The following is a 140,085-nucleotide window of genomic DNA, read 5'->3' as shown; positions in this document are numbered from 1 at the left end:
TGCTAGTTCCTGGGAACACAGTGCTTGTATGTTCTAGTGAAGAATGTAGACAAGGGCCTGTCCTTACATTGAGGGGAAGAGTAAGGATATGTTAAAAAAAAAAAAAAGTAAACAATTTTTAAGACAAGATATACATAATGCTACTTTAAGGTTGGCTGGTAAGGGAAGGCTTCTCTGATGTTTTAACTGAGACCTGAATGACAAGGAGTGATTTTTTTTATCCTTTGGGGTCACTGAACTTCTTGTATATGTGGATTTATAGTTTGCATCAAATTTGGAAATTTTTTTGACCATTACGTCTTTCCCTCTCCTTTGGAGACTCTACTTATACATAGATTAAGCCACTTGAAGTCTCATATCTCACTATTGCTCTCCTCTTTCTTTTCTTTTTTAAAATGGATTTTTAGGGTGTTTTTTTTTTTTTTTTTTGGTATTTCTTTTTGCGTAGTTTCCATGCTTTGTCTTCAAGTTCACTAATCTTTTCTTCTGCAACATTTAACTTAATCCCATCCAGTGTATTTATCATCTCAGATGTTGAAGTTTTAATCTCTAGAATTTCATTTTGAGATTTTAAAAAATTTTCATGTCTCTACTTAATACATTCTACTTTTTCTCTAGCCATCTGGAACCTGGAGCAATCATTGGGTTCACCTGTTTCGTCCCTATCTCTCATGCATCACTGTCCTTTACTACCTGATGGCTTACATCTTGAGAACTGTTCTTTCATATATTTTTTTGTCCAGATTTTTAGTTGTTTCAAACAGTAAATCCAGTCTTTACCCCATCTTGGCTGAAAGTAGAAGTATCCTGCCTCTATTATTTAACTCATAATTATTCTCAGGCTTAAATATAGATAAAAAGACTACTTATTGGTTTTAACCAGTTGCTATCAGTAGAAAACACATTAGAGTCTGATTGTGTGTGTTTTCCTGATATGTGATAAAGCTCATGCCATCTCTTTGGTCTCTGGACTAATCTTTGTTCAGAATCTATTAAAAATACAACCATCAAAAAGCTCTAATATTTCTTTTTTTAATTAAAAAAATCCTGTTGTTTTAAACCAGTAAGAGAAATCTGCTGCAGAGACTTTTGGTATTTATTATGCTATTAGAGTATCACATTCCTGGGCTGAGCTGCTTGCCAGATGTAGTTATAAAACATTTTTATGGCATTATACAAGGGCCAAGGGTTTTAGAAGCCTTATTTTACTTTTTTATGTGGGTTAAGATGAGGGTTTTTTTTTAAGTTGTGGTTAAAGTCTACATAACAAAGTTAACCATTTAAAAAAAATTTATTTTAAGTGAAACAAGAATGAATATTTTTAATGATAAAAGGTACAATTCACAAAGAGGATCATAAATCATTAGACACCTTAAAAATGAAGAAACAAAGATACATAAAGCAAAAATCAGAAGAAATATAAGAAAAAATATATAATCATAGTGAGACATGTTAACATTTATCTGAGAATATTTTACCAAGTGCAGAAAAAATAAGAATAGGAGCATCTTGAATGATGTCATAATAATTTAAATATATTATATTTAATTAATTTGTATTAATATATCCTACACAAATATATTTAAAATTTTGTATCTCATGTGTTATTAGATGTTCATAGGACATTTAGAAAATCTGACAAAAAGATAAACATTACTAAATTTCAAAAAGTAGAACTCTTTTCTATGTGTGTGATTTAGTTATACATAGACACGTATGTTATTTTTGAAATTATTTTCCATAACAGGTTATTACAGGATATTGAATATAGTTCCCTGTGCTATATAGTAAAACTTTGTTGCTTGTTGCATATCTTTTTTTTTTTAACTAGAAACCTAACATTCTATTCATACTGAGTCAAATAAGTGGAATCTAATCATCATAAATTTTTTAGTTAGGCAAAAATTCATATGTTTTCTAAAATATATATATTATGCCTATTATTTATGTATATTTATATAAAAGTTTTTATACCATGCTTGATAAAGGTTTGAAAAAGAGCATCAACAGAAAAGAGACAGAGAAATTGGAAAATATAAGCTAAATGAAATGGAAGCACTGAATATGAAATAGAAAAAGTGAAACAAATTAGATAAATGTAAAAGATCTTCATATAGTCCATATGGCTACTCATTAGAAACATCCCTGGAGTTCTGGCAAAAAAAAACAATCAATACATAGGTATTTGTATTTTTCAAAAAACTCCCAGATAATTCTGTTATGTATCTGGATTTTAAAAAGTGATTACAGGTTTTTCTATTAAATGCTAGTTTGGGTGATGTACAATTCTATAATTTTTATGTTGACCAATCATGATACAATGGTCTGTCAGTTCAGTTACTCAGTCGTGTCTAACTCTTTGTGACCCCATGGACTGCAGCACACCAGGCTTCCCTGTCCATCACTGACCCATGCAGCTTGCTTGAACTCAAGTCCATCGAGTCAGTGATGCCACCCAATCATCTCATACTCTGTCGTCCCCTTCTCCTCCTGCCTTCAAGTCTTTCCCAGCATTAGGGTCTTTTCCAATGGGTCGGTTCTTCACATCAGGCGGCCAAAGTATTGGAGCTTCAGCTTCAGCATCAGTCCTTCCAGTGAATATTCGGGGTTGATTTCCTTTTGGATTGACTGGTTTGATCTCCTTGCAGTCCAAGAGATTCTCAAGAGTCTTCTCCAACACCACAGTTTGAAAACATCAATTCTTCGGAGCTCAGCTTTCTTTAAGGCCCAGCACTCACATCCATATGTGACTACTGGAAAAACCATAGCTTTGACTAGATAGACCTTTGTCGGTAAAGTAATGTCTCTGCATTTTCATATGCTATCTAGGTTTGTCATAGCTTTTCTTCCAAGGAGCAAGTGTCTTTTAATTTCATGGCTGTAGTCACCATCTGCAGTGATTTTGGAGTCCAGGAAAATAAAGTCTCTCACTGTTTCCATTGTTTCCCCATCTATTTGCCATGAAGTGATGGGACCGGGTGCCATGATCTTCATTTTTTGAATGTTGAGTTTTAAGCCAGCTTTTTACTCTCCTCTTTCACTTTCATCAAGAGGCTCTTTAGTTCCTCTTCGCTTTCTGCCATAAGAGTGGTGTCATCTGCATATCTGAGGTTACTGATATTTCTCCCAGCAATGTTGAATCCCGCCCGGGATTTCGCATGATATACTCTGCATATAAGTTAAATAAGCAAGTTGACAATATGCAGCCTTGATGTATTCCTTCCCCAGTTTGGAATCAGTCTGTTGTTCTATGTCCAGTTCTAACTGTTGCTTCTTGACCTGCATACAGATTTCTCAGGTGGCAAGTAAGGTGATCTGGTATTCCCATCTCTTTTAGAATTTTCCACAGTTTATTGTGATCCACACAGTCAAAGGCTTTAGTATAGTCAATGAAGCAGAAGTAGATGTTTTGCTCAAACTCTCTTGCTTTTTCTGTGATCCAACGGATGTTGGCAATTTGATTTCTGGTTCCCCTGCTTTTTCTAAATCCACTTTGTACATCTGGAAGCTCTCAGTTCATGTACTGTTGAAGCCTAGCTTGAAGAATTTTGAGCATTACTTTGCTAACATGTGAGATGAGTGCAATTGTGGGGTAGTGGAACAATCTTTGGGATTGCCTTTCCTTGGGATTGGAATGAAAACGGACCTTTTCCAGTCCTGTGGCCACTGCTGGGTTTTCCAAATTTGCTGGCATATTGAGTGCAGCATTCTCACAGCATCATCTTTTAGGATTTGAAATAGCTCAACTGGAATTCCATCACCTCCACTAGTTTGTTTGTTTTTTGCGATGCTTCCTAAGGGCCACTTAACTTTGCACTCCAGGATGTCTGGCTCTAGGTGAATGATCACACCATCATGGTTATCTGGGTCATTCAGATCTTTTTTGTATAGTTCTTCTGTGTGTTCTTGCCACCTCCTCTTAATATCTTCTGCTTCTATTAAATCCGTACCATTTCTGTCCTTTATTGTGCCCGTCTTTGCTTGAAATGTCCCCTTGGTGTCTCTAATTTTCTTGAAGAGATCTCTAGTCTTTCCCATTCTATTTTTTTTCTCTCTCTATTTCTCTGCATTGATCATTTTATCTCTCCTTGCTATTCGTTGGAACTCTGCATTCAGAAGGACATAGCTTTCATTTTCTCCTTTGCCTTTTGCTTCTCTTTTTTCTCAGCTATTTGTAAGGCCTCCTCAGACAACCATTTTACCTTTTTCATTTTTTCTTGGGGATGGTCTTGATCACTGCCTCCTGTACAGTGTTATAAACATCCACCACAGTTCTTCAGACACTCTATCAGATCTACTCCCTTGAATCTATTTGTCACTTTACTGTATAATTGTAAGGGATTTGATTTAGGTCATACATTAATGGCCTAGTGGTTTTCCCTACTTTCTTCAATTTATATTTGAATTTTGCAATAAGGAGTTCATGATCTGAGCCACAGTCAGCTCCTGGTCTTGTTCTTGCTGACTGTATAGAGGTTCTCCATCTTTGGTTGCAAAGAATATAATCAGATTTCAGTAGTCACCATCTGGTGATGTCCATGTATAGAGTTGTCACTTGTGTTGTTGGAAGAGGGTATTTTCTATGACCAGCGTGTTCTCTTGGCAAAACTCTATTAGCTTCTGCCCTGTGTCATTTTGTACTCCAAGGCCAAACTTGCCTGTTACTTCAGGTATCTATTGACTTCCTACTTTTGCATTCCAGTCCCCTATGATGAAAAGAACATCTTTTTATGTGTTAGTTCTAGGAGGTCTTGTAGGTCTTCATAGAACTGTTCAACTTCAACCACTTTGGCATTAGTGGTTGGGGCATAGACTTGGATTCCTCTGATAATAAATGATTTGCCTTGGAAATGAACAGAGATCATCTGTCACTTTTGAGATTGCACCCAAGTACTGCATTTCAGACTCTTTTGTTGACTGTCAGAGCTACTGCATTTCTCCTAAGGGTTTCTTGCCCACAGTAGTAGATATAATGGTCATCTGAATTAAATTAGCCCATTCCAGTCCCTTTAGTTTACTGATTCCTAAAATGTCAATGTTCACTCTTCCCATCTCCTGTCTGACCACTTCCAATTTACCTTGATTCATGGACCTAACATTCTAGGTTCTTGTGCAGTATTGTCCGAAAGCATCTGCCTTTCCTTCCATCACCAGTCACATCCACAACTGGGAATTGTTTTCGCTTTGGCTCAGCCTCTCATTCTTGCTGGAGCTCTTTCTCCACTGATCTCCAGTAACATATTGGGACCTACCAACCTGGGGAGTTCATCTTTCAGTGTTATACCTTTTTGCCTTTTTATACTGCTCATGGGGTTCTCAAGGCAAGAATACTGAAGTGGTTTGCCATCCCCTTCTTCAGTGGACCACGTTTTGTCAGAACTCTCCACCATGACCTGTCCATCTTAGATGGCCCTACACGACATGGCTCATAGTTTCATTGAGTCAGACCAGGCTGTGATCCAAGTGATTAAGTGAGTATTAGTTACATGATCACAATAGTGAAAGATGTTTATCAGTTTTAGCAATCAATAGCCAGACAAAAAATGGGTAGCCTTTCCCTTCTGCAGGGGATCTTTCCAACCCAGGGATCGGACGCAGGTCTCCCACATTACAGGCATATTCTTTACCAGCTGAGCCACAAGGGAAGCCCCACATAATCACTATAGTGAAAGATGTTTGTCAGTTTTCACAATCAATAGCCAGACAAAAAAGATAATTACAATTTCAAGCCATAATGGGAACATGATTACCTTAGCAATATAAAATAATTACATATAATTTGGGGGGTCATGCAAAGTGTTGTGGCAAGTGGAACTGTATACATGCACATGTTTTCATCTGCTCAGCCAGTCTGTGTCTTTTGGTTGGTGCATTTAATCCATTTACATTGAAGGTCATTATCGATATGTATGATCCTATTACCATTTTCTTAATTGTTTTGGGTTTATTTTCTGTAGGTAGGTCTTTCCTTCTCTTATTTTCTGCCTAGAGAATTTTCTTTAACATTTCTTGTGAAGCTGGTTTTGTGGTGGTGGATTGTCTTAACTTTTGCTTGTCTGGAAAGCTTTTGATTTCTCCATCAAATCTGAAGGAAAGGCTTGCTGGGCAGAGTGTTCTTGGTTATAGGTTCTTCCCTTTTATCACTTTAAATAAGTCATCCCATTGCCTTCTGTGTTGTAGTGTTTCTGTTGAGAAATCGGCTGATAGCCTGATAGGAGTTGCCTTGTGTGTTAATTGTCATTTTTCCTTGTTGCTTTTAATATTTTATCTTTGTCTTTCATTTTTGTCTGTTTGATTACTATGTGTCTCAATGTGTTCCTCCTTGGGTTCATCCTGCTTGGGACTGTCTGTGCTTCCTGGACTTGGTTGATTATTTCCTTTCCCACATTAGGGAAGTTTTCAGCTAATATCTCTTCAAATATTTTTCAAGTCCTTTTCTCTCTCTTCTCCTTCTTGGACCCCTATAATGCAAATATTCATGTGTTTAACACTTCCCTGGTGACTCAGAAGGCAAAGAATTTGCCTGCAGTGCAGGAGATCTGGGTTCGATCCCTGGCTCAGAAAGACCCCCCTGGAGAAGGAAATGGCAGCCCTCTCCAGTATTCTTGCCTGGAGAATTCCATGGACAGAGGCACCTGGCAGGCTACAGTCCATGGTTTTGCAAAGAGTCCTACATGGCCACACAACTGACATTTTTACTTTCAGAGGTCTCTTTATTGTTGTTCAGTCATAGCAACACTACTATTCCTCAGTTGTGCTGACTCTTTGCAACCCCATGGATTGCAGCATGCCAGGCTTCCCTGTCCTTGGCCATCTCCCAGAGTTTGCTCAAACTTATGTCCATTAAGTCAGTGATGCCATCCAACCATCTTATCCTCTGTCATCCCCTCCTCCTCCTGCCTTCAATCTTTCCAAGCATCAAGGTCTTTTCCAATGAGTAGGCTCTTCACATCAGGTCTCTTAGACTGTCTTCATTTCTTTTCATTTTTTTTTTTTTTTCTATATTCTGTTCTGCAGCAGTGATGTCTACCATTCTGTTCTCCAGGTCATTTATCTGTGCTTCTGCTTCAATTATTCTGCTGTGGATTCCTTCTTGGGTATTATTCATCTCTGTTTGTTCGTTAGTGCTTGTAGGTCTTTGGTAAACATTTCTTGCATCCTCTCAATCTTTGCCTCCATTCTTTTTCCAAGATCCTGAATCATATTCACTGTCATTATTCTGAATTCCTTTTCTAGAAGTTGCCTATTTCCACTTCATTTAGTTGTTTTTCTGGGATTTTATCTGTCCCTTCATCTGGGACTTAACTTTCTGCTTTTTCATGCTGATAAACTTTCTGTAATGTGGTTTTGTTTTATTTGTTGTGTGATTGTGGTTCTTCTTGCTTCTTCTGTCTGCCCTCTGATGGAGGAGGCTAAGGAGAGCTTAGCTTCCTGATGGGAAGAACTGGTGGTGGGAAAAACTGGATGTTGCTCTGGTGGGCTCTGCTTCACTTGCCCAGTAAAGCTTTAATCCAATTAAAGGGAGGGGTTACCCTCCCTTCCTGGTAGTTTTTTGACCTGAGACAACCCAACCCTGAGGTCTTTGGGCTCTATGCTTGGGTTAATGGGGAACTCCAAAAGGGTTTATGCCAAAGGGGAACTTCCCAGACAGCTGCTGCCAGTCCCCCCATCCCTGTGGTGAGCCCTGCTGACCCATGCCTCCACAAGAGACCCTCCAACACTGGCAGGTAGTTTTGGTTCAGTTTCCTGTGGAATCACTGCTCCTTTCCTCTGGGTCTTGGTGCATGCGAGGTTTTGTTTGTGCCATCCAATACTGGAGTCTGCTTTCCCCAGTCCTATGGAAGTCTTGTAATCAAATCCTGCTGGCCTTTGTGGTCAGATTCCTTGGGGATTCCCAGTCCCTTTGTCGGATCCCCAGGCTGGGGAGCCTGATGTGGGGTTTTGAACCTTCACAACGGTGGGAGAACTTCTTTAGTATTACTGTTCTCCAGTTTGTGGGTCACCCAACTGGCAGGTGGGATTTGATTTTATCATGATTGTGCCCCTCCTACTGTCTTGCTGTGGCTTCTTCTTTGTCTTTGGATGCAGGGTACCTTTTTCGGATAGGTTCTGGCATCCTCCTGTGGATGGTTGTTCAACAGCTAGTTGTGATTTTGGTGCTCTCACAGGAGGAGATGAGTACGCAGTCTTCTATTCTGCCATCTTGAACTGGAAATTACAAAATTTACCCTTTTAAGTGTATAATTTAGTGACATAAAATACATTCACAATGATGTATAAAAATCACCACTATTTCTGAACTTTTTCATCACCCTAAAGAAATTCTTTACCCATCAGAATAACTTCCCATTCCCTCCTCCACCCACCTCCTGGTAATCTTTATTCTGCTTTCTGTCTTAATGAGTTTGCCTTGTCTAGGTACCTCATGTAAGTAGAATCATATTAATATATTTGTCCTTTGCATGCTCAGTTGCTCAGTCATGTCCGATTCTGCTGCTGCTGCTGCTAAGTCACTCAGTCGTGTCTGACTCTGTGCAACCCCATAGACGGCAGCCCACCAGGCTCCTCCATCCCTGGGATTCTCCAGGCAAGAACACTGGAGTGGGTTTCCATTTCCTTCTCCAATGCATGCATGCATGCATGCTAAGTTGCTTCAGTTGTGTCCGACCCTGTGCGACCCCATGGACAGCAAACCACCAGGCTCCTCTGTCCACGGGACTCTCCAGGCAATAATACTGGGGTGGGTTGCCATTTCCATCTCTAGTCCAGTTGTACAACCTCATGAATTATAGCCTGTCAAGCTCCTCTGTCCACAGAAATTTCCAGACAAGGATACTGGAGTGGTTGTTATATCCTTCTTCAGGGGATCTTCCTGACCCAGGGATCTAACCCACATCTCTTGCGTCTTCTGCATTGGCAGGCGGGTTCTTTACCACTGTGCCCCATGGGAAGCCCCGCATTTGGCCTTTAGTATCTAGCTTGCTACACTTAGAATAATACTTAATTCATCCATACTGTAGTGTGTATCAGAATTTTATTCCATCTTAAAAGGCTGAATGATATTCCCTTGTATGTATATAACACATTTTGTTTATTCATTTGCTGATGGACACTTCATTTATTTCTACCTTTTGGCTATGAACTGAGTATATATGTTCATATATTTATGTATTCTGTGAACATGAGTATATACGTATCTACTTTCAGTTCTTTTGGGTGTGTTCTTAGGAGTGGAATTGATGAATCACATGGTAATTTTATGTTTAATTTTGAGAAATCACCAAACTGTTTTACATAGTGGCTGTACCATTTTACATTCCTACCAGCAACGCACAAAGGTGCCAGTTTCTCCATATCCTCACCAGCACTTATTTTTCTTCTTTTCCTTCTCTCTTTCTTCCTTCCATTTTTAAAAATAGAACCCATTCTATTGGAGGTGAAGTTGTATCTCATTGTGGTTTTGATTTTCATTTCCCTAATGACTAGTGATACTGAACATTTTTTCATGTGTTTACTGTCTGTTGTATATTTATTCAAATCCTTTGTGCATCTGTGTTTATTTTTTTTTAATTTATTATTTATTTATTTATTTGACTGCGCTAGATCTTAATTGCGGCACAGGGGATCTTTTTGTTCGAGCTTGTGGGATCTTTAGTTGTGGCATATGGGATCTGGTACCCTGACTAGGGATTGAATCTGGGTCCCTTGCATTGGGAGCACAGAGTCTTAGCTACTGGACCACAAGGGAAGTCCTCCTTTGCCCATGTTTTGAATTGGTTTGTTGATTTAGAGGGAGAGCTATATGCCCAAATCTATCTGTTCTTCAAAGATCTTCTGGGAGTTTTGACGTTCATTTGGTATTTTATGTCTAACATATCTAGAAAATGCCCCACAGGAAATTTTTTCATGTTTCAATGACAATGGTGTCACATATATGGCAGATCTTCCTTTGTAATAGATGAAGCAGACAATGATTCCAAGTTGCTTCCCATTTACCTGGGCTGTTTTCAGTGTTCTCCTGTTTCTGTATGGCATACTTCCAGAAAAGAATTATTGGCCAGACTGATTGGAAGTGATTTGTATGTGACTCCCAAGGCTTCAGTGTTAAACTTCACTTTCCTTTGGGTTTGAAATTTTTATTTCAGTGAACAAAAACATCTTCACTCTTTGACTTGCAAATGAGAAATTCATTTCTGATTGAAAATTAATTTCATTTTCTAATTGAAATTCATTTTATAATTTGAAATTCATTCATATTCAATCTCACATGTCATAATTGAGAGAATCTGCTTCTGTTCCAGCAATGTCAGCTCTGACACAAGTTTGCAGAGCTAAGTAAATTCAGTGCTAGAGATATTGATAAATGCAACTAACTTCTGACCTTTATCAGGAAGCTCAAGGTTAAAAATTTTATGTGTGGTTTTGAGGCTGTAGAACTATAAAGCACATTTAAAAGTGTCAAACATGTTTGTAACAAAAGAATCAATTGAACACATCTGAGTATATTTCTTTATGTCTTTTATGGTAGTGCTAACATGTGGGTTCAATTAAAAGGAACAATCGCAGAAACGATAGAAAAGAATTCCCATATATGGAGTACTCACTACACCCCAGGCACCATGCCAAATGTTTTCCAGGTATGATGGTGTTTAAAGATTACAAATCAGGAAAATGAAACTCTAAGATACAAGAAAATTGCTCAGGTCACACACTTGGTAAATGGCAGAGACTGGATATAAAGTCAGATCTGTGTGACTCTATAACAGAAATACAACAGCTGGATGGAGGAAAAACAAAGAAATACATTTCAAATAGTTTAATATTATTGTGACTGGCTGAAGGCAAAAGAGATGTCATCTAGAAAATAGGAGATTTAAGTAGATAGACTTTTTCTTTAAACTGTGTTGGAAATGTTTCATAAAAATGTGGAAAGCCAAGTGCTCATCTTAAACTTCTTGATTGATGCTAGTATCTTCTTTAAGTGTGTTGCAGTTTTTCTTTTCATTTTCAAATTTTGGCTTAAAATACTTTGTTTATGTTTTGATTGGCTTTTGTATTGTCTATTATTCCCTCCTCATTGGCCTTACTGCTTCTTTCTGAACAAAATGCTACTTCAAATGTTTCCTTTCCTAATTCTTACCATGCCCCCATCTTTCAACTCAAAGCCTTTCCCTAAACCTGCCTTTAATGGATTCAGTTTCCTCATTGGAGGTTTGAAAGTCTCCACTTAATATATCTTTGTCTATATTATATTTTTTTGGTTCTTGACAGCCATACTTTTGAGACTTTTGTCCTCATTTGTAACCTTTTTTGTTTTCCTTTTGTTTGTTTTTGGCTTTTTTCTACCCTGTCTTTTTGAATTTGTGGCCCTTTTCTTTAGGTCAAAGCCTAAAGAAAGAAGTTTCTAGAATCTCTCTTACTAAACCAATTTTCAACTTTCTAAAATGTAAAAACTAGTTTTTTCAAATTGATCATAAATCTGCTCTTGGATCAATCAGTCATGATTGGGTCGTGACCAGAATCCCATCGTACAAAATGGCTGCTGGGAGTCTACTGATGCAGACTCTGTTAGGGGCATTCCTAGAAAAGGCAAAATGTTTACTAGCCAGGTACTCATCCAAGAGGTGCCTTCTACATTCTGTAGACCAGCCCATAGGAAAACATTATGATGTCCTTGTAAACAAGATGGAGAAACATAAACTGAATCCTGGGGAATTCGGTGCAATTGTAAGTATTTGAACAACCAAATGCAAAGACGGTTCACTGATGTTACCCTGCAGGCAGGTCATTAGTAATGAGCTGGAAGGCTCTGCTCAACCTGCCCTGGTTTTGGCATTTCTCTCAGTGATTCAGATGAGCTCTCACTAGAATGCAAGTGTCCACATGAACAGAGGCTATGGCCCTGGCTTTCTTGGTGTTATCAGGCCACATTAAGAAAGTGATAGTCGTTTGTCATTTTCTGACCACCCTCAACTCCCCGTCCAGAGTATATTATCCTCCAGTCTTAAAGCAACTGCCATTAGAGCTCCCCTGGGAATAAGTAATGCCAAGATAGGGAAATGGCTGGAGCTCACTAGTCTCCCCTACCCCTACTCCCAACCTTTTCTCTATTCTCTTTTCCTGGGACACCATTTACTGAACATTAGGCTTTTGGATTTCATCTGTTCTTTCACATTTCTCTCTTTTCATCCTATGTTGTAGGAGATTTCCTCCCTTTTATATTGCAATTTGTGAGCATTTTATTTCTGTTATCACATTTTAAATCTCTAGTTGCTTCTCTAATTATTCTTTTTTAAATCTTATGTTTTTATAAAAATCTTTCTTAACTCTCTTGAGTCAGCTTTTATTCTATTCCCTGATTATTTTTGTTTTCACCAGAATTTGTTTTTCACATTTATATATCTTGATCTTTCCCTCTCTAGCTGCTGGATCTACCATTATTTTGGTGATCTTTGCTTACCTGCTCATATTTAAGAAAGAAGGTCCACGTAAGTGGGGTGACATCTCTACACTGATAATTCTGACTGGGTGCTCTGGACATGAGGTGGGAGAGTTGAGTGGAAGGTCATTTTTAGGCTGAGCTTGCCTGATGGCCAGAATGAGAACTTTACTGTGAGACATACAGCTGATGACTGAAATCCTTAGATCTCCAGTGTGGAGAACTGTCTAATTTGTTTAGAGAAGAGCTGTCTGGGGCTTGTTTACTTTTGCTTGGGGGTAAAGGCCAGTTGCCTGTACTTACTACATGTGAGGGAGGGACGGGAGGGTGGAAGTGGATGGTGGAGAAAAGCAGGTGGGTACAGTTGATCCACCTTCAGAGCTTGCCGGGTTCCCTGGGCTGACTGGCAGCCATTCTCTGCAGCCCTCATAGCTTGTCCTGGGCTGGCCGTCTAAGGCATCCTTTACCTGTAAGCCCTCTTCCATCAACTTTCTGGCTTCCAGATATATGCCAGCTGTCTCATCCCCAAGTGATACCTCCTTACTCTGTTCTCCATTAGATATGAGTTTATTCCTTTGTGTACTTCTGTTCCTTTTGTACAAAAAGCCAAGGCAGAGAGAGCATGTCTGGTTCATTAATAAAAAACAACAATACACATTTACTGTTCGTTATCCTGCAAGTAATATTTCTAGCAAGAGAACTGTAAATTAATGTAATGGTCCATTAAAATAAGCAAATAATTTTTTATAAGTTAAAAAAGTATACAAGTAACATATAAAAACATGCTTCTTATAGAAATGCAAATACAGAAACATGTGGATTATAAAGAGAATTTGACTTTTCCCTTATTTTTTTCCCCAACACAGTTCTGCTCTTTCTCCAGGAAGCAGCTGCTGTTAGTTACAGCCTATGTATCCTTGACTATTGCTAATGTGTTTGTATATCTGTATGTGTCTGGTTATCAGGCTGTTTGTACTTTTTATTTAGATAGGATCAAGTTTCATATGTTGTTCTGTGAATATTAACTCGGCCATATGTCTTGGCTAGCTTTTCATGGTAGATGTACAGCAATCATTATTTCCTCTACTGGTTGCCATTTAAGGAGTCTGCAGTTTTGTTTTTTTTCCAAAAGGCAAAATCTATTACTTTCCTGTTTCTTTGACCCTTAGCATGCTTTCCACTCAAACTGTCATAACTGTAAAGAATCCCAGTGAATTAAACTGAAAAAAAATGTGACTGGATGAAATATAGCAAATTGAACAGATCATAACATGTGATAATATTTAGAGGTACAGTGCTAAAACTTCTTTATTAAAATTCCTATTATCCTACCTCAGGTAGTGAATGGAACAAAATCAAATCACAGTTATTTTGCTCACAGTTAAGAAGGCAAATCAGCTTGAATGTCATCTCTCAAACGTACTAATAACAAATGTCCAGGCTTAAAACATCCTTATTTTTTTCCTACTGTTCTTTCCCTACTATTCCCTGCCTGTTTTTCTGGTTTATTCACCATGTTTTAAGTTCTTGATTTATTCCTTGTTCTTTTTGTTATAGGTCTTGAAATTGGAATCAGTTTAACCTCAAAAAAAATAATCCGTGTTAATTTTCAGATGAATCCTCTATAACAGTGTATAAGAATATCTATGACAAAAATACACACTTTTCTTGACTCTGTGGCAGAATGATACCCCTACACACCCCCATTCCCGCCACTTCCCACTTTCACATTTCTTCATCTGTAGAAATCTGTGCTCGCTGGCCGCCTCTTTGTAAGGGTGGATCACAACTCCAGCTTACACTGTGCTTTTAACAAATTCATTGAGCACTAAGCTATGTTAGGCGCTGTTATATGCATTTCATTTTCATTATCTCATTTAATCCTCAAAATAGTCCCACACATTAGATTTAGAGAGGTTAAGGTACTTGTTTAAAAGTCAGACAGTAAGTGGTAGAGCTAAGCTTCAAACCTGGGTCTGCCTAACACCAAAGCTTGAGCTCTGGCCTCTGTGCTGCACATTCACCACTCAGCCAGTGAACCCTCGTGACTGGGTGAGAAGAGAAACCTCACTGGGAGGGTAGATGATGCCCCCCCCAAAAAGTATTCACATCCTCATCTCTGGAACCTGTAAATGTTATTTTTTATGGTGAAAAAGGACTTTGCAAATGTGATTAAGAACCTCAAGATGGGAAGATTATTTTGGATTATCCAGGTGAGACCTAAACACAGTCACATAGATCATCATGCAAGGGGGGCAGGGGATCTGACACATGCACAGAACAATTGGGAAAGCAGTGTGATCGTGGAAGCAGAGTGCAGTGATCAACCAGAAACCAAGAAATGCCAGCTGCTACCAAAAGCTAGAAAGGGAAGGACTGATTTTCTTTTTTTGGTGGGGGGGAAGGACTGATTTTCTCCTGGAGCCTCAGGAGAAAGCATAGCCCTGCTGACACCTTGGTTTGGCCCAGTGATATTAGTTTCAGACTTCTGGCCTCCAGAACTGTGAGAGAATAAGTTTCTGTTGTTTTAAGCCATTAAGTTTGTAGTAATTTTTTATGGCAATCACAGGTGACTTTGTGACCTCTCTAGGCCAGTTTCCTTATGTAAATGAGAATATTAATGGTAATACTTAGAATTTAAAAAATGTACAGTGCTAGCTTTTCCTTGCACAAGGTGAATGCTTGACAGAACTATTACCGCTTTTAGGATCTGATAGGAAGACGTTTGCAGTGCTTTGAGAATACACGAGGAGGAGGGGCGGTTAACCCAGCCTCTGGTTCATAAACACACCCGACCATCCAGTAAGGTTAATGAAGAAGCTAAAATTGATTTTAAAAGACAATATATAGCATTTTTTTGGCCAAAATGACAGAGTGCACACACAAAAAATCTCCACCCCTAATTTCTTTTTTTTTTCCCACCCCTAATTTCTAAGAGTGACTGCAATCATCAGAGAAACCCTTTTCAGGTGATAACTCTTATTATCTGGTAGATGCCCTGGTGACTTTCTTATTTTTCTAGAGGTGATTCTGAATGGTCATTCCAGGACACGTTAATTAATGGACCATAAAAATAAACACTGCAACTGGAGACTGGAAGTGTAAATTCAGTTGCCTATCAGGAATGTAATCTGTGACCATGACACTTTGTCCATAGGAATGAACAGAGGGAGGGCTGGACTGGTCTAGGGACTTGGTTCCCAGGCTTGTAAGGATTATTTCTCTCTGAGGGCTGGACAGGAGCTGGGCCAGAGAGTTTGCCTTTGAGCTGTTCCCATTTGTTCATCCAGCTCCCGGAGAGACGTCATTGCCTTCATTATGGGTTGCTCTGGGCTAGTGATGGAGGAGTTAGCAGGGTGGCCTGGAGTGGCTCTCTGCAGGCTGGTGCCAGCTGACACATGCCACTTAGGTTTCCAAGGAGCCAAGCTGTCCCCACTCACGCATGGCTGATGCACTTGTGGCTAAATGCGGTGCCGCTAGGGCCCCAGGCCAGATTCAGGGCAGGAAATAGAATGCCACCTCCATCACCAGGGAAACAATGGTCTGCGTGCATGATTTAAACCGGGGCCAACAAGAAAGCTCAAAGGCACGGTCAGCAGAGGAAGGGAGACAAGAGAATGGCTTGCATGGATTTTGTCTTGGGTTATGACTGTTGACAAGCCACTTAACTGCCCCCATGTTTAGGTTTATCTGCATGTAAGATGGAGGGAACAATACGCATCTCACAGGGGACTTATGAAAACAACATTTCTGATAGACCACTCGGAATCCATGGATGGAAGGTGGTATGTAAGTGCAGATGGTAAACTTATTGTGTGTGTATGTTTTCAGCAGGTGCTTTAAGGGCATGCAGACCCTCTAGAAAACACATTTAGAGTCTGACCGAAAACAAACAATAGTAAAAACTAACAATCTTAAGTGCATGGATTTGTCTTTGGTTTTGTGCAGCTATCGGGGAATTACATGTGTAATTCAGACTTCAAATCTATTTTATTTTCAAACATTGCTGTGATTAGTCGTACTTAAGGCTCAAATCATTTGAGAATGCTGTACTTGATTGTTTGCAGATGTTTGCCAACTTTGTTCTAAAAAAATTCCCAAATTAATTCTACTGTATAGTTTAATGAGTTGCATGTGTAGTCTGGAATGTTTGTTTCCAAATTGGAAGGGGGCAAAAATCTTTTTAAAAAACAAAGTACAAAGAGGAAGCCTTTCTCTATCCATGAGGGTTTACTGTTTCTGAGGAGTCCTGAGTCTGTTACATATACATTTGTTGTGTTCATTTAAGGTTAAGCAATCGACCTCTGACCTCCCTATAAGGTTATTAAATGTTGTTTTCTGTCAGCTGGGTTCCTGGGGGAGTCTGTTCTTGGTGAATTAACCTCTCTCTTGTGCATACTGTTGTCTAGAATAATTCCTGTGGGTCCAGATGAATCATGACTATTACAGAAAAAAATAACACAAATAATACACTTAAAAGTTAGATAATTATATAAATGAAATATAAAAAAGAAAGATTGTTTGCAATTCTCTGATGCAGAATTAACCATGTTGGCATATATGTATATTTTAAACAAAAATGGGATTCTAATGTCCGTACTTGGCTGTTTTGTAACCTGCTTTGGGGGTGAAACCTTCCCCTATTGGATCTGGGAGGAACACCATAGATCCTCAGAGTGTCTGGCCCACAGTGAGGAGGGGTCCTACTCTGGTTGCAGGCATGGCGGTGGGGGTCCGGGGTGGAATGAGGGCCTCAGAGCATCAGTCAGCATTTATGAAAGAAGTTTCAAAGACTTGTTCTCTCAGATGTCACTCCACTTCCTTAGCGCTAATGTGTTTTGGCAACAGCACACATCCTGGAACTGGTAAACATTTACTGATTTTAGTTTCTGTGTGGACGATGATCCTGTGCCCTCCCGATCCATTTACATTCCATCAGATCCACTGGTTCCCTCTTCCTCCCTTTTTTTCCATACTAACAGAACTTGATCAGGCATGCAGCACAATGCACAAATCTTATAGCCTTTTGAATTGAATACTGCAGACCTATATGCACATATACATGAACCAGTGTAACCACCACCCAGGATATAAAACATCTCTAACATCCCAGAAGTGGCTCTGTGTCCCCTCTGAGTCAGTCCCTCCTACCTCTAGGTAATCATTCTGCCCAGTCTTAGGCACTAATTTTACCATGTTATTTCCCACCTAAAAACATTCCACAGGATTACTGTCCTTTTATCTTGCTCCTTTGGGTCTAAATGTCTCTGCTTGACTTTCCAGGTCCACTTTCTTAAGAGTCCTGCCTGCTGAATCATCTGGGCCTCCATTGACACCTCGTGGCCCAAGGCCAGTATGTGCCCTGTCACTCCCATCTGCCAGACTCGCTCTGGAGCTTTGTTCCCTTCGTGCCCTCACCGTTCCCTGGCCTGCCTGAATCTCACCCATCCTTCAAGGCTCTGCTCAAGTCCTGCTTCCACCGAGAAGTCCTTTCACTTTGCTAAAATTTGTTTTCAATTTCTTTACCTCCCACTTACACTCTGAATTGGTTGACATCAAGTAACCAAGTTTCTGCAGAGACTTTGGGCCAAGGAAGGCAGGCCACGCTGCCATCCCTGCTTACAACTCCCAGTACCCATTCAACAGGCAGCAGCACAGAGTTTTCCAAACCTCCCTTCTTCTCTCACACATTCTCTTGCATCAGGGGGCTGCCTCATTTCTGCTGCTCCCCAACCCCAAACCCTGCTCCCAGTCTGTCTAGCCCCCTCTCTCCTTCCCCTTCTTGGTGCTTTGCTACCCACCTCACCAAATTCTCTCCTCCAGACTCAGATTCTACCCATTCTTTAGATTTGACAGGAAAATTCCTGAGACCAAGCTCTCCTCAGAGGGTCGGGATAGATTGAGGGCTGAGAATTTGAGCAGATGAAGATGGGCTTCTTTTTTTATCAGATATGGGAGGCCTGGAAACGCTGGTACATCACATGATTTTGCCCTATCCCACCCACATCCTTCACACCCAGCAGTTAGCGGCTGTCCCATCTTCTCTGTTGTTCCAGTGTGTTAACCTTGCTCCCTCCCAGACTTTCTGAGTTTCCCATGGCACAGCAGAGATCTGAGCTCACAGGTATCAGCACAATAAAGGGTTTAAATAAAATATTGCTGTTAAAGTGCTTAGCACAATGTCTGCCATGGTCAGGCTTGGGGCTAATATAAAAAGCCTGCAACTCTTTCTCTGATTCCTGTCAAGCCAGGTGTGTTAGGGGTCTCAGAGTGAGTGTGTGTGTGTGTGTGTGTGTGTGTGTGTGTGGCCAGAAACCCTATCTACTATAGTGAACACAGGCCCTGGGGCCATGGCCAGCTCTGCACTGACTCTCCCTGGGAGCCTCAGTCTCTTCTTGAGGAAAATAAGAATCATAGTCCATGCAACTTAGATGAGTGTAAGTGTGAGCACATGTCAAAGCACTTTGCAGGTGGGGGACACCTTACCAGTATGAGCCGACAGGCAGTACAAAATGTTGGCATGAAACTTACTGGCCTAGCTCCAAGTTGCAAATATAATTGTGTTTTTAAAGTGGCGGTTGGAAAATGCAGCACCCCCCCAAAGAAAATTGGGTTCTAGACAAGATGTTTCAATTAGACTCCTTCAGCTGTAAGCAGACTCGGGAGTTTGGCTGCCTGCATTGATATACAGGGTCTTACACAGACTTACAACAAAAGTCTGTCTAGTCCAAGATATGGTTTTTCCAGTAGTCGTGTACGGATGTGAGATTTGGACTATAAAGAAAGCTGAGTGCCGAAGAATTGATGCTTTTGAACTGTGGTGTTGGAGAAGACTCGAGAGTCCATTCGACTGCAAGGAGATCCAACCAGTCCATCCTAAAGGAAACTGGTCCTGAATATTCATTGGAAGGACTGATGCTGAAGCTGAGACTCCAATACTTTGGCCACCTGATGCAAAGAACGGACTCACTTGAAAAGACCCTGATACTGGGAAAGACTGAAGGTGGGAGGAGAAGGGGACAACAGAGGATGAGATGGTTGGATTGCATCACCGACTCAATGGACATGAGTTTGAGTAAGCTCCAGGAGTTGGTGATGGACATGGAAGCCTGGCATGCTACAGTCCATAGGGTCACAAAGAGTCAGACATGACTGAGCAACTGAACTGAACTGAACACTAACTTTGGAAAGTGACTTTGTCATCCCAAGCCTCAGTTTACTCACCTGTGAAATGGGGATATAGTTTCTTTCTCTTAGAATTGTTGTAGGGGCAAAAGTAATTTATGTGACAATATAGCACAGTGCCTGACACATAGGAATACTTGATAAATAATAGTGCTTTTATTATTTCCTAGTAAGTGTTGCTCTGGACATGTTGAATGAATGAATAGCTGCTAGTGTAGATTTGATTTATGAGGGTCCTTTTTGTTCTTCTCTGATATTTTCAGGCTGCTTCCATCTGACCGTGCTTGGCTGGGAACAATTTTGACTAGGCATGTGAGAAAGGAATTGACAAAATGAAAAGCTTCAACCAGAGGTAGAAATGCTGCCTACAGAAGACAGTGAGATCCTGGAAGCAAACCCACCAGCCACCTGAGAGCTAGCAAGAGGGTCCCTGAGGCCCAGGCCTGTCACGAAGCTGTCATTTCCCTCTCTGCTTCTTCAGAGAGCCCAACTTGCCTCTGGTTTCATTCCTAAGTGCAATTCCTGGACTCATCCTGGCAGGACTTTTGGTATCTTTCTGGGTAGCCAGACGAGATAAGCAGTAGATGATTTTCTACAAAAGAATAAGTAACCATTGTAATATCTAGGGGCCCCTACCCTGTGCCCACTCCCTGCACCCCCTGCCCCATCTCCTCAGACAATTGTCAGGGATGAGCCTGTGGGCAGAGGCCAATTTCATGACACACACACCCTTCTCAAATCCAGAAAGCAGGGTGGAGATTTCCATGGTCACTCTGAGGGCAACAGTTTGGTCCAGTCTTTGCCTTTGACTTACTCAGTGGCCTTTAAAAAGTCCCTTCTCCTCCCCAGATCTCAGACTCTCCATCTACAAAATGATGGGGTTGACCCTTACAGTCTCTGAAGTTCCTCCTGTCTCTGAAGGTGGCAGCGTGGTGTGAGTTATCAACCTCAGTTGCAATTCTGGCTCCACTGTTTTCTGACTGTGTGGCCTTGGGTGAGCCCCATAAGTTCTTTAGGTTGATCCCCCTCTGTAAAATGGGGTGATAAACAGTAATCTACCCTATAGGGTTGTGCATGCCTTCTCAGTCCCTCAGTTGTGTCTGACTCTGCGACCCTGCGGACTGTAGTCTACCAGATTCCTCTGTCCATGGGATTTTCTAGACAAGAATACTGGAGTGGGTTGCCATTTCCTTCTCCAGGAACTCTTCCAGATCCAGGGATTGGACCCAAGTCTCCGAGTCTCCTGCATTGGCAGGATTCTTTACCACTGAACCACCTGGGAAACCCACACTATAGGGTTGTAGCAAAGTCTAAATAAGACATTTGCAGTTAAAGTACTTAGTACAGAATCTGCCCATGGTCAGGTTCAAGAAAGCAAGCTAAAAATCAAAAGCCTGCACCCCCTACTCTGATTCCTGTCAGTCAGGCCAGGTGAGTTGGGCCCTGGAGTGATATATGTGTATATCTGTATGTCTGTCTGCGGATGCATGCCAGGGCATGTGGAGGGTTTGGCCTCTCCCAGAGCACTCTGGGAAAATCTGTCCAAGGAGTCTCCCTGAGGGTAACAGCTGAGTTGGAGCAGGCATCTCATTCAGCAGAAGCCACAGCTCATGGCCTTCTCTTCACTGCAGCATGTCCCAGTCTTTGGGGCTCCAGATATCTTCATTGCTTCTTAAGTAGTTTTACTTGAAGAGGCAATAACTGATCCCTCCCAGCTTGGATGCAAGCAGCTCCCATGAAGAAAAGCAACCTGTTCTATTGCTGTCCAGGGCTTTGCTCTGTCCTGGAGGGCTGCCCGAAGGCAAGGAGCCTTAGCTCTTCTTCTGGCCCCTGCACCCGGGTTCTGGGTTTTGAACTCAGGTCAGCTCTGTCTGAGGACTCAATCCCTTCTTTTTTCTGTTGTTGGACCACACAGTGTTTCTTTCACACTGGACACTCAGCTAAGTGATGCAGGAAGTAGGCCCCTGGGAAGGCAGATACCGCCTAGCAAAGCAGATAACCAAGTGAAGCCTCTGGATGCCTCTGGGGCCCGGGGCAGGCTCAGAGATAAGCGGAAATGCCAGGCTTATCACTGCAGCCCGAGTTCTAGAGAAGCCATCCTGGCCAGCCCACCTTGTTCCCTGGGCTCCGGGCAGTCGGGCATCTCCAAGCAGAGTAAACAGTGGGCTGGCACGGCCGCAGCAGCAGGACAGGACTGTGCTCACTCCAGCACTTCGCAGTCCCAGCGCCAGAGGCCAGCAGCGGGCGTCGAATTACACCCAGATACTTGCGGTAAGCAGGCCGGTCTGCTTTGAAGTAGGAACCCAAATAACAATTATTAGGTTCATAGGACAAAGGGAGCCTCAGTGACAGTTGTCGCCCAGATCTGAGTCCTCTTGGACCAAGAAACTCCATCAGCAGAAACTTTTGGTTGATGAGTACAGCCTAGGGGTGGTCAACACAGGCCTTTCCTGACGTAGTGGGCAGACAAGGCCAACGGGCAGCTAACCCCGAAGTTGTCCACGTTGAACCCTGCGAGGCTTTCTGAGGTTCTGTTTCATCTCTGGTTTCCTTTCGGGAGTAAGTGCAGCTTCGTGGAGGACGTGTTTGCACTTTCTGGTTGCACATCATGAGTGGTGCATGTGGGGTGGTGGCCTGGGGGGAGGTCAGGTGGCTGGGGGAGCTGATTTAGGTTTGGGAAGACACACCCTTACTGAGTACGCTGCGGTGCTCGTAGGCTGTCCGTCTGGGGTGGGATGGGCGTGGTGAGGGGTGGTGAGTTCTGATTTCTACTGTTTTCATGTCCTTACTGTGTGCCAAGGGCTGTGCTGAGGGTTTTGCTTATCTGAATACTCAAATAGCCCTGAGGCTATTGCACTGTTATGAGCCCCTTTTACAAACGAGGAACACTGTGTTCACAGAGGTTAAGTAAGTTCCAGCTGGCCCGTAAGGGCACTTAGGTGTACTTACCTACACAAGTAGGTAATACACCTTTCCTCAAGATATGTGGCCTCCATCTCGCAGAAAATTGTCTTATTTGATTTTGTTAGAACAAGACCCTTCCCTGCCTTGTGCTGCCACAGTTGTTATAAGTCCACAAACGTGCAAATTCTACCACATGTTGGCCTCCTCCAGATGTTGTACCTGTGAGCTCTGCAAAACCTACTTCCCATCCTGCTTCCCAGCAGCAAACACAATGAAGTCTTTGAGCAGTTCTTTCTGATATTGGCCTCCAATTCTCTCCTCATCAATTTTGTTCATTATTTATGGATTTCCTTTTAAGAGAAATGAAGATTTAGCTCTCTCCATTTTCCCTTTGCAACTCTCATAGTATTATATATCACTGCTTTAACTTAATGCAATATTTACTTTATTATGGCATAATATAATATATATATAATGTAACATTATAATGTGTGTGCTGTGCTTAGCCGCTGTCTGACTCTTTGTGACCCCATGGACTGTAGCCTGCCAGGCTCCTCTGTCCATGGGGATTCTCCAGGCAAGAATACTGGAGTGGGTTGTCATGCTCTCTCCAGGGGATCTTCCCAACCCAGGAGTTGAACCCAGGTCTCCCACATTGCAGGCAGGTTCTTTAACGTCTGAGCCACCAGGAGAACCCAAGAATACTGGAGAGAATTGCCATTCTCTTCTCCAGGGGATCTTCCCGACCCAGGAATCCAACAGGGGTCTCCTGCATTGCAGGAGGATTCTTTACCAGCTGAGCTACCAGGGAAGCCCCAAAGTCTGATGCTCTACCAACTGAGTTATCCAGGCTCCTATTTAAATATTATTCATTGAAAATTCAATCATGTACTTAAAAAAATTTTTTTTTATTTTTTAGTTGGAAGATATTGCTTTACAATGCTGTGTTGATTTCTGCTGTACAACCGTGCAAATCAGTCATAATTATATATATAATCCTTCTCTCTTTAGCCTCCCTCCCCTGCTCCCATCCCACCCCTCTAGGTCATCACAGAGCTCCATGCCAGTCTCCCTGTAATCGTGTATTTTGATTTCATTCTTTCCTGGTCTCTGATTTTCTTGGAGACTCTGATTCCTTTTGTTCCCCTTTTGCCCCGTGGCCGGCATCATACTGATGGCTAACATCTGAGCACTCACTGTGTGCCAAGCTTTATTCCAGGCGCCTCGCAAGCATTCTCAAGTGACCCTCCTGACAACTCCATGAAGCATGTGCATTGTTATTATGTTACACTCCAGGAAATACAGACTGAGAGAGGTTAAATAAACTGGCCCACGATTCTGCCTAATAACGGGCAGAGGCAGGAGTTAAATCCTGGTCATCTGACCCTAGGCCCCATACCCTTAACATTTTACATGTCTTTAACTCTGTTATATTTCATAATGCCTGTAGGATTTCTTTGATAAATTCCTTTCCTCTTTCTTTCCTTTCTCCACCTGAACTCCAGTTAATTAGATGTAGGATGAGCTTAATCCACTGTCTCTCTTTTTTCTCCTAATGTACACATCTTCAGCTTTCAGTTCTGTTTTCTGGAATATTATCTTATTCCAGATAAGATAATATCTTCTTATCCTTGTATTGGATTTTTAAATGTTAACATTCATATTTGTAATTCCCAAGGCCTCTCTTTTATTCTATGCTTGTTCTTTTCCCATGATACCCTCTTCTTTTTTAATGGATGGAAGAGTCTTTCACACTTTTCTGTGGTTACTAATGAGAGCCTTTTTTGAAACTTTCTTCTGTTTCTTTTTTCCCTGTTTCTGCCACGATTATATTGCTGTTTATTTGTTTGGGGGCGCCCCTTTTTATCTTGGGAGCTTTCTTTGAATACCTAGTGATCCCTTCTTTCTGTGCACATTTCAGAATAAGGCGCAGAAACCTGGGTGGTCGGATTGAGGCTTGTTGATTGCTTGGCTTTGTTGAGGATCAGATGATCCCCAGAGCATAGTACTTTGTATTGTGGACTGCTGCATCTCTCCAGAAATGGATCTGTGATCTGCAGGGAGGGTAGGGCAGGAGAAGAGTCACAGCTTTGAATGGACTCCTCAGCCTTGAGTTTCTGCTCCTCTCTTCCTCCAACTGGGATCTCAGGGTCCACAAGCCTCTCTAAGGTTCTTCAGGGAAAGCTGGCTATCACCATAAAGACATTGGAAGACTCTTGGGGTTCAGTGCACACTGGCCACAGCCTCCGGCAGACAGAGGTCTACATGTGCTTTTCTGGGAGTGGATCCGCTGCCAGTCCTCACCCAGGAGAGATGAGGTGTCACTGCACTTGCTACTCTGTAACCATCCAGCTTGGCTGTCTCCTCTCTGGCCTGCATTCTCTTGACTTGGTGGGTGAAATGCCTCCCCGCGTCCTCTGGGCAGGCACCATGGCCCCAAAAGAATTGCCCGTGGCTCTTGCTGTGCCCTCTAACTCAGGGAGCTGGAGAGAAGCCATGCACCAGCCCTCAGAAAACCGATGTGCTCATAAACTCATTTCTCCTGGAGGCTGAGAAATGAAAGGGCTTCACAGTTGGTCCTGTTCATCAAGGAGGCCTAAGAACTTGTCCTGTTGGCATATTCTGAGCTTTCTCCCAGAGGGTCCTAGAGTTTACTTCTGGGAATTGTCAGGGCTTCCTGCCCTCTGCTCACTTGATTGTTCTGGGAAACCCCAGCAGCAGCCTCCTCCTTCCACATTCTCCTGGGGATCAGCCCAGCTCCCTGCTCCTATTGGGGCCTCCTTAGTTCATTCCTTCTATATAGTTGCCTTGAATACCTACATCCCAGGCACATTGGTGCACTAGGGATCATGGCAAGCCAAAGCGGTGGTGTTCTGGGCTCAGGGGCCTTCAAAGTAGTTCTGGAACAGTAAGCCCACTGACTTGCAATTACTTGTCACTTAAGGGAGACCAGGGGCAAATCCTTTTGCAATTTGAATAATTAACTTTTGATATAAATAGGTGTCTGGGACACTTACTTGTGACCATTGTGTTCACCTAGACTTTCAAAATATCTTTCCAGATTTTATTAACCCAGAACTTGCCTGGAAGCAGGCTGCTCTGAGATCTCTTGAGCAGCGGTCATATTGAAGCAGCCTGTGCCAAGCATTGGTAGGCACGGTCTCCCAGAGACGGCATCTGTCTCTTTAGACTGTGGGGACTTCCTTTCACAAAGATTAGCAGGACCTACTGAAGGACACTGTGCTGAGTGTTAGACTTCCAGAGCTTTCTCTCGGCGGACATTTCCCAAGGTTGGATCCAGGGAACCACAGTTCCACAGGGAAGTGTTCAGCAGGAAGTGCGGGGAAGGAGTGAGTCCCTGGTCGGATGCTGATTTCTTCCTGTGGCAGATGAGTGCTGCTGAGGTACACAGTGAATCCCCAGCAGTGTGCCCAGGGTGCCCCAAATTTCTTTTTCCAAGGAGAGTTTATCTGTGTGTTTTAAATCACAGTAAATATAACAGACCAGTGCTCTTTGGAGCATGCTCTGGGCCCTTCCACCAATGACACCTGGTCTGTGCTCCCAGAAACGAGTCTGGATTTCTATATGGGCTGCTAAGGGCAGTTGTCCTGACAGAGGGGGGTGGCAAGGGGTTTGTGGTCAGGCTGCACACTGCGTTTACCACTCACCTGTAGCTTCAGACAGCAAGATGATCCCAAGGCACTTTTAGATGTCAGAGTTCCAGGTCGAATTTATTCTCATAGTTGCTTTCATTCAGAAGGAGGGAGGTTAAGGGGATGCTAACACTCACCTCCCTGGTGCCGGCCTTCACCAGAGACATGCTGTCCTCAGGAGGTTGTACGCCCGGGGCCACCTTGGACAGAGTCCCTCTCTGGCCCTGCTTTCTCTCTATGAGGACCTGGAGGCAAGTGGGGCCAGTGGACTGCTCCACAGCAGCCTCGGGCACTATGGTGCCCCCTTGCACCCCACCTTAGTGTCAGCTTGAGCGTGTCCTTTTATCTGCTGTATTGTTGATGTTTCTGTGAATGTTCCATTTGAACCAAGGGTTTCTGATGCTAAAACATTTGGAAACCACAGGAAACACGGGTCCCCTTGCTCTCTAAGGCCCTACTGTGTCAGCTTCAGTTTTTCAGTTTACAAACTGAATGCCTGATGCCTGTGTAGTCATCCTTGGGGGAGAAAGGGGTGGCTGGCAAATGGTCCCCAGAGGGCTCTGCAAGGAACATGGCCTGCAGGATGACGCTTGGGGAGTAACCTAGGCCCTCACTAGTCCTTCACTTCTATTTTTAGGTACAAGTGATTAGTGACTGGGGGCCCCATGTTGGGGTGGAGGGGAACGTGTACACTCACCTCTACAGCAGCCTAAACACCTTTGAAGTATCAGCAAAGCAGGGGCAACAAAATTTTTATTTTAATTTGCAAAAGAATCAAATTTTTTCATCATGACAAAAATCAGAACTCTGTTAAATGGCCTCACATTTATTCCTGTTTTGGTCTTGCTTCTTATTGTGAATTGGGTGTGTATGTGGTTTAGGTGGGAGTCATGTACTCCTCAGTGCTTTGGGTCTCTTCAGCCCTTACTCTGCCCTGGTGTTCCTGAGGCCCCCTTGTAGAGTCCAGCTTTCAGGACGTTACCTAAAGGATTCCTTTTCTTCTAACCTTTAGTTTCAGCTACATGAACGCCTGCCTGTCCTGGGCAGATTCTTAAAATATTTGCCCATCAGCAGCCTCTCAGAGAGGAATGTTAAATGCTGCCATGATGTCAAAGGGGCCCCGAGGAGAAGGGCCTGGGCCAGGCCCAGCCTGTCACTCATGGCCACGGCAGAGTGGGAGATAAGCAAGGCAACGGCTCGCAGAGAGCCTGGTCCTCTGGGCTCCCTGAACACCCCAGGCAGTTCCTAGCTACGGAACAATGAACTTCCAGACACCACTGCCCAAGTGAAAGCCAGAGGTCTGTGGCTCTTCCGAATCTTCACCCTTGGAGAGTCTTCATCAGGATGTCAGGAGCCCCTAAGGAGAGTTTGGGGCCCCAGGGGCTGCCGGGGCTGGGCAAGGCCTGCTTAACCACCATGGACAAAAAGCTCAACTTGCTGAATGAGAAGGTTGACAAACTGTTACATTTCCAAGAAGATGTCACGGAGAAACTGCAGTGCGTGTACCGAGGCATTGGCCACCTGGAGCAAGGCCTGCACCGGCTAGAGGCCTCCCACGGTCTGGGCCCGGCTGGGGCCGACCGCTCTCCACCGTCTGACGCTCAGGCTGGGTGGCCGGAGGTCCTGGAGCTGGTGCGGGCCGGCAGGCAGGATGCTGCCCAGCAGGGCGCCAGGCTTGAAGCCCTCTTCCGGATGGTGATGGCCGTGGACAAGGCCATAGCTTTGGTGGGGGCCGTGCTCCAAAACTCGAAGGTGGTGGACTTCATCATGCAAGGGAGTGTCCCCTGGAGGAAGGGAAGCCTGGCCGACGTCCCGGAGGAGGTTGGTTCCTGCTTCTGTGCCCCGGTGCCCTTCTGGCTGGAAGGGAGGCTTGGGGCCCTGGTGGGTTGCCCAGACAGGAAGCTAGTCTTCGGAGAGCGGGAGGGCTGTTGTCTCCTCTAGTGTCTCCTGCATGACCTGTTGATGGGAAAAAGGAGAGGAAGAAGCTTAAAGGCCATCGGTGGATTTCCAGACAGGGCAGGACAGTTGGGTTTCTCCCTTGTGCCCTGGTGAAGACTGTGGGGCCCTGGGCAGTGCGGGGCACCTAGAAGTGGGGGGCAAATAAGCCACTAGGGAGAGGAGGGCAGTTACACTTCTCTGACATCCCAGGGACTTCTCTCCTTACACCTGGGGTGGGAGAGAGATGGGGAGCACTCAGTTTACCCTGACAGAGACCCCCCTTCAGAAACCCAGACCCCCCCTTCCTGTCCCCAACCTTGTGCTCTGTCCCCGAGTAGGCGGAGCATGCAGCTGCCTGTGGGGAGATGAGTGTTGACAGTGACCCATGGGGGACACAGGCTGGAGCCAGAGCCTGGGGGTGGAGTGTGGCATTTCTGGGAGCGGCTGTTCCCAAGGGTTGCATAATCAGATCCACTGGCTAAAGGACGCTTGGCTGGGGTGCGGGGTGTTTGTGTGTGCATGAGTGTGAGGTGTGTAGAGGCAACACTCTGTTTGGGAACAGCTAAGGGTCAGCCACCTAGCAACTCGCAGATGTTGGCCTGGAGCTACCCTTTCAGATCTTTGCAGCCTTTCCCCTCATGGAATCTGAGCTTGACTCTGTGTCAGTGACTGAGGCTTTCCGGAGCAAGGCTGCAGGACTTTCCTTCCTTCCCGCCCCCAGCCAGGCCACCTCCAGCCAGGCCAGAAGTTGCTTTGCAGACCCCTTTCCCTCCTGCTCTGCAGCTTCTCCACAGCTGACCCCTCCCGCCCCAGCTCTCTGTTTTCTGCACCTCCCCTGAGAGTCAAGCCTGTAGGAAAGATATGACCTTCTGCTCTTGACTATGATAACCAACCTCAGCTTTAAAAAAGAAAATAAATCTAATTTATGCAATGGCAAAAATCATTCTCCCTCCTACTCATCCCCCAGTCCCCAGGACAACCCTCCTCACCCAACTATCATAGGAGCCTATTTCCTGTGAAACCTTCCTGACAGAGACTGTTAATCTATAAGCACATTGGTATACACACCACCCTCTTTGTTTAGTTTTAACTAAAATATTATTCACATTGTACTGGGCTTGATTATTTTTAAGCTTTTTTGGGCATTATTTTGGGCATTGTTTCATATTTATAACTAGAAAACATTCTTGTTCTTGTTTTTTAAGTTGCAGGGAGTTCTATTTTTAAGAATGTGTCTTAATTTTTTAATCAGTCCCATATCATTGTATACATTATTTCTCATTTTTAGCTTTTATAAATAATGATGCAGTGACTATCCATGGAATTGTGAGTTTATCTATATGAGACACTCCTAGAAGTGACGATGCTAAGCCAAAGGGTAAATTTATACAATAAATAATGCCAAACCAACCTTCCAAGAAGTTATGCTAAGTAAGTAACATGGGAATGCTTGTTGCATTCCTATTTTTGCTAACAAAGCATATTATCCAGTTTTTCATTCATTGTCTGTCTGGCGAATGAAAACATCTGTTTCTTTAAACATGTGTTTCTCTAAAAAATTTTTTTAATATAAAAAATGTCAAATGAATAAAAATAGGTTAGTATAATGAACCCTGTCAGCCCACAACTAGAGGCTGTTTCCCACCCACTTCCCTCTTTCCAGATTATTTTAAGGAAAATCTGAGACATTGGATCGTTTCTTCCATAAGCAACTCAGCTAATATATCTAAAACATAAGGGGTCTTTTAAAAAATGTTAGCATGATACCCTTCATATCTAAAAGGTAAACAGTAACTTGATATTACCAACCAGTGTTCAAATGTCCCTGATCAACTAATGTTTTATTTGTTAACTTTTAAAATTTGTTTCTTTGAGTTAAAATCCAAATAAGGCAATTGGTTACATCTTTTTAAGGCGAACTCTTTTTTTTTTTTTTTAATTAATAAATGTTCCCTCTTTTCCATTTTTTTTGGTCTTTTTCTTGATTTTTAAGAATTCTTCATATATAAGTGAAGTTAGCTGTCACACGTGTTGCAGATATTTAGGCATTTCTGCATAAGGCAAAGCCATGGAACTTTCTATTTTCTTGCCATAGTTCTTGCCTGTGATTGATCTGGAACATGACTGATCTCTCTTCTGGTCTTTGTATTTAATATACATGTCAGTAGCTCTCTACAGGGCTAGATCTAATCTCCCAGTTAGGCTGTCATCTCCTTGCCTCGCCCCCATGAGAAACCTCTGCTTCCTTCTGTGTGCTGGCAAGGCTTTCTCACAGAGGGTGTCAGAAAATGGGCCGTTAATAGCTGAGACTGAGCCCCAGCTTTTAAACACACTGTGGATGCTGAAAACAGTGCACTGTGGAGACTTTCTGGAGACCCTCTTGTATTTCCTAGGAGAGTATGGGCATTGCAATTTGTGGAATTGAATGCAGTCCTAGCACTGGCTGCCAGGACTTCATGAAGCTTCTCCTCAGGTCTGGATTGCTCAGTGACACTTCATTTGGTTGTAGCAATGGATCAGATTATTACTGGAAGCTGCATGCTCTCTCATGGACGGAGTCAGGCTCAGCCAGGGTGCACAGAATCACAGTCAAACTGCTCAGATGCCTAGGTGTTTGAGGTTTATCCTCCTTCTTCTGAATACATCAAAACAAGGCCAAGACCAAAAGATTGAGCCTTGAAGTCAAAATTCATCTCTGCCTGTGTGTTTGTGTGTGTGTATGCATGCACCTCCCTTCACCAAACACAGGGGGAGGGAGAGGATAGTCTGAACCCCACAAGGTCTGCCAAAGGACAATCTGTTTGAATCAGTCTGTTTGAATCTTTCTCCACTGGTAGGTGAAGCAGGAGGCAGCCGTGATAATGCTTCCAGTGCCCCAGCTATGGGGGTGGCAGGACAGAGTCTGTAGAAAGAGACCCAGGGAGAGATCTCCCTAGAGCAGGAGATCCAGGTCACGATGATGCTAGTGATAATCATGATGACAATAGCCAACCTTATTAAGTGTTCCCATGTGTTATGTTGTTACCATTAAGAGGGCAAAGCTTGCTGTCCTGGAATCACACAGACATGAACAGGAAACAAGACTGAGAGAAGTGGTCACAGGGTAGGACCAACCTGGAAGCAAGCAGAACCCTGTGTACTGCCCTCCACTCCCACCTCAAGTACAAAGACCACTCCACACCCCCTGCCTTTTGTTTGTAAGAAAGCTGAAGTCTCCCAGGCCTTGCTGAGTCACAAAAGAGCAGGCTCAAGCAGCTAATGATTAGGACACTAGAGTCACAGACCCAATGTCTGATACACGTTCCTGAGTTGTTTCACAGACACTATAACTGCCACCAAAGGGAAAAGGCCAGTTGCATGTTGACCAGACTGCAGCCATGCCATCAACTTCTCCATCTTGATTAGTACTGAATTTATGGCTAGGGCAATTTCAAGAACTGGCCTCAAGAGAATGGTATTAACACTATTGCTCATAACAATCTATAACTTTGTGGGTATTAGAATAATTATAGCTTGCTCTGCAAAAATATGTAAGCAGGCAACTAAAATTGTCAGCAAAGAGATGGTACAGATTCAAGTCAACATCTTCACTCTGAAAATACAATGTCTTATGTCAGCATGAAGAATTTACAGAAGTCAGACAGATGCCTAATCCCAAAGGAATGGAATATGGCACCCTGTGTCAGCATGAAAGAGTTACAGAAGATGGATTTTCCCTCATAATTCCAAAGAAATGGAATGATGTTTTGACAAGTGGGGATTTGTAAGCAACATTTAGCAAGAAAGAGCTCTCTGTAGGAGCTCCCTTTTATCTTGTCACCAAACTTAAACCAGGCACCTCCATGCTCTACTCATGTCTGGCCCAAGCATACCTTTCAAATCTTTTAATCACACAATCCCTTGCCTAACATGTTTGTTCTTTCTGTAGATCAAACAACTTGAAATGAAGAATAAGCAACTAACAGATAACCAGATCTCTTCCCTAGCTGCTTCTTTCATAATCTCACAAAGTAACTAACTGTGTGAACAAACTGTGAACAAGATAGCCTCCACCAGCCTATACAACAAGCCTGCATTCAGTGGGGGACGAGGACGACTCTGACTCCTTATCTCAGTGATTAACTGAGGTTACTTTCTTCCCTTTTAAAAATGTTCATGGGTGAGCAGATTCTTTGGAGGTGGTTTTTGGGGGAAGAGAGTTCACCATCTCCCCAGATTGCTGGCATTCTGATTAAAGGCAACTTTCTACCAACACTTGCCTCTCTCAAGTATTGGTTTTTGAGCAATAAGCAGCTGAACCTGATTCAGTAACAAACCTAACCTTCATCCTTAGTGTCAGGGAGATATGCAAGAGAGGTAAGGATTGTGGTTCCCCGGTTAGAAGGGATTGCTCCAGCTGATTTTGCCATGTGGGCTTGGAGTTGACAGATCATCAGATTTTTTTTTCAAGAGAAGCTGGAAACCTAGAATGTTTTCTAATCAGTTTTATTAAGGTATAATTTCCATACAATAAACTGTATATATACAACTAAATATGAACATCTTAAGTACACAGTTTAACAAATGTATATACCCTAATAACCACCACCACAATCAAAATGTAGAACAATTCTCTAAACCCAAAAAGGAACTTAGAATTTTGATGTAAAATGCTGTGCAAGCCAAATAAAACTCTAGCTCTTTTTGGACTCTGGGCTCCCACTTGAGGCCTCTCTGGCCAAGGTAGGAGAAAGGGCCTTTAGTCTCTGGGCGGAGACCAGACCTGGGTCTGTGACATGTGCTAGGAGGAATCTTTGGGGCCATACTCTAGATGGGGTTTAAACCCTACCAGTCTGGCTCAAGCGTTCTGTACTATAAAGTCAAAGACTCAGAATCAACAGGGAGACCGAACAAGGGTCAAGGCACCTAGAATTACTTGCACTCAGAAATACTGAGTGCTCTGGTTGATTTCAGGAGCACAGCGCATGCACTGGTCTGGTGTGGACCATTCAGTTAGGGAAGAACTCCTGAGAGCCTCTGTGGGTGGGCTCTGAGCATCCTACACGATCCACTCTGTCTGTCTCAGACAGGATAAAATCACCAGAGCTAATCACCTTGTGTTGGGAGAACTCCTCAAGAAATTCTACAAATGAACTCCCTCAATCCTCCCACTGCTCTGTGATTAGATACTATTCTCCGCATTTCACAGATGAGAAAAGTAAGAGGCAGAGAAGTTAAGGATCTTGTCAAATGGTTAAACCAGATTTAAATCCATCAAGTTTAGCTCAAGGGTCCTGTACTATAAAGAGAGAACATTGGATCCACCTACCTAGCTCCCAGGCAGATATTCATTGACAGTGACACTCCCCCTACAAGCGTGGATTCAGTATCCAACCCAAGTCAACACTGGAATAGTCATGACCAACTAATCTAAATTGACTCAAATTTATTTTCCAAGCCTAATCTAGTATTTTGAGGTCTGGTCTATTTAGATAGGGGACTGGGTCTGCCCCTTACCTGCAATACAGGAACCCATTTGAAAGGACTTGGTGACCTTGGGAAAACCTCAGTGTCCTTATCTCTAGAATAACGATAGTAATCCGTACCCTCTAGTATTACTGTGAGACTACATGAAATAACCTAAGTGTTTCTATTTCAAGCACAAGGTAGGTGCTCAACAAAATGTTTGTGACCTCAATGATGACAGTGATAGCTTTTATGGTCATTCTTTTAGAACAAAGAGCGAGTGGAAGAGAAAGAAGCAAAACCAAAGCACACGCTGAGCACCAGAGGTGTGCAAGCTGAGCTCAGAGGCCCTTGGGAAGGTGAGTAGGGCCCCATTCGCTTTATCCCACATGCACACCCAACAGTTTCAGGGTAAAAATACCACCACCATAACAAACGTGATTACTGAAAAACTGCTGAAATGTCTTCTTCCTCTTTTTATGAAGTTTTTTTTTTCATGTTTATTCCACTCTGTTTGCTATGTTTATTTCACTGTGCTTTAAATTTTTATGGACTTTTTTAAAGCTTAATTTTCTTTTATACTTTTTGCATAATATCTACATGCTTCCAAAGCTGAATTGATAAAACAAGCTATCCTAAGTCTAGCTTCTATGCATGTTCCCTGCATCTCATTTTCTCCCCCACATTTGTAACCATTTAAAAAAATTTTTGTCTTATCTTTCCTTTGAGGTCAAGTCTCTTCAGACCACATTATAAGTGGTTATACACAGGCATATGTGTGCTCATACACACAGACAGCCTCCCTTTAGACAAACAGAAACACATCACACACTTCTCCGCCTTGTTTTCTCCATCTGAATATCCTGAGATCACTCCAGAGCTGCATATGGAGATAGTCATTTCTCCTTTTTTATGCCTGAGTGGCCCTGGTTTAGTCAAACAGCTCCATCCTGATGGTCACTCGGGTTATTTCCAGTCAGCCTAGAGTTATAAACATGGTGCACTGAATGGCCTGCTGCATATTCTTTGGAAAGTTTCCTCCAAATGAGAGATTTATCCTGCTTATTTTCCTATAGAGAGCCAGAAGGCGGACCTGCCAGAGGGGACAGCATCTGACCTCCTTACCCAGGCAGAGGCCTCACCAGAGCAGAGAGACGGAATTTCTGGCTCAACTCTGGTGCGCCCAGAGGTGGAAGTCCAAGCACCTAGAGCATCCAGCGAGAACCCCGGGATTGGCCTGGAACTGTCTGTGGTGTCTGAAAGGGTCAGTGAGGCTCCCACTGGCCAGGAGGCTGCATCGCGTGCAGGACGAGGAACATCACCCAGTAGGCCTGACCCTCGGCCCTCAGTGGAGGGCATGCGGCTGACTCCAGCACCGCCAGCTCAAGCCAAGGCAGCTCACAGTGGTGGAGAAACACCTCCAAGGTAAGGCATGTGCCTCCAAGCTGGGAAAGGAGAGGGGAATTAACTGCAGCCCCTAGGCTAGAGCGTGGCCAAGAGGATAGCTGCTCCTGCAGAATGTCCACTGTGTGTGCAGTGCTGGCTAGTCTCACAAGGGGAAGATAAGAGAAGGCCAAGGCCCTGCTTTCAGGAGCTTAGAGCACTGGTTCTTACCTGGCACCCATAAGAGTTACCGGAAGGAATTTTTAAGATACAAATGAACAGAGATTCTGATTTATTCAGTCTGGAAGGAGGTTCAAACATTGTTTGTTTTTAAAGCTCCCCAGGTGAGTCCCATGTGGAACAAGACTGAGAATCACCAGTTCTGACAGCAACAGTAATAGCTATAATGACACCTAAAAGATGGGGTTCATAGAACACATCCCAGGTGATGGTCATTGGCTGAGCATTTCACAGACATCGTCTCATTTTATCCTCAAAACATCCCCAGGAGGTATCCTCAATTTATTGATGAGGAATCAGGGTCAGGTTGCCCAGGGTCACACAGCTAGGGGTTCAGAGTTGGACTCTGAATCCAGGTGTCTGTTTATTATTGAAGTATAGCTGATTTACTATACTACATTAGCTTCAGGTATTCAGCATGTGGGGCTTCCCCGGTGGCTCAGTGGTAAAGAACCCGCCTGCAATGCAGGAGCCGCAGGAGATTCCCTAGAAGAGGGCATGGCAACTTACTCCATTCATCTTACCTGGAGAATCCCATGGACAGAGGAGCCTAGCGGGCTATAGTTCATAGGGTCACAAAGAGTCAGACACAACTGAGCGACTGAGCATACACTCATGCGGACAGCATAGTGATCAGACTTTTTATAGTTTACACCCCATTAAAAGTTACTATAAGATAATGGCTACAATTCCCTGTGTTATACAATATATCCTTGTTGTTTTTCTAGTTTATACATGGTAGTTTGTACCTCTTAATCCCCTACTACTAATGAGCACCTCCCCCTTCACCCTCCTCACTGGTAATCAACCAGTAGTTTGTTCTCTGAGTCTGTTTCTGTTTTGCTATAATATCTTTAATTTGCATTATCTTTTTTAGATTCTATATACAAGTTATATCATACAATAATTCTTTCTCTGTCTGATATACTTTATTAAGCATAATATTCTCTAGTTGATATACATTGCTGCAAAAGGCAGAATTTCATTCTTTTTTATGGCAGAGTAGTATTCCATTGTACATATCTACCACATCTTCTTTATCCATTCATCTGTTGATGGACACTTGGGTGCTTCCATATCTTAATTATTGTAAATAGTGCTGCTATGAACATTGGGGGCATATGTATCTTTCCAAATTGATGGTTTTGTTTGGGTGGATATCTAGATGCATATCCAAGATTGGGACCGCTGTGTCATGTGGCAGTTCTATTTTTAGTTTTTTGAAGAACCTCAATACTGTTTTTCACAATCATGGCCCCCATTTACATTCTCACCAACAGTGTATAATTGTTCCTTTTCCTCCACATCCTTGCCAACATCTGTTATTTGTAGATTTTTTGATGATAGGTGATCTGACTGTGTGATGTGATATCTTGTTTTGATTTATATTTCTCTAATAATTAGCATTGTTAAGCATCTTTTCATGTTCTTTTTGGTAATCTGTATGTCTAGTTTGGAGAATTGTCTATGGAGGCCCTCTGCCCATTTTTTTCATTGGGTTGTTTGTTTTTTTGTATTGAGTCTATATAAACAAATAGGCTGTTTGTATATTTTGGATATTAACCCCTTGTTGATCATATCATCTGCAAATATTTTCTCCCATTTGGTAAGTTGTCTTCATTTTTTCAATGGTTTCCTTTGCTGGACAAAAGCTTTTAATTAGGGCCCATTTGTTTGTTTGTTTTGCTCTTATTTCTTTTAACTTAAGATACAGATTTTTTAAATTTACTATAATTTACATCAGACTATTCTGAATAACCATTCTTTCCCAGGAGTTTTATGTGTGGGATCTTATGTTTAGATCTTTAATAGACTTAGAATTCATTTTTGTATACTTTTTGTAGTACTTTTGAAAAAGTACTACAGTTTGATTCTTTTGCACATAGCAGTCCAGGTTTCCCAACAGTGTTTATTCAAGAGGCTATCTTTTCCCCATTGTATATTCTTCCCTCCTTTGTCATAGATTAATTGACCATGGGTGCATAGGCTTATTTCTGGACTATTTTTTGTGCCATTGATCTACGGTTCTGTTTTTGTGCCAGTACTATGCTGTTTTGATTACTGTAGCTTTGTAATAGAGCCTGAAGACTGGGAGGGTTATTCCTCCAGCTTTATTCTTTTTAATCAAGATTGTTTTGATAACTTAAGGTCTTCTGTGGCTCCATATGAATTTTAGGATTATTCGTTCTCATTCTGTAAAAAATGTCATGGGTATTTTGATATAGACTGTGTTAATTCTGTAGATTGCTTTGGGTGGTATGCCTATTTTAACAATATTAATTCTTCCAATCCAAAATGGGATATCCTTCCATTCCTTTATATCATCTTCAATTTCCTTCATCAATATTTTATAGTTTTCAGAATAAATGTCTTTTATCTCCTTGTAAGTTTCTTCCTAGATATTTTTAAAATGTGATTTTAAAAGGGATTGATTTTTTACTTTCCCTTTCAGATAGTTCACCATTAGCATATAGAAAATCAACAGATTTCTGTATACTAATCTTGTATCTTGCAACTGTATTGAATTCATTGATCGATTTTTATAGGTTTTGGGTGGAAACTTTAGAGTTTTGTATTTAAAGTATCATGTCAATTGCAAATAGTGACAGTTTTCTTGTTGAATAGTAACATTCTTTTCTTCCATTTTGGATGCCTTCTATTTCCTTTTCTTGTCTGATAGCTGTGTTTAGGAGTTCCAATACTATGTTAAATACAAGTGGAAAGAGTGAGATCCTTGTCTTGTTTCTGAATTTAGAGGAAAGGCTTTTAGCTTTTCATCATTGAGTGTGATATTAGCTATGAGACGGTCACAGTGGCCTTTATTATGTTGAAATGTGTTCTCTCTATACCCACTCTGATGATATTTTTATCATGAATATATGAATGGATGTGGATGTGGAATTTTGTCAATGCTTTTTAGGCATCTATTAAAATGATCATGTGATTTTTATCCTTCCTTTTGTTATAATTATGTATCACATTGATTGATTTGCAAATATTGAACCATCCTTGGGTCCTTTGAATAAATCCCACTTGATCATGGTGTATGATCCTTTTTACATATTGTTGAATTTAGCTTGCTAGTATTTTGTTGAGGATGATTACATCTATATTCATCGAAGATACTACCCTATAACTTGCTTTTATGGAGTATCTTTTTCTGGTTTTAATGTCATTGTAATGGTGGCCTCATAGAATACATTTGGAAGTGTTCCATCCTCTTCTTGGACTAGTTTGAGAAGGATAAGCCCTAGCTCTTTTTTATAGAATACGAAAGAGAATTACCCTGTGAAGCTGTCCAACCCTGGACTTTTGTTTGCTGGGTTTTTTAAAAATTACAAATTTAATTTCACTGCTAGGGATCAGTTTGCTCAGATTGGCTGTTTGCTCTTGATTCAGTCTTGGCAGGCTGTATGTTTCTAGAACTTTGTTGATTTGTTCTGAGTTATCAAATGTGTTCATATATTCTCTTCTGATTTTTTGTAGTTCTCCTCTTTCATTTCTTTTGTTTGTTTTCAATTATAGTTGATTTACAATGTGTTATTTTCTGCTCTACAGCAAAATGATTTAATATATATATGTATATATGTATTCTTTTTTTTTTTTTTGTATACAGTATTTTTTTTTTTATTAGTTGGAGGCTAATTACTTCACAACATTTCAGTGGGTTTTGTCATACATTGATATGAATCAGCCATAGATTTCCACGTATTCCCCATCCCGATCCCCCCTCCCACCTCCCTCTCCACCCTATTCCTCTGGGTCTTCCCAGTGCACCAGGCCGGAGCACTTGTCTCATGCATCCCACCTGGGCTGGTGATCTGTTTCACCATAGATAATATACATGCTGTTCTTTTGAAACATCCCACCCTCACCTTCTCCCACAGAGTTCAAAAGTCTGTTCTGTATTTCTGTGTCTCTTTTTCTGTTTTGCATATAGGGTTGTCGTTACCATCTTTCTAAATTCCATATATATGTGTTAGTATGCTGTAATGTTCTTTATCTTTCTGGCTTACTTCACTCTGTATAAGGGGCTCCAGTTTCATCCATCTCATTAGAATTGATTCAAATGAATTCTTTTTAATGGCTGAGTAATATTCCATGGTGTATATGTACCACAGCTTCCTTATCCATTCATCTGCTGATGGGCATCTAGGTTGCTTCCATGTCCTGGCTATTATAAACAGTGCTGCGATGAACATTGGGGTGCACGTGTCTCTTTCAGATCTGGTTTCCTCAGTGTGTATGCCCAGAAGTGGGATTGCTGGGTCATATGGCAGTTCTATTTCCAGGTTTTTAAGAAATCTCCACACTGTTTTCCATAGTGGCTGTACTAGCTTGCATTCCCACCAACAGTGTAAGAGGGTTCCCTTTTCTCCACACCGTCTCCAGCATTTATTGCTTGCAGACATTTGGATAGCAGCCATCCTGACTGGCGTGTAATGGTACCTCATTGTGGTTTTGATTTGCATTTCTCTAATAATGAGTGATGTTGAGCATCTTTTCATGTGTTTGTTAGCCATCTGTATGTCTTCTTTGGAGAAATGTCTGTTTAGTTCTTTGGCCCATTTTTTGATTGGGTCATTTATTTTTCTGGAATTGAGTTGCAGGAGTTGCTTGTATATTTTTGAGATTAATCCTTTGTCTGTTTCTTCATTTGCTATTATTTTCTCCCAATCTGAGGGCTGTCTTTTCACCTTGCTTATAGTTTCCTTTGTAGTGCAAAAGCTTTTAAGTTTCATTAGGTCCCATTTGTTTAGTTTTGCTTTTATTTCCAATATTCTGGGAGGTGGGTCATAGAGGATCTTGCTGTGATTTATGTCGGAGAGTGTTTTGCCTATGTTCTCCTCTAGGAGTTTTATAGTTTCTGGTCTTACATTTAGATCTTTAATCCATTTTGAGTTTATTTTTGTGTATGGTGTTAGAAAGTGTTCTAGTTTCATTCTTTTATAAGTGGTTGACCAGTTTTCCCAGCACCACTTGTTAAAGAGGTTGTCTTTTTTCCATTGTATATCCTTGCCTCCTTCGTCAAAGATAAGGTGTCCATAGGTTCGTGGATTTATCTCTGGGCTTTCTATTCTGTTCCATTGATCTATATTTCTGTCTTTGTGCCAGTACCATACTGTCTTGATGACTGTGGCTTTGTAGTAGAGTCTGAAGTCAGGCAGGTTGATTCCTCCAGTTCCATTCTTCTTTCTCAAGATTACTTTGGCTATTCGAGGTTTTTTGTATTTCCATACAAATTGTGAAATTCTTTGGTCTAGTTCTGTGAAAAATACCGTTGGTAGCTTGATAGGGATTGCATTGAATCTATAGATTGCTTTGGGTAGAATAGCCATTTTGACAATATTGATTCTTCCAATCCATGAACACGGTATGTTTCTCCATCTGTTTGTGTCCTCTTTGATTTCTTTCATCAGTGTTTTATAGTTTTCTATGTATAGGTCTTTTGTTTCTTTAGGTAGATATACTCCTAATTATTTTATTCTTTTTGTTGCAAAGGTGAATGGTATTGTTTCCTTAATTTCTCTTTCTGTTTTTTCATTGTTAGTATATAGGAATGCAAGGGATTTCTGTGTGTTAATTTTATATCCTGCAACTTTACTATATTCATTGATTAGCTCTAGTAATTTTCTGGTAGAGTCTTTAGGGTTTTCTATGTAGAGGATCATGTCATCTGCAAACAGTGAGAGTTTCACTTCTTCTTTTCCTATCTGGATTCCTTTTACTTCTTTTTCTGCTCTGATTGCTGTGGCCAAAACTTCCAACACTATGTTGAATAGTAGTGGTGAGAGTGGGCACCCTTGTCTTGTTCCTGATTTCAGGGGAAATGCTTTCAACTTTTCACCATTGAGGGTGATGCTTGCTGTGGGTTTGTCATATATAGCTTTTATTATGTTGAGGGATGTTCCTTCTATTCCTGCTTTCTGGAGAGTTTTAATCATAAATGAGTGTTGAATTTTGTCAAAGACTTTCTCTGCATCTATTGAGATAATCATATGGTTTTTATCTTTCAATTTTTTAATGTGGTGTATTACATTGATTGATTTGCGGATATTAAAGAATCCTTGCATTCCTGGGATAAAGCCCACTTGGTCATGGTGTATGATTTTTTTAATATGTTGTTGGATTCTGTTTGCTAGAATTTTGTTAAGGATTTTTGCATCTATGTTCATCAGTGATATTGGCCTGTAGTTTTCTTTTTTTGTGGCATCTTTGTCTGGTTTTGGAATTAGGGTGATGGTGGCCTCATAGAATGAGTTTGGAAGCTTACCTTCATCTGCAATTTTCTGGAAGAGTTTGAGTAAGGTAGGTGTTAGCTCTTCTCTAAATTTTTGGTAGAATTCAGCTGTGAAGCCATCTGGTCCTGAGCTTTTGTTTGCTGGAAGATTTTTGATTACAGTTTTGATTTCCTTGCTTGTGATGGGTCTGTTAAGATCTTCTATTTCTTCCTGGTTCAGTTTTGGAAAGTTATACTTTTCTAAGAATTTGTCCATTTCATCCAAGTTGTCCATTTTATTGGCATAGAGCTGCTGGTAGTAGTCTCTTATGATCCTTTGTATTTCAGTGTTGTCTGTTGTGATCTCTCCATTTTCATTTCTAATTTTGTTAATTTGGTTCTTCTCTCTTTGCTTCTTAATGAGTCTTGCTAATGGTTTGTCAATTTTGTTTATTTTTTCAAAAAAACAGCTTTTAGCTTTGCTGATTTTTGCTATGGTCTCTTTAGTTTCTATTGCATTTATTTCTGCCCAGATTTTTAAGATTTCTTTCCTTCTGCTAACCCTGGGGTTCTTCATTTCTTCCTTCTCTAATTGCTTTAGGTGTAGAGTTAGGTTATTTATTTGGCTTTTTTCTTGTTTCTTGATGTAAGCCTGTAATGCTATGAACCTTCCCCTTAGCACTGCTTTTACAGTGTCCCATAGGTTTTGGGTTGTTGTGTTTTCACTTTCATTCATTTCTATACATATTTTGATTTCTTCTATGATTTGTTGGTTATTCAGAAGCGTGTTATTTAGCCTCCATATGTTTGAAGTTTTAACAATTTTTTTCCTGTAATTGAGATCTAATCTTACTGCACTGTGGTCAGAAAAGATGACTGGAATGATTTCAATTTTTTTGAATTTTCCAAGACCAGATTTATGGCCCAGGATGTGATCTATTCTGGAGAAGGTTCCGTGTGCACTTGAGAAAAAGGTGAAGTTGATTGTTTTGGGGTGAAATGTCCTATAGATATCAATTAGGTCTAGCTGGTCCATTGTGTCATTTAAGGTTTGTGTTTCCTTGTTAATTTTCTGTTTAGTTGATCTATCCATAGCTGTGAGTGGGGTATTAAAGTCTCCCACTATTATTGTGTTACTATTAATTTCCTCTTTCATACTCGTTAGTGTTTGCTGTATATATTGCGGTGCTCCTATGTTGGGTGCATTTATATTTATAATTGTTATGTCTTCTTCTTGGATTGATCCTTTGATCATTATGTAGTGTCCTTCTTTGTCTCTTTTCACATCCTTTATTTGAAAGTCTATTTTATCTGATATGAGTATTGCGACTCCTGCTTTCTTTTGGTCTCTGTTTCTGTGAAATATTTTTTTCCAGCCCTTCACTTTTAGTCTGTATGTGTCTCTTGTTTTTAGGTGGGTCTCTTGTAGGCAGCATATATAGGGGTCTTGTTTTTGTATCCATTCAGCCAATCTTTGTCTTTTGGTTGGGGCATTCAACCCATTTACATTTAAGGTAATTATTGATAGGTGTGGTCCCGTTGCCATTTACTTTGTTGTTTTGGGTTCACGTTTATACAACCTTTCTGCATTTCCTGTCTAGAGAAGATCCTTTAGCATTTGTTGAAGAGCTGGTTTGGTGGTGCTGAATTCTCTCAGCTTTTGCTTGTCTGTAAAGCTTTTGAATTCTCCTTCATATCTGAATGAGATCCTTGCTGGATACAGTAATCTAGGTTGTAGGTTATTCTCTTTCATTACTTTCAGTACGTCGTATTCTTTTTTTAAATGTTCTTTTCCATTGTAGTTTATCATAGGATAATGAATATAGTTCTCTGTGCAATACAGTAGAAACTTGTCCTCTTTCATTTCTTATTTTGTTTATTTGGACCTCTCTCCTTTCTCCTTGATGAGAGTGGTTAAAGGTTTATCAATTTTGTTTGTCTTTGTTTCATTGATCTTTTCTATTGTGTTTTGATCTCTATTTTACTTATTTCCTCTCTAATTTTTATTTTGTCTTTCCTACTGCTGACTTTGGGCTTTCTTATTCTTCTTTTCTAATTCCTTTAGGTGGTAGATTAGGTTGCTTGAGATTTTTCTTGTTTATTGAGGAAGGCCTGTATCACTATCATTTTCCTTCCTAGAACTGCTTTGACGGAACTCCATAGGTTTTGGGGGCTTCCCAGATGGTGCTAGTGGTAAAGAACTTGCTTGCCAATGCAGAAGATGTAAGACACACAGTTCGATCCCTGGGTCAGGAAGATCCCCTGGAGGAGGGCATGTCAACCCACTCCAGTATTCTTGCCTGGAGAATCCCATGGACAGAGGAGCTTGGCAGGCTACAGTCCATAGAGTCACACAGAGTCAGACATGACTGTAGCAACTTAGCATGCATGCATGCATAGGTTTTGGAGCACTGTGTTTCCATTTACATTGTCTCAAGGTATTTTCTGATTTCCTCTTCCATTTCATCATTGACCCATTGGTCTTCTAGTAGCATGCTGTTTAGTCTCCACTTGTTTGTTCTATTCCCATTTTTCTTTCTGCAGTTGGTTTCCAATTTCATACCACTGTGGCTGGAAGAGATGCCTAACATAAGAATACACATTCTTTTCAAGTGCACATGGAATGTTCTCCAGGCTAGATCACATGCTAAGCCATAACACAAGTCTCAGAAAATTTAAGAGGATGGATATAGGTTTCTGAACTCCAATATCTGTGCCCCTAATCACTGCACCATCCTGTTTCTTGTCAGCATTTAGTTAAGTCCTAAATACTACGGTAGGGAAAGAATAATGGGTCTTCAGAGGTGGGAGGTTGGTATAGGCTGAATCAAGTCAAGGGAGTTTCAGGAGGATTATGCTTGGAGTCCTGGAGATGAGGTTGTATCCTAACCCTCAGGACTCAGCCTCAGGACCTACCATCAGCCAATGTGGTACAGGAGAATGAGTTAGAACCTGATGATTGTCAGATCTCTGTGTCATCCAGCAGTGTTCTCCAAGGGCAGTGCACTAAAGGGCATTCTGCTTCCTGGGCTTCTCCCTAAATGGCCTGGTACCCTTCTACACCTGTCCTCTGTTGTCCTGACCTGTAACCAAGCTCCTCAAGGCCTGCTGTAGGGAGGGGAGCTGGTGTCTGTGTATGCTGTGGTGAGTGGCAGGGAAGCCCAGATACTTTGTCTGCCTTTGTTCTGCAAGGAAATGTGAGTCCCCAGGAGACCTAACCATCTGGAGGAAGGGCTTCCTGGCAGGCATCCCTGGATCCTTGCCAGGGCTCTAAATGTAGAATCTAAGGTGGAGATGAACTTTTCATGAACTTGTTAGGGGCCCTAAAAAGATTCTGGGTGAGAGAGAAAGGTCTCTATGTAAGTTTCAACCTTGAGCTGAATTTCAAACACACCCAACTGGGCTTAGAAACTGGGGAGATCACTACCTACCCTCCCTTATCTAGCACATGAGTATATCTTGAGAAAAATGGGTTTGAATGCAAGTGTTGGCTCTAATTGGCAGCGGCCACCTGACCACCTGTATATTCTTCCAGATACTGGCTTTCTGCAGTTTCCCATGTTCCTTGATCAAGGCATTGCCTGAGTTGGGCTTGGATGCCACCTTTCCCATCCTGCCCTGTCATCACCAACCTGTAATTGCTCCTGAGGGGTGTCAGGGGAATTTTGCTACATCTTATCCAAGCTTCAGCTGTGAACAGTCTGCAGAACCAGGTGCATTCAGGAGCAGGCAAAGGAGGGACCCAGGCCTCCAGCTGTTAGGGCAAGCCCTAATTTAAAAAAAAAAATTTTTTTTTTTGGTTAAAAAGCATGTAACATAACGTTCATCGTTGTAACCATTTTTAAGTGTATAGTTCAGTGGAGTTAAGTATATTCACATTGTTATGACACAGATCTCCAGAGCTTTTTCATTTTGTAAATCTGAAACTGTTACCATAACTACCATTCGACTTTCTGTCTCTATGAGTTTGACTACTCTAGGTCCTTCATAGGGGCTTCCTAGGTAGCTCACTGGTGTAGAATCTGCCTGCCAATGCAGGAAATGTGGGTTTGATCTCTGGGTTGGGAAGATCCCCTGGAGAATGGAATGGCAACCCACTCCAGTATTCTTGCCTGGAAAATCCCATGGACAGAGAAGCCTGGCAGGCTACAGTCCTTGGGATTGCAAAGAGTCAGACATGACTAAGTTAGACTGAGCACAGAAGCACGGGTCCTTTGTATAACTCATTCACTCAGATGCGTAGAATCAGCCTTTCTGTCACTGGCTTATTTCACTTAGCCTGAGGATGAATACTATTCCATTATGTGTATATGCAATGCTTTGTTCATTCTTTCATCAGTCAATGGACACTTCAGTTGCTTCCACATTTGCCTGTTGAGAATAATACTGCCATGAATAAGGCTGTACAAACATCTCTTTGAGGTTCTGCTTTTAATTATTTTGGGTTTATTTTCAGAAGTGGGATTGCTGGATCATATGGTAATATATTTTTATATTTCTGAGGAACTGCCATACTGATTTCCACAGTGGCTGCACCATTTTAGCCTTCACTATTAGAACCTCTGTGGTTTCTTTTCTTGGTTGACTCTCAGCACATCCACGAGGTGTTATCATCCTTGTTTGACATAAGCAGTTGCTGAGGCTAGACTTGCCCAAACCCAGCCCTATCTAGTAACCTGGTGATAGATCAGTAGGGTCTGAAGCTCCCAGGGTCAGGGTCCTTTCCTCTGAATGTTGGGGCTTAGAGGACTTTCCTGACCTCCAGCTGGGGTCCCAAACCACAGTACTGCTTGGTCTGGGGAACAAGTATGGATGAGATGGACCCAATGGCATCGGGGACTTGTAGAGAGGCAGAGAATTTCCTCAAGCGTGTAAGCATGCCGGCCTAGCACAGCCAGGACTGTTTCTTCAGGAGAAACAGAAAGTCCAGAGTCTTATAAACGATTCCCTGATTTTACTAAAATATGTCTAACCTAAGGCTTCTAGTGTGATGTTTGACTTGGTTGACCCTTCTCTTCACTTAAGAGAAGGGAAACTGAGGCCCAGAGAAGGAAGGGAACAGCCCAGGTCTCCTGCCTCCAGGCCACAACCCTTCTGGGGAAGAACCATGTTTCCAAGGGGCCACAGAGATGTCTGGTACCCATCCTCCCACTCCTCTCACCCCCCATCCACCACAGGTTCTTCAAGTCTCCCCAGATGCTGACCCAGTGGAATCCTAGTGACATCACACGTCACTGAAACCAGCCTCTCCCCAGTGTTGTGTCTGGGTAGAGAGGGATAGGGTTTGGTTGCTGGTTTCAACCACAAGCTAACTCTTACTATTATAACAACTCAAAGGACACTTTTAACAGATGAGAAAACTGAGGCTAAGAGACCATGGTTAGTGAAAGGCCGCAGCAGGCAGTTGAACCCAGGTATGTTCTGATTTGAGTTCTTGCCACATTTCTCTCTGTCCCAGGATCTCCATCCATGTGCAGGAGACAGATACCCCTGGGGAGCTGCTTGTGACACGAGGGGGCAGCCTCAGAACCTCACCCCCTGCAGAGACTCCAGCAGCTGTGCCTCCAGGTGAGCAGGACCCACCTGGGCCCAGGTGCTGCCCCCAGGCCCCCGGGACTGAGTCAGGAAAACCTATCCCCAGAGGAGCCAGTGTGCGGAAGCGGAGCTGCGATGGGGGAGCAAAGGCCAAAGAGAAGCAAGGACCTGGGTCCGAGCTGACCATGGCGCCAAGCAGGGCCAGGAGGGACAAGGCAGCTGATTCCGGGGCCCCAGGCCCACAGCAGGACACGAGCCCTGGAGCAGGGAACCCTGACCCTGGGGAGGACTGCACAGCTGGGGGTGCGGGCAGTGCCGAAGCAGGAAGGAGTACACCGCCAGGAGCTGAGGCGGGCAGCCTGGTTCTAGGTAAGTGAGGCCGTTGCTGTGTGCCCCAAGGTGAGTGAGTCTCAACAGCCTACTCTGGGGAGCCTCCCTGAAGCTTCCAGGTAGAGATAATGTGGGGATAATGTCTGGGAGACCAGGACTCAGAACAGCCTGCCAGCACATCCCAGAGCTGGAGACCAAGGCATAGAAATGCAGCAGGCTGAGCTCAGGTTGGCTGTGGCCATGGGAGAGGAGGGAACATGGGGGACTCAACTGGGTGGGTTTCTCAAAGCCACGTGACTGCCCAGTAGAATTGGTATCATTCTGGATTGAGATAGGGAAGGCTCCTGCTAAAAAGCAAATCCATTACCTGGTGTATATAACCTACTATTAGCCATCTGCACCCAGTGGGCTGACTCTCATCCAGGATCAGGAAAGGGCTGCTGGTCTGCTTTCTGTCCCAGAGGTAGTGATAGATGTCCTTGTGTTCCTGTGACCCAAAGTGCCTTAGGTCTTTCAACCCTTAGGGCCACACTTTCAAGGGAGCTCTCACCCCATGTGACTCCCGGAAGGCCACCCTTTGCCAATTCCCTGTCCCAGAATTTCTAGAGGCCCTGAGGAAGGGCTGAGTGTTGTGCAGGTCATCCTGGTGCCCCTTGGCTCTTCCAGGCTCTGAAGTTGCTCTGATGTCTCTGGTTGCTTCCTTTCCCCTTGTATGACCTGGTCCAGATGTGGAAACAGCCTCCCTTAATTCCTGAAACACAGGTGAGAGCAACCTGTGACTTTAGTCTTTTCTGAGACTTAAGATGGTGATCAAGCCAATGTTAGCTGAGGACTCTCTGTGAGCCAAGCCTCAAGCATTTGTGGCGGTGTTTACCCTCACAGATCTGTGGAGTGAGGACCCATGAGATACAAGAGAGGCTGAGAAACACTTGTAAGGCCACAGGGTCTGTGCTGACAGAGCCAGGATCTGACCACTGGGCTCTTGAAACTTGTGTGTAAACCTTGAGAACAGAAGGCAGTTACTTTGCGGTGAAGGAGACTTCAGACTGGAATTCTAGAAGTGGAATCTGTGCCATATAGTCAGGCTTTCCAGAGGCCCAGAAAACAACAAAACCCCACAAAAGTTACCCCCTTGTAGTCTAGGGCTCAGGCTCACCTTGGCAGGCACACAAAAAATTCTCTCAAAGCACATTCAACCTTCTACTTTGGGGAGCAGAAAGTTGCTTGTGAGACAAACTAAGAGAAAATAGCAGTATTTTCCCCTGCTCTGGTTCCAGGGTTGCAGAAATCACAGAGCTGTCCTGGGAACACTCTGAATGCTCCCTTGATAAACCCCCAAGGAACCGGCAGAGGCCTTTTTGAACCAAGAGGTCTAGGTCTGGGGGTCGGGGTGGCGGTGGGGGTTGGGAGGAGCTGAGAGGTAAGGGCTGCATGAAGGAGACTCACGGGCTGCTGTCTCCCGAACAGACGACAGTCCAGCCCCGCCAGCCCCTTTCGAGCACCGGGTGGTGAGTGTCAGGGAGACCTCGACCTCAGCGGGTTACACCGTGTGCCAGCATGAAGTCCTGGGAGGGTAAGCGGGCCTTCTGCCTTGATGGGGGTGGGGAGGGCACCTGGACAACCGGGCGCTGCTGCTGGTTCTCAGGAACTGGTGGATGGAGCCACAGCCAAGAGCAGGCTTTCCCGCATGGCAAAAGTGCGAGCCGAGAGCTCATAAAGAGTGGTTGAGGAGACAGCCGCGGAGAGCAGGAGGGCCCATGTGGTGTGAGTGAGGCGAAGTGTAGGGTACAGGTGGGCCCACAGTGCAGGCCTGGGGCCCATGTACTGGAGGTGAAATGAGAGCCGACCTGGGGTGGGTTAAGAGGAATGACCTCTAGGGTGCAGGATGGCCTGGGTGGTGTGGCTGTGGGGCACTCCCCTGGGATGCAGGATGGCCCATACCTATGGGGTGAAGAAGCTCTTCTCCAGGTTCAGGCAATAGCGTGGGGCGGTGACTATGATACCTCTGAGGGGCAGGGTAATCCCTGTAGCATATGTGGAGTTGAGGTAGGACCAGAAAGTCCAGGGTCCCAGATAGGGCTGGCCCCCACTCACACGCAGGCTGTGCCTCTGGGGCTCTGAGCCTGCTGTGTCATCGCGTCTCTCTCTGCAGGGGCCGGTTCGGCCAGGTTCACAGGTGCACGGAGAAGGCCACAGGCCTCTCGCTGGCGGCCAAGATCATCAAAGTGAAGAGCGCCAAGGACCGGGTGAGGTGTCTGCCCCAGGCCAAAGGGTGCCCTGGGCCGAGCTCAGAACTCCTTCACTTCCTTCTAGGCCCCTCTGGGTCCTGCAATGCCTCAGGCCCCTCCACACAGAGCAGGAAACCTGGCCACCTTTCCTGCCTTTTTCCTTGGCTCCCACACTCTAGTCAGCAGTCACCTTGCACCCTGGGGAACAGGGTCCTCCCAGATCTCCAGGGTTCTTTTGGGAGTCTCAGGGATCCTATCTGGGAAATGAGTGGGTTCCTTCTGTTGTAAGAAGCTGGTGTGGGTGGTGAGTTGAGGAAACCTGGTGATGCTGCAGGAAATGAGGATGCAGGGGGTGTGTGTGTGTGTGTGTGTGTGTGTGTGTGTGTGTGTGTGTGTGTGTGTTGGGGGATGCAACTGACTGCTCTTCCTAACCCATTTCTTGGAAACTCCTCTCCCTGTTTGCTTCACAAGGAGGATGTCAAGAATGAGATTAACATCATGAACCAGCTCAGCCATGTGAACCTGATCCAGCTCTACGATGCCTTTGAGAGCAAGAACAGCTTTACCCTCGTCATGGAGTAGTGAGTGGAAGGCAGGGCCAGGGCTCAGGGTGGGGCTAGGAGCCAAGGTTGCAGCAAAGCTCTCCCTTTCCGCTCTCTGTGACACCCAGGGAATGTCATCACTTCCTCTACCTGACCTCCTACATAAAACACAGAGGACAAGACCATTTGTCAGAAACCAGTGAGCCTGGTTCAACCTGTTTTGGCCTACACATCTTTAATAATTTTGATTTAGCATTAAAAGTTGGAAATTGGGAAATTTCACATTAAAACCTAGATGCCCGATTTTTCTTGCAAATATAAAAGATCTAGTAATGCTGGATCTGCATTCTCAGTTGGAAATGGTATGATGGAGCTTGTAGTAACTGACCTTTGTAGACAGGGCAACCAATTTCCCATTTGCTACAGTGCCCACCACTTTCAACTACCCATAGGGCTGAGGCCAAGGGCTCAGGGGACATTTATTAGTGTGCTGGTGTTGCTGTTTTCCTTCTGGTGCAAGTGAGGAGAGTGAAACATTTGTCATGTCATTTCTCTATAAAAAATGGAAAAACAAAAGTTATACTAAAGGCTGTGTATTCCAAGAAAACTTTTGTCTCACATCTGGTCTGATTTGTCCACTTAGATTCTTGCCATGTAGGTACTAATTGGCCCCTGTAGGCCAGTGAGTTATAAGCTTGGTCTGGAGTATTGGGAGTGAGTATCCAGAGTGAGCCTGGGTGATCAGCACTGCAGACAAGCCACAGTCTCCCATTTGGCCCATCACTTCCTTTTTATCACCCACACTCTGAGCTGGGACTAGACCAGAGCCTGTCCCCCCAGTCCCTACGGTCCCCCATAAATCCCCAGGTGGCAGTGGTACCCTTGTCTCCCCTGGTGATGAGTGGACCAGTCCTCTGAGAGCCTTGCTCAGTCACCGTCTGCTTCTTCTTTTGCCCTGGCAGTGTGGATGGGGGTGAGCTCTTTGACCGGATCACAGAAGAGAAGTACCACCTGACTGAACTGGATGTGGTCTTGTTCACCAAGCAGATCTGCGAGGGTGTCCATTACCTCCATCAGCATTACGTCCTGCACTTGGACCTCAAGGTCAGGCTCCTCCCTGGGCGTGTGAGCCTCTACGGCTCTCTCATCTTTGAGAGCTCTGTCATCACACAGTCCTGGCTTCCTTTCCTGGCTCTGCCATGGCCTAGTTCTAGAGTCTAGGGCAGGCCAAGTCTCAGAGCCTCAGTTTCTCCATCTGTGAAATGTGGAAAATAGCTACCTCATTAAGTGTTCTTTAAGGATCAAATGAAACAGCTAATTTTTTCTATTAAAAAACCTCAAAAATTAGTTTTTAAAAAATTAAAATAGAAACACATGCGTGTAGTAACAAATATAGACAATATAGAAATATATAAAATGCACAGTGAAAGTTCTTCTCACCCAGTCTCTGTGCTGAGAGGTCTTCTGTATTAGCATGTTGGCATGAAAAACACTAACAAAGGAGAGCTTACTGTACATTTCATTTTTAAACCTGCCTTTTAAAGTATAGTGTAGACATCTTATCTGATTCTCTTTAAGGACCATCATATAGTCCTTTGAATGAAAGCATTGCAGCTTCTTTTGTCTACTTGAAAAGTAAGCATGTGGTGGCCATTCTTTTCTTTCTTTTTGATACATAGTTTATTTCTCAGTTGTCTATTCTGTTCCATTGATCTGTTTGTTTGTTTTTATGCTGATATCACACTATTCTGATTAGTATAGCTTTGTAACAGTTTGAAATCAGGAAGTGTGGTGCCTCTTTTGTTTTTCTTCCCCAAGATTGCTTTGGCTATTTGGGGTCTTCTGTAGTTCCATACAGATTTTAGATTATTCACTGTATTTCTGTGAAAATTGCCATTGGAATTTTGATAGGGATTGCCTTAAATCTGTAGATTGCTTTGGGTAGTAAGGACATTTTAATATTAATCCTTCCAACCAAGAGCATAGGATATCTTTCCATTTATTTGTCTTCTTTAATTTCTTTCATCAGCGTCTTACAGTTTTTAGTATATAGATCTTTCACTAACTTGTTAAATTTATTCCTAAGTATTTTTTGATCAACTATAAATAGGACTGTTTTCTTAATTTCTCTTTTAATCGTTTTTTTTTTAGTGTATAGATATGCAACTGATTTTTTGTATATTGCTTTTGTATTCTGAAAATATACTGAATTTGTTTTTAAGTTCTAACAGTATTTTGGTGACGACTTTAGCATTATATATATATATATATATATAAAATATAGCATCATCTACAAATAGTGACAGTTTTACTTCTTTCTGAGTTGGATGCTTTTTCTCTCTTTTATCACCTAATTACTGTCTATGACTTCCAATACTGTGCTGAATAAAAGTAGTGAGAGTGAGCATCCTTGTCTTGTTCCTGATTTTAGAGGAAAAGCTTCCAGCTTTTACCATTGAGCATATTATCTATGGACTTGTCATATATGACCTTTATTATGTTAAGGTATATTCCTTCTATAACTAGTTTGATGACAGCTTTTATCATGAAATGGATATTTAGTTTTGTTAAGTGTTTTTACTGTATCTATTGAGATGATAGTATGATTTTTATTTTTCATTTTGTTAATGTGTTGTATCACACTGATTGATTTGCATACATTAAACCATCTTTGCATCTCTGGAATAAATATCATTTGATTGTGGTGTATAATCTTTTTATATATTGTTGAACTTGATTTGCTAATATTTTGTTGAGGATTTATACATCTGTTCTTAAGAGATATGTTAGACTATAATTTTCTTTCTTGTAATATCCTTGTCTGGCTTTGCTATCAGGGTAATGCTGGCCTTATAAAATGAGTTTGCAAGTATTCCCTCCTCTTCTGTTTTTAGGTAGAGTTTGAGAAGGATTGATACCAATTTTTTTTAAAGATTGGTAAAATTCACCAGAGATGCCATTTGGTTCTTGACTTTTGTTTTTTGGTATATTTTTGATTACTAGTAATTAGTCTGTTCAGATTTCCTGTTTCTTCATGATTTGCTCTTATCTAGTTGTTACAATTCTAGGAATTTCTTCTAGATTGTCTAGTTTTTTGGCAATAAATTCCTCTCTCTCTATCTCTCTCTTTCTTGGTGAGTCTGAAAAGTGAAAAATGAAAGTGTTAGTTGCTCAGTCGTGTCTGACTCTTTGTGATCCCATGGACTGTAGCCCACTTGGCTCCTCTGTCCATGGACTTCTCCAGGCAAGAATACTGGAGTGGGTACCCATTCCCTTCTCCAGGGCGTCTCCCCAACCCAGGGATCAAACCCGGGTCTCCTGCATGTGGATTCTTTACCATCTGAGTCACCAGTTTGTTTCCAGTTTTATCAAGATATAATTGACAGGTAACATTGTTTTTGTTTAAAGTATAAACATAATTGTTGATATATGTATACACTGCAAAATGATTCTACAGTAAGTTTAATTATTTCACCTCACATAGTTACAATTTCTCACTTAACAACTTTCATATATACAATACTGCATTGTTAACTATAGTCAGCATGCTGTACATTATATCCTCAGGGCTTTTATTTTATAACTTGAAGTTTGTACCTTTTGACCACCTTCACCAATTTCCCCAAACCCTCCCCCTACCCCCCCTCTGGCAACCACTAATTTGTTCCGTAAACAAACTACTTATTTGTTCATATGAGTTCTGGGTGATTTTTTTATAGATTCTACTTATAACTGAGATCATACAGTAAGTGTTTTTCTATGTCTGATTTATTTCACTCTGCATAATATTGTCAAATTCCCTGTTGTCACAAATGGCAGAATTTCTTTCTTTTTTTATGGCTGAATAATCTTTTGTGTATATATAACACATTAAAAAATTATTCATCTTTGATGGACACTTGACTATTGTAAATAATGCTGCAATGAATATAGGGGTGCAAATATCTCTTCAAGACTGTGATTTGGTTTCCTTTGGATATATACCCAGAAGTGGAATTGCTAGATTGGTAGTCCTATTTTTAATTTTTTGAGGAAATGCCACACCGTTTTGCACAGTGGCTGCACCAATTTACATTCCCAGCAACAGTTCACAAAGGTTGCCTTTTCTCTACATCCTCACTGACACTTGTTATCTCTTGTTTTTTGGGTGACATTCATTTTAACATGAATAAGTGATATCTCATTGTGGTTTTGATTTGCATGGTGGCCATTTCTATGGTTTTTCACTCCACTGGGGCAATAGGAGAAATTTTCTCTACAACCTCTGTCAGGAATCTTAGGGCTCTCTACAGAAGATGGGAAGTGGGTTGGTTGGACCATGTATGCACACTGCTCCTTCTGACCATCTTTCTTGATTGACATCAGACTGTAACATTGTGGTACTATGAAAAATGGTAGAATGGTGAGGAATCGGCCTCAAACTTCCTTGCTCACTGGAGCTAATTCCAGAGCCTCTGGACCAACTTTCTGTGGCATGAGCAGTTAAGAGAAGCTAGGATTCTGTTCTGTGATTCAGGATCAACGAACAGCCTTTGGGGCAATTCCTGTGATACTACAGCAGGAGACAGTCGTTGCCAAGGTCTGTTTCCCAGCCAGGAGCAGAGCTTGTGTTAGTTCAGCCTCTTCCTGACCAGGAGATCTTACATAAGTTCCTTGATCTTATTGATTGGTCTTGCATAAGCTCATCAGTTGAAAAGTGGGGATTAATAATATCTACCTCCTAGGAATGTTGGTTGAATTAAAATATGAAATATTTTAATATTTCACTTGAAACATAACTAGTGTGACTGAGGAACTGAAGTTTAAATTTTATTAGTTTTTAATTAAATAAAAAACTGATATGATTAAATTATTAAAAAAACATGAAGTATATTTAGAACAACTTCAACATGTTAATTTGCTGTCAATTTCATGCAATCTAAATACAAATAAAGGATTTCCCGGGTGGCTCAATGGTAAAGAATCCTCCAGTTCATGAGATCTAAATACATTTAAAGTACTTCCGATGAAACTTTAGTGTCTGAATTGAGATGTGCTATAAATGTAAAATTCACACTGGACTTCAAAGGCAATATAATAAAAATAATTGAAAATATCTCATCAACATTTTTATTTTGATAACATATTGAAATAATAATATTTTATATATTTGGCTAAATAAAATTATTATTAAAATTAAGTTTTAGAAAATATTTTGAAAAGAATGAAAATGAGAACACAACAAACTAAAGCTTATGGGGGTGCATGTAAACTAGAAACAAAATTTATAGCTGCAAACTCTTATATGTTAAAAAGAAGATCTCAAATCAATAATCTAACATTCCACCTTAAAAAACTAGAAAAAGAAGAACAAGTTAAACTCAAAGCAAGTAGAAAGAGGGAAATAAGAAAGATTAGAGCAGAAGTAATTGAAACAGAAAATAGAGAAACAGTGAGATCAGTGAAAAGAAATTTGTTCTTTGAAAAGATGAATAAGCTGACAAATCTAGCTATTTTGAACTAGAGAGAAAGAGAGAAGACTCAGTTACTGAAATGAATGGAATGAAAGAGGGGACGTCACTACCAGCCTTACCAAAATTAAAAAAAGATTATAAGAGAATATTATGAAAACTTGTATGCCAGTATATTAGATAATCTAGATAAAATGGAGATTCCCTAAAAGGCACAAACATCTGAAAACTGGCTCAAAAAGGATCAGAAAATCTGAATAGACTTATAACAAGTAAAACAGTCAAACTAGTATAAAAACTACCCATAAAAAAATCCTAGACCCATATGGCTATCAAATGTCTAAAGAGTTAACACCAGTCCTTCACAAAATGTCCTAAAATTAGAAGAGAAAGAAACATTTTCTCACTCACTTTATAAGATCAAACTTATCCTCATCCCAAAACCAGGCAGACCTCACTTCCTGTGATGAAACTACAGTACAATATCCCTTATGAATATCAATGTAAATACTCTCAATAAAATATTACTAAACTGAGTATAGCAGCATATAAAAAGGATTATATACATCACAAACTGGGATTTGTTCCAAGAAAGCAAAGTTGGTTTAACATAAGAAAATCAATCAATGTAATATGTCATATTAAAAGAATAAAGGATGATATCACCTGATGATTTTAGTAGCTGCAGAAAAAGCACTTGACAAAATTGAACACCTTTTCATGATGAAAACACTAAGCAAATTAGGTATAGAACTTCCTTAGCTTGATAAAGGCCACGTATGAAAAAACCCCAGGTAATAATAAACTTAATGGTAAAAGGTTGAATGCTTTCCTTTTAAGATCAGGAACTAAACGTGGATGTATATTCTTGCCATTTCTACTAAACATTGTACTTGTGGTTCTAACCAGGGCAATTAGGCAAGGAAATAAATAAAAGGTATCCAGATTGGAGAGAAAGAAGTAAAATTTTATTCACAGATGACCTGATTTTGTATATAGCAAATCCTAAGGAGGGTAGAGAGAAACTATTAGAACTAATAAATGAGTTCAGCAATGTTTCAGGATCTAAGATGTAAAATTCAATTGTATTTCCATACATTAGCAATCAACATTCTATAAATAAAATTAAGAAAACCATTTCATTTACAGTAGCATTGGAAAGAATAAAATACTTAGAAATGAATTTAACCAAAGATGTATAAACTTTATATTCTGAAAACTATGAAACATTGTTGAAAGAAATTAAAGATGACATAAGTAAATGGAAAGACATCCCATGTTAGTAGCTCAGAAAATTTAATGTTATTAAGATGACAATACTCTCCAAAATGATCTATATGTTCAATGCAGTCTTGTCAGACTCACAGCTGACTTCTTTGCAGAAATTAATAATCTAATCCTAAAATTCAGATGGAAATTCTTGGGACCCAGGTGAGCAAAAACAATCTTGAAAAAGAGGAACAAAAAAAAAGAAGAAGATGATGAACAAAGTTGGAGGACTCACATTTCCCAACTTCAAAATCTACTATAAGCTACATAAATTAAAAATGTGTTATGATGTAAGGATGGACAGACATATCAATGGGATACAATTGAGAGTCTAGAATTAAACCCTTTTATTTGTGGTCAATGGATTTTTGAGAACAGTGCCGTGACAGTTCAATGGGGAAAGAGTAGTCTTTGCAACAAATGATGCTGGGACACCATGCTTGATATCCACATAAAAGTTGAAGCCCCACCTCATTCTATAAATAAAAGTTAACTCAAATGGACATAGACCTAAACATCAGAGCTAAAACTATAAAATTGTTAGAAGATAGTGTAAAAGTAAATTATATCTGACTCAAAAAGCACAAGATAGAAAAGTTGATAAATTTAGATTTCATCAAAATTTAAAAATCTTTATACTTCGAAGGACACCATCATGAAGATGAAATGACAGCCCACAGAATGGGAGAAAATATTTTCAAATCGTTTATCTGATAAAGGACTTGTACTTAAGGTGTATAAAGAACTCTTACAACTCAATGAGAAAGATAAATTTGAATAGACATTTGTCTAATGAGGATTTTAAAATGGCCAATAAGCACATGAAAAGATTTTTTAACATCATTGGTCAAGAGAGAAATGTAAATCAAAACTACAATGAGATACTATTTCAGACCCATTGGATTAACTAAAATAAAATATAAAAATGGCAGACAAGTATTGGCTAGGATTTAGAGAAACTGGAACTCTCAGACATTGCTGGTGGGATTGTAAAGTTGTACATCCACTTTAGAAAACAATTTGGCAGTTTCTATAATGTTAAACATGGAGTTATCATATGACCAGTAATTTCACTTCTAGGTATATTCTCAAGAATTGAAAACACAAGTCAACACAAAAACTTGTACACAAATGTCATTAGCAGCATTATGCATAATAGCCCAAAAGTAGAAACAACACCAATGTTTACTCTCTGATGAACAAGTAAACAAAATGTGGTAGGTATATTGTCCTTATAATGATTATTATTCAGCCATGAAAAGGAATAAAGTATTGATATATGGATGAACCCTGAAGATATTATGCTGAGTGAAAGAAGTCAGATGCAAAAGGTCACATATGTATTTATGATTCCATTTATATGAAATTCCCAGAACAGGCAAATCTACAGAGATAAGAAATACATTATTGGTTGTCAGGAGTTGCAAGTAAGGAGGATAGAGAGTGGTGACAGCTGATGAATATGTTTTTTTTTTTTCCTGAAGTGATGAAAATGTTCTAAAACTAGAGTGGTAAACTATCTACTGAAAAACCACTGAATTGTATACTTTAAAATGGTAATTTTTATGATCACGACTTTATTATTTATATTTCAATAATGCTTTTATGAAAATTAAGTTCACCTATTTCTTTTTACTTTTTTAATGTGGCTATTAGAATTTTTTGAATTATGTATGTAGCTCACATTATATTTTCTATTGGACAGTGTTATTCTAAATCTTATAAAGAAGGCATGAAGATTTTTAATCATCATTTTTCTGAACCTATCTGAGGAGTTTCACAACCCCATTGTAACATAAGTAGCAATAAAATCTTCTATTGGGAGAAATAGTACCTGATATTTACTTCACAAGCTGTAAAGTCTTTAATGCATTATTATATCATATCATTTGATCTTTACACCTTCCCAGGAGGAAGGCAGGAAGAGGTTATTATTCTCATTTTACAGATGGAGACACTGAGATTTCTGGAATGGGAAAGTACGCATCTAGGGCTACAGACCCTGGTAACGGACCCCTGGACTGCAGGCCCTGACCTTAGGTCTCCAGGTCCTTTGTCCTATAAGCCTTCCATCTGCCCTCAACCCCTCCCCACCTTCAAATTTGTCTGCCACAAGCAGCAAGAATTATTCCAGTCTTCCTCAGGGCCTCCAAGCTGATAGGAAAGACTTAAGAGAAGCATGTCAAGTCCATTATCTCCATTCCGTGGGTGACAGCTGTCACCACAAAATGGCAGGATGACATCTGGCAGCTCTGATCTCCTTGACCAGACTACTGCAGATTTGGTCCCACACTTGAGATTCCGATTTAATTGATCAGGATTAGGGCCTCGGTGTTAGGATTTTCGAGGGGTCCCCTGATGATGCTAGCAAGCAGTCAAGGTTTGGAACCACCACCCCAAGCCAATGGTCTCAAGCAAGCAGCTCGTGGGCCAAATCTACATCCCAGATATGTCGTGTTTAACTCCCACACATGATGAATATGTGTTTAAATTGGATTTAGTTGTCAACATTTAAAAGCATGGAGTTTTTACTTAAACTTGAATTTCTGGGATCCCTTGAGGACTGAGGAACTCTAGTGACTGGACCTACATTTTGTGTGGTGGCCAGTGGCTGGAGTTAAGCTGTGGCTGCCCTTTTACACAGGCAGGAGTTCTCCAGGTTCTCATAGTTCAAACCACTCCTTATTGTCTCACACTAGCCCGCATCATTTATTTTCACTATCAATCCATCCCTGAAGGGCTGCCCTCTAGGGCTTTCCTTTGGAGGCTGGGAAACTGAAGCCTATTGACAAATAAGTGTAGGATCTCAGACCTTCCTAGTTGTTGATTAATCTAAGCAAACTTCTTTTTCTTTCCCAGCCTGAGAATATACTGTGTGTCAATCAGACAGGACACCAAATTAAGATCATTGACTTTGGGCTGGCCAGAAGGTAAGAGACTTGTATTTTGGTGCTTCAGCAGAACTCCCTGGGGACTCTTGGATATGGTTACCCATAACTCAGCCAGTTTTTTAATTTTGGGGACTAATATGAGAAAGCTCTCTTACAAGGTTGGTGGCCTTCACAAAAACTATGTAGACAGGCTTTGTTATGACCCTCCTTACTACCACAGAGGGCAGCTTTATGCAGCAGGCTCCATTTCTCCTTAAAAGGCTGTAGGGTTCTAGGTTCATCCACCTCACTAGAACTGACTCAAATTTGTTCCTTTTTATGACTGAGTAATGTTCCATTACTTAGCAACTAAGCAACAAAATATTCCATTGTATATATGTACCACAACTTCCTTATCCATTCATCTGTCGATGGACATCTAGGTTGCTTCCACATCCTGGCTATTGTAAATAGTGCTGCAGTGAACACTGGGGTATATGAATCTTTTTGAATTATGGTTTTCTCAGGGTATATGTCCTGTAGTGGGATTGCTGGGTCATATGGTGGTTTTATCCCAGTTTTTTTAAAGAAATTTCCATAGTGTTCTCCACTGTGGCTGTATCAATTTACATTCCCATCAGCAGTGCAAGAAGGTTCCCTTTTCTTCACATCCTCTCCAGCATGTATTGTTTTTTGATGATAGCCATTCTGACCAGTGTGAGAGCCTGTTATACAAAGTGAAATAAGTCAGAAAGAGAAACATGAATATTGTATATTAACACAAATATATGGAATATAGAAAAATGGTAGTGATGCTTTGCAGGGCAGTAATAGAGACGCAGACATAGAGAACAGACTTGTGGACACAACAGAGAAAGGAGAAGGTGGGACGATTTGAGAATAGCATGAAACGCATATATTACCATATATAAAATAGATAGCTAGTAGGAAGTTGCTATATAACACAGGGAGCTCAACCCAGCACTCTGTGAGAACCCAGAGGGGTGGGATGGTGTGGTGGGAGGGAGATTCAAGAGGGAGGGGACATGTGTATATATACTTATGGCTGATTTATGTTGTTATATGGCAGAAACCAACACAATGTTGTAAAGTAATTATCCTCCAATTAAAAATAAAATTTAAGAAAAAAATTAACTATACTTCAAACCACTTGTGTGAGCAGAGGGGAGTGGTAGTTAAAGGAGGTCACTGAATTGGGGTGCTGGGCAGCTCATTTCTATTCATTCCCCAGGTCTCCTGGGACCAGGATGTGTGATACATTCATTAGCAACTCTGCCTTCCAGAAAATAGCTAGGTTAGACAGGAAAGTGCATGACTGTGCAGGATGGTGCCATGGATAAGAGGTTCTGGGCGCTCAGGACTGGGCTTGATCTTGGTAAAATGGTGATATAATGCAGTGACTGTTGATATGGGCAGTTATGAAGTTTAAATGAGACACTACATCAACAGTGCAGAACCATCCTATGAGGGTGGTTAGGTTCTCAAGTGTTAGTGAATACAGTGAACATCATATATAATTAAAAAACACACAAAACTTAAAGTCCCTTAAAAGGCAAGCCTAGTGAAGTATAGATAGCTTTCCTGTTGGATCCTGTCCTGTCTCATGTGTGATAAACACCATGCCTCTGCAGGGCTCTTGTCCATAGCATGCATATCCAGTGGTGTGGCTGTAGCAGACCCTTGGCATTGGGGAGAACATCCACAGTCTATAGTGCTTCCCTGGTGGCTCAGACAGTAAAAAATCTGCCTGCACAACAAAATTCTGTAAAGCAATTATCCTTCAATTAAAAAATAAATAACAAAGAAAAGTTCAACCTCCCCCCCAAAAAAATATCTGCAATGCAGGATATTCCCTGGGTTCAATCCCTGGATCAGGAAGATCCCTTGGAGAAAAGAATGGCAATCCACTCCAGTATTCTTGCCTGGAGAATCCCATGGACAGAGGAGCCTGGTGGGCTACAGTCCATTCGGGTTGCAAAGAGTCAGACATGACTGAGCGACTAACAGTTAACACTTTCCACAGTCTATAAAGATGAAAACCACTGTATGCTCATCCTCCATGCTTCCTCCAGAATTCTGTTTCCACCAGAAAATGACATGTCTCTGAGAATCACATACTTTCTAGATAGGCCTTCACACCACAGCTGAATAATCAAATCTTGAAATTTTTTCTAATGGTCATTTTCCACAAAGAAGTTGTTTTTGTCACTTTATGAGCCTTGCAGCATCTTCCACTCTCTCCACTAGGGGAGAAAGGAGACTCTTATCTCCATGGAGGCAGAGCTGCTTGCCTGAGTTCAGCCTCTGGTGTCGAGCACCCGCCTCCCAGAGGTGGCGTTCAAAACCACAGTGGTGGTCTTCCTAGGTCACTTCTCCACTGGTTGAAGTGGTAAATGTATCTCTTTGTAGGTGTGAAAGGTGCATTTTCAGAGCTCCACGTGATGGATGGGACGCCAAGTGTGGGGTTGTTAGAGTAACAGCAGAGGGAAGTTCTTATCATCCCACTATACCTTCAGGATCCTCATTACACAGTGTATTGTATTTCATTAACAATACCAAGCCCCCCCAACCCAAAAGCTTAAAAATCACACTCAACCCATAATGTAAAAAAAATTGCTTAATATTTTTCCGAGTGATGTTGTATAAAATTGGGATGCATCCTGTACACTTGTGTATCTTATGCACCAGGCATGCTTCACAACCTAATTTTCATGTCTCTGCCTGCTCCACAAAGCCTTTTTAACCATTTCTTTCCTAATCCCCAGGTTCCATCTTCATGATGCCACAGGCGTACTGCGTATCTGTTTATGTACTGCGGCCCTTTGAAGAGCCACAGACCATTGTAATAGCTAAGACTTTTTTTGCCCCACCCCCACCAGAACCAGTGTTTACTGGTGGCTCAGACAGCATAGTCTGCTTGCAATGCGGGAGACCCAGGTTCGATCCTTGGGTCAGGACGATTCCCTGGAGAAGGGCAATCCACTCTGGCCTGGAGAAATGACAAGGGACCAATGACAGGGAACCCTGATAGGCTATAGTCCATGGGGTCACAGACTCAGACACGACTGAGCGACTAACAATTTCACTTTCACTTTTCCGTAAGAACCACTGTTCCCTCACTGTGGGGCAATATATCCTTCATTGAGACTGCACACGCTAGTGTGTATGTAGGCCCCTTCCAAATGTCAGATGACCAATTGCCAAATGAGGATTTACAGCGAAGCACTGTGAATTCAGAGCTAGAAGTAACCCCCTGAGGTCCCTGGAGTCTGAGAAGGCTTGTCTGAGCAGCCAGAAGAGAGGAATGGATGAAGTTTTGTTACCTGCAGGCAATGGTGCTGGTAAATGTTTAACAACCCACTGCAACTGGAGCAGGAGAGGGGATGGGATTGATTTGTAACCTTTGCTAACTTTGGCTGATTTCAAGCTACCAGTATGACATCACTGAGTACAGAGCTGAGAGGAGATATGCAGAGCTGGCTTTCATGTGCCTGTGACAACTGGCTCCAGCACGCCTCTGCATGGAGGCGAGGCAAGAGGGCTAGTGTGACTTGGGGGCTGAGAATAGGATGTGCTGTGTGTGTGAGCAGGCTGACCTGGGGAAGGCAGGAGTTGCAGGTGGGGCAGTGGGTGCTGAGGGCACTCACGGGGCACTGGAGAAGTGTAGGTGTCAGAAAACACGGTGCTCAGGAAGTGGCCCTCGGTGGAGCTGGGCCGACAGGCTCATGGGTCCTGGCTGTGAGATGAAAGGAAAACATCAAAAACATCCTCAGCAGTCTGGCAAACTGGTCACTCAGCCAAAGGATTGTTTGGCAAATTGGCCTGCTTACTGGGCAGTGTGATTTGAAGAGGAGGGACCTGTGGGGGAACTATGTGTGTTGAGAGAGTATGCCTCATGCTCCAGAATAGTTAAAATGTTTGTAAAGAGGGAGGAAATGGCAACGTTTCCCCATAACAAGAACTATAGAAAGTACAGTTGTATTTCTGGGTGGGGCTGTGAGCAGGCACTGAGACTGTGAGTGGAGGTATGGCCCTCAGTAGAGAGGGGCCACACAAATCCAAAGAGGCTCTGACATCCAGCAAGAGGGACCAGTTTTACACCAGGCTGGGTGGTAAGAGTCATCAGTGGGTCTAAGTAAGGACATATCAAAGGATCGAGGACGGAGACAAATGAGAAATATCTTGTTTAAGCTTGGTCTCCAGAATTTTGGGTGCAGGAATGTGCCTCCTGACTCCCAGTCCAGGGCTCAGATTGGAATCTAAGCACATTTAATCAGATCCTTTGGCAGGGCAAGAAGGTGCTTGTCCCAAACCTTATGGGCTGTGACTGCATATGTGACCTTATGATTACAGACGGCCTTGCTCTGGGAATTTGGAAAGGGAATCTTGGATACTTTGACCCAACTTTGGGGCGGATGGATTGGTTAACTATTGCCACAGTACTGTTGTATAACAAGTCACCCCCATATACACTCCTTGCTATATAACAAGTCACGGTGACTTAAAACAATTGTTTATTTTCCTCTACACATTTTTGAGTCAGCTGGGGAATTAGTATGATGGACCCAACTCCCACTAGCTCATAATAAGGAATCTTCTAAGCCAGTTGTTAAACATGACCGTTATTACAAATTAAATTATATAAATGTACAATTAAAGAAATTATATCAAAATAAAGATATTACAATTTTACATTATTTATCTTCATTTTTGGTTGTTCTGGGTCTTCGTTGCTGAATGCAGCCTTCCTCTAGTTGCAGAGAGTAGGGGCTACTGTCTAGCTGTGGTGCCCGGGCTTCTCATTGTGTTGGCTTCTTTCGTTGCAGAGCACAGGCTCCAGGGTGCAGAAGCTTCAGTAATTGCGGCACGTGGGCTCCGTAGTTGCAGCTTGTGGGATCTAGAGCATGGGCTGAGTTGTTGTGACATATGGGCTTAGTTGCTCTGTGGCATGTGGGATCTTCTCAGACCAGGGATCAAACCTGTGTCCCCTGCATGGGTGGGCAGATTCTTATCCACTGTACCACCAGGGAAGTCCAAGATATTACATGTTAAAAACTTAATAACTGCTACTTATTTTACTAAGTTTCACTATTATTTATGCTCATGAGGTTATTTATGCCTATTATTATTCTTATTGTGGAAAGACTATAAAATAGTGTGCTATTGCCTATGTCTTCTCAACTCTTTATTCAGTGACATCCTGATAGTACTTTAAAATCAGGCATGGTGAAATCAATATTTACACCATTGGCAGATGCTAAAAATCAGGATTTTTAAAAGAAATCAGATGGCCGGTTGTTAAACTTTTACACACACACCACTGGTAGGGAGTTTCTGATCTAGGCTGAGTTGAACTGGGCTTGGATACAGGTCAGTGAGGACAGGTCTTTTCCAGGTGTCTCCCATTCTCTTCTCATGGTGATGGCCGAGGAGCAGGAGGGCACATTCCTACAGCCTTGGAATTGGCCGACTCTCACTTCCACCCACACAGCACTGGCCAAAGCTACTCACATGGCCAAGCTCAGCGTCAGTGGGATGGGGTAAAATATCCCATCTCTAGTGGAAGGAACTACAAAGTCACATGATACAAGATGTGGCTGTGGGGCAGATGAAGCAGTAGAAATAAGAATGTATCCTATAGCCAAAGTAATCTTGAGAAAGAAGAATGGAACTGGAGGAATCAACCTGCCTGACTTCAGACTCGACTACAAAGCCACAGTCATCAAGACAGTATGGTACTGGCACAAAGACAGAAATATAGATCAATGGAACAGAATAGAAAGCCCAGAGATAAATCCACGAACCTATAGACACCTTATCTTCGACAAAGGAGGCAAGGATATACAATGGAAAAAAGACAACCTCTTTAACAAGTGGTGTTGGGAAAACTGGCCGACCACTTGTAAAAGAATGAAACTAGAACACTTTCTAACACCATACACAAAAATAAACTCAAAATGGATTAAAGATCTAAATGTAAGACCAGAAACTATAAAACTCCTAGAGGAGAACATAGGCAAAACACTCTCCGACATAAATCACAGCAAGATCCTCTATGACCCACCTCCCAGAATGTTGGAAATAAAAGCAAAAATAAACAAATGGGACCTAATGAAACTTAAAAGCTTTTGCACAACAAAGGAAACTATAAGTAAGGTGAAAAGACAGCCCTCAGATTGGGAGAAAATAATAGCAAATGAAGAAACAGACAAAGGATTAATCTCAAAAATATATGAGCAACTCCTGCAGCTCAATTCCAGAAAAATAAATGACCCAATCAAAAAATGGGCCAAAGAACTAAACAGACATTTCTCCAAAGAAGACATACAGATGGCTAACAAACACATGAAAAGATGCTCAACATCACTCATTATCAGAGAAATGCAAATCAAAACCACAATGAGGTACCATTACACGCCAGTCAGGATGGCTGCTATCCAGATGTCTACAAGCAATAAATGCTGGAGAGGGTGTGTAGAAAAGGGAACCCTCTTACACTGTTGGTGGGAATGGAAACTAGTACAGCCACTATGGAAAACAGTGTGGAGATTCCTTAAAAAACTGGAAATAGAACTGCCATGTGACCCAGCAATCCCACTTCTGGGCATACACACTGAGGAAACCAGTTCATTGCAGCACTGTTTATAATAGCCAGGACATGGAAGCAACCTAGATGCCCATCAGCAGATGAATGGATAAGGAAGCTGTGGTACATATACACCATGGAATATTACTCAGCCATTAAAAAGAATTCATTTGAATCAGTTCTAATGAGATGGATGAAACTGGAGCCCATTATACAGAGTGAAGTAAGCCAGAAAGATAAAGAACATTACAGCATACTAACACATTTATATATGGAATTTAGAAAGATGGTAATGATAACCCTATATGCAAAACAGAAAAAGAGACACAGATGTACAGAACAGAGTTTTGGACTCTATGGGAGAAGGTGAGGGTGGGATGTTTAGAGAGAACAGCATCGAAACATGTATATTATCTATAGTGAAACAGATCACCAGCCCAGGTTGGATGCATGAGACAAGTGCTCGGGCCTCGTGCACTGGGAAGACCCAGAGGAATCGGGTGGAGAGGGAGGTGGGAGGGGAGATCGGGATGGGGAATACATGTAACTCCATGGCTGATTCATGTCAATGTATGACAAAACCCACTACAATATTGTGAAGTAATTAGCCTCCAACTAATAAAAATAAATGGAAAAAAAAAAAAAAAAGAATGTATCCTAGGAAAGTGGTGTCCGGGGGCTGAGAGCCTGGACCCTCTGTCCTCAAGAGGAAGGCTGTTCCTCTCAGTTTGGCTGCTTGGCTCTGAGGCTCCAGGCAGGTGCCAGTGCAGGGGAGGAACAGGCTGCCAGAGGAAGGCTTTCACTTTCTTTCCCTCCCTGGCTTCCTGTCACAACTCAGCCACCAAGGTGATCTTTGTTGCACTTTCACTGGATGGGTGTGGGCTGTGTTGGCTCAAGGTTTGCATTTGCCTGGCTCTTGGCAAATTTGGAAGAGAGGAGACTGTATTTTGAAAACTCATATCCCTGATTTAAGGGAACTGGGCCACATCAGCAGAATATTTATTTTATTCTTCTCTCTCAATTGCCTCATCTGTAAAATGGGGACAGTAGACTTACTTCATGGTGCTGTTATGGGGATGAAAGTTTATATAAATAAAACTTTTAGCATGGTATCTGCAAATAGAAAATATTCATTGATTTTTTAAAAATAAATATTTAATTTTTAGAGGAGTTTTAGGTGCATATCAAAATTGGGGGGAAGGAACAGGGATTTTCCATTTATCCCCTTTCCCACATATGCAAAGCTTCCCACATCATCAACAATGATAAGCTTACTTTGACACATCATAATAACCCAAAGTCCGTGGTTTAAATTAAGGTGCACTCTTGATATTGTACATTCTATGGGTTTGGATTAGTGATATACTCATGAAGAGCACTGGAGAAGGAAATGGCAACCCACTCCAGTATTCTTGCCTGGAGAATCCCAGGGACGGGGGCCCCGGCGGGCTACAGTCCATGGTGTCGCAAGAGTTGGATATGACTGAGCAACTAAACCACCACCACCACCACCATGAAGAGTACATCATGTGAAATGACAGGATGGAAGAATCACAAGCTGGAAGCAAGATTGCCAGGAGAAATATCAATAACCTCAGATAGGCAGATGATGGCCAAAATTGAAAAGGAACTAAAGAGCTTCTTGATGAGGGTGAAAGAGGAGAGTGAAAAAATCTGGCTTAAAACTCATAAAAAAACTAAGATCATGGCATCTAGTCTCATCACTTCATGGCAAATAGAAAGGGAAAAAGTGGAAACAGTGACAGATTTTATTTTGGGCAGCTCCAAAATCACTGCAGATGGTGACTGCAGCCATTAAATTAAAAGACACTTGCTCCTTGGAAGGAAAGTTATGACAAACCTATTCAGTGTATTAAAAAACAGAGACATCACTCTGCCAATAAAGGTCCATATAGTCAAAGCTATGGTTTTTCCAGTAGTCATGTACGGATGTGAGAGTTGGACCATAAAGAAGTCTGAGTGCTGAAGAATTGATGCTTTCAAGTTGTGGTGCTGGAGAAGACTCTTGAGAGTCCCTTGAACGGCAAGGAGATCAAACCAGTCAATCCTAAAGGAAATCAACCCTGAATATTCATTACAAGGACTGATGCTGAAGCTGAAGCTACAATACTTTGGCCACCTGATGGCAAAAGCTGACTCATTAGAAAAGACCCTGATTCTGGGAAAGATTGAGGGCAGGAGGAGAAGGGGGAAACAGAGGATAAAATAGTTGGGTTGTATCACTGACATAATTGACATTAGTTTGAGCAAACTCTGGGAGATAGTGAAGGATAGAGAAGCCTGGGGTGCTGCAGTCCATGGGGTCACAAAGAGACTGACACAACTTAGTAACTGAACAACAACAACAAATGGGTTTGGACAAATAATGAATGATGGCATGTATTCATCAACAGAGTATCTTCACTGCCCTTAAAACCCTCTGTGCTTCCACCTATTTATCCTTCCTACTCCCTAACCCTGACAATCACTGATCTTTTTATTGTCTCCATAGTTTTGCCTTTACCAGAATGTCATATATTTGGAATCATACAGTATGTAACCTTTTCAGACTGGCTTCTTTCATTTGGCAATATGCTTTTAAGGTTCCTCCATGTCCTTTCAGGGCTTCCTAGGTGGCACTAGTGGTAAAGAACTCACCTGCCAATGCAGGAGACGTGGGTTCAATCCCTGGTTGGGAAGATCCCCTGTAGAAGGGCATGGCAATCCACTCCAGTGTTCTTGCGTGGAGAATTCCATGGACAGAGGAGCCTGTTGGGCTACATTCCATAGCGTCGCAAAGAGTCAGACACAACTAAAGTGACCTAGCACGCTTACATGTCTTTTCATGGCTTGATGGTTCTTTGTTTCTTTTCTTTTTTTTAATGTTGAATACTATTCCATTGTCTGGATGTACCATACCTTATATTATCCACTCACCAACTGAAGGACACCTTTGTTGCTGCTCATTAAATTTTAGCTAGGGATTTTCTTCTCTTTCAAGAATGATTCTAAAAATCAACTTTTGCCATTCAGCAAAAATCAAACTTCTCCATGCAGCCATCAGTTATCTTCCTAGTCTCCCTTAAACTTCATGTCCAGAATACTTTTTCTAATCTTTTTTTTTGTAATTTTATAAAATACATGTAACACAAAATTTACCATGTTAGCAATTATTAAGAATAGTTACAGTTGTTGTTCAGTCACTCAGATGTATCTGACTCTTTGTGACCCCATGGACTGCAGCACCCCAGCTGCAGCACTTCCCACACACTCTCCCAGAGTTTGCTCAAACTCATGTCAATTATGTTGATGATGCAACCCAACATCTCATCCTCTCTTGCCCCCTTCTCCTCCTGCCCTCAATCTTTACGAGCATCAGGATCTTTTTCAGTGAGTTAACTCTTTGCATCAGGTGGCCAAAGTATTGGAGTTTCAGTTTCAGCATCAATCCTTGCAATGAATATTCAGGATTGATTTCCTTTATAATTGACTGGTTTGATCTCCTTGTTATCCAAGGGACTCTCAAGAGTCTTCTCCAACACCACAGTTCAAAAGCATCAATTCTTCAGCACTCAACCTTCTTTATGGTCCAGCTTTCACATCCATGCATGACTACTGGAAAAACCATAGCTTTGACTATACAGAACTTTGTCAACAAAGTGATGTCTTCTGCTTCTTAATATGCTGTCTAGGTTTGTCATAGCTTTTCTTCCAAGGAGCAAGCATCTTTAACTATGTTCATATTGTTGTGCAACTGACTTCCAGAGCTCTTTTACCTTGTAAAACTGAGCCTCTATACCCATTAAACAAATACCCCTCATTTTCCTCCTGCCTCCAGCACCTGGAAACCGTCATCCTACTTTCTGTCTCTGAATTGACTACTCTGGGAACCTCATATTAGTGGAATCATACAGTATTTGTCTTTTTGTGACTGGCTTATTTCACTTACTGTAATGTCTTTGAGGTTCATCCAAATTGCAGCATGTGTTAGAATTTTCTTTCTTTTTAAGGCTGAATGATATTCTATTGTATGCATATACCAAATTTTGTTTATCCATTAATCTGTTAATGGACACTTGAGTTGTTTTCACCTTTTGGCTAGTTTTGAATACTGCTGCCACGAAAGTGGGTGTATAAATATGACTTCAAGACGCTGCTTTTAATTTTTTTGGATATATACCCAGAAGCAGGATTCCTGGATCATATGGTAGTTCTTAAGAAAGGTTTTTTGAAGAACTGCCACACTGCTTTCCCTAGTAACTGCATCATTTTACATTTCCACTAATAAGGGTTCTAATTTCATCACATCCTAGCCAACCCTTGCTATTTCCTATTTTTTTTTCTGATGGTGTGGGTACTATTTCATTGTGGTTTTGATTTGTATTTCCCTGTGGTTTTGATTTGATGATCAGTGACGCTGAACATTTTGCCTCTTTCTATAACTCATGCCATCTTCCCTTTAACCATGTTGCACAATAGAGCAGTGCTCCCCACACAGTTTATACCCAGTTTTTGCTCACTCATGTGAGTGAGTGAGTGAGTGAAAGCCACTCAGTCATGTCTGACTCTAGGGCCCCGTGGACTGTAGTCCATGGAATTCTCCAGGCTAGAATCCTGGAGTGGGTAGCCTTTCCCTTCTCCAGGGGATCTTCCCAACCCAAGGATCAAACCCAGGTCTCCCGCATTGCAGGTGGATTCTTTACCAGCTGAGCCACAAGGGAAGCCCTCATTCATGTGACTATAGGCCAAATAAGATATATGGATCTTCCCTCCATTTCAGATTGCAAATACCTGGAGGAGGAAGACTGTGGTTTTCTTATTTTCCCCAGTGACTTAGGAAAGTCTGCATTTAGGGCCTGAGGGTGTGATGATTTCTCAGTGAACCACACATGGTGGGATGTGAGGTCTAGAAAACACGGCTGACACCAGGGTTGAGGAGTATTTAGCTCCCAACAAGAATTAGCCTGGCATCCCCAGCTTCTCTCAGAGCTCACTCCCATTGTGTTCTGCACCCCTCCTCCCCAGATACAAGCCTCGGGAAAAGCTGAAGGTGAACTTTGGCACTCCTGAGTTCCTGGCCCCAGAAGTAGTCAATTATGAGTTTGTCTCGTTCCCGACGGACATGTGGAGTGTGGGAGTCATCACCTACATGCTGTGAGTGCCCAGGGGCCTCGTTTCCCACTGGGGATGGAGGTCATTTGTCTTAGTTTGGGTATCCTTAGAAGCAGCAAAAATTTGAGTGCAAGGAGTTTACTGGGGAGATGTCCCCAAGAGAAACACCAAGGAGTGGGGAAGTGAAATGGGGAAGGAAGGGAACTAGCAAACTGTGTGTTGTGGAGTCAGTAACCACTGTGGGTAACTGCAGTTTATCGTGTGAGGAACATGGGACCCACTGTGGGACCTGCTGAGAGCTAGTTCAGCTGAGGGGGGAGGGAGTCGGAGTATTTATACACTGGCTCTAATCAGTTGTTGCTAGTGGGCTGGTCCCAGAGATATTAATTCCCTGAAACCTCTGGGTTGATAAATCTGCTTCCGCTAGAGAGAGCGCCCTCTGGTGAGGAAATTAAGGTGCTGCGGTCCAGGTGGGGCTGGAGCGCACTGAGGCGGTGAGGCGAGCGGCCGACAGCGCGGGGCTCAGCTCGCGCGTCTGCTAGCCTTGTCCCTCTGCTCCCCGTTTTCTCTGGGCTGAGGAAGTAGAGGTAGGGTGGGCAGAGAGGCGAGCCGACCACAGACTAAACATTCTCCTCTCTCTCCAGTTCGCTCAGCCGTTTCCTCAGGGGCACAACAAAATCAAGCTTTGCCCCCAGGCTTATTATTACGGTTTAACTGTTTCCGGTACTTTGTGTGTGCGCTGCACCGGGGGGAATATTGAGGCCCAAGGCCAGCCAGTGAGGTTGTCCTGTCTCTTTGCCCTCCTCTAGATGAGCCTAGTAAAGCCAGTTTTCCTTTGGCCTCTGAGACCTGGGTAGTCTCTGAGACATGCCAAGCTATTTTAAAATTCAGTCAAATGTACATGACAGATGGGCATGTTGGGTTGGGTCCCAATTTACTCAGGGTAAGAGGGAATGTTGGAGAAGGAAATGGCAGCCCATTCCAGTATTCTTGCCTGGGAAATCCCATGGATGGAGGAACCTGGTGGGCTACAGCCCATGGAGTCGCAAAGAGTTGGACACAACTGAGCGACTAAACAACAACAAGAGGGAATGTAGTGAGCATAATAAGGGAGTTTTTCCAACACCCTTCCTGCCATCAATTTCCCAGTCCTTCCACTTCCTCTACTGAGTGCTGTGGATTTCTCCTATGGAGAGGCAAACAGGGGTGCTTTTCTTTTGAACCTTCTTGATTCTGGTTAGTTCTGCTGACCTTGTAAGAGTCTTCTCTGTCTTGTCAATGTGTGTTGGCAGGCGTGGATTCCACATACTGACGGTCCTTTCTCTCCTCTGTAGACTCAGTGGTTTGTCCCCATTTCTAGGAGAAACAGACGCAGAGACCATGAATTTCATTGTGAACTGTAACTGGGATTTTGATGCTGATACCTTTGAAGGGCTGTCAGAGGAGGCCAAGGACTTTGTCTCTCGGTTGCTGGTCAAAGAGAAGAGGTACCCTTTATTGCTTATCACCCATGATCCATTCTGATGGTGACCATCCATCTGGATGCTGTGGAAATCAGGCTGTACTGGGCACGGCTGCTGAAGTGAATGGTCCTTTTGTCCTATAGACCAGTTCTGTCCAGGATTTCTTAGTCTGCTACTTCTTTGGGAAAAAAAGATAACAGGGAAAGAGACAAAGGAAATCAATTAAGAAACAAGTGACTAGGATCATAAAATCTAGACAGAATTTTAGAAAGGACCATATTTACAAATTAGGCCTATTTCAAAGTTATCACTTTTGATAGGCAAAAAAGTTGAGATATGCAGTTGTTATTCCCCAGAATAAAAGACATAAAACATTATTTCTTAGAGATGAAGACCTACTTACTTTTCGGTAGGTTTATCAAGGTCATGGGTTGGACCACTGAGTTTTCCAATACTCAGACATACGGGAATAACTACAAGTGCTAAGGCGCAAGATCCGGGCTCTGAGGTAGCTCTCATTCCCTGGCCATGACTGTTTTGTTTCTTCCTGACTGTGAAAAGTCATGTGTGATGAAAAATATTTCTATTCAGAAGAACAAGTTGACATTATTCTCTGTGAAGTTCTTTTACTTCTTGAGAGCAATTCCAGGCTCACCTGTCCCCCCTTCTGTTCTGCCTCAATTCCCCAGCTCTACTCTGGGAGATGGTAATTAATCACTGGGAAATACATCTTCCATAGAGGGCTGGGAACATTTTGCTGATGATATTCTTGCACTTTTAAGGATGAGAATTTTAGGTAGGAGGATTTTTTTTTTTTAAGTATGTGGCATGAATCTGCCCAAATGATTAATCTCTTCCACTGACTCAGCTTCCTACCAATTGAACAGATTTTGGACAGCCAGAAAAGGCAGCCCCAGCTAAAAGTCTCACCTGCTGTTTGATTTCACAGTTGCAGAATGAGTGCCACACAGTGCCTGAAACATGAGTGGCTGAATAATTTGCCTGCTAAAGCTTCAAAATCGAAAGTTCATCTCAAATCCCAACTATTGCTGCAGAAATACATGGCTCAGAGGAAATGGAAGGTATCTATTTTTCTTTTAGTAAACACAGTGTTTGTTTTCTTTAAATGTCCTGTGAAAGAAATGTACTAAGTTTTTTACTTACATTTTGATTCTAAATAGATTATTTAGGGAGAAAAAAGCCTCATGTCAAAACCTATTACCTTGAGTAAAAAAATGCCTCAGACCAAAAATGACTGGCATAAAACTAGCATTTAATTCATACTTATGTGAACACTTGAAATGACAGCGTGAAGTTTGAACATATGTTCCCAGTGACCATTGCAGTGAAGTGATCAGAACTAACTGCCTGTAGTTTGAGGCTGATTCCTCCACATTTCAGAAAGAGGGCCTAGGAAAGCCCAGAAGTGAAAGTGTTAGCCACTCAGTTTTCTCCGACAATTTGTGACCCCATGGACTGTAGTCCACCAGGGTCCTCTGTCCATAGAATCCTCCAGGCAAGAATACTGGAGTGGGTAGCCATTCCCTTCTCCAGGGGATCTTCCCAACCCAGGTACTCAACTTGAGTCTCCTGCATTGCAGGCAGATTCTTTACCATTTGAGCCACCAGGGAAGCCCTGTTAGGCTTTAAAAGCTTTATAATGTTGTTTACGACAGAACTGTTTGGAACCATGGTTGTAAAATGTATCTTAAAAACAATTGTCCCTCAGAGAAGTGACTTTCCAATATTTTGATGTTGGCTTAGATCCTCAATAAAGTCAGCATACAAGTATATGTATACTCACACATGTGTGAGACAAAAATACTGTGACTTTTACTCCACAGAGTATGATGAGCTCTGATATTTTCTACTCTATGATATTTCGTTTCATTAAAAATTTTCCAATCATGCTCCATGAATTTGATTTCATGACTCACTGGTGGGTTGTGCATTACAATGTAAAAAATACCATTCTAGAGTGCTCCATTTTTCACATGAGAAGGGCAGGAGAACATATTTTCTCGCTTCAGACTTGCTCCAGACATGCCCCCGAAAGTCATGTGACTGTTTTACTATAGTTTTGCTAGAATCTTCTTTTCCCCTTTAGTTATCAATTTTAAACAAACTCAAGTGGCTAAACTTAAGCTAGTCCTTTTATTGTTTCTTCTTAAAGTAATTGGTCTAACAATGTGCTTCCCTCCTCTTTTTTCCTCTCCCCTGCTTAAGAAACACTTCTATGTGGTGACTGCTGCCAACAGGTTAAGGAAATTTCCAACTTGTCCCTAATCCTCAATTCTGCTGCACCCATGTGCCTCGAAATGACTGGGACTGATGGTGAAATCATAACTGAAGATTCCTAATAATCTGGCTTTCTACTTATTTTGTTTCAAGAAGGTTATGACTGTTGCCTTCCTTGTGGATGAAAAGTGGCTGTAAGAAAGTGACCTAAGAATTTTTTCTGCCTTGTAAGATCACTGAGTTGAAATGCTGTGGTTACTTTTCAAGTGTACCTACTTTTGGTGATAAGTATAGGCATGCTTTAAGTAGTAGGTAGGAAAGCTCCTATTTTGCTAATGTCAACTTTAAAGTCAGCTTACTTTGATTAAAGAACCCAGTGGACTGTCACACAGGGCATGTTAGTCAGTGTTACCTCCTCCAGTTCAAAGAATTCCTAGCGTTTTGATTTACTCAAAAGTGAGCTGACATTTTGTACTACATTTGTTGCTCTAGTGTGAAGCAATGTAGATTTAGGGCAGAGATCCTCAAGCTTGTTTTAGCTTGTACTCCCTTTCAAGAATCAAAACATGCATACCTCTACCCTCTCCTAATTCTGCCGTGTCCTGACACGGGCAGCCTCCATCCTAACCTGTCTTTCTGTTATGAATCTATGGTCTAGTAAGTCTGAGAACTGATAGGTAATATGTGAAAAGAGATATGTAATATGTGAAAAGAGAATGCAATGGTGTTCAGCGTTCTGAGAGAAACAGAAATGATGCACTGTGAGAAATCAAATGAAAACTGCTCTCCTCCTGCTTTATGGGGATAGAACCATCACTTAACTAACTTCATGAAATGAGTAACAAGGAATGCTTTATTATTCAAAAGTAAATATTCCTTTTAATTTCCTCACTGCTAACTTGATTTTCATGGTATTCCCATGACCTTCTTGGGTAAGCAGTTTTTACTTTTAGTTTTTAATTAGCCGTGCAACAGTTTCACATTTTTTGTCCCATAATACTTTTATTTATTTATTTATTTTTAAGTAGAAGACATGGGTGTGGGGAGAGGGGCAAAAGATGGAGAGATTAATCCTCCCGATGCATTTCTTTGGTTATAATGTTCCTCTGGAACACGCCTATTGGGAAGCTAAGATTTTCAATACTGGCACACCTCGGCCTGCTCCAAGCTGACTGGCTAGTGGATGAATATCAGAAGAGATGGCTGCTGGAAATCTCTCTTTCATGGGCCAGTAACAGTGACTTAGTAAAATGCTTTAAGGTGTTTTGAAAGCAGCCTCAGAAGGAGCTAGAGGATATCTATAGTTCTATCTATAGTATGGTTATTCTTCCCCTCCATAGACTTCACGTTGGTGGGGAATGCTATGAATCTTCTCCCCAGAAAAATGGAGTCTCCCCAGTTAGTTATTCTAATCTAGAACACCACTGCCTAACAGAAATATATGAGTCAAATACATAATTTTAAAATGTGTGATAGATTCTCTTTTAAAAAAATCTGGTAAAATTAATTTCAACAATTTATTTAGCATAATATATTAAACATTTCAATATATAATCATTATAAAAATTATTGATAAGCTATTTTATGTTCTTTTTTTCATACTAAGTCTCCAAAATCTGGTGTGTATTTTATACTTAAAACACATGTCAGTTTGGATTCTAGGTTTTTAATCAGACATAATTTGTATTTAAATTTCATAAAATTTACTGTGGAAAAATATACTCACATACTCAAGGTATTCAAAGCATCTTAAATATTTTCTAGTATTTTTACATTTAATAAAAATTAGGAATTAAGAATTCAGTTTTACAGTTTCATTAACCACATTTTAAGTGCATTTAGCTACATATGGTTTGTGGCTTCTATATGACAGGACAGATCCAGGGAAAATCTGATAGTTATCAAATTTTAATTTTCCCTTGTATGCTATAATTCTCTACCTAAAGAAACAACTTTTCTCCAAAGTCCCTTTGAGGGATTTGTTTAGGCCAGACCCACACAAGTGAGAGTTACTGCAGAAGTTAGCCTCCCTTATTTGAAATGTGAGGGAGCTTTTATGCAGCTTTAATTTTCTGGATATATTATTAAAAATTTTCTGGATATTTTTAGTTCTCTGCTATGTACTTAACTAAAAATTTTTTTAGACTGACGCTTTGCTGGTATTAACTATTTCTAATTAAAAACTGCTGAGAGATCCAATACAAAATAAAATTTTTAAAAAAGAAAGAAAACTGCTTGGCAGAGGAAATCTGACATGTAGTCAGGACCCACATTTTATCTATCAGATTTGGTGGGGGTGTGGGCAAAACAAGATTTTTCACTCTTGATGAATATGTATCCAATCCAAATAAAAGTCATGCCCACACTTTCACCCAGCGATTCCATTTCTAGAAATTTATCCCTCAGCAATATTTGAACAAGTGGGCAGAGGCGTATGCAAAATGACATTTACTGTAGCAAAATGGCCCAATGAAAACAACCTGCATGTGATTATCAGTATGAGTTTAAATTTGCCACATACGTATAGGAGGTTGCCTTATAGCTGTTAAAAATAGATCTTGATGTACTGATTTTTATTATGAAAAAATTATGGAACATATATATGGTGTTATCCTATTTGTGAAGACATGTTTATATATGTGTTAAATTTTTCTAGGTTATGCAAGAAACTTAACAGTGGAACGTGGAAATTGGGTGATGGGGAGAGAGGGAATTCTACTTTTCACGTTATTTCTGAATCATTTGAATTTTTTTAACAATGAGCATGTATTGCTTTTATAATTAAAAATTAGCCACCTCTTGTCAAGTGTGGACCTGTCTTGACCCTGATTTGAGCAAATAAAGATATTTCAGAGACATTTAGGGAAATTTAATTCTAAATTGTATATTTGATGATAGAATTTCTATTTGTATTAATATTGTGAGGTATGATAACAGTAATGTGTTTATAATGTGGATTAAATGACTTCAGGAAAAAGGGAGGCATAGTGAAGCAAGTGCGGCAAAATCTTAACTGTTGGGTTTGAGTAGTCAGTGTGGGCTATCAGTGTATTTTCCTCTAGTAAAGGGATATATATTTGTTGTATACGTTTGAAAACTTTAATGATAAAACATTTTTTAATCAGTTAAATAAGCCAAGAGGAGCTGTTAAAGAAATGAGCTTCCAAAAATCTTTACAACAGCACTGGAATATATGAACCCAGTAAGTAGACAGCTTCCATTGCTGGGGAATGAATATGTTGAAAAATTGTAAAGGAGTTCAGCTCTAGGAGAGCATTTGGACAAGACTATGTTAAGGCAATTCCCCTACCCCACAACTATTAGGTTGGTACAAACGTAATTGCTGTTTCAGATCATGAATTTTAAATCGTTTTAACTAGGCTCAAACATATCTTTATTAATCACAGTAGGAACCATTACAAGCAGCACATTTTTGCCAACAAGAAATGTTTGTTTATTCCTGTAGCATAAAAGTCTATGCTTCGGGATTTGACAAACTCTTGGAAAGCATTTTCTGCCTCCTGATGGTTGTGGAAGTGTTTTCCCTGCAAAAAATTGTTGAGATGCTTGAAGTAGTGGAAGATAGTTGGCAAGAGGCCAGGTAAATATGGCAGATGAGGCAAAACTTCGTAGCCCAATTTGTTCAATTTTTTTTAGTTAATTTATTTATTATTGAAGGATAATCACTTTACAGAATTTTGTTGTTTACTGTCAAACCTCAACATGAATCAGTCATAGGTATACATATATCCCCTCCCTTTTGAACCTCCATCCCATCTCCCTGCCCATTCCACCCCTCTAGGGTGGTACAGAGCCCCTGTTTGAGTTTCCTTAGCCATACAGCAAATTCCCGTTGGCTATCTATTTTACATATGGTAATGTAAGTTTCCATGTTACTCTTTTCATACATCTCACTCTCTCCTCCCCTCTCCCCATGGCCATAAGTCTATTCTCTATGTCCATTTCTCCATTGTTGCCCTGTAAATAAATTCTTCAGTACCATTTTTCTAGATTCCGTATATATGAGTTAGAATATGATATTTATCTTTCTGCCTTACTTCACTCTGTATAATAGGTTCTAGGTTCATCCAGCTTATCAGAACTGACTCAAATGTGTTCCTTTTTATGGCTGAGTAATATTCCATTGTGTATATGTACCACAACTTCTTTATCCATTCATCTGTTGATGGACATATAGGTTGCTTCCATGTTCTAGCTATTGTAAATAGTGCTGCAATGAACAATGGGGTACATGTGTCTTTTTCAATCTTGGTTTCCTCAGGGTATATGCCTAGGAGTTGGATTGCTGGGTCATGTGGTGGTTTTATTCCTAGATTTTTAAGGAATCTCCATACCATCTTCCATAGTGGCTGTATCAACTTACATTCCCACCAATAGTGCAAGAGCGCTCCCTTTTCTCCACACCCTGTCCAGCATTTATGTTTGTAGACATTTTGATGATTGCCATTCTACCGGTGTGAGGTGATAACTCATTGTGGTTTTGATTTGCATTCTCTAATAATGAGTGATGTTGAATATCTTTTCATGTGTTTGTTAGCCATCTGTATGTTTTTGGAGAAATGTCTGTTTAGGTCTTTTTCCCACTTTTTGATTGGCTGGTTTGTTTTTCTGACATTGAGTTGTATGAGCTGCTTGTATATTTTGGAAATTAATCCTTTGTCAGTTGTTTCATTTGCTATTATTTTCTCCAATTCTGAGTGTTGTCTTTTCATCTTGCTTATAGTTTCCTTTGCTGTGCAAAAGCTTTTAAGTTTAATCAGGTCCCACTTGTTTACTTTTATTTTTATTTCCATTACTCTAGCAGGTGGGTCATAGAGGATCTTGCTTTGATTTATGTCATCCAGAGTTCTGCCTATGTTTTCCTCTAAGAGTTTCATAGTTTCTGGTCTTACATTTAGGTCTTTAATTCATTTTGAGTTTATCTTTGTGTATGGTGTTAGGAAGTGTTCTAATTTCATTCTTTTACATGTAGCTGTCCAGTTTTCCCAGCATCATTTATGAAGAGGCTGTCTTTGCCCCATTGTATATTCTTGCCTCCTTCATCAAAAATAAGGTACCCATACATGCATGGGTTTATTCCTGGGCTTTCTATCTTGTCCTATTGGTCTATATTTTTGTTTTTGTGCCAGTACCATACTGTGTTGATGACGGTAGCTTTGTAGTATAATCTGAAGTCAGGAAGGTTTATTCCTCCAGCTCCATTCTTCTTTTCCAAGACTCTTTGGCTATTTGGGGTCTTTTTGTGTTTCCATATGAATTGTGAAATTTTTTGTTCTAGTTCTGTGAAAAATGCCATTGGTAATTTGATAGGGATAGCATTGAATCTGTAGATTGCATTTGGTAGTATAGTCATTTTCACAATATTGATTCTTCCTACCCATGAACGTGGAATATCTCTCCATCTGTTTATGTCATCTTTGATTTCTTTCATTAGTGTCTTATAATTTTCTGTGTACAGTTCTTTCATCTCCTTAGGTAAGTTTATTCCTAGATATTTAATTCTTTTTGTTGCAATGATGAATGGGATTGATTCCTTAATTTCTCTTTCTGATTTTTCATTTTTCTACTTCATTGTAGAAATGCAAGTGATTTCTGTGTATTGATTTTGTATCCTGCAACATTGCTAAATTCACTGATTAGCTCTAGTAATTTTCTGATACAATCTTTAGGGTTTTCTATGTACAGTATCATGTCATCTGCAAACAGTGAGGGCTTTACTTCTTCTTTTCCAATCTGGATTCCTTTTATTTCTTTTTCTTCTCTGATTGCTGTAGCTAGGACTTCCAGAACTATAGTGGTGAAAGTGGTTGAATAATACTGATGAAAGTGGACGTCCTTGTCTTGTTCCTGATCTTAGGGGGAATGCTTTAAGTTTTTCACCATTGAGAATAATGTTTGCTGTAGGCTTATCATATATGGCCTTTACTATGTTGAAGTAGGTTCCTCCTATGCCCTTTTTTTCTGAAGAGTTTTAATCATAAATGGGTGTTGGGAATTTTATCAAAGGCTTTTTCTGCATCTATTATCATATGATTTTTATCTTTCAATTTGTTAATATGGTGTATCACATTGATTGATTTATATATATTGAAGAATCCTTGTATTCCTGGAATAAACCCAACTTGATCATGGTGTATGAACTTTTAGATGTGTTGCTGAATTCTGTTTGCTAACATTTTGTTGAGGATTTTTGCATCTATGTTCATCAGTGATACTGGCCTGTATTTTCTTTCTTTCTTTCTTTCTTTTTTTTTTTTTTTTTTTGTGGTGTCTTTGTCTGGTTTTGGTATCAGGGTGATGATGGCCTTGTAGAATGAGTTTGGAAGTGTCCTTCCTCTGCAACTTTTTGAAAGAATTTTAGAAAGATAGGCATTAGCTCTTCTCTAAATGTTTGATAGAATTCTCCTGTGAAGTTATCTGGTCTTGGGCTTTTGTTTTTTAGGAGACTTTGGATCACAGCTTCAATTTTAGTGCTTGTAATTGGGTTGTTCATAATTTCTATTTCTTTCTGGTTCGGTCTTGAAAGATTGAACTTTTCTAAGAATCTGTCTATTTCTTCCAGGTTATCTATTTCATTGCCATATAGTTGTTCATAATAGTCCTTTATAATCCTTTGTATTTCTGCATTGTCTATTGTAACCTCTCCTTTTTCATTTCTAATTTTGTTGATTTGATTCTTCTCTTTTTTTTCTTGATGAGTCTGGCTAAAAGTTTGTCAATTTTGTTTATTTTCTCAAAGAACCAGCTTTTAGTTTTATTAATCTTTAGTATGGTTTCTTTCATTTCTTTTTCACTTATTTCTGCTTGGATCTTTATGATTTCTTTCCCTCTACTAATTTTGGGGGGATTTTGTTCTTCTTTTTCCAGTTGTTTTAGGTGTAAATTTAGGGTGTCTATTAGATGTTTTTCTTGTTTCTTGAGGTAGGATTGTATAGATGTAAAATTCCCTCTTAGAACTGCTTTTGCTGCATCCCATAGGTTTTGAGTTGTTGTGTTTTCATTGTCATTTGTTTCTAGAATTTTTTTAATTTCCCTTTTGATTTCTTCAACAACCTGTTGGTTATTTAGAAACATGTTGTTTAATCTCCAGGTATTTGTGTTTCTTACAGTTTTTTTCTTGTAATTGATATCTAGTCTCATAGCATTGTGGTCAGAGAAGATGCTTGATATGATTTCAGTTTTCTTAAATTTACTGAAGTTTGATTTGTGACCCAAGATGTGGTCTATCCTGGAGAATGTTCCATGTGCACTTGAGAAGAAGGTGTACTCTTGTGCATTTGTATGGAATGTCCTGAAGATATCAATGAGGTCTAGCTCATCTAATGTATCATTTAAGACGTGTGTTTCCTTATTAATTTTCTGTTTTTATGATCTGCCCATTGGTGTCAGTGGGGTGTTAAAGTCTTCTACTCTTACTGTGTTACTGTCAATTTCTCATTTTATGTCTGTTAGTGTTTGTCTTATATTTTGAGGTGCTTCTATGGTGGGTGCATAGATATTTACAATTGTTATGACTTCCTCTTGATCCCTTGATCATTATGTAGTGTCCTTCCTTATCTCTTGTAATCTTTATTTTAAGGTCTATTTTGTCTGATATGAGGATTGCTCCTCCAGCTTTCTTTTGCTTCCCATTTGCATGGAATATATTTTTCCACCCTCTCACTTTCAGCCTATATGTGTCTTTAGGTCTGAAGTGGGTTTCTTGTAGACAGCATATATAAATGGGTCTTGTTTTTGTATCCATTCATCCAATCTATGTCTTTTGGCTGGAGCATTTAATCCATTTACATTTAAAGTAATTATTGATATATGTGTTCCTATTGCCATTTTCTTAATTGTTTGGGGTTGCTTTTGTAGATCTTTTTTCTTCTCTTGTATTTCTTGACTATATAAGTCCCTTTAACATTTGTTGTAAAGCTGGTTTGGTTTGAATTCTCTTAACTTTTGCTTGTCTGAAGAGCTTTTTATTTCTCCATCAATTTTGAATGAGATCCTTGCCAGGTACAGTAATCTTGGTTGTAGATTTTTCCCTTTCAGTATTTTAAATATATCCTGCCATTCCCTTCTGGCCTGCAGAGTTTCTGCTGAAAGATCAGGTGTTAAGCATATAGAGTTTCCCTTATATGTTACTTGTTGCTTCTCCCTTGCTGTTTTTAATATTCTTTTTTTGTGTTTAGTCTTTGTTTGATCAGTATGTGTCTTGGCGTGTTTCTCCATGGGTTTATCCTGTATGGGATGCTTTATGCCTCTTGGACTTGATTGACTATCTTCTTTTCCATGTTGGGGAAATTTTCTACTATAATCTCTTCAAAAATTTTCTCATACCCTTTCTCTTCTTCTGGGACCCCTATAATTCGAATGTTGGTGCGTTTGATACTGTTCCAGAGGTCTCTGAGGCTATCCTTAGTTTTTTTCTTTCTTTTTACTTTATTCCGTCCTTCAGAAGTTATTTCCTCCATTTTATCTTCCAGCTCACTGATTCATTCTGCTTCAGATATTCTGCTATTGATTCCTTCTAGAGTATTTTTAATTTCAATAATTGTGTTGCTTGTCTCTGTATGTTTATTCTTTAATTCTTCCAGGTCTTTGTTCATTGATTCTTGCATTTTCTCCATTTTGTTTTCAAGGTTTTTGATCATCTTTATTATTTACTATTACTATTCTGAATTCTTTTTCAGGTAGTTTGCCTATTTCCTCTTCATTTATTTGGACTTCTGTGTTTATAGTTTGTTCCTTTATTTGTTTAGTATTTCTCTGCCTTTTCTTAAATTTTTTTTAACTTACTGTGTTTGAGGTCTCCTTTTCCCAGGCTTCAAAGAAAGCTGAATTCTTTCCTTGAAGAAGGTTGAATTCTTTCTTCCTTTTGGTTTCTGCCCTCCTAAGATTGGTCCAGTGGTATGTGGAAGCCTGGCAGGCCACAGTCTACAGGGTCGCAAAGAGCTGGACATGACCAAGGCGACCCTGTGCACATAGACATGAGACTTTTTTTTGCCTTTGGCAGCTCTGCCCCAGTGAGAGTTGAGCAAGAAACTGGTGCAGCTGCTTGGCTACTGGAAACCCTGGTGGCGCCAAGTGTGCAGGCACATGGACTGCCTCCATCATAGGAGTTATGGCCCTATCAGAGTCTTTTTCCAAGCCACTTGTAGCTGGCGATCAGAAGGCCTCTTTGCCAGTCTTTTTCCATAGCTCCACCCATTCAGGTACTTAGAAGGCTCCCTTGCCTGGGTCCTTCTCTGTTGTTCAGCATGTCAGGCACATAGAGGGGTCCCCCTGGCTGGGGTCCTACTCTGTAGTTCAGTGGATCAGGCGCTTGATGGGCCAGCCTCTCTATTGTTCAGCTACTGATGCTGGAATGTGGGGGGAGAGAGCCTATGGTGGTGGTTCCACCCCCTACACATGACTCAGCAGTATCACCTTGCTTCCATGGCTGTCTGGCTTTCCTCCACTGGCATTTCCCACCAAGATCTCCTCCCTCACATCCCCTCAATCCATCTGTCCAGTCAACAGCAGCCCTCGCCCTGGGATTGCTCCACAATCCATAAACTTCAGCTCCCAGTCACTGCACGTTCCAGGGAACTAGCGTTTCTGTCCAGGTTATGTATGGCTGTGGCAAGGACTGTCTGATTCTCATTCCATTTAGGTGGCCACAGATCAACTGTTTCACTCTCAGCCTTAAATGTTTCTCCTCTGACTCAGACAATTGCCCCAATGTGGGGATCGGACCCCTGCTGTAGTTCCCCCACCTGCTGAGGGCAGGTCCAGTCCTACTAACACTCCTGTTTTTCCCCCTCGTTCCATCATCCTACTGAGTTTTGTGTGGTTCTATATATTTTTTTCCATTAGTCAGGTACTCCTGTCCATTCTCAGCTGGTGGTCTGCATGCACTTCTGTGTATGAAGGTGTATTCCTGATGTATCCATGGAGAGAGATGTACTCCATGTCCACCTACTCCTCCACCATCTTGTTCTCAGTCTTGTTCAATTTTTGAAGTGTTGGTTGTGTGATGTGCAGTGGGGTATTGTTGTGGAGAAGAATTGAGTCGTTTCTGTTGACCAATGTTGGCTGCAGGCATTGCTGTTTTTGGTGCATCTCATCGATCTGCTTCTCAGATATAATGGTTTCACTGGGATTCAAAAAGCTGTAGTGGATCAGACTGGCAGCAGACCACCAATCAGTGACCATGAGCATTTTTTGGTGCAAGTTTGGCTTTGGAAAGTGCTTTGGAGCTTCTACTTGGTCCAACCACTGAGCTGATCGTATCACTGGATGTCATATAAAATCCACTTTTCATGGCATGCCACAATCCAATTGAGAAATGGTTCATTGTTGTTGCACAGAATAAGAGAAAATGACAGTTTGAAATGATGATTTTTTTTTTTATTTGTGGTTAGCTCGTGAGGCACCCACTTATTGAGCTTTTTCACCTTTCCAATTTGCTTCAAATGCTGAATGACCATAGAATGGTTGATGTTGAATTCTTCAGTAACTTCTTGTGTAGTTGTAAGAGGATCAGCTTTGATGATGGCTCTCAATTGGTGATTGTCAACTTCCAATGGCCAGTCACTATGCTCTTCATCTTCAAGGCTCTCACGTCCTTTGCAAAATTTCTTGAACCACCACTGCACTGTATGTTTCTTAGCAGTTCCTGGGCCAAATGTGTTGTTGATGTTGCAAGTTATCTCCACTGCATTAAAACCCATTTTGAACTCAGGTAAGAAAATTGCTCAAATTTGCCTTTTGTCTAACATCATTTCCATAATTGAAAAATAAACATAAAATAAACAGCAAGTAATGTCATTAGAGAATTGGACTGTGAAGAAAGCTGAGCGCCAAAAAATTGATGTTTTTGAACTGGTATTGGCGAAGACTCTTGAGTGTCCCTTGGATTGCAAGGAGATCCAACCAGTCCATCCTAAACAAGATGTCCTGAGTGTTCATTGGAAGGACTGAGGCCGAAGCTGAAGCTCCAATACTTTGGCCACCTCATGCGAAGAGTTGACTCATTGGAAAAGACCCTGATGCTGGGAGGGGTTGGGGGCAGGAGGAAAAGGGGATGACAGAGGATGAGATGACTGGATGGCATCACCGACTCGATGGACATGAGTTTGAGTAAACTCCGGGAGTTGGTGATAGACAGGGAGGCCTGGCGTGCTGTGATTCATTGGGTTGCAGAGAGTCAGACACGACTGAGCGACTGAACTGACTGACTGACTGAATGTCATTAGCAAAAAAAATAAATAAATAAAGTGAGAAATGTGCATTAAAATAATGTGTAACATAACCACATTTATTTAAGAATGTATTCCAATATCAAACAGCAAATTTCAACATCACAAAAACCGCAATTACTTTTGCACCAACCTAATAGTAGAAAGGTGATTCATTCTGATGTATGGCAGAAACCAACACAAAATTGTAAAGCAATTATCCTCCAATTAAAAATAAATTTAAAAAGGAAAATAAAAGAAATTACCAAGAACTTATTCTTGGTTTGACTATCTTATTCTATCAGATAATCAAAATAATTACCATCGCTTGCTTTTAAGGCATAAGAAAGGTCACAAATAGTACTAAGATTTATTCTCATGAAATTAACAGCAAAAAGGCAACCTTAGGAATGGGAGAAAATATTTGCAATCATTTTTTTAAAATAGAGGCTTAATATTTACACTATATAAAGAACAACTCAACGACAACAAAAATCCGTATTAAAAAATAGGCAAGGATTTCAACAGACATCTTCCTAAGTGGCCCATAAGCTCATGAAAAAGTGCTCAATAATCATCAGGGGAATGCAAATCAGAACCACAGTGAGATACCACCTCATACCAATTTAGGATGGCTACTGACCAACAAAGAAAAAAAAGCAGAAAATGAGAGTATTGGCAAGGATGTGGAGAAATTGGAACTGTTGTACACTGTTGGTGGGAATGTAATATGATGCAGTTGCTGTGGAAAACAGTATGGTGGTTCCTCAAAAACTTTTAAATAGAATTATCATATGACCTAGCAATGTCACTTCTGGGTAAATGCCCAAAAGAATAGAAAGCAGGGTCTCCAAGAAACACTACACACACACACACACACACACACAGCAACACTATTCACAACAGCCAAGAGATGAAAGCAACCTACATGTTCATTGACAGATAAATGGATAAACAAAGTGTATAGGTATATCCACACAATGGTAAATTATTCAGCCTCAAAAAGGAAAGGAATTCTGACATATGCCACAATATGGATGAACCTTGAGGACATTATGCTAAGTGAAAAAAACACACAAAAAATACTGTATAATTCTACTTAGGTGAAGTTTTCTAGCTAGATTAGTCAAATTCAGAGGTAGAATGGTGTTTGTCTGAGGCTGGAGGAGGGAGGAATAGGAGTTGTTAATGGTTTTCATGGGTAGAGTCAGCTTTATGGGGTGAAGAGTTCTGGAGATCACATAATGTGAATGTACTACACACTACTGTTTTTTTTTTGTTTAGTCACTAAATTGCATCTGACTCTTGTGTGACCCCATGGACGGCAGCCCAACATGCTCCTCTGTCCACGGGATTTCCTAGGCAAGAATACTGGAAGGGGTTACCATTTCCTTCTCCAGGGGATCTTCCCCACCCAGGGATCGAACCTGTATCACCTGCGTTGGCAGGCAGATCCTTTACTACTGAGCCCCCGGGGAAGCACTACAGCATTGGACTATATTGACTTAACTGTTAAGATAGTAAACTATATATGTATTTTACCACAATTTATTTTTTTAAAATGAGTGTGCTTTAATTTTGATGCAAAGCTAGAATCTAAATCTTGGCAACAAAACCAGATTATATACCTTTTTAAATGAGGAAAAGACTCACCCATTTTAGATCAAAGTAATAACAGAAGTACTATTTAGTGAATGCCTTGTAAGTATCACACACTTTACAAACATTACCTTCAATTCTCACAAGGTAGATAATATATCTATTTTTTTAAACAAGGAAACTGAAGCTCAGTAAGGTTGTGAAATTTCCTTAGGCTTATCAGTGGCAGAGCCAGAATTTAAACGTAACTGCATGTGGTTCCAAAGCTCACATTCATTCCCATCTACCACAGGGCTGTGGGATATTATACCTGTTTTCGGATCATTTGATTATGGCATTTAACCATAACAGCTTGCTAAGTGTCTAGAATTAAAAGGGGCTGGGGAAGAAAATCACTCCTTTAACTACTTCTGTTCTATGTAGCAGGTATTATACCTTATTTATAGCAAATAGAAAACAACAACTAAACAGCAATCCACTCCAGTATCCTTGCCTGGAAAATCCCATGGACAGAGGAGCCTGGCAGACTACAGTCCATGGGGTCGCAAGAGTCGGACACGACTTAGCGACTAAACCACTACCACCACCATCATTATTGATACCACCCTAAATAGGTTTAAACAATTTAGATGCAATCACTTTATTGCATTCTTCATGGAAATATTTACTTAGATCATGTGTTCTTAATTTTAGTTAAAATCATGTCTGGCATGATGCCTTAGAACCGCTAGCAACTTATATTCCCAGTCTTTTTCCATAGTTTTAAAATAAGTAGTATTTAGTAAGGTTATTTTTTCAGTATGTAGATAGCAAAGAAAATAAATCTTGGTCTCTCTTTTTTAAAGTATAATTGACTTACAATATTATATAAGTTTCAGTTGTACAATATAGTGACTTGATATTTCTATACATTATGAAATGACCAGTCTAGTTACCATCTGTCATCATACAGTGATTACATTATCGACCATACTCCCTACGCTGTACATTACATCCCCATGACTTATTTATAACACATAGTTTGTACCTTTTAATCTCCCTCATCTATTTCACCCATCCTCTTGACCCTCCTCCCCTCTGGCAACTGCCGCTTTGTTCTCTGTATCTGAACCTGTTTCTGTTTGTTTTTAGATTCCACATGTGAGACCATACGGTAATTTTCTTTCTCTGACTTACTTCACTTAACACTCTAGGTCCATCCATGTTGTCACACCTTGGTTTATTTCTTAATTTTTTAATATGATGCTAGTATATATTTATGTGAGACCTCTATAAGTGTTTCTTTCTATATTTTAATACTTCTAAATACTTACACCAGGAGCCGCACTAAATGCTTTACATGTATTGGCTCAGATACTCCTCCAATTATTCTGAGGTAGACATCTCTTTTATTCCTACTTATAGATGAAGGATGTGTGTTAGTCACTTAGCTGTGTCCAGCTCTTTGTGACCCCATGGACTGTAGCCCGCCAGGCTCCTCTGTCCATGGAATTCTCCAGGCAAGAATACTGGAGTGGATTACCATTTCCTTCTCCAGGGGATCTTCCTGACCCAGGGATCGAACCTGCATTGCAGGTTCTCCTGCATTGCAGACAGATTCTTTAACATCTGGGCTATAGGGATAACCAGATGAAGGATAAAGAAGCTACTTAACTTGTTCAAGGTTTCACAGGTGGTAAGAGCTAAGCAGGGTTTTAAACCCAGAAAGCCTGATTCAAGAGTTTGTGCTCTGGGGAGCAGTTTGGTTCAGTTCAGCAACCTGGGTCTTTTTTCCCGTCAGAGAAGACAGCTTTTGGCATCACAAGAATTCTCCCAAACTGATAACAAGTACACTCTGAATGCATATAAAAATAATATTTATTAACTTAAGATTGTACCATATATGGATTTATTCATACCAAGAGATTTACACAAAAAAGTAAAATCCTTAGACTCCATTCAGCCTGAAATTCATATTATGGATAGGGCAGGAGACTGTCTTTTGCTTAAAACAAAACAAAAAAGCAAAATGGCTTCAATTACATTTTGCAGAGTGCAGACCTGTGGGGAGCCAAGGCTGAGTCAACCAGGCACTGTGGCTGATCTAATGAATTTGCTGCCCATATCAGAGCCATCCTGCTCAGCCCCAAGGCTGCCTTCTTTGCCATTAAGAATAGGATCTTTGTTTTAAAAGTTTAAACAAATTTCCAAAGTCCTCACATTTTCCTTGAGGTGGCAGATGCACTGCTGGTTTGCAGTACAAGTTAGTCTGGAGGCTGAAATCACTGTGTTGCAGACTTTTGAGCTCTAGCAGCATTTTCCAAAATTTTCCTTTTCCATTCTTCATAATCTTGTGTCAGATCTTCATCTTTTTGAGGTTTATGTAGGGTCTCTACTGCATTTTCTATTTCTAAGAGAGAAAAAACATTTTTTTAATGTTTCAAAATCCTCATGTTATAAATAAGTAAGAAATAATTAAGCTTATTTACTTTAAAATGTCTATCTTAATTAAGGTAACAGGGAATAAGATACCAAAATGAAAAGTGGAAACAGAAGTTAACATATCAGTTTTTCACTCTCCCTTATACTCCAAGCATTTCAAGACTTCTTGATGATAGTTAACATTTATCAAACCTTGAACCAAGCACTTTAATTATATTATCCCATTCAGTCTTCACCACAATTCTATGAAATGGGTGCTAACATTAATCACATTTTATAGATTAGGAAATTGAGGTTCACAGAAATTGTCACTTTCCTAAAACTGCACAGCCAGTAGGTGATAAAGCAGGATTTGAACCTAAACAGTTTGTCTTCAGATGTATTCTTTTTCTTCTATTTTTAAAAATTTAAGTATTAAGAAAAAAATTTTTACAGTGTTGTATTGATTTCTGCCATAAAACAATGCAAATCAGTCATAATTATACATACATTCCCTCCCTTCCTAGCCTCCCGCCCCTCCCCCCATCCCATCCCTCCAGGTCATCACAGAACACCAGACTGGGCTTCCCGTGCTACATAGCAACCTCTTACCAGCTATCCATCTTACACCTGATAGTGTATGTATGTTGATGTTACTTTCTCCGTTCATCCTACTCTCTCCCTCCCTGACTATGTCCTCTACATCTGTGTCTCCAATCCTTCCTGCAGTAGGCTCATCAATATCATATTTCTAGATTCCATTATATATGCTTTAATATGGCATCACCAACTTGATGGACTGAGTTTGAATAAGTTCCAGGAGTTGATGATGGACAGGGAAGCCTGGCATGCTGCAGTCCATGGGGTCTCAAAGAGTCAGACATGACTGAGTGACTGAACTGATACTATTATTTGTTTTTCTCTGACTTATTTCACTCTGTATAACAGGGTCTAGGTTCATCCACCTCACTACAAGTGACTCAAATGTGTTCTTTTTTTATGGCTGAGTAATATTCCATTGTATGAATATGTGTGTATATACATATATATATATATATATATATACACACACACATCTTTATTCATCTGTCGATGGACATCTAAGTTGCTTCCATGTCCTAGCTATTGTAAACAATGCTGCTATGAACACTGGGGTACATGTGCCTTTTTCAATTATGGTTTTCTCAGGGTATATGCCCAGTAGTGGGGCTGCTGGGTCATATGGTAGATTTATTACTAGCGTTTTAAGGAATCGCCATACTGTTCTCCATAATGGTTCTATCAGTTTACATTCCCACCAACAGTGCAGAAGGGATCCCTTTTCTCCACACCCACTCTACCATTTATTGTTTGTAGATTTTTTTATGATGGCCATTCTGACTAGCATGAGGTGATACTTCATTGAAGTTTTGATTCCCTGGTGGCTCAGATGGTAAAGAATCTGCCTACAATGTGGGAGACCCAGCTTCGATCCCTGGGTTGGGAAGATCCCCTGGAGGAGGAAATGGCAACTCATTCCAGTATTCTTGCCTGGAGAATCCCATGGACAGAGGAGCCTGGTGGGCTACAGTCCATGGGGTCAAACAGAGTTGGACACAACTGAGCAACTAACACTTTCTTTCTTCTAATAATTAGTGATGTTGAGCATCTTTTCACGTGTTTATGGCCATCAGATATATTCTTAATTACACAGTACTTGTATAAACTACTGCTTGGAAAACTGGTATTATCAATGATTAACTGACAGGATTGAGCTAAAATCTGACTCTTTTTGTTTTTAAATGAAGTATGGTTGATTTACAATGTTGTGACAGTTTCTGGTGCAAAACAAAGTGATTCAATTACACACACACACACACACACATTATATATATACTTTTTTATATTCTTTTCCATTATGGTTTATCACAGGACACTGAATATAGTTCCCTGCTGTACCTGCTATACAGTAGGACCTTGTTGTTTATCCATCCGTTATATATAGTTTGCATCTGATAGTCACAAACTCCCAATCCAACCCTCTCCTGCACCCCTGCCCCCTTGGCAACCACAAGTCTGTTCTCTGTGTCTGTGAGTCTGTCTGTTTCATAAATAAGTTCATTTGTGTCATATTTTAGACTCCATCTAGAAGTGCTATCACTGGTATTCGTCTTTCTCTGACTTATTTTGTTTAGTATGATAATTTCTAGGTCCATCCATGTTGCTGCAAATGTAAAATCTGACTCTTGTTAAGGCAAGCTACTAAAGCAGCAAAGGGCTGTTCACTGCATTAAATCCATTGTACACTAATCCTATTGTACCAAATTCAATCTTCATCTAGTATTAACATGCCTCACCCTTTGCTGAAGGTTCAATCACTGTCTTCTTTTTCTTCTGTGGTGGAGTAGCTGAATCTCCAGGTTCTCCTTTAAGGGGGGGGGGAAATATATACATATATGTATACATATGTATACATATATGTATATGTATACATATGTATACATATACATACATATATGTATATGTATATACATACATATACACAAGTACTGTGTAATTAAGAATATATCTGATGGCCATAAACACGTGAAAATGTATACATATATACACACACACATACATATATATATATATATATATCATCTGAGTTCATTTTTCTCCTATTTTTAATTTCAGTTTTGGGGTGTATTTTGGATCACAAATAAAAATTAGGTATCTCGAATGACCAAATACTAGGATAAGTGGAAGGGAAATTATCTTGCTTTCTCTTTTCTTTGGCTTTTCTTGTCAGACTTCAAAAGGGAGAATCTATTCTCTAGGCATGAATTTACAGAATTACAACATTTTTTTTAATTGTTGTTTTTAGTTATTAAGCTATTTATTTGAAAACAAATAGTAATTTTATTACTGAAAATAAAGAGTAATTTACTAAAAATTGATCTCATCTATGGTAAACATATAATTCAGAAAGCAGCTAGTTTGCAAGTTTGAAAATATTTAACTTTTACCATCAGGTTTACATTTTCAAGTGACACATTCTAGAAACATGGAATGAATTACTCACTGTCAATCTGCTGCCCAATCTTTTCTAATTGTTTATAGAGTCGATCAAATATGGCCTTTTTAACTCCAGATGTGGCTGCCATTTTATTTCTGTCCACCTTTAGCTTTAGAATCCTACAAAAGAATTTGATAAACTGCAGTTCTTAAGATCAGTACTATTATCTTCTTTGGCCAAACAGTTATCAACTTATTTCCTTTCCACTCAGGCTTTATGAAGAGCTCCCAACTGTTTAATTTTCCCTTTACTTCACACACATATCATTAGATAAAAACCATGCAAACTTACCTTTTAAAGCTATTTATTTAGTTATTTATTGTACTGCAAGAATTATAATATACACGTTATCTGTTATATAACCAACAGGACACATAAAAGACATCTACTGTAGTGCTTCATGCCTTATAGAACTCTTTCTAGTAAATCCCAGATATTAACTATTTGCTGAATGTCAATTACAGCATGTTAAAATATTTAATTCACTTTAACTCAAAATGCTTATATTTATACTATTACAAGAATATAAACCACTCTCACCTCCAAAAACTCCCTCCCTAATAATAATTCACAACAACCACTAATGAAAAATAACAAAGAAAGCTTCTTAATTCAGATAAAAGACCTATTTGAATCTTTTTTTGCTCAGTGAAACTTGGTTTCAAAAGTAAGGTTGTCCATATTGTTTTCTATAATAGCCATATTCCCTCCATATACTTTTATTGAATTAAAGGGCATTTTCTATTAAGGCCAATTAATCACTAATAGTAGCTAACGGAGCCAAACACATCAAAATTAGTGGTTAGGTAGTAAAAAACCTATTTCCTAACAGCCAACTAATTTTGTTTTCTGAGGAGTTTTCCAGCAAGATAAAACAAGACAACTTTAGATGAAGATAGCAATTACCAATATTTCCAGGGTAAAATTTTAGTCAGTATACATATAGATAATCCCAAAGGTTCAAATTAAGAATTTATTAATGAAATGTTTTATAAATTACTTGAAAAAGAGTTGTAATCAAGACTTTAAAAATGTGACTGGAAAATCATAACTAAATGCTATTTTAATGACAGATTTCATGATTTATAAAAGGCAGACCCTGAAATCAGATTATCCAGCTTATATATATTGGCAAGTAGGCTTCGGGCAACATTAATTCCTAGTTGTCAGATCTGTTGTGGGATAAACTGAGACTCGGGTGACTTGGCCACTATTAATGTTATTTAGGAAAATATGCTTTGAGTTGAAATCAACTAAATTAGAAGTATTCTTTGGGAATGAGGAATTTATTTATAAATTACAGACTTCCCTGACTGGTAAAAGGAATACTTACTTGCAAGCTGAAAGCAGTGCAGCAGTGGTGAAAAGTGGCCTGGATAAGTCAAGATCCACTTGCTGTGTTTGTGGAAGACTGGACTCATAGCTAAGTAAAAGCAGTGTTTGCAGAGTTATTTGTTAGAAAATATTGTTTCAAAGGGACTGAAAATGCAAACAAGAACTCATCAATGTGTAAGTTTAAATGTATAAGAAATACATTCTGTCACTTCAGCATGTTAGTTATTTTTTAAACTGAAAATTTCCAGGACATTGGATACTTCCATTTTACGTATCAGTATTGAGTTTTACTTATATGCCTCATACCTTTGCAGTATCTTTGAAGCCAAGTTCACTGCTTCTGTACAGCTAAACTGTACTGCCAGGTCTCTTATTCCAATATTTGAGTTCAGGCCCAATAAACACTCGAAAGATTTAAGACAACTCTGATACATCTTCTTGTTCAAGCCAGAAAGTTTAATCAAGTAAGCCTTTGAAAGGAAAAAGAAATGAATCATAAAAATCATAAGTGCTCTATATTAGTACCTTTAACGCTTGTTTAATAAGCTAACTTTTCAAAATTAATTATTTCTGTGGCAAGTCACACTACCTAAAGGTTTAGCTTCATTTACTCAAAAATCAGTAACCATGCCAGGCAAGATAAGTAATGCTCATAATAAGCTCACCTATAGAAAGCTACCTATATAGAAGCAACCTATAGAAAGGCAGTCATGTCACACGTTTGTGCAGATGATTTAAAATACAACATAGTGCTACCAATGCCAAGCTGTGAGCTAAAAAATGTGTGTGTATGCACACGTGCATGTGTGCATGCTCAGTTGTGTCTGACTCTTTTGAGGTCCCATGGACTGTAACCAGGTCCATGGACTGCCAGGTTCCTCTGCCTATGTAATTTTCCAGGCAAGAATACTGGACTGGGGTGCCATTTCCTACTCCAGGGAATCTTCCCAAACCAGGGAGAGAACCCATGTCTCTTGTGTGTCCTGCATTGGCAGGTGGATTCTTTACCAGTAGTGCCACGTGTGAAGCCCACGAATTAAAAAACACAGAAGACATATATAAGGTTACTTGTTTTAACAAAGGTGCCAATTTGTAATCCACTGGAAAAACGAAGGAGGGAAATAGTGGGAGTAGCGTGGGGAGGGTAAGTGTGTGTGAAAGGGACAGGAGACAGAAACTGGGAGAGAAACAGGAGGGATAACAACTGAGGGACACCAACTCTGCCTGGGGAAGAAAAGCTTAATAAAGGATGTAACAGCAAAGTGGGGTCATTTTAAGACAAACAGAAGCTTGCTAGAAGAGCATCCTGGGTTTAAAAAATAAAGGCAGTGCATGTAAAAGTCAGCCACTAAGGTGCATGGTCTGTCAAGCGAACAGTATAGCTTGAGGTTAGCAGGGTTCAAGAGAGGCTGGAGAATTTGATGGTAATGGGGAGCCAACCCATTGGAAGCCAATGGTGTTTACCATGCCACCATTTTATCAGTGTAGCATTATGTGACAGGCACTGTGTTAAGAGTGCTACATATATATTGTATATTGTGTATATATATATACCGACTATATATATATATATAGAGTATATTGTGTTTCTTCCTTACAATTATCCAGTGAAATGGATACCTCTTACCCTACTTGATAGATGAGGACACAAGAGACTCACAGAACTAGTAACTGGCGGTGCTGAGATCTGGTCTCAACACGTGAATCTTGCCATAGCTTGGCTCTCAACCACTGTGACATTGGAAGAAAAATAATATGATGGTTTTAAAGTATGTGATTTAGGAGGATGATGCTAGTGGCAGTTTGACAGATGGCTTTGTGTAAGGAAAGAAGTGCTCAGGGAAAGTATGTAGTAAAGAGTAAAGAGATCATTGCAAAAAAGTTTTTTTCTCCAACTTGACAAAATGGTTCTAAACTTCATCTAGAATAACATATTCTAGATGAAAATTCTAAAACAGAGTTGTGACAGGGGCTAGTACAACCAGAAATGAAAACATATGATTAAACTTCAGTGCCACACCAGATTATTCGGACATTCAGTGGGACCTACTTACCCTGTCCAAAGGGCACTTCATGCAGGAAGCTGCAAGGTCCAGACACATGACTGCATTGCTGGTTTCTGTGGTTCGTGCAGACAGGCCAACACACTTCACATGGGACAGTCGCAAGTACTCCTCTGCTTTCCTGAGCAACACATTCACTAAAACTCCTTCTTTTTCAGAAGTTTGCCTAATACTTTGGTAAGCAATAAATTCAGCCTGGTGGACTTCATTCTGACCCTAACTCTTAGGCACGTTTATTTGAGGCTGGGAATGAAACTCACATCCTTTAGGGAAGGACAGGGTTCTACAAGACAGAACAAACCCTCTGACTCCAAACATCACTGTGCTCCAATCCTTTCAGGAAGAATTAAGTTCTTGAAATCCTCCAAAAAAGGCCAACCCTTCTTTCAGCCTTCCATTACTGGACCAAGCATGAACTATGACAGACAGAGGCAGGCAGGTGAGACCAGGGTTCCTCCTTCCCCTAAATCAGTGGTTCTCAAACTTTACTGTACACGACAGTCACCTTGGAGCGTGTGAAAACAAGCCCCAAGTTTTTTATCAGTAGGCCTAGAGTGGGGCCCAAGAATGTGCATTTCTACCAAGTGGCAAAAAATATTGATGCTGCTGGTTCAGGGACTACACTTCGAGAACCACTGTTCTAAACGATTAAGAGTGCAGAAGGCCATACTTCCTGTCTTTTAAGAAGTGCTCCTTCCCTTCCCTCAATTAATCCAAAGCCCAGGCACCCGTCCTAGCCCTGCCCTCCGGAGTTAAGTCCTGCCCTTCACAGTTTAAAGTATTTAGAAATACTTTATTTCTAACCCTGGATCTTGCAAAGGCCCTTCCCATCTCCGGGCTTTTGTACAGTTTGCTGTGCCAGCTTGGGCCCTCTTCCCACACCTTCCCGTGACTGGCTGCTTCTATCAATCGAGTCTCAAAATAAACGGCAACCCCTCCGAGGCTTTCTGGAAAGTTTTTGTTTGTTTGTTTGTTTAAATTAAAAGCAGGCACAGGCCGCGCTCCGCCCCACCCGCGGCGGCTCCGCACACCCATCCTATTTCGTTTCCTGCATTTGGTTGCCACCAGACACTGCCCTCCTTGGGGTCTGTATCCCGTCTGCCTCTGCCGTAAACGCACTCTCAGTAAGTTTCAGGGAAACGACCCACGTTCTCCGCCTCTCTCCCTTTCCCGCCACCGGGCATCTCACAGTGCTAGCTGGTCCCAGGGGCCGCTCGCCCCTCCGGCCAGCTCACAGAGCCCACTGCCGGGAGGATTTTCTTGATGTAGAGCCTAAATCCTGCCGTTGCGCGGGAAAAGCATGGGCCTCATTTGAGGAGGGCGCAGGGCTACTGGGGCGTGCGCAGCCCGACTCACCTCAGCACCTCCGGCTCGACGATGCCCAGGCGCGGGGCTAAACGCCTGATCAGACCAGACTCCATGGTGCGGACTAGGAAGACAGGCACAGCTGAGACCCGACGAAACCCGCGCGCAGATGCTGCACTCGCCAGTTAAGGCTGGGCCCCCCTCCCCCTCGCTGCATCTGGATTGGTTGGGACTAGAAGTTACACTGCCCCGCAAACCAATTCTGGCCATTCTTCTGCGCGTGCGCGCTGCGAGTACACACGTCAAGGCCAAACGTGAATGCGCTGGGATGGCTCCCACTCATTCCATTCCTCCCTTCTAGAGAGACTCGAACGCTGCCTTTCCCTCCGGCGTCCCCTTCCTGCCGCCGAGAGTTTCCCCGCTACTCCGCACTGCCCCGCCCTCTCACACACTGTGGAGAGATTGGCTGGCGCCTAGGTCCGTCAGTCCACCGTGAAGTGACAGGGACCAATAAATAACCGGAGTTGGGGGACCAATCGAGGAGCCCTCTGCTGGGTCCGAAGGCGGAGCCAGAGGGGGCGGGGCTTGGAGGGGGCCGCAGAGTCACCTGACCGCGGGAGGCTCCGCGCGGGGTGGGTGCTGCTCGCTGCAGGCTTAGGGGAGTCGCCATGGTGAGTGCTGAGGGGCGGCGGGCCCGGGGCTGACCCTTTTCCCAGCCACTGCTCACTCCCACCGCTTTGGAACCGTGCAGGCGGAGTCGGGGCCCAGCAACCGGGTCGGAGCTAATACCAGCCAGGCTTGGCCTACGGGTTGGGGGACAGGCCGGGGAAGGCCGCAGGCGGGCCGATCCAGGATCGGGTGGGCGGCGGCGCCTGGCTATGGCCGTTGCTGTTTGAGGGGGTGTATTCGCTCGGTAGCTCTGAGAGTAAGTAAGGGCCTGCGACCCCTCTGAGTGAGTTGGCCACCGCCCCGCCTTGAGGGGATCTCTAGTGCTGGGTCTGGGCGTCTGGCTGGAACGGGGGCTTACGGAGGGCCTGAGGCTCAGAGGTGGCGTTGGGACCCGCCCAAAGGCTGCTCCCTTGCTGACGGTTCCACCTTTGTGCCTGGTAGCGCTTTCGTGTCCCTTTCTTGTGCAAGAAATACCTTCTGGAGAGTCCTTTATAGTGCCCAGGCCTTTTTTAGCCTCATGGGCCTCTTAGATTGCAGTGTGTGTCAGAGAATTCTAGGGACTGGCTTAGGTGAATTTCCTGGGAGTACTCATACTATCTGATATCCATTAATTCTGAGAGACAAAAAAGAGACTGCTTGTTACCTTTAACATTTGTTCACTGGGCGCCCTGGCTGGCTTACTGCCTTCCCCATTGATGAAATCCAAATCTTTTACTCACTGGAAGTAGGCATTCTCCTCAGCGCCTCGCCATGCTGGCAGCAAATCGTGGTGTAGCTGTTGGCTCGTGAACTTGAACTTCCTCAAAATGTGAATCCTTGTGTCTAGTTTCCACAAAGGCAAGTTGTCACTTGCATTTTATTAGCGTTTGACATAGTCTGTGCTGTATAAATAATGTGTTTGCATGTCGGTGTACAGTATGTCAGTTTTAGTTATCAAACTATGCAGTTTGTGTAGACAGGCTTCTCAAAACCTGTAAGCCTGGAAACAGCCTTCACTTTAAATGCGCTAATGCCAAAAAGCAGAATGTTTGACATACATTGCTTTCATGTAATATGATGCTGTACGAGGTGATTTTGCTTATTTCTCTGAATTCTTAGTTGGGAATTGATATAAGAATGGTGCAAAAATTAAACTAGCATTTGTCTGTTTCTCAACATTTATGGATTGACATTTATAGTGTTTGTAATAAAAAAGCATCTACTTGAGGATCTCTTATATATCCCCGATCTGTGCTTGAGGAACCAGTTTTGAATAGTGAACGAGACACACTGTCCTATCCTCGCGAATTTTACTGGGAAAGAAAACTTGAGTAGTAGTCTTGTCACAGCCACTATTTCTGTGACTTGGGCAAGTCACTCATTCTTGAGTCTCCTTTTTGCATCTGAAAACAAATGTTCTCTTTTTGGCCCTTCCCAATTCTAATTCAGTTCAATTTATCATGCATCTTGTGTGCCTTTTATGTCGTGCACTGTGCCGGGCACTGAAAACATAGCCCATGCTTTCGAAGAACTTCAAAGAGTCTAGCAGGGAAGACATACTTATGGAACTTAATGTAGTACAGTCTGAGTATTGAGGACAGTCGGTCAGTTCAGTGCTGTGGGGCCATGAAAGGAGAGACGGTTCTGGGGAATATGGGAAAGATTACAGGAAGTAACATGTGAACTGAGATTCTGAGGACAGTGAGTAGAAATTTTCTAGGTGGAGAAGAATGTGTCTTGCTAGTAGATAAAGCTGGGGGAAGTAAATGCTCATGGTGTGTGCCATCACAGGATTCCTGGGGAAATTTATTGGTAAATGAAATTGGAGATGCTGGTATTAAAATGTATGTTTGGATATTCCCATTCTTCATCATGCTTAGTTCTCCCTACGTCAGTTGCTATTTTTTGTCTTACGGTCTTTTTAAAAAATAGTGTTTTCATTAACATAATGAAATTCTGTATCTTTGTGAGATGTGTTATTTTCATTTTATAGTTGATTAACATTGCATTGTTTGATTACATCTATCTTGAAAACATCTGTATGAGTGGAGAGATCAACAAGTCTCTAGGATGGTTGTAGATAATTGCCGGTATCTATGGGGAATATAACAATGATGGGAACACTTACGTGAAATGCTTATTACTAAGTGCTAAGCAATTTTCAAGCTTTATCGGTGTCATTTCACTTTATTACTCATAACAATGATACAAGTAATCCTATTATCCTTGTTTGCAAGAGGAAATGAAAGCACATTGTTTGAATGGGAACTAGTTTTATAAGTGATATGTTCATAGTGACCTTTGTTTTCTCTGCACCTTTTAACTGTAGACTTGTGAGGGCTATTTGGCTTGAATCTATGAGCTAAAAGGGGTCTAATCACAAATGTTAATTTGATCTTGACTCTAGTGGTTCCATTTTTCGTTTCCATTTTTCTCTGATGCATACAACTGCTATGTAGAGTCATTCGTAAATGCAGAACCCCTTTTATGAGGGAGGGGTCATTGGTTACCTAATTTGTGTGTAGTGAAATCATGTTCATGTTAAACTGTCCTGCTCAGTGCCATTCTTGGTAGGAAGGGCATCTAGATGTTCCTTTAGAATAGCCAGCTGCATTGTCTTACAAGTAATATGTAAAAGTACATTTCTTTATTATAGCTTTATCTCTTTATTTTCTACATTTTGTATATATACTTTTCTATTAATTTTAAACCCAGTTGATACAAAATAGGAAAATTTTGCTAATTTGCTTATGGATTACTGAGTCTAGTCAATTCTATACAAATATTTTTGAATTGTTTGTAATCTGTTTATAGGGCTTCCCAGATGGCTCAGTGATAAAGAATCCACCTGCTAATGCAGGAGACACAGCAAACACGGGTTCACTCCCTGGATTGGGTAGATCCCCTGGGGAAGGAAAAGGCAACCCACTCCAGTATTCTTGCATGGAGAATCCCATGGACAAAGGAGCCAGGAGGACTACAGTCCATGGGATTGCAAAGAATTGGACATGATTTAGAGACTGAGCATGTACCCAAACTCTTTATAACCACACTTTTATTTGCCATATAATTATACACAGTAGCCAAAAGGTAGTACTATACCCAAATATCCATCAGCAGAAGACTGGATAAACAAAATGGTATATACACACAATGGAATATTATTTAACCTCAAAAAGAAGGAAATTTTGGATCTTCCTGATGTTCTAGTGGTTAAGAATGTGGTTAAGAATTTGGCTGCCAATGCAGGGGACACAGGTTCGATCCCTGGTCTGGGAAGATTCCACGTGCCACTGGGCAGCTAAGCTGAGAGCCCTAGAACCTGTAGTCTGCAATAAGAGAGAAGCACCACAAGTAGAGAGTAGCCCCCACTTGCCACAACTAGAGAAAGCCCACTGAAAGCAATGAAGACCAACTGCAGCCATAGATAAATTAATTAAAGTTCTTAAAAAGGACATTTTGACATATGCTACAACATGGATGAACCTTGAAGATATTATGGCAAGTGCAATAAACCAGACACAAAAGAATGAATGTTGTATAATTCCCCTTATATGAGGTCCTAGAGAAGTCAAGCCCTTAGACAAAGAAAGTGGTAGTTGCCTAGGGCAGAAGTGGGGGGATGGGAAGTTACTGTTTATTGCTCACAGAGTTTCCTTTTGGAAAGGTGAAAAGGTTCTGGAGATGGATGGTGGCAGTGGCTGTAAAGCAGTGTGAATGTACTTTATGCTGCCGAACTGCACTCTTAAAAATGGTTAAAATGGCAAATTTTACGTTGTATATGTTTTACCACAATAAAAATTTCTGCTTATCTCAAAGCTGGCCTTCTGAACCTAGTGAAATCCATTTATTCTAATAATTGTTAAATCTATTGCATCCAGAGGTAAGGAGTCAAAAAACCCAAACCGCTGCTTCATCTCAGAGAACTAGCCCGTGATGAATAGTGAATTTCATTAAGTCAGAATCCTTAAATGCACATGTCCTCCTTGTCAGCATTTTACACTCATAGTTTTGCTGTGTTAGTTAGTGTTCAATTTAAAAGATGTTGAACTTTTTCTTTGATATTTATTTATGCTTATGAAGAAGTATGCCCTCAATTCAGTTCAGTTCAGTCACTCAGTTGTGTCCAACTCTTTGCGAACCCATGAATCGCAGCACGCCAGGCCTCCCTGTCCATCACCAACTCCCGGAGTTCACTCAAACTCATGTTCATCGGTGATGCCATTCAGCTATCTCATCCTCTGTCATCCCCTTCTCCTCCTGGCCCCAATCCCTCCCAGCATCAGGGTCTTTTCCGATGAGTCAACTCTTCACATGAGGTGGCCAAAGTATTGGAGTTTCAGCTTCAGCATCAGTCCTTCCAATGAACACCCAGGACTGATCTCCTTTAGGATGGACTGGTTGGATCTTCTTGCAGTCCAGGGGACTCTCAAGAGTCTTCTCCAACACCACAGTTTAAAAGCATCAATTCTTTGGTGCTCAACTTTCTTCACAGTCCAACTCTGACATCCATACATGACCTCTGGAAAAACCATAGCCTTGACTAGACAGACCTTTGTTGGTAAAGTAGTGTCTCTGCTTTTTAATATGCTATCTAGGTTGGTCATAACTTTCCTTCCAAGGAGTAAGCATCTTTTAATTTCATGGCTGCAGTCACCATCTGCAGTGATTTTGGAGCCCAAAAAAATAAAGTCTGATACTGTTTCCCCATCTATTTGCCATGAAGTGATGGGACCAGATGCCATGATCTTAGTTTTATGAATGCTAAGCCAACTTTTTCACTCTCCTCTTTCACTTTCATCAAGAGGCTTTTTAGTTCCTCTTCACTTTCTGCCATAAGGGTGGTGTCATCTGCATATCTGAGGGTATTGATATTTCTCCCGGCAATCTTGATTCCAGTTTGTACTTCTTCCAGCCCAGCGTTTCTCAGGATGTACTCTGCATATAAGTTAAATAAGCAGGGTGACAATATACAGCCTTGACGTACTCCTTTTCCTATTTGGAACCAGTCTGTTGTTCCTTGTCCAGTTCTAACTGTTGCTTCTTGACCTGCATATAGGTTTCTCAAGAGGCAGGTCAGGTGGTCTGGTATTCCCATCTCTTTCAGAATTTTCCACAGTTTATTGTGATCCACACAGTCAAAGGCTTTGGCATAGTCAATAAAGCAGAAGTATGCCCTAGGGAAACTCAATTTCAAAACATTTTTTACCACCCAAAAAGGAACCTGTGCTCATTAATCAGTTACTCATCCACTCTCCCTCCTGGTAACCACCAGTCTGCTTTCTGTTTCTATGGATGATTTTCCTATTCTGGATGCAAATATACCTCATTTTATTGTACTTTGCTTTACTGCATTTTTTTTTTTTTTTTTTCAAATTGAAAATTTGTGGCAATCTTGCATCTAGCAAGTCTTTTTGGTGCCATTTTTCTAACAGCATTTGCTCACTTTGTGTTTTTGTGTCAGAGTTTGGTAATTCTCACAGTATTTCATACTTTTTCATTATCATATTTGTTATGGTGATCAGTTCTGATTGTTTTGAGGTGACACAAAGTGTACTTAACATAAGTCTGCAAACTTAATTGATAAGTGTGTGTATCTCACTGCTCCCTGACCAGCTCTTCTCCAGTACTCTCCCTTTCCTTGAGCCTCCCAATTCCCTGAGATACAACAGTATTGAAATTAAGCCAGTTAATTGCCCTACAATAGTCTCTTAAGTGTTCAAATGTAACGAAGAGTTGAAAGAGTTCAAGTGAAATCAAAAGCTAGAAATGATTAAACTCAGTGAGGAAGACATGTCAAAAGCTTAGCCTCTGGTACCAGTTAGCCAAGTTGTAAATGTAAAGGAAAAGTTGCTGAAGGAAATTAAAAGCGCTACTTTAGTGAGCACATGAATGATAGGAAGGTGAAACTGCCTTATGGTTGATATGGAGAAAGTTTTAGTGGTCTGGATAGATGATAAAGCCAGCCATCACATTTCCTTTAGCCAAAGCCTAATTCAGAGCAAGGCCCTCTCCCGTTCGGTGAAGGCTGAGCGAGGTAAGAAAGCTGCATAAGAAAAGTTTGAAGTTAGCAGAAGTTGGTTCATAAGGTTTATGTAAAGAAGCCATCTTCATACCATAAGAATGCAAAGTGAAGCTGCAAATGCTGATATAGATGCTGTAACAAGTTACCTAGAAGGTCTGGATAAGATAATTAATAATGGTGGCTACACTAAACAAGGATCGTCCTTGTAGGCAAAACAGCCTTCTATTGGAAGATGATATCATCTAGGACTTTCACAGCCAGAGAGAAGTCAGTGTCTGGCTTCAAGAACAGGCTGACTTGTTAGGGGCTAGTGCAGCTGATGACTTTAAGTTGAAGCCAGTATTTATTTACTATTCCTAAAATCCTAGGGTCCTTATGAAGTATGGGCCTGTGCCCATAAATGGAAAACAAAGCCTGGATGACAGCACATCTGTTTACAACATAGTTTACTGAATGTTTTAAGCTCACTGTTGAGACCCGTTGCTCAGAAAAGAAAGGATTGCTTTCAAAATATTAATAATCATTGATTATGTACCTGACACCCAAGAGTTCTGATGGAGACATACAGTGAGATTAATACTGTTTTCCTGCCAGTTAACACAACATCCATTCTATAGCTCACAGATCAAAGAGTTGTTTTGAATTTCAAGTCTTATTATTTAAGAAATATATCTCAGGGATTTCTCTGGTGGTCCAGTGGCTAAGACTGGGCGTTCCCAACGAGGGGGCCCAGTTCCATCCCTGGTCAGGGAACTAGATCTCACATGCCACAGCTAAGAGTCCACAACTAAAGATCCCACATGCTACAACAGAGATTGAAGATCCCACATGCTGCAACTAAGACCCAGTGCAGCCAAATAAAAAGATTTTATAAGGCTGTAGCTGCCATAGATAATAATTCCTTTGATGGATCTGGGTAATTTGGAAACCTTCTGGAAAGGATTCACCATTCTAGAAGCCACTAAGAACATTTGTGATTCAAGGGAAGAGGTAAAAAAAAAAAATCAACATACACAGGAGTTTGGAAGAAGTCCTCATGGATGACTTTGGTTGGTTGAAGACTTCAGTGGAGGAAGTAACTGAAGATGTGGTGGAAATAACAAGAGAACTAGAATCAGAAGTGGAGCCTAAAGATGTGACTGAATTGCCAAATCTTCTGATCTAACTTTAACAGATGAAGAGTTGCTTTGTATGAATGAGTAAAGAAAGTGGTTTCTTAATGTGAACTCTACCCCTAGTGAAGGTGCTATGAAGACTGTTGAAAATGGCAGCACGGGATTCAGAATATACATAAACTTAGTGAATGCAGCAGGGCAGTTTGAGGGGCTTCCCAGGTGGCACAGTGGTAAAGAATCCGCCTGCCAGTGTAGGGGACGCAGGAGAGGCAAGTTTGATCCCTGGGACAGGAAGATCGCCTGGAGGAGGAAATGACAACCTACTCCAGTATTCTCTCCTGGAAAATCCCATGGACAGAGGAACCTGACAGGCTATGGTCCAAAGAGTTGGATATGACTGAGCTCCTGAGCCTCTGGAGAAGGAAATGGCAATCCACTCCAGTACTCTTGCCTGGAGAATCCTGTGGACAGAGGAGCCTGGTGGGCTGCTGTCCATGGGGTCGCAGAGAGTCGGACACAACTGAAGTGACTTAGCATGCATGCATGCATTGGAGAAGGCAATGGCAACCCACTCCAGTGTTCTTGCCTGGAGAATCCCAGGGACTGGGGAGCCTGGTGGGCTGCTGTCTGTGGGGTTGCAGAGAGTCGGACATGACTGAAGCGACTTAGCAGCCGTAGCAGCAGGCCTACTGAGCACACAGGGTTTGAGAGAACTGACTCCAGTTTTGGAAGTTCTACTGTGGGTAAAATGGTATCAGACTATCACATGCTACAGAGAAATCATTCATGAAAGGAAGAACCAGTCCATGAGGCAGACTTTATTATTGTCTTATTTTAAGAAATTACCAGAGCCTCCACAACCTTCAGCAGCCACCATCCTAACTAGTCAGCAGCCATCAGCATCAAAGTAAGACCCTGCACCAGCAAAAATTTGCTGAAGGCTCAGATGATGGTTAGCAGTTTATAGCAATAAATTATTTTAAAATTAAGGTATATGCATTATTTACTTAGACATAATGCTATTGCAGACTTAATAGACTACAGTACAGTGTAAATATGCGAAACTGAAAAGTTTATGTGTCTCAGTTTATTGCAATATTTGGTTTTCTGCTGTGGACTGGAACTGAATATGCAGTATCTCTGAGCTGTGCCCTAATTTCATATCAGTGGAGTCACACAATGTGTGGTCTTCCGAAATGTCTGATTTCTTTTACTTAACATAACCTTTTTGTAGTTCACATAGCATCTATCAATACTTCACTCCTTATGATTGAGTAATATTCCATATATATATATATAAAACATAATTTATCTATTCATCTGTTGATTCTTTAGTTGCTTTTTATTAAAAATATAATCTAAAACCAGCTTACTCATTCAGACAGAGAACATTTATGAAGCATCCATTATGTGTCTGGCAATGTGTTGGGTTCCAAGGATGTAGAAATAACTATCATTTATAGTTATAATGTGATGCCTACTGTAGCAAAGGTGTAAAACACAGTGTTTATACAACATAACGGGAGGAGTGGTTAACTCTACTTCACCGGTAGATCAATTCTTTTTGCAAGCAGATCTTTCTGATGGCAAAGAAAAGACTATATGGATGTATTTTGTCCATTTTAACTGTAGCTGTCTGTATTTGAAATGATGAGGTAGATCCCTTGCGGGAATGTACTCTTTATGGTGTTCTACTACAAGTCACTGTTAACAGTTTTAGCTATTTTATTTCTAAGCTGTTTAGTCCCTCATTATATATTGCTTAAGAGGATATGTGTTCTCATAAACTAGTTCCTTGGTCTTCCTAAGGATAGACTAAGATGAAGATGAAAGGTAGTTTAGGAAAAAAGGAGGCTTTCAGAGATTTGGGTTAGACTGTACTTAACCACCACAGATTGGTTATGTTCTAGGTGGATTTAGAGTGTATTAGCAGAGCATAGGCAGCCATAAACCACCACCTTATATTTCTTTGAAGACAACCTGCCACAGAAATGTTGAGTCAGTTTCTGAGAAGAAATTCTCTGTATCTGTTCCTTTTCTCCTTCAGCAGTCTTATGTTATTAACTTCAATAACAGCACAGCGCTCTGTTCAGTTGTCAAAAATTGATAAATGAGTCTGAGATGTAGAAATGGAAGGAACCTTATATGAAAGCTTTGTAATGTAGACTATGGCTGGACCTATGAAAATAACAGATTTGCTTGAAGAGAGTTCTAATGCCACATTAATGGGAGATTTTTAAAAAATTTTTTTAGCCTACAACACAGCAGTCACCGCAGGATGAGCAGGAGAAACTCTTGGATGAAGCCATACAGGCTGTGAAGGTCCAGTCATTCCAGATGAAGAGATGCCTGGTAAGAGGGACAGTGTGAGAGGCACAGTTGTCGTCTGCGTGCCCTGGGAACGTTAGGCTGTGTGTCTGAAGCCTGTAGCACTACTGCTCTGGTAAATCTAATGTTCAGCCTCAGCTCCCGCAGGCACTGTGTGGAGCAATTTCAGCAGATAGCCCTGTTGAAATATTTACTTACCTTTATATTTATGGTTTGAAATTGTCTGTCTTCTCTACCAGAATGTAAGCTCCATGAGGATGGGAGACCCTGCCTTCTGTTTACACATCACTGTATTATCTCCATACCCAATCTGACCTGAATTACTGACCTCATCAGTTCTATACCTCAAACCTTAGGAATACTTGACATATAATAGTTGCTTAATAAATACTGGTTGAACAAATGTATTAAAATGCTTTCCATTTGAATTGTTCAGCCTTTCCCCTCTATCTTGAAGGCTTTTATTTCTGTCCTGAACAGACACATTTTTTTGCAAGAACTACCTTAAAAACTATACTTAATTTTCATATTCTGAAAGAGTAGATTTTCTGTGTAGAAACTATAGATTCTCTGGAATAAAATTTAAGAAATGAAACCAAATAGGCTGGCACTTAAATTATAAATTGCTGTGTTGATGATGATGATAATATCTTGCCTTTGTAAAGTGTCTTAGAGTTTCTAAAGCTTAGTAATATGTTCTTTTAACAAATTGTATCTATTGTATTGTTTTCCTTGCAAACCAGTTTATAAAAACAAAACTCTAAGAGTGGAGAAAATGGGTGGCATGGAGCTTGCTAGTGCTTGCTTCTCCCTCTTTCTGTGTATGAACAGTGTTTCTGTATCTGAAGGTATTGTCTATATTTATGTCTTAAGTGGGGCACATGGACATTGTGAGGAGAAAAGCATTCTTAAAGGAACAGTCATTGCAGACATCTCTGAAGAATGTTTAACCTATGACCAAGCCATTGTCAGAATAGTAACTTTCTTTCAAAAGAATCAGTATGCCAGTTTTCTTGCTTACAGGTAAAAGATAAATTAATGGAGCTATAGTTTCATAGTTGCTAGGGTTGTAAAGATTTGAGTTATTGCCAGGAAGCTTGTGGTCCTAGATAAATGAGATTTGCAGCCTGGTGAGGAATTATGTTCTCAGTAAAGTGAAGGCAAGGTGAAATTAAACTTGATTTTTATGTGATTAAAATAATTTAGGTGCTGTATACTTTTAAAACTGTGTAATAGATCCTTGATTAAAGTTTGTATAGCCAAGTTAAATGTTTATTTAAATTAAGCATTCTCACCAATGCTCTTGGTTTTTCTGTAGGACAAAAACAAGCTTATGGATGCTCTGAAACATGCTTCTAATATGCTTGGTGAACTGCGGACTTCTATGTTATCACCAAAGAGCTACTATGAACTTTGTATCTTTTGAATGTTGAAGAACATTTTGATCATACTATTTTCTTGATAAGGCTTATTTTGCTTGTTCCCTAAGTTTTTCGGAAGTTGTATTATTTCTCGTTGTCTTAATCAAATAGTACTTCTCCCTGCAAATGTGCTGAGAAAAGTATCAGAAACCCATTTTTGTGCTTACACTTCTTTATGTGGCTTGGTGTTATATCTCAATTTTCAGACTACTCATGAAGGATATTGAAAGTATTAAGCAATTGGTTTTTTAATGCTAGGATTTTGTCAAGCTGGACTCTGAAATGTAAAGGACATCAATGATTTGCCATTTCAAAACCCTTTAGTAGTCTCACAGGCAATCTTATTTTTCTTGTTTTGCTTTACCAGACATCTTTAAAAACCCTTAGAGTCAGGAAAGCCCAGAAGAAATTCTGTCTTTACTTAATTTAAACATGCTTTCTTACATGACTAACGCTTAGGAAATTTGCCCAGTATAGGAATCCCCTGGTGGTTTAGTGGTTAGAATTCTGGGCTTTCACTGCCATGGCCCAGTTTCAGTCCCTGGTTGAGGAGTTAAGATCCCACAAGCTGTGGGGTATGCCCCCCACCCCCAATAAATAAAGAAAAACCTGCAATTCCAAGAAAAGAAATTTGCCCAATTTAATGAGTCCAACAAGTTGTAGAGTCAACATTATTAAGTTGACTTAGCTTTAAATCCTTAATGATAGTTAAAAGATATGGCTATTTCTGATGAACTGCACTACTTGGAAGTTTACCTGACAGATGAATTTGCTAAAGGAAGAAAAGTGGCAGATCTCTATGAACTTGTACAGTATGCCGGAAACATTATCCCAAGGCTGTAAGTTATTAAGACTCTGCGGGCTTTTATATCTGCATTTCCCACTTTGTGTTATATCCTTTAAAATCAGCGGGTTTTTATTTAATTTCTTAACAAATAGAGGTTAACATTTTGATAGTGATTTTTCAAAGCTGTGAAGTATAAATAACTACTTACTATAGATGATTGAGGAACTTTGAAAATAGAAAAAAAATGGACATATTTTGTTTAATTTCTTGACTACTAGAAAAGTTAATATCATGACAGTTATGAGCCCTAATGTGTTTAAAGGTGATATTATAAATAAATGGAAGGGTGTCAGTAAGCAGTTACATTTTAAATTAGATGGTATTTTCTTTATTGCATAGGAGAAAACCTGCTTCCTGTCTTGTTTACTTCATGTTTGTATATATTGTGTTTGAATATAGTCAAATTCTTATTTTATTTCTAATCAAATGTTGCCTCGTTCTTCTAGTTATCTGTTGATCACAGTTGGAGTTGTATACGTCAAGTCATTTCCTCAGTCCAGGAAAGATATTCTGAAAGATTTGGTAGAAATGTGCCGTGGTGTGCAGCATCCCTTAAGAGGTCTGTTTCTTCGAAATTATCTACTTCAGTGTACCAGAAACATCTTACCTGATGAAGGGGAGCCAACAGAGTAAGTGCTTTTCATTTCTTGATTTAGCTGTAGTATTTTTATTGTTGTTGTTGTTGTAAAACATATAAAAAGTATAGAAAAGTATATAGAAGAAAATAAATATCAGTAATTCTCCTACCCAGAGTCAGCCACTGGTAGCATTTTGTGTATAGATTTCCTTTGAGACGCAGTATATGTGGTGTGATATAAAATGTACTCTTATGAAAATTATGTGTAGATTATTAGAACCTGCTTTTTTAATTTAGCATAATTGAGAGCATTTTTCCATTCCATCAGATATTCTTTGAAAATATGACTTTTTAAATGAGTTACATTTTGAAAATTGTATTGTGATAAAATAATGAAGTATATTTAACTTTTTTTATGAGCTAGCCAGTTTTCATATTGTTTCTTGAATGTCATATCAGTTTTTATAATTTAGCGACTTCTAGTTACCCCAGAGTATAAGTGATTTTAATTATCTGTGCACACAAATTAGATATTAACTCCAAAACAGGGCCAGGGGAGGGAGGTGGTGGGAAGCCATTCAGAGAGAGTTGTCTCTTATGCAACCAATATTCTAGCATCCGAGTCTGTTGTGCTTTTATCCCACAAAGATGGCAGATGGTCTTTATCCAATTGGGTGAACTATTCACATGACAAGTTCCTTTGATTGAGGAACTTAATTCCCTTTTTTTTTTCTTTTCTTAATTCCCTTTTTTTTTTCTTAATTCCCTTTTTAAAAAGTTTCCTTATTCGTTTATTTCTAATGTGTATATTTTAGTTGGTTTTAGTATATCTGCATCATTTCCTTTTTAAAAGAAAAGCTATAATAAAACTTTAACCACGTGTATGACAAAAATTTAAATGGTGTACAAAAGATAAAAATTTAACAATGTAGAGAAGATGGTGAGGTTATTTGCTGTGTTATGATTTGATTCAGTTTTGAGTGTTTATTTAGTAATCAGCAAAAAGTTTTGAAAACTACTAAGTTCCCCATCTTAGGAAATGTAAAATTAAGCAAGAAATACTTGGTCTTTTACCTTACAGAGCTTACAAAGCTTATAGTTCAATTGCAAGCATAAAATAGTCAATAATAAAATGATGAGTTAACAGTGACATTTACAAGTGTCAATTTTTTAAGGCTTTTTGAATTAATGGAATACAATTCCAAGAACAAGTTTATTTGGCCCAGGAAAAGGAGTGGTTAAGTTGCTTCAGTCGTATCGGACTTTTCATGACCCCATGGACCGTAGCCTGCCAGGCTCCTCTGTCCATGGGATTCTCCAGGCAAAAATACTGGAATAGGTTGCCATGCCCTTCTCTGGGGAATCCTCCCAACCCAGGGATCGAACCCACATCTCTTAGATTTTCTGCATTGGCAGGCGGGTTCTTTAGCACTAGTGCCACCTGAGAAGCCCCAAAAGAAGGGTGGGGGGGTGGGGAAGCATTTTGTCCCTTTAAACTTGAACTGTGTCCCCTCCCTGATATTCTTTTCTCTCTTCCTCTTGAAATTGAGCACTAAGACAGTGTAGTTGAAGATGTCTTTCATGAAGCGTTTGGTGTTAAAGAGGTAAGAAGGAAATGCACAAAGAAGAGGAATATTAGTAAATTGTTCCTATGTTTAAATACTGTGTATAAAGATTTTTCCAACTGTTTCTTTGCAGTGAAGAAACAACTGGTGATATCAGTGATTCCATGGATTTTGTCCTACTCAACTTTGCAGAAATGAACAAGCTCTGGGTTCGAATGCAGCATCAGGGACATAGCCGAGATAGAGAAAAAAGAGAACGAGAAAGACAAGAACTGAGAATTTTAGTGGGAACAAATTTGGTGCGCCTTAGTCAGTTGGAAGGTGTAAATGTGGAACGTTACAAACAGGTTTATATCTTTTTACTCCTCATCTTTTCTTATGTCATGAGATATATAAAGTCTGATTTTTTAAATTGAAATATTTTTAAAAATAATACTGCATTGAAAACTGTTGATCAAAGAAGACTTAAGTAAACTGAAAGTTATATTTTGAGTCTGTGTTTGTGAATTGGAAGACTCAGTATTATCATTATCAAGATACCAATTTTCTTTACATTGAGATTTATTTTACTATAGAGTTACTCTAAAGTGACAATAAAGTAATGTGATATTGGTGAAAGGGATAAATACATGTATCATTGGAGAATAAATCAGGAATTAGCAAACCTTTTCTTTAAAGGACCAAATAGTACTTATTTTTTGGTTTTGCAAGCCATATAGTTTGCAGCTGTTAAATTCTGCCACTGTAGTGCAAAAGCAGCCAAAGATAATGTGGAAACAATATACAAAAATGGTCATTAAACTAGATTTGCTGATCCCTAGAAGAGACGATCCAGAATAGACTCACATGTATATAATCAATCAAGTATATATAATCAATTATTGTTGATAAGGGTGCAAAGGCAACCTTTTCAGCAAGTGATTCTCTAACTATTGGACATCTGTATGCGAACCAAGCCTCTGAACTGCGACCCATTCTCATACTATGCAGAGAAACTCAAAAAAATTGATCAAAGTCATAAGTGTGAAATTTGCAACTGGAATTTTTAGAAGAAAACACAAAGGAAGTCTTTATAACCTTGGATTAGGTAAGCTTTCTTAGGACACAATAAACACAAACCATAAAAGAAAAAAAACCAATGAAATGGACTTTTACAGAATAGAAACCCAGAATTTTTTAATTTAAACATTCTTCTGTAAAATTTTACAGTTTAGTCTTGAAATGAAGTATGGATCAGGAAAACCTAAAATATGATTTTTAAGTTCACAGTTCAAATATGTTACTGGAGGAGTGACTTAAGATTTTGGAAATAATTCTTTAACTCTTAAAACCTTTCTCTTCTTTCAGATTGTTTTGACTGGCATATTGGAGCAAGTGGTGAATTGCAGAGATGCTTTGGCTCAGGAATATCTCATGGAGTGCATTATTCAGGTAGGTGAGAACATTTCAGGTTTTTAAAGAACTCATTTTGTATTTCATTAATTTTCTTTGTTTTGGGGAAAAAAATCTTGATTGAAGAGAGATTAAGCTTTCCTGAATAAATCCTTTTCTCTTATTAATATAATAACATGGTCTTTGTATTGATGGGTTTTTCTTCCCAAAATGTAGGAAAGTGTAACCTCCAAGTTGTCTAGGTATCATTAGTTTTAGTTTAATTGTAAGTGTACTTTGGTTAACAGAATCTTTCTTTCTGGGGTTATGTTTAGAGAGGCTTGAAAGTGATGTATTTGCACTTGGTTATATAATGTTAAAATGATTTTTTTTCCCCACAAATATGAGTTTTAAATATTAAGTCCAGAATATAGTGGAAAATGCCTTTACTAATTTATTTTTGCTAGTTGATTTTAGTAATAATCGACTATCATTTAATTTTCAGGTTTTCCCTGATGAATTCCACCTTCAAACTTTGAATCCTTTTCTTCGGGCCTGTGCTGAGTTACACCAAAATGTAAATGTGAAAAACATAATCATTGCTTTAATTGATAGGTAAGAGTTTCCTGTATTGAAGGGCAGATGTTTTGACTTTTGAATAATGAATTTAAAACATTTTTGTGAATTCTTTTTTACATCTTTATTAATGATTATGATTTAGTTACATTAGTTCTGTAAGTCTGAGTATCTAATAAGTACTTGTCTGGCTTACTCATGGAAGAAGTTTAGCTCTTAATTGAACAGAAGGCATGGAGATAATATGTTTAATCTATGCATCTAATTGGTATTTAAAGACTTTATACAGGCCCAACATTTAAATTTTATAAATCCAATTATCACCAAAGAGCAACCTTGTGTTTTACAATGATGGAAGTTATCTTTCAGAGGGAATCAGCTTGATCTGGAATCTTTATCAAGTAGACATAAATATAGATGATTAAGAATGTTCAAGTAATCACTCTATTACTGCATTTTTTTAAAGAAGAGTTTTCAAGTACTTAAAATGTTAGTAAGTCCCCAATGTGTTTAAATTATACTTCTTTAGCCCTTGGTCTTGGTTAAAAGTGTAAAACTTGGCCTTTGATATAGCTTTAATGAGTGCCTACTGGGTGTTCGTACATAGTATGTGTCCTGCTTGTGAGCATACACTAATTGACATTGTGAAACCAGAAGCCCAAGTGAAGATTTATTTCTGCAAATACTTTTATTATGTTTTAAATATCTAAGTTATTAGTTTTAAAGTCAATTTATATAGCTGAATTCTCCAAATTATCAGGTCCATCCTTGGTTTTAAGAATTATAAGTAAAAAAAAAAACAACAAAAAAAAAGAATTATAAGTCAATTGGGGATACTCTAAATGGAAGCTCCTAACTGGATTTTCTTATGTTAGGCGTAACACCACTTAACCATTTCTGTCAGTAGTGATTCTTCTGTGCATAACAAAATGTGGGTCCAGCTGTAATCAGGACAAACAGTAATGATAATGGAAAAAACATTATTTTGAGTAGTTTAATATGTGGTAAATAGAAGTTAACTTGACTGCTTTTGGAATTAGTTGTGTTTTAAACTTGTCAGTAGTAAAAATGCAGTGTCTTAAAATTTATCTATATACTTTTTACATTTTATAACTATGGCTGTTGAATACATTTTGTCATGTTAATACAGTTCTATCCATGTCTACTTAATTAGGCTTCAAAGAATTTGACAGAATTGACCTGTTAAAAATCTGGTGTGTATGGTGTAAAGTAAGAATGCAGTGAAAAAGGCATCATTGGTAAAATTGTTCCATTAAAAATGAATTGAGAGAAAGGGTAAAATATCATCCATGATCCCACGACCCAGATTCCTATATCTTTTTAAATAAAGAGTATTTTCTTTTTTAGATTAGCTTTATTTGCTCACCGTGAAGATGGACCTGGGATCCCAACAGATATTAAACTTTTTGATATATTTTCACAGCAGGTGGCTACAGTAATACAGGTTTGTATGACTTTCTTCCTAAGTTCTAAAAACTTTAATAATTCTCTGCTTATAGTCTTTAGTAATTGTTTAAAATAAATTCCATGGTTTTCTGAACATTCCAGTCTAGACAGGACATGCCTTCGGAGGATGTTGTATCTTTACAAGTCTCTCTCATCAATCTCGCTATGAAGTGTTATCCTGATCGTGTGGACTATGTTGATAAAGTTCTAGAAACAACAGTGGAGATATTTAATAAGCTCAACCTTGAACAGTAAGTCAAACGTTTTTATAAAAACCTTTGTAAGGCTTTTTTGTCCCAGATTTGTTTTTCTTTCGCAATTTTTTAAAAAAATGTTACGAGTTCATCTTGTTTATTAAGCATTTGTGAGATTGACATGCTTGGTACTAACCAGGGCAGAAAGTGGCAGCCAATTGCCTGGTTGTGTACAGTGATCAAGTAGTGACACTCATAGACCATAGGCATCTTTAGGGACCAGTGTCTCCATTCAGACCCCTTTGTATCTAAGAGTGAGTATTTCCATAAGTAGTTTCCTACAGATGAGTAAATTATGAAAAAATTAGGGATTCATGTATGTATTTAAGATGTGAAAATTATATTGGTTTAAATTTTTTCTATTTTCAGCTTTGATTTTGATATCAGGCACAGTATGAATATTCTGTTGTGTACTTGCATCTTCCTCAACTATGCTGTCCTAGACCTGTTGCATCCTCTAGTGGCCATTTGCACAGTTGTGATCTTATTATCTTATCCCAGTAGTCCCTTTACTGTCCCATTCTCCACTGCTTCTGAACATGAGTCAAGCTAGGCCCCTCCTTGCCCTATATTATCATTTCATCTCACGTAATCTTTGTTTTCCATCTCTCTTCCAGTGGTTTACTTGTGTCTGAAAGATTTCTTTTTCCTTTTACCGCTTTTTATTCCTTCTTTTTCTTTTTGTCACTCTCATTTTTTGTGTGAACCAAAAAGGATTCCAGATCGTAAATAAGTTTTGTATCTATATCTTCCCCCACTAAATGAGTTTTAAAGTAAAATTAGACAGAATAAAGAATTCGAAGTCCCAGCCTCTAAAGGTCTTATTAATGCCCGGATATTCTTCAGTCACCCTGGAAAGTTCCTAATTTTATCCTGCTTTTCCTTATTCACCAACATCTGATAAAGAAGAAATAATGTATGTATTATGTTCTTGAATTGCTAGTTTTGCATGGCTTTCTCGTCCTGAATATACAGTACTTACTGACTGCCCTAGAAACTTAACTACCACTTAAAATACTTCCCTTAGAAATACCACATTCTAGACAGTCTTCTTTAACTCCAGGTATACAACCTGTTCATGAATTGTAGACCAGCATAACTTGTTGTATCTATAGGACTTTAATAGGTGAATTAGGGGGACATCTGATAGACCTCTCTTGGAAGTCACTGGGGTATTTTGGGATGGTGTGATTCACTTCACCCGTTTCCTTTAATATGTAAATGAAAATTTTCAAATTTTTATGAACCAGGTGCTGTTTGTGTATGTAAGAGGTTAATTTATTCACTAAAGGACTGCTGTTTTTCTTTTGGCAGTATTGCTACCAGTAGTGCAGTTTCAAAGGAGCTCACCAGACTTCTGAAGATTCCTGTTGATACTTACAACAATATTTTAACAGTCTTGAAATTAAAACATTTCCACCCACTCTTTGAGTATTTTGACTATGAATCCAGAAAGAGCATGAGTTGTTACGTGCTTAGTAATGTTCTAGATTATAATACAGAAATTGTCTCTCAAGACCAGGTAAGAGAATACTGACATGCTATATATTAAGAAAATGTAGTTATGGTTTTAGACAATGAGACAGACACATGAGATGGGAGGGGAAGGTCATTTACTACTAAAAATATGATACTACTTAGTAGTTATACTACTTAATATACTTTAGTATATATATATATATACTTTAGTAGTATACTTTATATACTTTAGTGTATATATATACACTTCAGTAGTTATGCTACTAAAAAATAGTTATAAATAGCTTATTCATTATATAAATGAGAAGATTAGAGATGTATAAAGAAGAAAATATAAAATAGCTATAATCCCACAGGAAGAGAATAACTGCTCTTAATTAACATTTGGTCTGTCTCTTTCTAGACTCTTACCTATATGTGTACCAACATGCATACACTTTGTCATACAGAAAAAAGGAATTAAGTTGTTGATACTGTTTTATAACTTTACACAACTAGAAGCACTTTTGTCAGTGGCATTACATGCTGATTGTTTCACCCTAGTCGGTTTCCATGTCTTCCATATTACAGGTGGATTCCATAATGAATTTGGTATCTACACTGATTCAGGATCAGCCAGATCAACCTGTAGAAGAACCTGACCCCGAGGACTTTGCTGATGAGCAGAGCCTTGTGGGCAGATTCATTCATCTTCTGCGGTCTGAGGACCCTGATCAGCAGTACTTGGTATGAATTAACTCTTCTTATACCCCTTCAACAGCTTCTTGTGAAATCATGTGTAGATGTGTCTCAAATAGTTTAATCCAGCTTGTGGTATTAAAAGGTTTCAAAAGAATTGAAACTGAGTAAGCAATTAACTGGACTTTTACTTTATGATTAAGTGCATTAATTGTAAACTTCTGGAGCTTATGAAGAACAAGTTGGTTGCTCTAATTTCTTCTGAAGACTTCTTAGGAATTGTAGAAAAGTCTTATCTTCCTTTAGTTGGGTATCCATCCAGTAATCATTCCATGTTTATTTTCTTTCTGAACTGTGTGTTGCTTTTAGAATTGTTCAGTTGCTTTTCATAATAAACTTTTCAAGTATGAGCAACAACCTTTATATTCAGTTGTGTTTATGTTTCCAAGGTTTGCAAATAGAGGTTGTGTTTGTTTGCCACATTGAAAATGTGTGAAGACTTTAAATTTGCCTTTTTCTTAACCCCCTTTTCCTGGCAAAGAACAATCAGATGAGAGTTTCCCTTTCTTTGTCACTAGTCCTTAATAAACCTTTGTGAATAAAACATGTTGCCTGAATAGGATAGTGGTGACTGATACTGGGTAATTTATAAAAGGTGGCACAGATAGTGACTTAATTATTGTTTGGGCAAAGTAGTTTAACCATTGTTGGATATGTGGGACTGTTAGTCTGTTGTAATGAAGAACACCTTAATTTGAGGATGGGCCCTGACTGCTTGTGTTGACTTTGTCATAGCTGACACTCTTGTACTCTTTCATAACCATTGTGAAAAAGAGGCTGATTTCTGTCTGTAGTGCGATAGTCTTCAACTTGGCTTAGCATCAAGCAGTCTGCACTGCATGTGATCTGTACCTAGTGGCTGGCCTGATTGTTCAAATGTTTTAACTAATTCCCTTATGTTTCTGTCATGTTACATACATGGCCTATGTGGGTTTTCATTTTTCGTTGCAAACCAAAGTAGAAAGTGTGCTTTCCACCTGTGGCCAGTTTTGTTATGCCATGTAAAGAAATACCTTTAAGGTGAGGATCATTAGTTTTGACTTTCTCAAGGGGGAATACATTCTCTTCCCATCCATCTACCATTATCAGAGAAATTTACAAAACTTGAATATGTCACACACTGTGTCTCCACAGTCAAAAGTATTTCATGAATTCTTGTGATTTTTCTGAAACAACCAGACATTTGTTTTCTGATGGCTCTTTTAAAGTTTATTACCATTTTCCTTGACTTAAATGGTCTTAATATTTTCCTGAAGAGGCATGATGTACCAGCAATATGCATACTTTTTATATTATAATAGTAGCCAGTATTTTGAGTACATGCCATGTGTTAGTACTGATAACAGTTTACATCTGTTATTTGATCTTGCCAACAACCCTGAGAGTGAAAATTATAGTTAAGAGAAGGTAAATGGTAATTTTCCTAACACAAATAGTGTTAGGATCTGTGTTTAAATGTGTCTATCTTCAGAGCCTGTGCTCTTTATCAACACAGCATACTTTTTACATGTGTGTGTGAAAATATATTTCAATTTGTATCAGCCCCTGGCTAGTTCTGTAAGTTAAGGCAAGTATTACAATCTCTCTGAACTTCAGGCGTGAGATGGGCTTCCCTGGTGGTGCAGACAGTAAAGAATCTGCCTGCAACACAGGAAATGCGGACTCGATCCCTGGGTCAGGAAAATCCCCTGGAGCAGGGAATGGCTACCCCTCCAGTATTCTTGTCTGGAGGATTCCATGGGCAGAGGAGCCTGGCGGGCATCTATCTCTTGGGTGATGGTGATGACTTGGCAAGAAAAGAAATGTAAGAGTATACCATAAAAACTGTATTCAAAAAACGGTAGCAATCGTCATGATTAGAGCTCTCATTTACTTTTATAAATAATCAGTTAATGGGTTCTGTCTGTTTGTTTTGGTCAGATTTTAAACACAGCACGAAAACATTTTGGAGCTGGTGGAAATCAACGGATTCGCTTCACACTGCCACCTTTGGTATTTGCAGCTTACCAGCTGGCTTTTCGCTACAAAGAGAATTCTAAAGTGGTGGGTTTACTTTTAAGTATGTCACTAGTTTTTTCCTGTGTGTGTGTGTATTTTACTTTATTATGATAGAAAATTTCAAACATGTACAAATAGAAAATGGTGTAATACAATCCCAGTTTCAATAACTCAACTCATTTCTAGTCCTGTGTTAAGTATTACTAATAGTGATGTTGGTAGATTACATACTAGTTGAGGAATCACATTAAAAAAACACTTAGAAATGAAAGATTCAAATGGTTTAAATTGATGCTGAAGTTTTTCCTGTGTCTAAAGAACACTTGTGAGACATTGCTAAGTTTTTCACAGAATGACTGACAATGCTTTACTTTTTCAAGAATGATTTTATTTTCTTGGAGTCTTTATAAAGTACAAGTTCTGAAGTGAGGCAGTAGTCTCGTTCAGAGGTTGCAATACATAACAAGTAAGATCTAATATTGGAGAAACATTTTAATAATGGAGAAACAATAATTAATAGAGAAACAAGGTATATTCAGTAGACCTACCAGCATGACATAGCATGCCTTTGGCCGGTTTTTATAAGGCCAGCCTGTCATGTAATTCCTTTTTTCCCAATATTTTATGGATACATGTTTGTAGATGTAACAATAAAGAAAGCAACTGGCACATTACTGTCTGCCATAAACTGTGCCAAGGACTGTAAACTTGGATTATTGCATTTTTTCCTTGTAAAAGTCTGTGACTGTTACCCTCTCTTAAAGACGAAAAGAATTGATTGCTTTAACAAGAAATTTGGATGGTCAAACATGAATAAAATATTTAACCTCACTGGTAATTATAATAGTGAACTTATTTAGAAATCAGACTGGTAAATAAAAAAGAAAAATGTCCAGCAATGGCAATGGTGTGATGAGTATTCATTCTCATCTAGTAATGGTGGGAATGTGAATTAGTGCAGTCTTTCTAGAAAACTCTGACAGTATGTAACTACAGCCTTAATAAATCCAATATTTCTGCTTCTAAAACTTTATACTAAGGCAAAAATTAGGGACTCAACAATGCTTTGTGTTTATAGACCATTTGCTGTATTACATTTATGTCCAAAAGGAAGTAAAGTAAATTATGCTGTGTCCTTTTTATGGAATACTTTCTAGTGATTAAAATAATTTTAAATAATTTTAATATCATGAGGAAAATCATGATAAAATAAGTGAAGAAAAGGAGTTGAGTACAAATTACATGCAGCACTGAGCCCAATTTAACTCTTCTCAGTAAGTACTTTAAAGTGGAAAACAAAACTGTACCCAGAAGATCCCAGTTACATAATATTTGCATAGGAAAAAGAAAGGAAGACATTAACATCAGAATGCAATTAGTGATTATTGCTGGGTGGTAGATTTAGGGATAGTTTTAAAGAATTTTTTAAAAATTCTTTTGTGTATTTTCCAAATTTTGTCCAATTTGGAAATATGTTGCTTTTTCTGATAGGAAAAAAAAAAAAACCCAAATATATAAAAATTGCAAAGCCAGTGACCTCAAATGGTTGTTTTGAGAAGGCATCCTGCTTGATTTACTTATGGACTCCACAAAAGAGACAGGAAGATAGTAGGAAAACTGTGAACTCAACTTTTACCACTTTTCCTATTTGTTCCATAAAAGTTTTGTTTAAAATAAATATTCTTAAGCAAGTTAATATTGAATTTAAGGTAATTTAACTATTTTTTCATTTTTTAGGATGACAAATGGGAAAAGAAATGCCAGAAGATTTTTTCGTTTGCTCACCAGACTATCAGTGCTTTGATCAAAGCAGAGTTGGCAGAATTACCCTTAAGACTTTTTCTTCAGGGGGCTCTAGCTGCTGGAGAAATTGGTTTTGAAAATCATGAAACAGTAGCATATGAATTTATGTCCCAGGTGATGATCTGCTCTCTTTCTGGGATGAATCTGTTTGCTCTGTTCAGTCACTTGTTATGTTAATGATGTTAAGTTATGTTATGTTTATGTTATGTTATGTTTATGTTATGGTATGTTATGTTAATGATGGTGGTACACAGGAATTTACTGTTAATTTATAAGCACCCCTTTCTCACTATCTTGATAAGAAATACTATGCTTCTTAATACTGTAGTTTTATTGCCTGGTTTGGAGCAGAAAAATTGATCAGAATTACTGGACACTACTTCCCTGGTGGCCCACATGGTAGAGTCTGCCTGCAGTATGGGACACCTGGGTTTAATCCCTAGAGAAGGAAATGGCAACCCATTCCAGTATTCTTGCCTGAAGAATCCCATGGGTGGAGGAGCCTGGTGGGCTACACAGTCTGTGGGGCCACAAAGGGTTGGACAGACTCAGTAACTAATCCTTTCATGCTTTGAGTGAGCTTGAGGATTTTCAGGTGTGTCATGGTAAAACTTTCAAGAGGAAAAAAAAAATCCCTTTGTTAATTCAGTTTGGAATCTCTGGATTAAAAGTTAAAGCAAGTTTCTTTGTTGCAGCTTGTCAGCATCTTTGTCTTGTGGCTCTCCAAGCAAGGGCACATACTATATTCTAATCTGAACTATTCACAGGATGAGGCTTTGATGGGAAATAACTTTGGAAAATGCTCTAATAGATAGATAGTCTCTAAAGGTCATTTCTGCTTTGTGTGCACCAGGCGTTCTCTCTGTACGAAGATGAAATCAGTGATTCCAAAGCACAGCTGGCTGCCATCACCTTGATCATTGGTACTTTTGAGAGGATGAGGTGCTTCAGTGAAGAAAACCATGAACCCTTGAGGACTCAGTGTGCTCTTGCTGCATCCAAACTTCTGAAGAAACCTGATCAGGGCCGAGCTGTGAGCACCTGTGCACATCTCTTCTGGTCTGGCAGAAACACAGACAAAAATGGAGAGGAGGTAAGATGGGAGGTCATTCCTGACCAGCAGTGTGACAGGAGAGGGGATCATTGATAGGGAACGGCTGCTGTGGCATTGTGCCTTGGAGGTGAAATAGGTAGAGTGCTTAGAAACCTGACAGGAAATTTCTTTGTTTTGTTAAATGAAATGAACAGTAATGTATAGAGAGTTACATGCTGTGGTGAAGCCTCCACTTTGAGGATTGCAACATAGCAAGTTTGTACCACTTCCTTTTAAAAATATACAAAATAAATATAAAACATTTAACATATAAATATATAAAACAATATATTTGTTTTAAAATATTGCTGTATACTTTAAAAAGTGAAGAGGATTTAAATTTGTGTCCTTTTAAAATACGAAAGAGCCATAGTAGTGTGTTTATTTCTTTGTGTGAAATGGGACATTTGAATTCATTTATCTCTTTAATATTCTCTCTTTAATACTCCTCACTACCTTTTTTCTAGCTGCATGGAGGCAAAAGGGTAATGGAATGCCTAAAGAAAGCTCTGAAAATAGCAAATCAGTGCATGGATCCCTCTCTACAAGTGCAACTTTTTATAGAAATCCTGAACAGATATATCTATTTTTATGAAAAGGAAAATGATGCGGTAAGTGAATAGTAAATTGTTGTTAGTGAAATACTTTATTTTCCTATTTTTAGGTTTGACACATACAAAAGTTTATCATTCTGATATTTTCTTTTTTTTGTTTACAAGGGTCAGAGTTTGGAGAATCCACTTAGTTGGTCTCTTTCATTCTCTAAAGTTCTCTGTCTATATGGATGGCATCTAACAGAAGAGCTCACTATGTGCAAGAAAATTCTTATCTCTTTTGCTTATGAACATTTCATAAAAATAGTCAGTTCAGTTGCTCCGTCATGTTCGACTCTTTGCAGCCCCATGGACTGCAGCACGCCAGGCTTCCCTGTCCATCTCCAACTCCTGGAGTTTACTCAAACTCATGTCCACTGAGTCAGTGATACCATCCAACCATCTCATCCTCTGTTGTCCTATTCTCCTCCCACCTTCAATCTTTCCCAACATCAGGGTCTTTTCCAATGAGTCAGTTCTTCGCATCAGGTGACCAAAGTATTGGAGTTTCAGCTTCAGCATCAGTCCTTCCAATGAACATTCAGGACCAGTTTCCTTTAGGATGAACTGGTTGTATCTCCTTGCAGTCCAAGGGACTCTCTAGTCTTCTCCAACACCACAGTTCAAAAGCATCAATTCTTTGGCACTCAGCTTTCTTTATAGTCCATCACATCCATACATGACTACTGGAAAAACCATAGGTTTGACTAGACAGACCTTTGTTGACAAAGTAATGTCTCTGCTTTTTTTTTTTTTTTCCATTTATTTTTATTAGTTGGAGGCTAATTACTTTACAATATTGTAGTGGTTTTTGCCATACATTGACATGAATCAGACATGGATTTACATGTGTTCCCCATCCCAATCCCCCCTCCCGCTTCCCTCCCCATCCCATCTCTCTGGGTCTTCCCAGTGCACCAGCCCTGAGCACCCGTCTCATGCATCCAACCTGGGCTAGAGCTCTGTTTCACCCTTGATAGTATACATGTTTCAATGCTATTCTCTCAGAACATCCCACCCTCGCCTTCTCCCACAGAGTCCAAAAGTCTGTTCTGTACATCTGTGTCTCTTTTTCTGTTTTGCATATAGGGTTATCATTACCATCTTTTTAAATTCAATATATATGCATTAGTATACTGTATTGGTCTTTATCTTTCTGGCTTACTTCACTCTATATAATGGGCTCCAGTTTCATCCATCTCATTAGAACTGATTCAAATAAATTCTTTTTAATGGCTAAGTAATATTCCATTGTGTATATGTACCATAGCTTCCTTATCCATTCGTCTGCTGATGGGCATCTAGGTTGCTTCCATGTCCTGGCAATTATAAACAGTGCTGCGATGAACATTGGGGTGCACGTGTCTCTTTCAAATCTAGTTTCCTCGGTGTGTATGCCCAGGAGTGGGATTGCTGGGTCATATGGCAGTTCTATTTCCAGTTTTTTAAGGAATCTCCACACCGTTGCCCATAGTGGCTGTACTAGTTTGCATTCCCACCAACAGTGTAAAAGGGTTCCCTTTTCTCCACACCCTCTCTGGCATTTATTGCTTGTGGAATGTCTCTGCTTTTTAATATGCTTTCTAGGTTGGTCATAACTTTTCTTCCAAGGAGCAAGCATCTTTTAATTTCATGGCTGCAGTCACCATCTGCAGTGATTTTGAAGCCCCAAAAAATAAAGTCTGTCACTGTTTCCCCATCTATTTCCCATGAAGTGATGGGACTAGATGCCATGATCTTAGTTTTCTGAATGTTGAGCTTTAAGCCAACTTTTTCACTCCCTTTCACTTTCATCAAGAGGCTCTTTAGTTCCTCTTTGCTTTCTGCCATAAGGGTGGTGTCATCTGCATATCTGAGGTTATTGATATTTCTCCCGGCAGTCTTGATTCCAGCTTGTGCTTCTTTCAGCTCAGCATTTCTCATGATGTACTCTGCATATAAGTTAAATAAGCAGGGTGACAATATACAGCCTTGAGGTACTCCTTTCCCGGTTTGGAAACAGTCACTCTCTGTTTAAAAAATAAAAAAGAATTTACAAATGCTGAATAGTATTTACCACAAGTATAGAGTAACTCCCAAATAAAGGATTGATTGATATTTATAGGTTAAATAAATGGCTTTTGTTCTTTTACTGGTTTATGAAGTTCTGTGTTTCCATTAAGTATTTTTTGTTTGTTGATATTTTAGATGAATAGCCAATAGTTGTCCCTGAAGCCAGGGATCATGTTCTCACATCTCTTTTTTTTTTTTTCATAATTATTCTGGTAACTTCTAACAGTAATGAAAGCTCTTCAAGATGTTCATATTAAATTACATTATCTTTTATGGTACATACTTGATTGTGAAATTGTATGTATTCTTTTATAGGTCACTATTCAGGTTTTGAATCAGCTTATCCAAAAGATTCGAGAAGACCTCCCAAATCTTGAATCCAGTGAGGAAACAGAGCAGATTAACAAACATTTCCATAACACACTGGAGCATCTGCGCTTGCGGCGGGAATCACCAGAATCTGAAGGGCCAATTTATGAGGGTCTCATCCTTTAAAAAGGAGTCAGGCTCACCATCCTCCTTTCCATGCACATCCAGTAAGGGTTTTATTATACTAGGCTTCCCTTCCATAGATTGTGCCTTTCAGAAATGCTGAGGTAGGTTTCCCGTTTCTTACCTGTGGTGTGTTTTACCCAGCACCTCCGGACACTCACCTTCAAGACCTTAATAAAATTATTCACTTCATAAGTGTTCAGGTCTGTCTGCTCATCCTAAGTAGCATGATTGATCTGCTATTTAAAATTCCTGTGATCTGTTTAAAAGAAACAAAAAAAAAGCCAAAAAACCCCCACTTACCTCTGTTACTAATGAAACTCCCCTTCCGTTTTTTCTGTTTTGTTTCACTGTTGAGTGTATAATTTCCTTCATTCCTTGGAAGTACTAACCTGAAAGTATCTTTGTTCTGAAATTAATTTAGAGGAAAGGAATACTGTATGTGAAATTCAGCTTGGGCTTCTCCCAAAATGCAAGATAAGGCCATGTGTAATATTTTCCCTAAAATTAGAGTATATTAATGCATGTTTGAGGATTTTAAAGCACCATGGTCTAAACCAGAAGCTATATTTTGCATATTTGGACTCAGCCATCCATTAAGAACTTATGTTGTCTTCTGGACATATTTATCAAAATAATTTTGTTCTAAATAGTATAAAATAGAAAAATTGTGATCTATATAATTTATGTATAACCTTCATTGTTGTAAATTTAGGGGGAAATGCATCATACAGTTACGATTTTTTTTCACCAGTGAAACAATAAAGTTGCTATTAACAATTTTGGACCTTTTTCCTTTCATACTATCTTTTTAAAATTTATTTTTTAACTGAAGGAGAATTGCTTTACAGAATTTTGTTGTTTTCTGTCAAACATAGACATGAATCAGCCATAGGTGTACATATGTCCCCTCCCTCTTGAGTCTCCCTCCCCATCCGACCCCTCTAGGTTGATAGAGAGCCCCTGTTTGAGTTCCCTGAGACATACAGCAAATTCCCATTGGCTGTCTATTTTGATTCATAAAAAACTGGTAGAATGCGTTTGCAGTTTAACGTACGTTGTTAAGTTAACCAATGAGTGGGTTCTAGGCGCATTTTATTTCCTGTATCAGTCAGTCTTCCCCAGCTGTACTATGCCACTGCAGGTAGCCTCCTTGAAATGGTGAAGAGCTACCCTCCTGTGCAGAAAGCTAAGGGTCTTACTGGTATTCTTTCATATATGAAAGCAAGCACCTTGAACACCTCCCAGGACACACATACATCATGCAGATGATTCACTTAACATCCATGTGTGCACCAGCACTATGTTACCCTGAGCTTCCTCCTCCAGCTTTTAAGTACATACTGTGACCTTATGTGCTCATTCAGTATTTTTACTCTTGACCAGTTAATTCAGTCCCCACTGTAGTTCCTGTAGGTGGCCCTGAGTCACAGTGGTTAAGAGCAGAGGCTTTGTCTGGAGTCGGGTGGCTTGGATTCAAGACCCAGTACCACTTAGCTCACTTTTGTTCTAGGCAATGAACTTAACCTCTGTGGCCTCAGTTTCTTCATGTGTAACCTGGACACTTACACCACAGAGGTGGCATGACCCTGTGTATTAATACATCAAGCTCATGTAAAGTTCTCAGTTGTCTGACTTAAAATAAGCCCTCAATTTTTGGCTATCATTATTACTGGGTATAAAAATATCTGTATCAAAGCATGGAATAAAATTTACTGATCTTTTCTGCCCTTGTATCTTTGACGTTTGGAAAAAGTTCTGAGATGGTGAGAGATAACTAGAGAATTAAAGGCTCTGAGGAATTTGGGAGATGGATATTTCCCCTCAGCTGGCTGCCATTCTGTAGACCCTTTCAGTAAATCACTGAAACAGAGCACCCACTCTTCACGTGGGTCAATGCAGAATGTTGAATGCTGGTAATTCGGTGATTTCACCGTATTTACAATGTACACAAAGCCTTAATTCAGGGTAAAGGAAACTTAATCTCGAAGGGAGGATCCAAGCAATACATACTCCGAGCGTCTGGAAATTTAGAAAATGCCACTTTAGGCCATGTTGGTACTTGGGCAATGATTTTGGTTAAATACTCTGTGAATATAAGAAATAGTACTAGGGATAGGAGGCAAGGATGAAGAGTAACAAAAGGAGTGGATCTTATCTAGCTGTACTTCAATCACTTGAAGACATTAAAACAATAATAATAGATGTAAAAAAACCCGGGCCACTCTCCACACCAATGAAATATAATTTTTTTTAAAAAAACTTCCCAAGTGGTTTCAGACTGCAGCTGAAACTAAAACATTGTGTAGACCTCACAGAGTCTACTTCTGAGAAGAGTCCAAACCTTGTTGCTATTTTCTAATCAAAACTGAACATAGATTACTTGCACAAAAGATGAATCATGATGAAAGGAATCAAAGGAAAGTTATTCTTTTCACTTCCGTTTTTTTCCTCTGTCTCGTTTAAGATTAGTCTCTGCCCCTGCTGATTAATTTCTTTGGGTCTTATTCCCAGGTACATAATGCTGGCAAGAAACCTTAGTTTCTACATATCTTAGGAGAGGATAACAACCGAACAAACTAGTAGTCATTACAGTCAAAGTCCATAGGGTTTTCAACCTCCCAATTTTCTGATAAGAGAAATGACTCACAGAGATGCTGTGATGGTCTGTGGTCACACAATGTGTGAGTGACTAAATCAAGAGTGGAACCCAGGTCTTCTGACTCCTGAGCCAACATAAAAGGTACTCCTGTGAGTGATCACTAGTGATTACTCAAGAAAACCCTGTCCTGCAGCTGTCAGCCCTAGAAATGCAGAGGTAATCCCTTATTCAGAAGCAGAGACCCTTCCCACCCAGCACTGTCCTGAGGGAGGCAGCCATGAACTCTTACTAAGGAAGGCAAGAAACCACTTGGAACCCACATCATATTTCTACTGGGTTGGAATTTGAATCTTAATCTCCAGCTGAGGTTATGTTTACATTAACCAGAAAATAGATCTAGTGCTGTCCAGATCAGTTCAGTCCAGATCAGGCACTGGGAATACATCAAACAAGACAGGCCTCTGCCCCCTTAGAACTGGGTTTCTAAGAGGAGACACACACAGACCCAGAATACAGTGTCAAGTGGTGGTAAGCAGGGAAGAGGGATTGAGAGCACCAGGGCTGTTCTTTGACACGGGTGATGCAAGGAAGGCCTCTTGGAGGGGATGACAATTGAACAGAGGCCTGGAGAAACTCGGTGAGCCTATACAGAGTGAGAACACTGGGTGGAAAGATAAAGGCACCTTAATAGGACTTGAGATTGGCATCCCATTCTGAACCATATCCTCCTTCATGGGTCACAGCCTTCTCATGGTGAAGGGACTTGCGGAACTCAGTGAAGCCATGCTGTATAGGGCCACCCAAGATGGACGGGTGGCCATAGTGGAGGGTCCTGACAAAACGCGGTCCATTGGAGGAGGAAATTGTGACCCACTCTAGTATTCTTGTTTTGAGAACCCCATGAATAGTATGAAAAGGCAAATGGACATCACCAGATGGTCAATACCGAAATCAGATTGATTATATTCTTTGCAGCTGAAAATGGAGAAGCTGTATACAGTCAGCAAAAACAAGACCTATAGCTGACTGTGGCTCAAATCATGAGCTCCTTATTGCAAAATTCAGGCTTACATTGAAGAAAGCAGGGAAAACCACCAGGCAATTCAGGTATGACCTAAATCAAATCCCTTATGGTTATGCAGTGGAGGTAGCAAATAGATTCAAGGGATTAGATCTGGTAGTGTCTGAAGAACACTATGTGTTCTGACACTCTGAAGAGTGTCTGAAGAACTATGGACAGAGGTTTGTACCATTTTACAGGAGGCAGTGACCATAACCATCCCTAAGAAAAAGAACTGTAAGAAGGCAAAGTGGTGGTTTGAGGAGGCTTTACAAATAGCTGAGAAAAAGAAGAGAAGTGAAAGGCAAGGGAAAAAGGAAAAGATTTACCCAACTGAATGCAAGATTCCAGATAGTAGCAAGGAGAGATAAGAAAGCCTTCTTAAGTGAACAATGCAAAGATATAGAGGAAAACAATAGAATGGGAAGATAAGAGATCCCCTCAAGAAAACTGGAGAAATCAAGGGAACATTTCATGCAAAGATGAGCACAATAAAGGACAGAAAATGCAAGAAGCAGAAGAGATTAAAAAGAGACAGCAAGAATACACAGAACTGTACAAAAAAGGGACTTCCTTGGTGGCTCAGAGGGTAAAGAATCTGCCTGCAATGCAGGATAAAGAATCTGCCTGCAATGCAGATGTGGGTTTGATCCCTGGGTTGGGAAGATCCCCTGGAGAAGGAAATACTACTCACTCCAGTATTCTTGCCTGGAGAATTCCATGGACAGATGAGCCTGGCAGGCTGCAACCCATGGGGTTGCAAAGAGTCAGATATGACTGAGCGACTAATACTAATACTATACAAAAAAGGTCTTAATGAACTGGATAACCATGATTGGCTGATCACTCACCTAAAGCCAGACATCCTGGAGTGTGAAGTCAATGGGTCTTAGGAAGCATTACTACAAGCAAAGATAGTGGAGATAATGGAATTCCAGCTGAACTATTGGCAATCCTAAAAGCTGATGCTGTGAAAGTGCTGCACTCAATATGTCAGAAAATTTGTAAAACTGCAGTGGCCACAGGACTAGAAAAGGTCAGTTTTCATTCCAATCCCAAAGAAGGGTAATGCCAAAGAATATTCAAACTACTGTACAGTTGCACTCATTTCACATGCTATCAAGTTAATGCTCAAAATCCTTCAAGTTAGGCTTCAGCAGTACCAACTTCCAGATGTACAAGCTGGATTTAGACAAGGCAGAGGAACAAGAGATCAAATTGCCAACATTCATTGGATCATAGAGAAGCAAGGCAATTCCAGAAAGACATCTACTTCTGCTTCATTGACTATGCTAAAGCTTTATGTGGGTCACAATGAACTGTGGAAAATTCTTCAAGAGATGGGAATACCAGACCACCTTACTTGTCTGCTGAGAAACCTGTATATGAGTCAAGAAGCAGTAGTTAAAACCTTAATGGGACAACTGACTGGTTCAAAATTGGGAAAGGAGTACGTCAAGTCTATATATTATCTCTGTTTAACTTATATGCAGAGTACATTATGTGAAATGCCAGGCTGGATGAATCACAGACTGGAATCAAGATTGCCGGGAGAAATATCAACAACTTTAAATATGCAGATGATACCACTCTAATGGCAGAAAGAGAAGAGGAACTAAAGAGCCTCTTGGTGTGAGAGAAGAGAGTGGAAAAATCTGGCTTAAAACTCAACATTAAAAAAACCAAGATCATGGCATCTGGTTCCATCACTTCATAGCAAATAGAAGGGAAAAAAGTGGAAGCAGTGACATTTTATTTTCCTGGGCTCCAAAATTACTGCTCATGGTGACTGCAGCCATGAAATTTAAAGACGCTTGCTCTTTGAAGAAAAGCTATGAAAAACCTAGACAGCATATTAAAAAGGAGTGACATTACTTTGCCGACAAAGGTCTGTATAATCAAAGCTGTGGTTTTTCCAGTAGTCATGTATGGATGTGAGAGTTGGACCAGGAAGAAGACTGAGTGCCAAAGAATTGACACTTTCCAACTGTGGTGTTGGAGAAGACTCTTGAGAGTCCCTTGGACTGCAAGGAGATCCAACCAGTCCATCCTAAAGGAAATCATCGTTGGATATTCATTGGAAGGACTGATGCTGAAGCTGAAGCTCCAATACTTTGGTCACCTGATGCAAAGAGCTGACTCATTAAAAAAGACCCTGATGCGGGGAAAAATTGAAGGCAAAAGGAGAAGGGGACAGCAGAGGATGAGATGGTTAGATAGCATCACTGACTCAATGGATATGAATGAACAGTCTCTGGGAGATAATGAAGGACAGGCATGCTGCAATCCGTGGGGTTGCAAAGAGGACTTAGCAACTGGACAGGACTTAGTGACTGGACAACAACAACAACAACAATCCTAGGCCATCCTAGACCATCTCTCTCCAGCTGACCTGTCTGCTAACCACAGATGCATGAAAAAGCTCATCAGCAATCAATCAGATTGAATCAGACCAGAAGAACTGTGCAGCTGACCTCTTTAGGTCACTAAGTTTTAGGATAGTTTGTTTCATAGTAATAGATATTGATACCCATCCATTCAATGAAATATCTTGGAGCAATTTGAAAGAATGAAGGGAACATATGCCTATTGGTACAAGACATGGAAAGCTTGCTGACACAAATTAATATTTAAAAAAACAGTGTATGTTTTCTACAAGCTAACCTATAGCTTCCCCCATTTCTGCATGCTAGCTTTTGTTGATTTCTATCGTAGCCAGATAACTCTATACGTTGATGTCCTTGTTACCATAAGTTTTGAGACACCCATGTTAAACAGGTTTATTTCAGGATTGTCAGTGAATCCTTCAGAATGGGTAGTGTATGCCACTGCCCTATTGTTATTTGACATTAATACCCTCTTCCCACTGAGAAAGTTAATTCCCAGGCAGGTTGATAAGAAGTCTGGGGTCCCAGAGGAGATAGGGGTTTGGAATTCTCAAGGAGGAGGAAAGGACAAACATCTTTTTTCTCTACATTCCTTAGTCTTAGTCACATAAAATGTTTTTTCTTTATGCCCAGAACTGATGATTACACAATAAACAACTCAATTTAAACTCTGTACTAAGGATTATAAAACAACAATGTATCCTGCTTGAGGACAGTTTCTCCTTCCTGATAACCTTCTGGCTAATCCTGTTATCTTAAAATGTAAATTATGGGAGTGGGTCTAGTAAGATCTTTACAACCTTGAGACATTCTTTTGATTTATTGTAGTAAATATAACTCCCTTGCTAACACTATCAAGGGAGGCACAGTCCATCCCCCTTCTGATGTCTATGTCAGAAGCTTTCTCTGTCCCTGTTTATACTTAAATAAAACTCTGCTATACAAAAGCTCTTGAGTGACCAAGACTGGTCCCTGGTACCAAAGTTAAATCTTCTTCGGAGATCACGAATTGGACACCGTTCACTAGCTTGCCTTAACATCCCTAGAGATTAATGGCTCATACAATACACTTTGGAGAATGCTGTCCTGTTTGTTCTTGTGATAAATAGCTCTTGTGATATTTCTTGTGATATTTCTCTGCCACTTTGCTGGAAGGCGTTCTCATTTGTGTGCTGTGCTGTGTCATGTGTCTTATTCTCGTCAAATTCATTCCCCAGAACCCATTATAATAAGTAAGTAGAAAATAGTCTCTGCTTTAAAAATACATTCCCCATCAATATTAGTCTTTATGAACACACACAATTGTTACTTTGTCCAATGTGCACATATCAGGTCAAAGTGATCTATTTCAGAAAATTGTGCTTACTTAAACTATCTTGATGAAAGGATTGTACTTGGGACAAGTTGTTTCTTGACTGGCACGGCATTGGAAGAGAAGTGATCCTCTCTTGGAGAGATGAGGACTCACAGCACTGGGCTTGGAGATAGAAGTCCTGGATTGAAATCCAGGCTCTGTAAGAAATCAAAGATGACACAAACAAATGGAGAGTTATACCATGTTCTTGGACTGAAAGACTCAATATTGTGAAAATGACTATACTGTACAAAGCAATCTATGTATTCAATGAATCTTGGTCAAATTACCAAGGGCATTTTCCACAGAATTAAAACAAAATGTTTTACATTTTGGATGGAAACACAAAAGACTCCAAACATCAAAAGTAATCCTGAGAAAGAAAAATGGAGCTGGAGGAATCAGACTCCCCAGCCTCAGACTATACTACAAAGCTACAGTAATCAAAACAGTATGTACTGGCACAAAAACAGAACTATAGATCAAAGGAACAGGATAGACAATCCAAAGACAAACTTATGTGCCTATGGCCATCTAAAAGAGGCAAGAATATACAACAGAGAAAAAGCAGTCTCTTCAATAAGTGGTGCTGGAAAAACCAGATAGATACATGTAAAAGAATAAAAACAGAACACTCTTTAACACACAAAAGAAAAAACTCAAAATGGATTAAAGAATTAAATGTAAGGCCAGATACTATAAAACATTTATAGAGGAAAATATATGCAGAACACTGATAAATCACAGCAAGATTTCAACCCACTACCCAGAGTAATGAAAATAAAAACAAAAGTAAACAAATGAGACCTAATTAAACTTAAAAGCTTTTGCACAGCAACAGAAAAGATAAACTAAATGTAAAGACAACCCTCAGAATGGGAGAAAATATTTTCAAATGAAGCTACAGACAAGGGATTAATCTCCAAATGTACAAATAGCACACACATCTCAATATTAAAAAAACAAACAACCCAAACCAAAAAAATGGGTGGAAGACCTAAAAAGACTTTTCTCCAAAAAAGATATTCGATAACCAACAAACACATGAAAAGATGCTGAACATCACTAATTATTAGAGAAATGCAAATCAAAACTACAATGAGGTATCACCTCACACTAACCAGAATGGCCATCTTCAAAAAAATTTACAAACAATAAATGCTAGAGTGGGTATGGGGATAAGGGAACCCTCCTATGCTGTTGGTGGGAATGTAAATTGGTACAGCCACTATAGAGAACAGTATGGAGGTTTCTTTAAAAACTAAAAATAGGGCTATTGTATGATCCAGCAATCCCACTCCTAGGCATATATCCAGAGAAAACCACAGTTTGAAAGGATGTGTGCACTTTGATGTTCACTGCAACATTATTTACAATAGCCAGAACATGAAAGCAACCTAAATGTCCATCAATGGAGGAACAGATAAAGAAGGTGTGGTGTACATAAACACAATGGAATATTACTCAGCCATAAAAAGGGATGAAATAGTGCCATTTACAGGGACATGAATGGTCCTAGAGACTGTCATAAAGAGTGAAGTAAGTCAGAAAGAGAAAAACAAATATCATATAATATTGCTTACATGTGGAATATAGAAAAATGGTACAGACAAGCTTATTTGCAAAAGAGAGAGTCTCAGATGTAGAGAACAAACTTAACGGTTACCAAGTGGGGGGAGGGGGTGTGGGATAAACTGGGAAATTGGGACTGATGTATATACACTAGTATGTACAAAATAGATAACTAATGAAGACCTACAATATAGCTCAGGGAACTCTATTCAGTGCTCTGTGGTGATCTAAGCAGGAAGGACATCTTTAAAAAAGTGGATATATGTATACATGTAACTGATTCACTTTGCTGCATGGCAGAAACTAACAGAACATTGTAAAGCAGCTCTATGCCAATAAAAATTTAAAATAAGAAATCCAGACATTGGTATGAAGCCACTGGATCCTGGGGGGTTGCTGAGCCCCAGTTTGTTTGGTTTATCCAAAAATGAGGATGCTGTCACAGGGATGTTTCAGGGACATTCTGGTGCTCAGAGAAACTAATGAGGGTGAAACTGTGTGGGGAAGGACAAACAGCTGGACCTGGGGTTGTCAGCCCAGGCCCCTACATTTCTGCCCAGCAGGAACAGAAAAGGAGGGTATCCATTTGCATGACTGAAATATCCATAAATAGCTAGCAGAGCTGGATCCATGGGCTCCAGTAATACCATTAAGAACTGCTTTTCTGCATTTTTCAGGAGATTTTCTGTCTTGATTCTTATTAGAAGAGGGGACCTAAATAACAAATGCCCACTAAAATGAGGGAACAATCCATAGTCCTCACCACTCAATGCTGACTTATATCAGGCCTTGGCTCACTGATGTCACTTGTCACGACCTTGGCCTGTAACTTTAAGACCTATAATTAGTCTCAGAATCAGGAAGAAAGGGGCTGTCAGCCCAACCTCTGCCTGATTTCCTGAACACTGATTTTTACCCAATTCCTTTTCTTTTTGTACCAAGAGATGAGGGTGTTGAGTGCTTGAAGACAAACTCCTCATTTGGGGAGTTGGATAGGAGACATAAAGCTTGGCCATACTTGGAAATACAGATGAAACTGGACTGAATGCCCATTTTCAGTCACTGACTCAGGTTGGTGGTGTTCCTTAATCCTCATTTATAAAATGAAAGACTTTTGGCTTTTCCATTTGGTGGAAAAAACAATCCTAGAGAGGGAGGAAGGAGAGAAAGAAAGAAGAGAAGAAAGAAGAAAAACAAGGAGGAGGAAAAGGAGAAAGAGGAGAATGAGAGGAAGAAAGAAGGGGGAACGAAGAAAAAGAAGGAGAAGGAATTGAAGGAGAGAGAGGGAGGGAGGAAGGGTAAAGAGAAGATAAAGGTGTGGAGAGCCTTAGGCAGGCCAGTGCTGGAGAAGCAGGCAGAAGAACGTTCCCTCAACAATTCCTTTTCTCCATAGTGTATTACTCCAGGTTTTTGTGGGCATCAGGTTTCAGTTTTCAAACTTATTTTTATGACCAGTAAAGTTATAAACATAAATAATTATAAGCAACAGAAGGCACAAAAAGCTTCAAAAATGCTTTAAAGTGCTCCCTGATCTTACTCCCTGTGGATCTGGGTGAGATTTCCTGGAGAAGGGATATTTGAGCTGGAATATGAGCGTTTTGTAGGAGATGATTAGGGAGGAGAGTGGGGGAGGAAGAGTTCTCATGTTTGCCCCTCAGGATTCACTTTCCATTCTTCATCTCTGTGCTCCCAGAGGCACGACCTCCAGAGACTGTCTCTCCAGGCTCTTGAATGGGTTTGGCCAATGGGAGGCACCCACAAGAGAGGAGTGCAGGGAGCAGATGAATGGTGGTATTTATTCCTCTGCTCCCTCCTTGCCTGAGGTGGCATTCCTCTATGGATGACCACAGCTGTGTCAACCTCTGACTGCAGGAGGCATAATTAACTGAGGGCACTAGCTGCTGTGCTCTGAAGTCCATCCCTACATTGCTCCAAGGCCATGTCTTGCATGGGCTGCTCCCAGACGTTCAGCCTGTGCAGTAGGGTTGCTAAGGCATTCCTGAGAGATCTGGCATTCCTCTAACTGTCAATTTTGGCTCCTGACAATCTTGACAAAACATCCTTAGTCCAGTCCATCCTTCTTCCTCTTTTCTTCATTTGGAGTCTGAATTACATCATGTCTGATGCTCCTCCCCACCTTTCTGAGTCCCCTCCCCATTTTCTCTTTTAAACGTTCTCCCTAATAAGATCCTAGCATGTTTACTCTCATCTTGGCTTTTGTTTCTTGAAGAACCTACCTTTGCTTAGAGGCCCTTCATTTTCAACTACCAGCTCACCCTTTCCCAGCAACTGCTCCCTCTTCACCTCTTTAAGGCCTGGCTGTGATTCCAGCTCAGTTATTGGTGGTCTCTGGGTGGTGTTTCCCTTAGGCCTGCTTGCAACTTTTCAAGAAGTCCCATCATTAAACTCAAAAAAGTTACTTCTATAGACTGAATGTTTATATCTCCCCAAAACTCATGTGTTAAAACCTGATCTCCGACAGACATAGAGAATAGACTTATGGACACGGGGAGAGGGGAGGAGAGGGTGAGATGTATGGAAAGAGTAACATGGAAACTTACATAACCATATGTAAAATAGACAGCCAACAGGAATTTGCTGTCTGGCTCAGGAAACTCAAACAGGGGCTCTGTATCAACCTAGAGGGATGGGATGGGGAGGGAGATGGGAGGGACGCTCTAAAGGGAGGGGATATATGTATACCTATGTCTGATTCATGCTAAGGTTTGACAGAAAACAACAAAATTCTGTAAAGCAATTATCCTTCAATAAAAAAATTAACTAAAAAGAAAAAAGAAAAAAACAACGTGATCTCCAATGTGATGATATTTGGAGGTGGGGGCCTTTGGGAGGTGATTTTGTCATGAGGGCAGAGCCCCCAAGAATGGGAAGGAGATCCCAGAGGGATGATCCTTTGCCTCTCCACCATTTAAAATCACAGCAAAAAGGCAGCTTTCTATGAATCAGTCTCTCACCGGACATGGAACCTGCTAGCACCTTAGTCTTGAACTTTGCAGCTTCTAGAACTGTGAGAAATCAATCTCTGTCATCTACAAGCCACCCAGTTTGTGGTATTCAATTATAGCAGCCTGAATGAACTAAGATAGTTACCCTCTTTGAATGTAACACTTGTTTACTGCCAGGATTCTCTCTGATACAGTAGTCTGGCACAGAGAACAACCCGTGCAATATCCTGATGTGAGGGAAGACTTGGTGTGTCCTCTCCATGATGATAACCCATATCGCCCACAGGACGCCGAAACTTGCTTGTCTTGTGGGTTTGGGGAAGCACGTGATCTCCACACTCCTCTGAGCTTCCCTGCTGCCTTAGGCAAGCCTCCAACTTTCTATTGGCCTCAGGGTATAACCAAATGCTTTCTCTATTGAACTTCTCTTATTTTTGCCTGCCAAGCATCCAGTCCTCTTCTGATTATTATAATTTGATTTTCCCTTTGGGAATCAATTTTTTCCTTCTCTCAAACTATGTCGGTGTACCAGATTGCCCAATTGAATCAGAAATTAGAGTGTGGTTTGTTGGGTTAGTAAGAGTCAACTTGAGGTGTTGTGGAAGCTATTGGGGAAAAGGATCTCTTTTCTTTGGGACTAATGTACTGAAAGAACTTTCTGGGGCCATCTCATGGATACAAGAGCTGACATAGGAGGAAATCTGAATTGAGAGACAGAAAGAGAGATGAGAAAAACTGGTGACATCATTTGAGCCCTTGGATGCGGATGTGTCTGAAACTAACATGCCCTTGAAATTTTCACTTGTGTAAGATAATTGACACTTGTTACTTTGACTAAACCATTTTAAGTTGGATTTTTGTCACTTTAAAAAAGAGAATTCAACTAAAACTGCTATAAGGGCCCTTCTAGTTTCATTGCTTTAGGAATTTACATGTTCCTCACACCAGAGACATAACATTTAATGTCAGCTACAATGGGTAGAAGCTACAATGGATACAATGTTAGAGAAGACTCTTGAGAGTCCCTTGGACTGCAAGGAGATCCAACCAGTCCATCCTAAAGATCAGTCCTGGGTGTTCATTGGAAGGACTGATGTTGAAGCTGAAGCTCCAATACTTTGGCCACCTGATGCGAAGAGCTGACTCATTTGAAAAGACCCTGGGGCTGGGAAAGATTGAGGGCAGGAGGAGAAGGTGATGACAGAGGATGAGATGGTTGGATGGCATCACCAACTCAATGGACATGAGTTTGGGTAGAGTCCAGGAGTTAGCGATGGACAGGGAGGCCTGGTGTGCTGCAGTCCATGGGGTCGCAAAGAGTCGGACATGACTGAGTGGCTAAACTGAACTGAACTGACAATGGGTAGAAAGCAACTACTTCTCTATGCCTTCTTCCCAGAAATGAGAGATGGGGTTTTTTAAAAAGAGCCTTTCATATATAGTTTATATACTATAAAAGTGACTCATTTTTATGTATAAAATTCAGTTATTTTTTAGCAAATTTACAGAATTTTAAAATCCACTTTTAGAACATGTTTTCGTCATCCCAAAAAGATGTTTCATGTTCATTTGCAATCCTTCCCTGTTCCTATCCCTAGCCAAAGGCAGTCATTAATCTGGTATTTGTGTTAGTTGCTCAGCCATGTCCAACTCTTTGTGACCCCATGGACTGTAGCCCACCAGG

General features: G+C 40.3%; 3 protein-coding genes across 5 annotated transcripts; 2 read left to right on the top strand and 1 right to left on the bottom strand.

The window, feature by feature from the left end:
• Positions 1-27,525: 27,525 nt before the first annotated feature.
• On the top strand, positions 27,526-78,791 carry MYLK3 (myosin light chain kinase 3). The gene is made up of 13 exons (XM_061138439.1): positions 27,526-28,002; positions 33,833-33,923; positions 34,641-34,989; positions 46,866-47,311; positions 48,740-48,845; positions 49,425-49,518; positions 49,972-50,081; positions 51,005-51,146; positions 59,621-59,691; positions 71,264-71,392; positions 72,685-72,837; positions 73,763-73,895; positions 75,040-78,791. Exons 1-13 carry the CDS (start codon positions 27,526-27,528, stop codon positions 75,097-75,099), a joined length of 2,361 nt encoding a protein of 786 aa, XP_060994422.1. The 3' UTR covers positions 75,100-78,791.
• A 10,926-nt stretch (positions 78,792-89,717) lies between these two features.
• On the bottom strand, positions 89,718-98,454 carry ORC6 (origin recognition complex subunit 6). 3 transcript variants are annotated; one of them, XM_061138435.1, is made up of 7 exons: positions 98,070-98,453; positions 96,705-96,885; positions 94,957-95,120; positions 94,649-94,738; positions 93,322-93,434; positions 92,615-92,683; positions 89,718-90,267 (listed from the first exon to the last, which is right to left on the bottom strand). In XM_061138435.1, exons 1-7 carry the CDS (start codon positions 98,132-98,134, stop codon positions 90,140-90,142), a joined length of 810 nt encoding a protein of 269 aa, XP_060994418.1. In that variant the 5' UTR covers positions 98,135-98,453; the 3' UTR covers positions 89,718-90,139. The 3 variants fall into 3 exon arrangements, with proteins under 3 accessions (XP_060994418.1, XP_060994420.1, XP_060994421.1); XM_061138437.1 differs by having other exon boundaries at positions 96,705-96,834; positions 98,070-98,451; XM_061138438.1 differs by lacking the exon at positions 92,615-92,683 and having other exon boundaries at positions 98,070-98,454.
• Positions 98,455-98,610: 156 nt separating this feature from the next.
• VPS35 (VPS35 retromer complex component) lies at positions 98,611-127,242 on the top strand. The gene is made up of 17 exons (XM_061138434.1): positions 98,611-98,689; positions 108,060-108,158; positions 109,453-109,549; positions 110,271-110,394; positions 110,849-111,031; positions 112,678-112,891; positions 113,892-113,975; positions 114,421-114,530; positions 115,860-115,956; positions 116,061-116,209; positions 117,527-117,734; positions 118,262-118,417; positions 120,350-120,472; positions 122,165-122,344; positions 123,084-123,323; positions 123,791-123,934; positions 126,284-127,242. Exons 1-17 carry the CDS (start codon positions 98,687-98,689, stop codon positions 126,461-126,463), a joined length of 2,391 nt encoding a protein of 796 aa, XP_060994417.1. The 5' UTR covers positions 98,611-98,686; the 3' UTR covers positions 126,464-127,242.
• The last annotated feature ends 12,843 nt before the right edge of the window (positions 127,243-140,085 follow it).

This window comes from Dama dama, chromosome 4 (assembly GCF_033118175.1).
Source record: "Dama dama isolate Ldn47 chromosome 4, ASM3311817v1, whole genome shotgun sequence".
NCBI classification, from domain to species: domain Eukaryota; kingdom Metazoa; phylum Chordata; class Mammalia; order Artiodactyla; family Cervidae; genus Dama; species Dama dama.
This window is presented reverse-complemented; position numbering and strand designations above follow the sequence as displayed.

What these genes read in the sequence shown, in the direction of transcription:
- MYLK3 (XM_061138439.1), top strand. Translation starts at nt 27,526, where the DNA reads ATGTCAGGAGCCCCTAAGGAGAGTTTGGGGCCCCAGGGGCTGCCGGGG. An exon ending in GCTCAGAGGCCCTTGGGAAG is followed by an intron (nt 33,924 to 34,640) that starts GTGAGTAGGGCC and finishes ATTTTCCTATAG; the next exon opens with AGAGCCAGAAGGCGGACCTG. An exon ending in TTTACCCTCGTCATGGAGTA is followed by an intron (nt 50,082 to 51,004) that starts GTGAGTGGAAGG and finishes TTGCCCTGGCAG; the next exon opens with TGTGGATGGGGGTGAGCTCT.
- ORC6 (XM_061138435.1), bottom strand. Translation starts at nt 98,134, where the DNA reads ATGGAGTCTGGTCTGATCAGGCGTTTAGCCCCGCGCCTGGGCATCGTC. An exon ending in GCACTGCTTTCAGCTTGCAA is followed by an intron (nt 93,435 to 94,648) that starts GTAAGTATTCCT and finishes ATTCTTTTGTAG; the next exon opens with GATTCTAAAGCTAAAGGTGG. An exon ending in GATTGGGCAGCAGATTGACA is followed by an intron (nt 92,684 to 93,321) that starts GTGAGTAATTCA and finishes CCCCCCTTAAAG; the next exon opens with GAGAACCTGGAGATTCAGCT.
- VPS35 (XM_061138434.1), top strand. An exon ending in CATATGAATTTATGTCCCAG is followed by an intron (nt 122,345 to 123,083) that starts GTGATGATCTGC and finishes TGTGTGCACCAG; the next exon opens with GCGTTCTCTCTGTACGAAGA. An exon ending in ATGAAAAGGAAAATGATGCG is followed by an intron (nt 123,935 to 126,283) that starts GTAAGTGAATAG and finishes ATTCTTTTATAG; the next exon opens with GTCACTATTCAGGTTTTGAA.